Genomic DNA, 122,043 nt, shown 5'->3' with positions numbered 1-122,043 from the left:
TTTTTTTTTTTTTTTTTTTGTTTGTTTTTTGTTTTAATGCAGATTTAGTGCAAGAAGAAGTGTTTAGAAGTAGTTCTGTTGAGGGACTTCGCAAAGCTGGACAGTTTTTGGAGCTGTTTGCTTCAGTAAAGTGGTACATGGCAGCTTGTGTCAGTCTTTCTTGCACTTGTGCTCTTGTCCTCTTCCCACTTTGTTCCCTGTCAAGTATTTTTGCTGGTTAGCAGAGCAGAAATGAAACTTTAGCAAGACAGAAAATGCCTGGGGGTGCAGTCTCTTCTTAAGCCAGTGGATCACTTTGCTWGTTATCCCATGCAGAAAGTTAGGGAGAGAAAAAAATCCTTTAGAGGAAAAAAATCCCAAAAATAGATACGTCTGTAACTGACAGCCAGCTAAGGATAAACTCAGAAGCAGGAGCTCTGGCAGGCTGCACCCATGCAGTGTGATCTTTTCCCAATCAAATCACATGAAGCATGGTTTGACAAATCAAACACACAAAAGCTGCAGTTCTGCATGTCTCATGCAATCCCATCACTGAAGTTTGGGGCAATCAGTAAAAACCCCGAACAAAACAAAACTAAAAACCCCCTGACTGCCATGCTGCTGGGTGTGAGTTGCCAGCTGGGACATCCCAGCCTTGYGGGCAGAGAGAAGAGCTCTCTTGACTTCATGGTTTCCTGCAAGCCATGGCTCAAGCCTGCCTTAAGGAAAAACCAAAGAGAAGGGCCATGGGTGCGTGCAGGTCTGTAATTGCAACTGCAGGTGCCCAAACACTATTTCCATGTAGGGCACATCCAAAAACACTCAAACCCCTACTCCACATGGAGTCTTTCTTTGTGCCCCGTGTTGAGCCTCCAGGAGCAGCACCAGAGCCTGGGCTTTGTGCTCTGCMTTGAGGGGATATCCTCAGCCAGAATGTTGTGACAGACCAGGCACCTCAAGCCAAGAAACACACAGCTCCTCCAGAGAAGGGTCCTGTCCTCAGCTCKTGCTTGTCTGGGGTGCTCAGGTCCTGCTGAGCAGGAGGTCCTCTGCTTCTATCKGTCCTGCCTGGCTGTGGGGTCAAGCAGAGCCTCAGCACCCATCCATGTGCTCCTCAGCCACAGCGTGGTCCTTTGTACYCTGCTGTGCCTCAGCCCTGGATGATCATCTTCTTGGCACAGGCTCTGCACAAGTATTGGGGTGTCCCATGTCCTACCCAATGTTCCATGCTCCCACCAAACAGGAAATGCACTTGAGCTGATACATGCGGGAGAAACAACTTCTGTGTGAAATTTCAGGCAGCCTGAACACAGCTAATGTGAACTGGGGGGTGTCCAGGGTGGTCTGATCTCTCTGCGTGTACCCCAAGCATCCCCAGCTATGGAGATCGCTTCGGCCCTTCTTTGGTGCTGTGCAGTGTAACCTACGCCCAGGCCGGTGAATGGCAGGCACACACACCCCAGTGSRCTGAYAGTCCATAYGGTACCAGAGACAAAGAAACAGAGGGCTCAATCGTGTACTTATTCCAGGAGTTTATTCCCAAAGGACACCAGAGRYGAMAGAGAGTGGGGTGGGGTTATCTGSCMMMRGGAWWMMMCYKGGGRMCMRKTWMCYKRRGRRSYKGGKKRRRGRRGRRGSMAARGGRAMMMMAWKRMCMAWKGGGGRARGGGKWRKSSRRRKKRRGGGKTWCMWYMAAWYCMAMCMRGGKWWCMWGGATTTACAYATTYATGGAGGAACYATCTAATTCCCAAGGGGGTTATCAAGATCTTTCCACCACTGAGTTTCAGCTATGCCAGGGCTGTCTAGCCCTTCAGCATTTTCTGAGGTGGTCTCATCCACCACAACAYACAGCCAAGTGCCAGCCTCAGGAGGAGATTGAACAGAGGTGCCATCTTTACAAGTGTGCTTTAGGGCATCACCATACACCTCCACATTCCCACAGGGCATGTCCCTTGCAAAAAWCTCTCTCCAACAAGCATAGTAGGGACATTTCAGACTTCAGTCTCTGACAGCCTACATTTTGCTGAAGGTTGCTTCATTTTTTGGAACTTCATGAGCATTCAACCCTAATGTGTGACATCCCAGAGAAGTCAGCTCTTCGGTATTCACTTGGCATCACAATGGGGTGATTTCTTCTCCTGAGAAGTCTCTGGAGCAGTGGGGTTTGTAAAGGCACTAAAGACTCACCATGAAGGCATTTCTGCATTCCAACAGATTTTAAAGGTGAACTGGGCAGGGACAGAGGAAAGAAGAGCCAAAGGACCCCCAGAAGGGGATGGTTCAGCAGAAGGTGGTCAGAGGAGAAGGGGAAYCGGGGTGAAGGGAAGACTGGGAGGAGAAAGGAGAGGGCAATCAAAGGGAAAACGAGGAGGACTTAAGGCAGTCACCGATTTATGGCATTGATACAGGTGGCAGCTGGGAATTTATGAAGCATTTGACAGAGTGACACACTTTTTAGGCATTTTGAGTCTTCTCCACTGCTGTGTGATAAGGGAAATGYAGCTGCAAGAAGGCATATAGCTCAGATAAGAGGAGGCTAATAAACATATGGATGAGGTTTAAACCCAGCTAGATCAAAGGAATATATTTGGCTATTCTCATAACAAGGGGTTTATCCTTGCCTTGCTATTTTCCCTCATATAGGAAATYCATCCTTTAGTCCCAGGGCAATTCAGCCTTTTTCTCTAGGTCTCCAAAGTGCACTTGTGACAATCTGAAAGGAAAATTGATCTTCTGCCTTACACTTTCTTCCAGCACAGCTCTCTGATTTTTCTCTAGTCTTGGCTACTCGCTCCCCAGCATCACCCTCAGCCCCTCACAGCTGCACCCRCCCCAAGCACAGCCCTGGCACCCCTGGATCAGGCCAGGGTGCTGCACAGCTCTGGCCCTGAGCTGGGGAAAGGTGCAGCGAGAAGGAGATGCACACTTGGGTCTTACCTATTTCCAGGAGCGAGGCCAGAGCCGCTGAGCATTCATGGATGCACTGACCTGGATATTCTGCCTGCAAGGCTGCTCACACCTCCTGCACCCGCCAGCACTGATGAGAGCCACCATCAGTCTCTGCTGCRAACCCTCACTCCATAGCTAAAGCTGCCACAACTTGTTTTACCAAGTGGGTTTTATTCCTGCCATTTTCATGATATTCCTTTTTATCCAGTCCTAGCCCTCCACAGAGGAGAAGCTCTTGGCTTCAAATCAACCTCTCCCCACCCAGCCACTGATGGCCATCAGCTGCATCAGCTGCCTGGCCACACTGAGGCCATTTAAAGGTGGAGCCGCCTGAAACCCAGAGGACACACTTTTTTCTTTAAGGTGCTCTGTAGATCACTCTCTGCCTGTACACTCACATTATTCCAGTAAAGTTACCAAATAAAGAAAATGACAATATCTCAAAGATAGCATTGAGTATGAATGGGTGGAAGGATTTGGTTTACTGAGGGATATTAACTCCCCCTTTAAGGTAATAGCTACTTTATCTGTTGAAAAAAATTACAGCTTTGTTTACTCTCTGTTGGTATTTGCCCAACAGACAGTATTGTCTAGTTTTGAAAACACATCAGGCCACACAAAAGAGCTGCCAGACTCTTACTGAGCTGATGATTCCTTTTTGTATCATTTTCCTTATCTTGGGATCCAGGCTGTCATCTTTAATTATTTTAAAATGAACTGCCGCATCTTATCTTCATCAGAATATTTTATCCCCTGCTCACCCTTCTATCTCTTCCTGATTCAAAACGTTAAAAGTAAAGAATTTTGATACTTTTTATTTGGTTATTGGTGTTTTACCTCATTGCTTCTTAAATAGGGGAAACTTTTAAAAAAARCATTTATCTTCAGCTTCCCTTTATATTCTGGCTCTCTGGTGTGAGTGCCTTTCCTGGCTGCTCAGCTCTTTCCAGAAGACTTTTCTCACATGCTGGATGATAAAACGCTGTGTCCTCCAGTTTGTCTGGAACTTAGCAGCTATGTGATGCTGGAGTGTCGTGGTTTGAATGAATTTAATGGGGGCGAACACTCCCAAGTTCCAGCAAACCCCCCTCCTTTCCCCACCCAGGTCCTAGAGACAAACTTTTCCACAGAGTGGAAAAGAAAAAGAAAAAAACTATTTATTTAACAGAACAACAACAACAAAATAATATCCCCACAAAGAAGAGAGGGGGGAAAAATGAAAATTATAAAACAAAAAAACAAAAAAAATCCCTGTGGGACCAGCTGTTGGATCTTAAAGTCTTTCTCTTCCCTCTTGGGAGTGGCTTCCCTTCCAGGGCCCCCAGAGGCGTTAGACAGAGTCGCTCCGGTGGTTCACTGGAGGATCTTTCTTGCCTGTCGTGCCACAGGAATCTTCTAATTCTCAGATGAAGTAAAAAAAAAAAAAAATGGAGGAAAAAACCAATCCAAAGAAAAGGGAAAAGAGGAGCAGTCCCAGATAGCTTCTTCCCTGCTGCTGAGCCCGAGACTCCTCCAGGAATGTGTGTTACTTGTACCTCTCCCTCCCACGGTCCTTTAAGGGAGGAACATCACAAAACAAACCAGAGCAGTGTCAACTAATGTACAGTTACAGAAGGGTTGCTTACCTTTCCTCTAACATAAGCAGATGATAGGAGTACAAATACTCAGCTACCCTAGGACATGGAGAAGCAAGACCCCTGGAGTTTAGAATAGGTGACACATGAGGCCCCCTGCTCTGTCGGCATTATTCCATATCCCCCGCTTCATTAACCACAGGTCTAATGTCCTGGTCACTATGCCCTCCCCTGCCAGCCCAAACACCATGGCCCTTTCCTGTGTACACCAACYTCCTATAAGTTTATTTTAAGTGGAGCCTCATATTCACAAAAATCAAAGTCTGATTTACACAATCTGGTCCCACACGTGATAGACAATGTCTAGAAAATTTCCTAGGCAGCTACATTTCTATTGCTYCAGCACAACACATGCATACAGTGATCAATAAAATACAAATTTGGAAAAGTGGCGATCAAGTTAAAAATAGGCTTTTAGCATTTTCATTATCACAGGCAGAATGTAATAAGGTAGATCTATACCACAATACCCAAAGAGTCATTTTACAATCTATGTGTGCCTCTCAAGCGCCAATTATTTAATATTTTTTAATATCAGGCTTAAAATTAAGAAATACTCCATGCAAAATTGCAATCACCTGAGCCTGTATATACAAGAGGATGGGACATGCAGGTACAGAGTAGAAGTGGACCAAGTAAACAGATGAGTGAGAAGTGAGGGTGAGACTGGGCAGCAATCTTCCCTGGTACACACAYGGACATAATGGGAAGAGGCCTAAAGAGTGGTGCACAGCACCCCACCGAGCAATCAGAGCTCCTCACAGAGCAGAACAGAACTGGCATCAGAGCAGAAGCTGAAATGAAAGCTGACAGTGAAACAAATGTTGGTYGGTAAAACATAGGCTGATTATATCCCAGTTAGCATTGATTCGGGTGCCAAGAATAACAGCAGGCACTGGAACAGAGTGGGGGAGTGTGAGGCGCTGAGAAAGAGCTCGGCACAACAGAGCAGGAGATGATTAAACAAACAAACAAACAAACAAACAAACAAAACCTCACCCCGAGGAGGAAATTATTAAAGCAGCATGAACACAGAGCTGCAGCCGTCTTCTGTGGGAAGCAAATTCCGCAGAGAGCCGGCAGACTGGGAAAGCCCACAAATGGCAGCTCTGCATTACTGAGGAAAATGGATTGGTGAGAGCTGTTAGCCAGCATATGTTTGACCTTTCTGAGAACACCGGCACGGGCACGTTTATTAATGACCGCGGCAGGGAGATGAGCGGGCAGGGAAGGAGGTTTGATTTCCGGGCCATCTGCGATCCTGCCTGCCAAGCGATGGGAGGGCACCAGCCAGCCCTGGCCCTGGCCAGTATTTCTCCTCACAAGCAAGAGGAGGTGAGACAGATTTCTCCCCACTTTTCACATGCTGAGAATCTCATTTGACTCTTGAGCACTTGGGGACCTGTTGGAAATCGYACAAACAAAAGGCACTGTTCTCCTGAGAAGAGGCAGATCTGGGCYCTCTGTGACCACCTCTTACTGGGAGAAAGGGAAGAATATCAAGTGGAAACACTCAATAGATTGAACCATGTCAGGTCTTGTACTTCACACGTAGAGCCAGTGKTTTGGTATCCATCAAGACAAAAGACACTTTCCTTTTTTTTTCCCCAGCACACATGGCAAGTAACTTTTATCTCCTTTACTACATTTTATCAATGAGCAGTAAGTAAAGTTAGGAAGATAACAAAACCCATCATGCTCACTGAAAAGAATAAGAAAATGTGATCACTGAAATACCTGACAATTACATAAAATTGCATACAGATGGGTAGTGCTGTGAAAACGGCAGATTGTTGGTCTCATCTCTACAGAAGAGTTTAGTATGATGAATGACAAGGATTTGTTTGCAAAGTTGGGATGTACTACAGGAATTTGAAATAACAAAAGGACGTGGGCAAATGGGACAGTATGAAAAAATTAATAGGTAGGGGTGTTACCAGCCCATAGAGGTATCTGAAATCCCAAATTAGCGATCTCCCTTCATGCCTACAGTGTAAGACAAGACCTGTRTTTATAATGGATGACTGGATTATGTCATAGGAAGAACTAGGTACTCCTGGAGCTAGTAAAAGTATGGAATGTGATGGGAAAAAAGTGTGGCATAATTCAGCTGAGGTCAAAGAYGGTCTGTTGCTTTGGGCTGAGATGTCACCAAAGGCTCCTGGGGAGGAGGAGGATCTGGTTACACTGCAAAACCATATACTACTGCTTAGCCCCCTAAATGCCACAGCCAGGAAAAACATGGCAGTAGATCCAGGAACTGTCAGGTGAGAAGTTTTCCACAGTGGCAGGGAAAGTCCTGGCACTTGCTAAGGCACCACAACGGCCTCATTGAGCTGTCAGTGTGCACTTCTCATCAGCTGCCTTTCAAAAAGATGATTTTASAATGACAAATGGGAAAAGGGCTACTCAGAAACATGAGATGAGTTTCTCAGTTTCTGAAGGGTAGATCAAATAGCCTGTCTTGTGTAGCTGTGTTAACAGAAGTCTGAGAGAGTGCTGGATTACATTTGAGCAATAAATACAGGAAGAGAGAGGAATTATTTCCATTTAGATAAAAGCTGCTACAAGATTAAGTAGGTGAACACTGACCCTGAAAGAATTTGGCTTGGAAAGAAGGAGATAATTTAACTTTCAGAAGTGAAGTGCCAGCACAGCCTTTGAACAGGGATACTGGGAGTAGGTATTTGACTGTCACAGGATAACATGGGATTAAGTTACAGAGGAGATTGTGTGAAGACAGGAATGGTTCTTGGGTTTGGAAATGATGGTGTAAGATAGAGGGTTTCAATTGCTTCAGTATTATTCAGAATTCCAGTTGAAAAAAGACTTAATCTYGTGTTTGTGACACTAGATTTAGCCATTCAATCTCATGCTAGGCCAGGTTCCTGATTATTCCCTGGCGCCAGGACAGATTTTCTCTCCCGTGCTTGATGCTGTTGGTTTTGGTTTTGAATTTTACTCTCTTTTAGGGCAGAACAGTTTTTTTCAGCCAGCATCAGGGTGTTGGTCCAGGTGCATGAATGTTCCAGAGGCACAGTGAGCACTTTAAGGGAGCCCACCAGTTTGTGACTCCCTGACCTCAGAGAGGTCTGGCTCAACTGAGACAATTTTGCTTGTTATTTTCCATGAAATTTGAAGTGGCAGTGGGGGAAGACTCTCATTTCTGCTCAGTTTGGCAGCTGACAGGGCATGAAAATGAGAGAAAGAATATGATGAAGAAAGGCATTGCCATTTGCAATTGAGATGTCCTTGCAACTGGGGGGCTTTTTCCTCTGACCTGACCTGAGTCCAGTCCTATAAAAATTTCCACCCATCAGGACATCTAGGCTGGGAGACATCYTCTCATTTTGGGGAAAACTTGCCTACAGAAACCATGACTATTCGTAAAGTAGGGCTTTCAGTCTGTACCTTTCCCAAGATGAACACTCATGCCGGTGTTTTTGTTTTATTAGAACAGGATAACCATACCCTATTAAGTGACAACAGATAGAATAATTGCATATAAATACCTGAAAAGGTGCAACCCATTTACACATAACCAACAGAGTTCTTTTTAAACACAGGAATATTTTCCAGCTGCTAATCTGTAATGTAAATGAGCATGGAGTCTTCTATCCTCAGCAGGAGCACTGTTCAGCACCAAAATCTCCTTCAGAACTGGTCTTGGCAGCCATTAAACATGTGGATGTACTCAGACCAAACCATTTAACAGCAGATAACTGAGTAAGACTTGAACCTGTTAAAAACATGTATTTTCTGCCAAGGCTTAAATACATACCTGCAGCTGGTACGAAGCCCCAAGTTTCTATTTGTTTTGAATTTGTCCCTCTAGAYGATAAATATTTAGCCAACATCTCCCAGCTTATCACAAATAACTTCCTGTAATCCGCTTGGCTGGGTTTGAGGCTAAACAACACCACACAGAAGAATAGATATTAATGTTCTGATTTGTGCACAGCCTTGAAGCTTGGATGCAAAACAGGCCAAATTTATGTTAAATTTGCTTAATTTCCATGGGAATGTGCACTGTGGCTGCTGTATGGGGGGCAAGAATAGGAATAGAATCTAAGCAAGAGAGGAACTGAAAAACACAACCCATCTCATTGCCTGTTTTTGTTTCCTCACAGTCCTCCAGAGACCAGTTTGTCATTACAGAGGTGATTTTGAGCTCTTGGGATTGAGGGAGTCTCATATGTGCTTCTGGTTCTTGGATAAACCATTTGTGTCAATGCTTTCATTTGTGGTAAAACAGTAGCACAAGCATGAAGGGACAGAATCTGATTGCATTTGTGTGATAGAGCCATGGTCTATTAAGCAGAAGAGTTTATAAAATCATTAAACAAGATAAACCGGGTTCTTTCTGAGAGAGGTGCAAAAAATACAGGTGGAAATTGGAGTGGTAATTCCTTGCAATACTTGGGTTTTCTACTGATTTTCTATCTCACCTCTAACAAGATGTGAGGTTAAATKATGAGATGTGATTAAAATGCCAGATTGACCACATGGCCTCAGGGAATGCCTCACAGAGCTACCCACACGATAGCATCAGCACACCATTATGTTACTGGTGTAACATCTCTATAAAACATTTTAAACCAAGCCTGTATTGCATTCAGGACGGGCAGCACCTTTCAGATTACAGGATGACTTCAAAAAGTGATAGTGGCATAAAGGTAGAAAAATAGCAGAAGCAAATGGATGTTTGCTATGCTCTAGTTTGCATACACATCCTCTTGTTTCCTGGAATGCAGTGAAATTATCTTATTTGGGGTCTTGCTGAACTAGGGTTGTGTGCTTTTGATTTATCCCTGTTCCCCTGGTCCAGCTATCATTGTGGGGAGTTTCATCCAGGYTCACATTTTGCAGCTGGGAAAGAAAGTTCTGGGTAACTATTTGCRATGGGGATCTATTTTTGTTCAAGCATTCAGTGTCAGGCTCCTGTCTGTGTACCGATCAATATGTTATTTGTTTAGTCATCAAACTCACATCTGAGGGCATTCAGGAAAACTATTTTCACATTGAGATTGGTTTATGGTTCCATGCATGACTTGCAAATCAAAACCTGCAACTCTTATTAGCCTCCTTTGTGGGAAGATGAGGCAGCAATAATTTCACCRTCATCAGTAGCTTGGCAGATACTCACAGGGTTTTGGGTTGTTTAGAGGTGGGGCCTCGCTGCCTGACACAGGACATTGCCTCACTCACTTCAGGACCTTGGAATTAAATCTCTCGCCTCATCTCTAACAGGAAATTGCAGCCTCTATTGCATTTCAACCACAACCAGACCTCACCAAGGGGGTTGCAGCACAAGTGTCCCCAAAAGCATCACAGGGGCACTGTATCAAAGGGGGATGCTACATCCCTGGAGCAGCTCCAGGGAATTTCAGAATTTTTTTTGAGCTGTATCCTGAGGTTAATAAAAATACATCTCTCATCTCTGTGCAATGCCCTCCCTTCTAGGAGCTTCACTCCTGACTGAGGGTRCATTTATACATTCATGTGTGCTCAGCACCTTGTTGATGCCTGAGGGGCAGCCAGGATTGATGAGATAGCCCTATTGCCTAAAATCAGAGCTCTGAGATTGCCTGAAGTTAATGTGCAACTGACCCTTCTGGCAGGTCTGCCCACGCTTCTTCTGAGCTCTGACAATTTCTTGCATCCCGAGGGTCTACACAAGAGGCAAACAGCTTATGCACAGAAGGCTGGGCAGATGGACTAGGAGGCATTTGCAAAGCTCTTGTGGGGTGCAGCAAGTCATGTTTAAAATCAATGTCTGTTTCAGACACTCAGGAGACTGGCAAAGATGGTGCCACAGACTCTGCTGTCCCCATGCATCTCCCYCAGGTTAGCAGGTGTAGGGACAAGTGTCAGGTGTGCTCCATGGAGGAGAGGGATGAAGGGAAATCTGGGGGTCCCCCAAAGGAGGGAAAGCATGGAGGTAGGGGCATGGTGCCTAAGCCTAAGGCCATCTCTCCTTTCTATTCCATGGCCACAGCACAGCCCCTCTGCAGAGCCACCTGCCGGGATACTGACAAGAGTGTGGCACCCTGATTCCTGTGCTGTGCTGAAAAATGCATGTGGAAAAACTGGACCAGGAACAAGCTGAGCTTTTGACAAGATGCTCATGTGCAGCACCCACAGGAGCTTGGCTGGCTTCACCTTTTAAAGAGGACATTTGAAGAAGGCTCATCTTTTCAGGGCAAGCTGGTAGCTAATATAATGTGGCCTGTCAGTTAGCAGACAAAAACATAACACAGTCTTATAGCAATGTTGCTTTTGGAACAATTAATTAGCAATTGTGCAGCTAGCCAAAGGTAACAGGAATTTTTCAGCAGGGAAGGTAATTAGCATCAGGGACAGAGGATGAAAGCTGAGACAGCTCCTGTCAGACCTGGAAATCCTATCTGCACTATAAGTACAGCTGTGTCTTGGTTCCTGTAAGAGGCAATGGAAGAACATCAAAAGGTCCTTTTCTGCCTTTACAAGACAGAAATGCATATTTTCCCTCCACACTTTTAATAGTAATAGATTCACTTGTTTTGTACTAGGGACACCTCCTCTTTGATAATCCTGCCATCAAATTATTCTGCTCCTCTCTTCACACTGCCTTGGGCACCCACCCGTCCCCTAGAGCTGGAGTAGGCTGAGTGCCCCTGCCCCCTCCAAGCCCCACCAGGGCCACACTTCACTAGCCATCTTTGCTTTTACYTCTGGCCTCAGAGCACCTGTGGTGTCTCCTCTTGTGTCCCATGGAAGCTGCTCTCCTTGTGCTGCTCCACTTCCTCAAGGCTGCTGATGTTGCTTGTAAGCCTTCTACATGGATCAGGAAAGCCCAAGGGGTTTTCTCAGCTCTCAGCAGGATCAGAAACACCAGGTCAAGCTCCCCAGAAGGGGTATAAAATAAGGCCCTTTTCTTCTTTTGTATTGGTTTTTCTCTTCACTGAACATGCAGGAGAAATTTGAGTTAAATGGAGTGTGGATTTTCATTTTTGCATAATACATTTCAAACAGGATTTCATTATCCCATGCAAATGGCATTAATCTGCAAAAGTAGCCTATTAAATGTTTAAGGGACTTTATCCCAAAGGTGATGTTGTACTTCATTACTGGACTATGATGTTTTTTTGCATCTCTGTTCAGAAGACCTGACTCAAATCACAGCTGGCAATTGCTAAACAAATTTAACAAATCTTTGTGCATAATCAGGAAACCAGCCCAGAAATGCAGAATTAGGATTTTATAATTCCTATTTAAACTGACACTACCGTTTGCTGTCCTCTGTTTATGCAAACATGCTAATTAATTTTCGCCCACATGTGGCTGAGATGGAAGCTTTACAGTTGTAGGATAATGTCCAGATACACTATTGCAGGCCAGAATACAATCAGCCTAATGCTCATAAGCACAACAGCAATGCATTCCAAAAGAAAAGTAAAACAATTTAATTATTCTAGATGGGCTATTAGTTTTTATGTCATTATGTTACCAGCAGGAGCACTGGCTGACATACACAGTGCAGATGAGTGAATTGCACAGTGCTCATATGCCAGACATTGAAACTGATTTTAGAAACRAAGTGGTACACTGGAACTGATCTTAGAAATAAAGTGGTACACTCACTGGTGGCTGCAGCTACAGTTAATGGCCAGGGASAGGGCTTGCCTGTCCCTTCACCTAGTCCCATCACTGGGGCAGATGGTGAGGTCCCCTTCCACCCTCTTAATCTCACCTTGCCAGCTACTGATACAGCCCAGCTAGGTACTGGTGAGAGCCTAAGGACAGTCAGAGAACACCGTGAGCCATATTCCCAAATGGGGAAAATAAACTCAAAAGGCTGAGGTCAACCAGCCTCAGAAAAAAATCAGACAGAGAGAGAAGTGGCAGTTCCATGAGCTACTCCAGATCCTTGCACAGATGCACTATACACACAAGACCATGAAACCCCTGGGATCAGCACCAAATGGATTTGGGGAGCCTAGAGCCTCCCAGAAGAGTGGGTTTCTCGATTTTTAACGTAGAGTTCACTTTTTTTTAAGACAGTCTAGGCACTAAAATGGAAGGCTGACCCCAGGCCAGGCAGTGCCTGGAGTCCCATTTGCCTCTGGAAAGTTTCAGTAACTACAGTGGCCAAACACTCATGCTCTGAACACTCAGTAAACACAGGAAAAACTTGTTAGGATAATAAGCATAATTTGCCTCAGGGAACACAGGAACCATCGACACTGGGGAAATGCCAAACCATTATCCAGATTCATAGGATACTTGGTGCAACTGAAGTAACAGAGAGTTGCAGACTGTGGACAAATGGTGGAAAAGTTCGTTCCGTCAAATTTCATTTTGGAATGACTTTTGGCAATGYCCTCACTCTCCCTTCCTCTAACTCCTAGTGACAGGCAATGCAGCCCAGTGAAAACTGTGTGGTCACTTAGCAATTTGCCAGGATGATTTTTTCCCTGACATTGGCTGTCAGCCCATGCACCTGCTCCCAGCCACACTGTCCCTCTTCATTACCTAAATCTGTCATTTGGCCCCAACTGCCACGTGTGAGATCATCTCATTATCAGCTAAGGAAATAGCTCTGACAAACCTGCATCATCACCAGCAAAATAATAGCATCACAGTCCTCACAGCCAGTGACAACATGATGACCTTTGAAGTAATTGTGAGAAAAAAATCTATGGTAAAAAGCAAGTAGAATGGTAACTGAGGAAGCAATGAGATGAACACCGTAGGCATTATAATTACRCACACCACATACCTAATCTGCATTAAGCAAGCATGCAAGCTTGCAGAGGTAGTCTCCAGGATTTTAAAAGTTATGGTTTCTGTTTGAAACAAGCAACTGGCTATGTAGGAGCTTTTTGATACCGGCTACAATATTGATAGTTACTAGCGCAGAGAAGAGAAACCCCATTCTTCTGTACTGGTGCATATTTGGAGTAACACTGCTTCCCATTATAGTAACTTTATTTTGCTTCAGTTGAAAGCAGTACGTAGAAGAATGAATGTTAACGGAATAACATTAGGGCAGTAGTATTTTTAGCGACTCATGGTTCATCTCAGTATATTTCTGGCTACTGTTTACAAAGCAAATTGTAACGTGGAGATCCAAGATCTGACATTAGCAAACATGYTCTGTGCAAGTTCCTACCTACCTGGAGGACAGCACTATCCAAGTAACAGTGCATCAAAGGCTTTCTTTTTTTTTTTTCCAAGAGCCCATCCCATGCAGTTACCTACTTACTGCAAAGCAACTGACTTGAAACTGCTTTGTGGGAAATCTCTGTCTGATCCTGTGCAGCACAGTCTCTCACTGACCAAAAGCGAGAGCAGGCACCTCAGCGCAGAGTATCTTCCACACACCACACCTATGGTGACTTTCCATCCCTCCTAGATCCAGTGGTGGATCCAGAGCTGCACACTGCTGGGAATTAGGAGAACATCCTGGGGAAGGTTGCCACACACTTGCCTTATGCATGTTCACACATCGCTCCTGGCCATTGTGAGAGACAAAATACCAGRCTACACAAACCATGTAATCTAGAACTGCTGCATTTATGCAATTCTTATGCAATTCCTCTGACATGAGCACCCAATGAGGGAAGGTTAATAGTGCTGACATTAAAACTGCAAACAGCCCCAGTGTCTGGAATTACCTACTTAGAAAATAACTCATTTCAACCTCCAGCAAGTCTTCAGCACCCACACAAGGTGCCACAGGTCAACCTTGGGAAAAACTCTTCAGGAAGAAAACATGTTCTTTAAAGGACAACATGGCTGCCACTCAGCTCCAAAAACAAAACTCAGGTGGGTTTTTCCATTTTCTTTCCTCCAACACAGTGAATATCCTGTCAGTTCTTTCCCTTGAAATAATAGTAAAACATTTATATTAAATGACTGACAGACAAAGAGAAGATGGCAAATGTTAGCTGCAGCACAGGAATAAAACCATTAATGAGTTATATGCCTGAAACAATTGAAGACAGGAGAGTGAGGATAGAACCCAGGCAATTCTTCCATGTATACCAATAATTTGCTTGCATTTCTAACTCTCTCTTCCAACTTCTTTTCCAGCACCATTGCTTTATGACCCGTGCTATTCATTTGTGTTTAYGTGTACCTGCTTCACAGTTTGTCTCTAGGAAAGGGATGCTGAGGTTCTTGCACGATAATCTTTCTCCTTCTGATCTGGATTCCAGTTTTATCTTATATGCTGGCTTCGTGTGAAGATGTAAAAGCTGTAGGAAATGAAGGCCATTATTTTTTGTCAGCGGTACTGATAACCTGCAATGACAGTTTTTCAGGTTTCCTCAAATACTGGAGCCCTTGGTTCATGAGGGCATGATAAATAATATGTCACTATTTTTTATTTGCTATAATCAGTTAGCATCTGAAACAAAAACAGACACACCTTGAATCACTTTTTTTTTATAGGAATAACCACAATACTAAGCCACAATTAATATCAAAGTTAGGTGCAACACTCTGGCATTAATAGAGCCTTCTTGAGCTGAGGAAAGCTAACCAAGGGGTGCAACACACACACCACTAAAGAAAATACTCCCACTTCATAGTGCAGGCAGGCAAAAGCCAGACTTTTTATTTCAGTCTAAAGTAACAAATATTCACCTACAATCACAGCATACTGCTTAGTTTACCGCTTCTGCTTTGAGTTCTGTGCTTTCATTTCATGTGTCTATATTCTGCATTTGTGTACACACTGCAAAATGAACTTTGTATATCATTTAATATCTGTGCATATCCTTTAGAGCTTAATGTTACACAAAAAATAAAAGAAATTTTGAGTTTTAAGGTACCGAAAAAAATCAATGAAGTTCTACTGAAAAAAAAGTATAAACGTTTCTCRTAGTACAGTACTCTTAATCTTACGTCAGTGTCATTTTAATGCCATAGTTTTCAAATATTGACTGTATAAAGAGAAGACTAGGGAAAAAAATTATCTAAAATGCCATTCCTAAGTCTGTTAAATTCTGATGATTTATGATATATGTACAGTATATAAATATATTTATGTATATATGTACATATATATTGGTTAACATTCATTATAAATAGAACTGTGTTAACTTAAGCAGTATAAAAATAGCCACTTTCCTGGGAACATGCAAACACAATATGCTCTCACCTAATCTATAAAACTCAAAACAGCCAAAACCTTTAGCTCTGATTTTCTATAAATATAAATTTCAATTGAAGACTTTCAGCTGATTTTACAATAAAGTAAGTTTTTCCAGTAAAGATATAAAAATTTGTTTGATGCTAGCTATAATTAAGCTCAAACACAGTATATTTTGGGTTATTTACTTTCAAGTATTTTTCCCACGTGCGCTAAACCTAGACACACCGCATTTCTTTTCTTTTACAGTAAAATATTATTCAGCTCTAAACACTAAAAGCCAAATTACAGGCAATCTGGCATGCTGGAACTGCTTAGGTAAAAGGCTCTCCTCTACACTATTCCTATGTGGGAGGCTATCCCAATATGGCTATTTGTGCTCCAGATCTCTTATTCATTGCAAAGCATTATCAAGGTTCCCCTATCGCAATATTCTTAAGGCCAGAAGAGAAAGTACTACAACCACGTAGTCTCATCTCATGCTCACTGAAGTTCACTCTGAGGTCCCTGCATTCAGCACAGTGACTGGTAGCTGGACTAAAACACCTCTCCTGTTATAGCCAAAGAGGTTCCAGCTTCAGAAGCTGAGCAAGATCTTGACTTTTTAGTGACTTTTCCCAAGGGGAAAAAAATTCGGTTCCATCTGAACCAAATGTGACATTTTTCCTTTTTTCCTGCCATATGAAAAACTGAAAAATTGTTTTGCCCTGACACATTCTCTTCTCCTCCACAGTGCTCTGAATACCAGTCAGAAAACCAAAAGAAATAGGAGCTACGTTCAAAGGTGATGCTGTTTGTGTCCCTCCGTGCACCCACCAGCTCAGCAGAGCACACGCCGGGTTGGACTGTGGGAGGAACAGCACCARCTCCTTCTCCTGCTGAACAGATTTCAACCATCTATTAGAATGCCAAAAGCACATGACTGTGCCAGTCATATGTGGCATATGCTGACTCTTTTTCATTCCATTCCACGCAGCTAAAAGCCCACTCCTGCCCATTTCAGAGCACTGAAACGCAGCTGGCTTCCTTCCCTACAATACCCTCTCACCAGAACTTTGAAATGCTTTTGCTATCTCTCAGAAGAGTATTTAATACAAAAAACAAACAGCATGGAAGACTCAAGGCACACTCTCTTCAGGACAACATTTTTCTGGTGATTAGAGGACCTTTTAAGGAAGTAGGAAATTTAAATGTAAATGGCATGGATGAAGGGGAACTGCAGTCCTATTCTTCCCTTCCTAGAATTATTGTTTGCACCTGCAAATAGAGGGATGATCTAGATATTGCCCCCTCCACCAGATCTAGAAATATTGCTTGGAACATGTTTTCCAGATTAAGATGCTAGCTATTAGATTAAATCTGTGACTATCAAAACTGCACAGCCCAAAATCTGCTGTCAACCAGTTGCAAGACAGGGCATGCAACTCAATGAGTTGGATGTCAGCGAAGGCCTAGTCTCCTAAAGATGGTCAATGAAGTTGCTTGTGCATGCCTTTCTCTCTGGCATCTCTGAAAGTGGTACACCTAAATCATTACCCCTTAACCAAAATGGCTTCATGTTCCCAGCCACATCCTACATTTACTCCCTTTTCCCAGGGTGGCTCCCACATTTTTCCCAAAAGTCTCTTCTATGTCAGAAGTGATGAATCCTTGTTAAAATAGCACAGTCTTCCAGCTTTTACATTTTGAGAAAAAAAAATATGAGGCTTTCTATTTYTTATGGTAAGTAGCATAAATGCACCAAAACACCGGTATGGATACCCGTGTATTAATTGTTTAGAGAGCTGTCATTGGAAGTTGGGGACTGAGAATTCACAAAAGGCTCATTTGCCTTCTGATCGTCCTTCATGGAGGCTGCTTGGTCTGAGATGGAAGAGAAGGAGAGCTGGTCATGTTCCATTATATGCACTTGGTCCTCTTCCTTGTCCTTCTTCACATAAAACAACTTCCTAAACTTTTTGAGCTCATGGAGTTCACAGAAAGTCTCAAGAACCACCAACATTGCGATAAGGCCCATTAACAGATAACCTGAATAGAAAAAAAAAATTAAAAGATTAATTATTAGCAAACCAAGTGGGGCTGGAACAGTTTTGATCCTGTGATTTTTCTCACYCCTGTCATCTCTAACTAGTATGTTAATTTTCTTTACAGCATAATTTCAGTGCTTTGGACTCTCATATTCTTACCTTTTTTTTTCSTTTTTAATTCCACAATTAACAAGACCCCACAAAAGCACAAAAAGTAATATTAGTGGCTTCAATGCTGTTACAACTGTACAAGAAAACAACAAGTAAAGGTATTAAGGAAACAGAATACTAAAATTTACCCCATGAACACTCCCCTACTTACTTATCACTTCCATAATTAAGTGCCCTTCAAAATATTTTGATCCAAARATTGAAAACATTTTTTTCCACAATATTCCTACATATTACAAGTAGAAGTAAAAGGAGCTAATTATGGTCATTGGTTATTTCTAGCAGTTTAGCAGGGCAAATCACTTACTATAAAGTTTCATRAAAACTTTGGCATTATTTTCCCTAAAATCACTAGAGATACAACACCCTGAAGTATCTGGAAAAACAATGCAATTAGAAATGTGTACAAATCCAATAAAATCCAAATGAAACCAGCAGCACACTGTGCTCCGTGGTTTTTTTCCTCTCTCCAAACCTACACATCTAGAGTTTAAAGGAAGGTGTTAAAATGATTATTTATTAATATAAGTGTTTCCTTAATCCCTACTTCTGATCATTACAATTCAATGAGGAGCACGGCTACTTAATTATTTTATCATTTCAATTAAGTAAATCAAGCAGAAGCTAAGTGTATAACTATTAGCAAAACACACTCATCCAAAGACTGAACATTAAATGTGCTGAAAAATCAACACAGATTAATGAGTATAATCTACATATGGCCACTGTTCTGTTACTTAAAGGCATAAACATTTCACCTGTAATTACTGATTATTCACTGGCAGTAACACTTTCCTTTTCCTTCCAGGAGTACCATTAATCAGTATTTTAATACTGCATATTGATTTAAATCAGCACTACAGCTAAAATTTATGAATTGTTTTTAAGCTTTATATCATAACATCAAATGGGAGCTATGCATTAACACAAGGAAGAACWGACAAAGCTGTATCAATTGAAAAGCAACTATAAATCTGCACTGCGAATTTCTAATTATCTCTGAAACTTAGTCCAGTTGATTGCCACTTAATTTAGGACTGGACTTCTGTTCTCCTAAAAATTCTTGAAAATCCTGTAGTAATCATTAAGCATTTTCTGACAGAGAACTTCAAAACACCTAATAGAAAATCTAGGTTCAGGAGAAAACATTTTGTTTGGTTCCTTGAATTGTTCATATGAAAGGAAAAAGAATAATTTAAAAGTTATAACCTTAAAATCTACTGAAATTAGATATTCTAAGGCCATAAGTTTTCCTAAAAGCTATTTTTCCCTTTAGCATTTCCTACCATTTATTTCCTAATTGTTCTACAAGTTGAAAAAAATTTAATCTGAGCCATGATTTCTTTAGATTTTGAGTTTCCTGATCAAGGACTGCTACAAGGCCTTTGTCATGTGTGACTTTCCATTCACCTCACCATTTAGCATCCCCAAACCAACTCTGCAGATCCCAGGCTAATAATTAAAAGCTACCATTCATAAGAGAAACACAAGAGGAGGAAGATAACATGTAGAGGAGGAAATCTGAAATGGTAACAGGCCTAGCAGGATAATAAAATGTTCTGTTGGCTAGTTCAAGGCCCTGCTTCAAGGAATGGAAAAGCCTCTCTTCAGGTAAACAAAAAAGCAAGTTAACAGAGTCTTTGCTTACATTATGATTGTTTGATCACACACAGAAGCACATTCAAATACTGACCAGCCTAGAAATGGACCCGACAGGAAAGATTATCTTTGGCTGTTTAGACTTTTTAACTGGTGCCTCTGATGATCCAAAGACTGCTCAGACTGAAGCTGCATCAGAAACTACAATGGTTCAAAACACTGTCATTGGAAAATACTGCCCTCAGCATACATTTACTCAGACACCAACATAAAGTTAATTTTCTTAGCTTCACTCTCTTAGAATCACTGATCATCATGATTGCTTCTGTGTCAAGCAAAACGAAACAGTTTCAATTTAGCATTCATGGCCTTGCTTTGCTRTCATCTCAGTCTACTTGTCTGTCTTTGACAGCTGTATGTACCATTGCCAGTTTCAGCCACCTTCTTTTACAACTGAAGTCAGAAACTGCTATTCTGCCTTATTTTCCCCTGCTTCTTGATTCACCTCTRTCCACATGTCATCTCACCTTATCAGATGACCTTAGGTTACATGGACCATCTTGGCTCTGTGATGCATAGCAATGTTAGCCCAGCATGCTCTAAACCATTTCCATAACAGTAATATCACCTTTTTTTTCTGCTATTGGTAAGAGAGTAAGTAGCTATGGTTAGAATAAGGGAATTCTGGTTTCAGCTTTTTCTTTCTTAACTAGAGGAACTGACCTTACTTAACATTTTCCTCTTAACAGAGCTAGCTAAATTAACACCCAGTTTGCTGACAGTTCACAAATTCATAAAATAGAGAGGAAAAGTGCTTGTCAGTTTGATGGGGGTTTTTTTAAATATAAGATAACTTTTATTCAGCTAGTTAGTTTGACACTTACATGTAATTCCAATTTTATACAGCTCTCGGAATTTTTGATTGTAGCCTTCTCCTGGCACATAGTCTCCGAGGCCAATGGTGCTCAGGGAAATGAAACAAAAATAAAAAGACTCCAAAAAATTCCAGTCATCTTCCAGGACAGAAAATACTGCTGCTGGGATCAAGAAGAAGCAGGAGACAGTGATGAACCCAAGGACCATGGCATGGATGATTGCAACAACCTGCTTGGAGAAGCCCCAGCGAATGTGGAAGTACAGCACAGGCCGCCTGGTGACATAGACAATGATGCGCTGCACCACTGCTGTCAGGAACAGCAGTGTGAATGGGATCCCGATCACTGAGTAGATGATGCAGAAGGCCTTTCCTCCATCAGATAAAGGCACTGTGTGTCCATAACCTGGAACAAAACAGAGGAAGCATGGGTTGAGTTAAAGGCAAGTGTTCAAGAACCAATTTGATATTGGCTATATTGAGTGAGAAGAATGAGTGAGCTGAACTGTTGCTAATTCTGAAGTCAGCTATTCTTRAGAAATGCTGTTCAAAGGTCTGTTTTAAGGAGGCCAACAAAGCTCACTACTAGTCATAAGCAAGCAAACCCAAATATTTTTATATTTCAAAATAGTGATATCATTGCATAAATGCTTATTTCAGAGAAGAAATAAAGGCCTAGTCAGGAATGGAAGCTTATCCCAGGAAATTTGTATTTGATRCTGTGTTTTCCTGCTGGACTTTTTATTTAATTTCATGAAGTGATGTAGCTKCTTCTACCTACCCTATAAACTTGAATAATATATACTTCAGAAAAATATTCCTCCATCTGCTTTGTAGTAACACACTCTAATACCTTTTGTGAAAATCAATTAAATTACACAGGAGTACTATAATCAACATTGTACGCTACCTAATTCCATGTTTCCAGAGATGATAAATCCATCAAAGATACCTAAAAGCAGAACAAAGTTTGTTCACAGCTGAACTCCACAGATCTAGACACTGTGGCTGTATTTTTGTCTTCCCATTTACACACAAGGAGGATCAATATGACGTGTTCAGTGTATTCCCTGGTGCAGGGGCTGATCAGTCAGCAATCCCAGCATCATAAGTACCCAGTGCAAGGGGCTATGCAGCCAAAGCACACTCTGACAGACACCACTTTGCTCTAAATGTAAGTCAGAGCCAGAGAAAGGAACAGTAAATCCAGCATAAACCAGGAATGCTTTCTTCTGTTTGCCACCAACAAAAAAAAAAAAAAAAAAAAAAAAAGGAGTATTTGCAGCAAGGAAAAGGAAATCCCTTGAAATTGAGTCTGGGCAGCCTTTACACTGATATCAAACCAAGCAAGTGCAGACAGGCCCTACCAATTCTGCAGTCCCAGATCAGCCATCTCATTCGGGTTATGTTAGCGGTGTACAGAGAGGCATCTTCCAGAGCTAATGCAACTAGCAATCTTGAGCAGTCCAGGMTGAATGTACTGAATTCAGAATGTACTGAATTCAGGGTTATGCTGCTTCTGATTTCTGAACTGGACTCACTCTGCATCTCCCCAGTCCACCCAGCACAGCACTTGACCAAGCAGACATTCCACGAGGCTTCCTGGGAACCCTCTGCGTGCTCTCCTGAGAAACTGGCTGAGCTGCAAGCCCCTTCAAGTTTTGCAAGAACACAACAGATTTCTTCTCTACTTTGATGAATAATAGAATCATTGCAYTCTAAGCTTTCCAGAGGAGTGAATAAAAAATTTCCTTTTCTTAAGATGCATAGAGACACTTSCACACAATAAGAGGCAGAAAAAACATCTTATCATTACAATGTACAAAGTCTTGTAGAAGAAACACATGAGGTATAATTTCTCTGTGTAAGATAACCCAACAGGAAATTTCAGTTGTACTTGAATTTTAATGATATTATGAATAATTTACCCAAGCTCAGTCTTTTGAACCTTGGAAATTCACATTAATTAATGGCTTTTCTTCTTGCTCACCTTCTGTTTGCTTTATCCGCTAAAGATAAGAGGATCAGAACTGCATAGAGCAGTTCAATCAGATTAACGAAGTTGTAGAAAAGTGTTTTACTCTGTGCTTAATAATGCTGGAGATTTGACAGGCATTTCTGACTACCACTGAGCTGACATTTTCTTGGCCCTATCAGAACCCTTGGATCTTGCATCCACCAGGGCATATCCTATCACTTCATATGTGAAATTATGACTAAGCATGACTTAACATTTTATCYACACTCATTTTTAAGTCACACTTTACTACCCAGCTACCCTGGAGCTCTTCCATCATCCGTACTGCCCTAATTAATTTTGTATCTTTAGTAAACTTAGTTGTTTCCCTCTTCCAGGTTATTTAGGAGTAAGTCAAACAGCACAGCCCAACACAGATCTACAAGGAGCACCACYTGGGAATGAACTAAAGATTCCTTCAAGAACTAACCATTTCTCATACTCTGCTATCTTTCTATATCTCACATCTATACAACGACCAGTCCCAGCTACTTAGTTTTCCTGAAAATATTTTGTGAGATAATCAAATCCAAGTTAGACAGAGAAGATGTGTGCTTTGAGTATATCATGGGGTAATTAAAACTAATCCATATGACAGAAACACAAAAAAAGGCAGCTGCAAAGAACCATCACATCAAGGTATCTTCAGTAAAGCAGAACAATGGGTATTTTATTTCAGTAAGCTCTATATTAGAACTCATTTGTTCTAATAATAATGGAATTCTAATGGTTTCTAAAAATAATGGAATAATCTACCTCATTCTGTATATTCACGCCTAAACAATGCAAGCATATTGGAAGAAGAGCAGAAAAACGTTACTGAAACCAGCACAGGAATAGAGACTTTTCATAAAAGAAGATAAAAGCGTTGACTTTCTTGGCACAACCGAATGGAGGCTGAAAAGTGATAGAATATCTCTCTGTTAATACATCAGCATACAAATCCACCAAAGGAAAATAAATGCTCTAGATGAAGAATAATAATAGTGCCACAAAAAAATAGCTTTGGTATAACCTGAACATATTTAGTTTAGAAATTAGAAAAAGTTTTTTAAACTTCAGAGAAGAGTTTTAGAGCAGCCCTCCATTTCCACAACTGGGGAAAAAAACCCGCAAACAYCTATGTTAAAATGGAGCCTGACAAAGTTTGTTAACTTTATGGATGGTGCAGGAACATAAAGCTATATATGACAAGCAGAAACTGAGTTTGCAGACCTAGAAAGCCCCTTGCAAACTCCAGGTTCCTAAATTTAACATATGTTTGCAATGCACAATGAATCCAAGCTTTCATTAATTTGAACACAAATGTCTGTAGCATGCATACAAACAATATCTGACATATTTGTTGGATCATTACACACAGAGCAGGTTGATGGTGGTTCAATGCCAGCCTCTGTGGTGATCCACGCAGCAATAAGCTAAYTTCTTGGATCAGATGAGGGATTCTGTTACTTCTCCAATACTTCTCTCAAAATTCTTCCAGAAGGACAGAAATTACTGTCACACATTCTGCACCTAAGCTCAGAAGAAGTGAATCTGAAGGAACATTCTGCTTCCCAGCTCTGACCAATTACAGGAACTATAATACCAAAGAGCATTGACAGTTTCACACTGAGGAGAGAATACATGCTCCACTTAACTAGCAGCAGTAAGATGACATCTTCCAAAAGCAATGTATGAGTGATCAGTGTTTGGGAAAGAGTGTCACTGCTTGGGAATGATTATACAGAAAATCTTGAGCTGAAACTGTCACAATTTATGAGACTATGGCAAGTGCGGAAGAAAAGGATTCCTATTCTTTCCCAGTATGCAACTGCTTTTATGAAACTTCTTTCAACGACACCTYTAATCTTAGTTTTATCACTGTACAAAAGTAATTTTAAAAACCCCAAACCAACACAGCTATATTTTAAAAGAGGAAATTATGAATCCAAGGCACAAGATATTCCACTGTCTGCTTTCAGACACCTGTGCCCTATTGCTTCCCATCTCTGCTCCTGCATGAGCACCTGTTTGTTCTTTGTACTGTTGTCCTCTTCAGGGAGTTGTGTGTGCCCATTTGCCTTTTTCAGTGGAAACCACCATGAGCAGAAGCATCAGTTGCAATCCTAAGGTTTATTATTTTAGCTATAAGAAAAGGATGTCCACCAAAAAGGCACTACTTATGATGACATTTTTTTGATCCTATCAAGGACACTTGCTACAGGTGACCAAGAATTAAATAACTTGTGTAGCAAGTGTGATAACTGCATTATTAAGAAAAACAAGATTTACTGAATGCTATATTTTTATACTGTATAATGAAAATAYCAGATAACAATCACCCATTTAAAAGTACTGACCTTTGTAAAATCAAACCCTCAGATAACTGACCCAGGCACTGTTACTCACAGTGACACTAGAGATAAAGGATATCATTCACAAATAATCCCTTCTATTGTCTATTCATAGTTTAGAGATACTAGTCCTTCAAAAAAAAAAAAAATCACGGAAAGGAAGGCATTAAAGACCAGAGAATTTGCCAAATGAAATAAAATCAATGATCCATCGAGCGCAGTATCTTGAGGTACACCATACTGGATTGATTACACAGAGAGTAAAACCCCACAAGATGTTGACAGTTTTGTTTCACTTCTTTTCACATGCAGGGATTTTTTCCTTAAAAGTCATTTACTCTCCTATGACTTGGAGATTTCTACTATTATATGCACATATAAATATACAAATTRTCTAAATCTGATCTGATATAATTCTGAATGTTGTCACGAATGTGATAACATACAAAAGTTCTTTTTTTTAGAAATCATTGAAAATACCAACATCTTTTGACATTTATTTTTCTTCTGAGCTATACAGGTCAATTAGGTGTTTGATAAAAAMTTTTGCATTTGCTGTACTTCAAGTTAGTCTTCTGCTTTTACCTCTTTCTAAAAAGGCTCAGTCATATCTTTTCTACACTTTTCAGTGTATTGTATCCCTCTTGAGYAAGTTTCTCTTTTATTTATTTTCTCTTCTGTCTTAAGTGTGACTAATTGCTCCTGTTAMATCGCTTTGTAGATAAATATACAGAATTGATCATTCTATTCCAGGTAAGATACATTTTCTCCCTCCGTTTTTATATACCATCACACTTTGTTTTCCAGAGTCTCTAGGTAGCTTACAACAATACTTAATTCATAACATCCTGTGTCAAACCCAGCATTACCTATGAGCATTTCACTCTCTTTCGTCCTCTGTTACCTCAGCACTTGCTGGCACTGGGTGTTTTCTCCTGTCATCCTTTTTASACACTGCTTTGACCAGTCTAAGCATCTGAGCATCATCACTGTTTTGTTTCTTCATAGTTCAGTCTCTCCTGTAGCTCATTAATGAGTTCTCTGTGTTAAGAGGCTGTGGCTGCCCTACAGGTCATTCAGGACTCTGAATTGAGTATTTAGTGCCAGAGTGCAGAGGTGCTGTTCTGTGTTGTAATAACCCAGCCTAGGCTTCCCTACAAGTCTCCTATGTTGCACCAAAGAGTGGATGTTTGAATGYTGGAGATGGATCTGACATCAAGTGAGGCAAGTAACAGGCAAAGACAGGAGCTCCAGCCCTTGGAAAATTCCCCCCAGCCAGCCTCTTCCAGGCTACGGTGATGAAGTCTGGCAGCTGTACATCAGGCCACAGCACTGTCTCTCGCTCTCACCCCTCTGTTACACACCCACGACACATGAATGGGGACCACTGTCYACAGCATAAAAGCTCACTCCCTTTATAAATTATACCATCAATGGCTTTGKGTCACCTGTTTTCTTCTGCCAGGTGCTCTTCTCCTTTTCTTCTACTGCAGGTTTTGTCAAGCYACAGCTCCCTCTGGCCTCAAGTGACCTACTGCAACACAACCAGCCCTGCGAAGCACCACTGAGATTCTCAGGGCATGGAGAGGGTTATATTCAGTACATCCAGTGTCCTCCTCAACACACCCATGGCAGAATCACACCACACAACGTGGCAGCATTAACAGGACAAGTGCGCTCATCTCTTTTCTGGTCTGAGTCRGTATCCTTGAAGAGAAGTCAGACCTTTAAGCCAGCTCATAATCTCAAAATACCCCAATAAATTAAGTGCATTATGTACTGTATTTTTAAGTTATGCAAAAATTTGTAATTCATCCCAAGCATAACATGACTCACTGGAGCATGATGAAGATGGTCAATGATAATATTTACATAATTTCCAGACTTCTGTTTTTGTGAGCCTTTGACATTTTCCACTTTGTTTAACAGTGAAATACATCCTTCTTCATAACTGGTCTATTATCTTCCTAGATGAAAAAGAAAAATCAGGCTGTGCAGTAAGTGAGATCATTTTGGTTGCTGCTGTGCTCTTCCATGCAAAAGAAAAAAGTAGTTTAAGATCTAGTTTTATGAAGAAGAATGTATTTCACTGCTAAACACTTTGGAAAAGTTCTCCAACACAGGTCTGCTAAACAAATCAGAGAACTTTGATTTCCRGCCAGACTGAGATATGCTACCCTATATTGCAGAAAAGGAGAGGAAAAATTCCACTATGACAGGCATTTTTAAGCAGAGGAAATCCATTTGGAAATAACATTTTGCTACCTCCACAGTTGCATTAATGAAACTGATTTTGTGTGCATTAGGGAATGGAAGAGGAATAGGTTTTGTAGATTAAATTGATGAAATAATCTGTTTAAAGAAAAAAAAAAAGAGGGAAAATGATGATGATGAGATTTGTTTAAAACCTAGTTAATTCACTAATAAAAGCTTACTATGCAGCCCTCAAAGACTTGCACTGGCACAATTAGAGACATCATGAAGGGCGTGGCAGAAACCTCTTAAACCAGTTTTGCCACTAAAGAAAACATTCATTAGGTTCATTCTCACACAGCAGCAGCAAAGGCAATTTAAAAGTGACTTAGACTTCTAGATGAGGTGATTTAGTATGGTGCTGATTCAGCTCGCTTCAATATATCCCGCAAACCTCACCAGAATAAAATAAGTAAAACAATATTTAAATGAATTTAACCATGAAGATTAGATCTTCTTCAAAGCAATATCTCACCTAATCACTTCTCAGAATAGATTTGTTTTGTCTTGCCAATTTCTAGTCAAGGGGCTTCTTCCAAAAATACCAACCAAACAACCAAAACTCCAAAGAGATTCAAACATACTGATTCACATGCATCTCCTAATGGTATGTAGATTTGATTCCTTCTGAGATTGATCTTYGCTGCCACTAGTTATCAAAACCAGAGACTGGTAATTCCTCAGAATCAATGTCTTGCCAGCTAGGTTTGGACTTGTCCTGGAAAGGATCAGGTTCATATAATCAGCTCAGAAATGTCACCTGCTACACCAAGTAAAGCTGAAATGGCTTAAATGGCTTTTAACACAGTCACTTTAGTAATAAATATTAAATAACAAATAAATACTTGTATGAGTAATTTAACTGTCAGAAATACTTGAAACAAAGAAACAGGGCATGGATTTATTTGCTTCTATGCGCAAAGCCAGTTTCAAAAACCATTTCTACCAGAACAGCTGCATGTCAGAACATTTATATCTTGCACGTCTGTTCCCAGACAGGAAACAATATTTCACCTGCCCAAATAAACTGCATCTACAGATGCTGGGAAAAGGGGATGCTTAGGAATCAAACTGGGGAAAATGTCTGTAATACAGACACTTCACACTTTACTTTCACACTTTATTCATTTTTATGTGAATACACTGAGAAGAACAGCTTGCTCTGTGGTGTTATATTTGCTATTGTTTAAACTGGCCAAGGATTTGTGCCAGTGCTAGCAAAACACAGATGTTCACTTCCTGTTCTTATATTCTGGGTCAGTTTAAATAACCAGCGTGAAATGAGTTTACTGCTTACAGACATGCAACACATCCTCATTCAGAGATTATGATGACAAGCAAAAAMAATAAAATCCAACATTTGCTGGTAGAAGAAGTACTAATGCTTCCAGTTTCCTACTGAGCATGTTCTTAGTCCTCTGAAAAGCTTTCCTGCAATAAGCCCATCTCAATTCTGCGTGTTCTCTGGGAGTCCCACATGATGAGAAAGCAAAGGCTCTTATTGTCTGGGACCTTTGCATAGAGTGGCACTTCTAGTGTAAAATAATTACTCATATAAAAATTAGCTCCAAATCTAGTATTCAGCAAATAATTTGTGCATATATTATTTTTAAATAAAAGCAATAAGCCATTAGAACTTAACACAAAACCTCTTTTCCAGGTTCAACAGTCCCAGTACCTCCCAACCCTCATAGGAGAGATGCTCCACTCCCTTYATCACCTTAGCAGCTCTTTCCAACAGCTCCGTGGGGTTTTTTTGGAACTGGAGASTGCAGAACAGGACCCAGCACTCCAGGTGTGGCCTCACCAGTGCTGAGAAGAGGAGAAGGATCATCTCCTTCAGCCTGCTGGCARSACTCCTGATGAAACCCAGGATACCATTAGCACTCTCTGCCACCTGGGTGTGCTGATGGCTCTCCTTCAGCCATTCATTATGCAAGAAAAACTAAAAGTGCATTAAATCCTTTCAAATGAGTCAAATAAGTAGGATCAGAATAAAGTCACACATTCTRTATCTATTAATTTTCTTAACCAGAGAAAAATTACAGAACCATTTATTTACAATAAGAAGTCCTGTATCTCTCTTGTTATTTTACAACCATTTTCAATTTTCTAGAGAGATACGTGCTGTCCCCTTCTGCAGCTTACTATTCCTGGAAACTCTCAAGTTCCAAAAAATATTCCATTATTCCAAAATTATGGCACAGAAATCCTTCCATTATTTATGTTTGCCATTAACCAACTTCCACAATCTCCAGGGAATATTTTCTTCTTAGCTGGGAAACACATTAAGATGATTATTGCCTCTGATCCAACCCAGCTGCTGATGCTGGAGAATTGGCTGTTCAGAGAGAAAATTKTGTACCCTGCAATCTACTAAAGTTACTGTGCACCTTTGTATACAAACATGAGGTAAAGAAGGTGGGAATACTGATACTGTTGCCTGAGCGTATCTTTCCAATTCCACATTTTTTCTATACCAATAATACAGTAGAAGAAAATGTTGTCATCTTTAATATTAAGGACAAGTGACAATAAAGTAAAAATAACTTCTTGTTTATTTCTTTAAATTCAGACATACTTTCATATAAATTATTATTACATTTTTCTGTCATGTGTAGATAAAAATATAAATATGCTTTTAAAACAGAAAAAAATCCCACATTCTTGAAGACTGATAAAAAATAGCTTTGCTTTGCTCCACCTGTGAGTTAGCTGCTCTCATGATCTACAAACACTAATACAAAAACGCAAGCTAAAAACATTTTTCAATCAAATTYAAGTGAAAAAACATTAAGATGTACCTTGTCATTTCAATCAGCAAGAGAAAACCTGCAGTGGGTGAAGGGGGATTCCTGAACACTACATATTTATAGATGGTAATTTTCTATTCAAAACATGATCATTTTTGATACTCTTCACTTACAACCAAGGCATTGGGAGAAATTGCAAGATGCCATGATAAAGGAAATGTTTTCATGTTGGGTTTGTGAGCAAAACTTTAAAACATGAAAACAGCTTGGTTGCAACAGGAGCTTAGATCTTACGTCTGAATGTCATGAAGAAAGCAATATTTGATCATATTACTTAAAAGATCAAATAACTACTAATTCCTGCCCAGAATAAATTATTTTGACCATTAGAATGCAAAGTATAAWAGTATAATTACAGGAAAAAATAAATGGAATAAAAAGAACTGCATGGTCACCTTGTTTACACTAGTAYTATAGCACAGTAAGTGTTGATCCATAGTGTGAAATACTTGGTAGCATGTACCTGAATTCCAATACATTTAGGGAAGTCAGGGTTTGCTTCAGATTTGCTCTACTCTGTACAAAAAGACTGGATACCCAGTAATAGCTGAGGCATTCTCCACTGTTTCAATTTGATTGGAAAGAAGTCCAGTTTACATGCTYCAAAACTGCTCCACAAGTATGAACCAAAGCAGGAAGTGCAAATGATCTGTAATGCACTCTTGATCTGAACTCAAACACAACACGGGGACAAGAAGTCTGGCAGATTTCACCCACCTTCAGAATTTGAAATTAAATTCAGCACTTCCCTAGCTTCAGCACCTCCCCTGGTATTCCACGTCAGAGCTCTCCATATGTGAAGTGTCTCTACTTCCCTGAGGGGCTCCACATTTTAGGTAGGAAAGACTTTCACTTATCATTTCTGAATTGTCGTCATAGCTCAATAAGATAAATGACAACAGTATGAAAAGTCTGTGAGGCTACCTGAACCCCAGGTCACTTGAAAACATACAACAATGCTCCATTAACTGAAGGGAAACTAAACATAACTCTGAGCAAAATCACAAAAATGCTAGTATCTCCTAATTCTGATGACAGTATTCTATATTGCCTGTCATGAGAAAGATCATACAAGATATTACTGTCTGATGACAGTATTCTATATTGCCTGTCATGAGAAAGATCATACAAGTCTCTCTCATACCCATGCAAGGCAAGACACACCCTAAGTTGGATGGGAATTCAAGGCAGCAGGCAGTAACATTTTGTCCATTTACAGTGGCTGCTGTTTCAGACAATATTTACCTGTAGCAAGTAAGTAAAAGAAAAACATTACAACTCTATGGCAGTGATGTTAATAATGAAGTCATTCCCATAGAAGCAGTTAAGATGTGGGGGGTGTGGACAAGGAAGTACTTGCTACTAGAGCAGCACAACGTCCAGTGTACAGGAAACCAAATGCAGTCAGAAGATTAAATACAGAAATCAGTATCTCCCCCCACATCTGATGTGATTATTAGTGAGTGTTTGGTGCAGTATTATCTCTTCTCAACAAAAGTATCAGAGGGAAATACAGCTCAAAAGATAGTAATCTCAACTGAAAATTTTTTCATGCCACCGCCTGACACCCGATCTCGCWAATCCTGCCAGTACAGATTATGTATGACCAAAGCAGGTATTATCAGCCCAAGGAAACTGTTACACCCTTCAAGCAGAGTCTACACTAAAACACACATTCCTTGCCACCAGAAAGATGCCGACCATGTGTGAGACAGGGTGGAACGATTTCAGGTACATATGCCATTCCAGGGCTAGTAAACAATCCTCTAGAAAGAACATGTTCCCTGCAGGAAGAGCTTGTGTTCTCCAGGCACTCAGACAGCAGGCAAAGCTTTCCCATTCACGAGGCAAGAGCAGATTTTTTCAAACCGTGCCTGTCAGCTACACGGCTCCTATCAAACTGCCTGATGAGAAACTCYTTTTTGTTGGGACATGGTAAACTTTCAGCCTGTCATGCAATCTGTGTAGGCTGGACCTATACTCCCACAGAGCCCTGACAACTTCAGCCATGTTTTCTGGATGTGTCATTAAAGATCTTCTGTCCTCTGTGTGCTTGGCAGTGCTCCAGGGCAGGAGCAAAAACTAAATATGAGTGACTACACCAGGCAGAGGTCTGCTAAACCTCTGTGCCAAAGCATCCAGGCCTTACTTGTATCAAAGACGACAGTCAAGAGATATGCATGAATTTCTGGGTTTGCCATTCGGGTTCGTGTTTGTTCTTGTTTTTTAAAAACTAACAGCACTTAAAAAAACCCCAAAAACCTGAAGTCTTTATACTGGAAATTGGTTCCTCTTAGTGACATCCTTGATTGTACATCCTATAAGGGTTTAACTGCAATCAAACCAGGATTCATATGGTATTGGGTATTTTTCACCCACAGAATTCTCAATCACAGCACATTTCTAGAAATAGCTATCCAAAACACAAACATCACATCTTCAGATTTGCCTCTAGCAAAGATTTAGTATAAATAAACTCTTACCTTGTTTCCATAGTTATTTTCTGTTATCTCAGATTCATTTTCCAAAGGATCAAAAACGAAAAATTACAAAAGTCAGTTGAATAAAACTCAACCTATGTCAAAAGCAAGGTGAGACTTCCTGAGGGCTCCTCTGAGAGTTCAGCCAGGAAAACTCCAAATATTCTTTTATTGGTTTACTTGCCTGCTAGGCAACAAATGGCCAAAAACCTGCATCAAAGTAGGGGCTCCACCAACAGACTACTTTATTATGAATGTTTCCTAATGGAACAAACTACGTAAGTCTCAGAAACTWAAATTTGATAAAAGAGAACTGTGAATGAGTTTTATTAGGAAAGTATTACTTGTAGTCCTCTGAACATTAGAAAACGAGATGAGGTTTGATGCTAGTCTTTTGCTAAAGGCTTTTGCACTGGAATGTTCAGCAACGTGCACAAAAGCATTCCCATAGCAATGGATTTTTAAAACCACTGCTCACCAAAACTAACAAGCAATCAAAGAAACAGGTTCTTTAAAAACCTTCCTAAGAACTTCAACACCAACTTCAAAGCATTGAATAAGTTTATTGTGGTTTAACCTCAGATGACAACTAAGTACCATACAGCTGTTTGCTCACTCCTCCCTCATGGTAGGGAGGAGAATTAGGAACAAAAAGTAAAATTTAGAGGYTGAGATAATAAAAGTTTAGTTTGAAACAAAGTAAAATACAGTAATGATTATAGTAATAATATCAATAATAATAATGAAAAGAAGAATGGCAGGAATAAAATCCAATACAGACAGGAGATGCAGAATAAAATTGCTCAATACCTGCTGACTGATGTCCATCCCATCCCCATACAGCAACTGGCCTCTACCAGCCAACTTCCCCCAGTTCATACTGGGAATGATGTTCTCTGGTATGGAATACCCCTTAGGCCAGTTTAGGTCAGGTGTCCTGACCATCCTCTTTCACAGCTTCTTAAGCACCTRCTCCCTGGCAGGTCATAGGAAACTAAAAGTCCTTGACTTGGGGTAAGCACTACTGAGCAGCAACTCAAATAATAAAATATCAGTGTGTTATCAACATTATTCTCATTCTCAATATAGAACAGGGCTGTACCAGCTACTGAGAAGAAAATGAACTCAAGCTCGGCTAAAACCAGGGCAGGGTACAAGCCTTTCTACAGTTCTTCCTGAGATTCATATCTTGAAATATTCAAACTTAACATGAACAATGTTTTGGCAGAGAGAAAATGTCATTATTGATTAGACTTAGCCAATAGCTTGTCCATGATATTGAWCTTCTCATTTCTCATGTTGATTTGGTAAAAAAATATGAGACTTTCATCTTAACTGCAGCATAAAAATGGTATATCTCACACAACAGATTTTACGCATCCAGACTTTGTCTTTAATTCCAGCAGTCTTCACCTATGGAAAAACTCTATCTAGCAGTTAAGACACATTTAGCATCTTACTGGCAGTGAAGCTCACAGAACATACACTTTCTAAAGAGACTGATAGAGCTTTTTCTTTCCAGAAAAGGCCTGGAACCACAGATTCATTTCATGCTGCAACTTTRTTTTTCCACAGCCCCTCCAATTTTCATGTAACAGGTCTTAAAGTTCTACCAATTACTTCAGCTCTCCACCACTTGAAACACCGTGTGTATACATGGTGCACCACAGGGATGTGCCAGCTGCCMCTGCTTAAGCCAGCAYCTGTGCACTATGGTGCTCTGCTTGAAGCCTGCTACAGTTCACTGGAAAAGAGATTTCTAAAATTTGTAATTCAYACCTGTTACCATCCCAATGCACCCTGGGATGTGTCAAAAGCTTTGCATGCATTGCAGTGGCACTTACTGCAGTGTTTTAATCATGTATCCAATTACTGAAGAATACCTATCAAGTCTTGCTAACTTAATAATTTCTTGCACTGAAATGAGCCACAGTTTTTCTTCCTGCCATCTGGAAATAAAAAGAAACAACCAGCTGCAAACTAGAATGCTTTCCACCTCCACATTGAAACAAAAATTGCTTTATTGCACCATCAGAAAGAGCAGGGCATGAAAACAGTGAAGGAAACTAGTATTGTGGGCAGTAAAGAATTATCACACAACATTAAAAAATTMGGCCATTTCATGCTGTGGAGTTAAAATCAAATCTGTAAGCATCATCTTTGCATTAAAATGCAACCCCACGTAGAAGAAAGCGTTATCTACTAGATACAGCAGGGGAATAGGAATATTTACTTCTAATCCTGTTATTGATTTGACATGTGGAACTCAGGGAAATTATTAGCATCAGCTCCCTTGTTTGGCAGAAGACACTTAGTCCTTGCCTATTTTTGCAAGATATTTCACTATTTAATATATAAGTCAGCCAGACACCAAAACGTATTTGCATGTGAACAAATCCTATTWCTATCTTCTGTTTTAATAGCTATTTCTCAGAAACATGAAGAATTCAACAACACATAAAGCAAAACAGAAGGAAAACTATTTGACACAAATAGGAAATAAATCACTAAARCAACTAGCAAAAACACACAGAACCTAAGTGCATTATGCTCCACTTTCATRCAAGCACATTCCACCTGGAATAATAAAGATAAATTACGAGACAATGTTTACATAAGGACCAAAGTGAAATACTTTTACCAAAGTGAGAGGTTTATCCAAAACTCTAAATCACAGTCCTAAATATGATGCTTGATGATAGTCTCTCATCTGAATACAGTCTAGCTGAATATATTCACCATTTCAAGCTCAAAATAGAACACAAAACTCAATAGGGATATACTTCAACTGTTTTGAGAACTACTTTACTGAACCATAAACAGATTTTATAGATACACTAGTCTTATTCAATTATTCACATGTTTAGGGCATTCTACATAGCAAACAATAATTGTGGGAAACATAGATTTTATTAGTTACACTGGAATAGGGACACCATGCATGCCCTAGGAATAAATAAAGGGAAAGGAAAAGAACTGTAGTTGTACATACTATTTATGTTAACAAGGAGATGAAATGTTAACAAGGAGAGGTTTTTGCTTATCTAGAAGACGTTATTTAAAAATAAATAGGGCTGYAGCATTTGGAAAGGTTAACGACATACTCAAAACATTTAGCCAGCAATGTAAAGACACAGACAGAGCAACTTAAATACTGTGYCCTTTTAAAACACTGTATTGTCTGTTCAGACTAATGGCAATTTGCTTTAAAACAATGAACTTCACTTTGCTACAAAAGTGTCTCTTGGTGGGATAGTTGATGATTTCCAAARTTCTTCCAACTACAGAACAACTTTCCTAGTGGAAATATATCATTCTAAACTCTCAGGGCCAGGACAAGATAGCCTTGCAGATAATGAACGCAGGCAACATTAAATCTGTACGTCAATTCATCAAAAAATACTCCAGTTGCCCAATCACAACTCTGGACTCACCAAGTCAGTCAAAGACTAGCAACACTGACCAATTATTTTGAGATCCATTTCCTTAAATCCCTTTCCAGTAAGGTAGTGCACATACCAGAAATGCTTAGCAATCATCCAGGCTGAAGGTTTCCTGTTCAGCTGTCAGCGCTTGCTTTTGCAAACAGTGACCAACATGAAAAAGGCTGGATTGACACAATCTATGAGGAAAGTAGGATGCTTACATGGCACCTTTCAGACCTTCATATAAAGGGGAGGGAAATGTAAAATTGTTGGTAATTCCAAAATAAAGGCCCAGCACTGAAGAGACTGAGCAGCAACGAGTAAACTGATAGTTAACACATCTTTGCAAGGGAGAGATTTCTTTGCAAGTCCTGTGAACACATCCAGTTTCTTGTAATTGTCACTGATAAGAATTTGTAAACTGGTTACCATGGTATGATTGTATTACTTCCTCATTAACTTCAAAGACAATGAAATTTACCACATAACAGTAGTTAGCCAGCAGGAAAAAAWTAAATTCCCCTGGAGATGTGTAGACCTGAGATGCACTGGATAAAAATATTTTAATGGTAGCATCTGAATTAACACAAAGGGGTCCTATTAAAATTCTTTCAGCTTTGCTAGCTGACATTTTAATCCTTCTTGAAAAAATGCTCCTTTACAAGGGACAGCCAGCAATGGGCAGATACATTATCAGTACAGGAAACACTTTCTCAAGTTGCCAGCTCCTTCCTTAGATCTGTTGTCAATTTGGCTATGCTCTTTTTTGACTTTTTCTGTGCTTTTACCAAGTTGCGACATGAAATCCCTAACTACTCCAAGAGACACTGCTAGGAAAGAAGTTGCTATGTGGTTCTACCCCCTCTTGTATTGGCTGCAGTTTACTCAAATGTAGTAACTCAGAGCAAACTAATCCAGCAGGAAGGGAGTATGTTTCTTCCAGTCTGACAAACTGGCTTGGCTTACTGTTGTGGTCTCACTGGCAACAGACCTAGCACAGGGTTGGACCCCAGGGTGATAATCAAGGATCCTAGACATCTTCCTACCAGTGGCAAAGCTGTTAGGTAAGCTCAGCCCATTTTGTTTTACAACATCCTGAGCAAAGAGTTTTCTAGGTAAAAAGGGGCATGCTAAAGCACAGAAAATACTGCCTTCTCGTCACAAAGGCTACACATGCATTTCGTCAACCATGTGGGCAGTATTATCTGGTGTGTAGTTTGTTTTCTACACACAGCACACAACTGAACAATTCCCTAGGAGGGAAAGGCAATATTTCWGGATTCTCCACTGAAGGAAAGATAAAAAATGGATTACATTGCACACTTTGATAATGGCTTCTGTAAGACCCTATTCAAGTAGCTGTGATTTCCTCTATTATTACTGAGCAGAAAAACTATTACTAAAGGAAAAGAAGAAAGAACATCAAATGCAAGAAAATAAAAGCTGAAGTTCATTCACCACATGGGAAATCAGCTTACTGTATGGGAACACAGCCTAGCTGCAAAAATTGAGAATTGCGAGACTAAATACACAGGTTCCTATTCCATACTAACAGCTCATACATGTTTTTTCACCACTGWTTTTCCTTTGTCTTAGTTCATCCTTTAGCAAAATATGTATGGCAATGTCACCATAATCTCTCAAGATGCAGAACACAAGAGTAGGGCACTAATCAGCAAAGCAGTTTCTGGTATGCACATGCTTCAAGATCACGTTGTTAAAAATGTGAAAGTTGTTAAAAATCTCCCTCATGACATCTAAGGACATGATGCAACACAAGGTTAAAACCTGGAGCTCAAACTTCTGTTTGAGATGCTGAGAAAGCTTCCATCTTTTACTTTAATTGAGATTYATGGCTAACAATAACTCCTAGCATAAATAACATTTTCCTCAAAGCAGCATACAAAATATGCTTAGAATTGCAGAATACAAAATATTCTCAGGTAGCTTCACTGAGTACATAGAGCTACACTAAAAGATACAGCTGAAAACTAAAGATATATYTTTGCACTATAGGTGGGCAGAATGTAAATGCGTAACAACCCCGATAATWAACCAAGGTCTAAATCTGACTCCTGAAGTTAGTCTTGGATTTACTTTTTTTTTCTCAACATGAATTGTTGATTCACACAATGTAGTGCTCACGGCTCTTTGGCTGCCCAGAGCAGCAGCAGTGGACCAGGAGACAAGCTGGAGTCCTGGATTTCTCAACAAATGTGTAAATGCACAGAGGTATATTWAAGAATCCTCACATTAGAGAAATTCATTGCTAAGTACTAATCACTCAAATTATTTACAGCATTTTGCATTCATTTCTGTGCAGCTCTTATAGTTCACAGTATCTGGGATTTTCAAATAGTAACACAATGATATTTGAGCCCTGTCCATTTTTGCTGTACTGCTGAGCCAGCATTCCAACACTAACCAAAAGTATTGCCATGGAAATCACTGAATCATAGAACTGTTGAAATTGGWRAAGCCCTCTAAGATCACCAAGTCCAACCATTGATCTATATGATATATACGAATATGTAACAAGACCTGCTGTGAAGTGTTTAAAATTTAATTACCCATTAGTAAATCATAYAGCCTACAGCTTCCAAAATTCTACAAGAGATGGAAGTTCCCTGGTTTGCTTTAGAGTTTTCTCTTTTCCTTTAGGCTGTAGGCTTCAAAGGGAACGGTCTATGCAATTCTTGTACAGCATACAGCTGGGAAAATAGCTACTTTGAATAATATACAAAGCAGAGATCCCAAGGCCTTCCCATATTAATCTTAAATACAATGATCAATTTTTAAGGCTTTYCCCCCTTTTTGTGGAAGGAGATGTACAGATTTCTATCATGAAGTCACCAAGAGTTAAACATTCAAGCTCTTTCATTTTTATCAGATCTCTGGACATGCTGCTTTTTCTGAACACAAGAGGTTTTTCTCCACTTTAAAGCCACATATAGTACAATCTCAGCCTCTTGGGGAAGAGKTGAAATCAGATCTTTGCACTTGGTGACTCAGAAGTAACACCTCCTTTTCAAACTATATTGTAAACAAAAGAGGATACCTACTCTAACCTGCCACTGGCCTTTGGCACTAGTAYTGCATACTGCAATGTCTAAGACTGCCAATCACATTTTAAAATTCAACCGAGCAAAATATGTGTTCATAGTGAGTCATGTGGTTTTAAAATAACACAGGAAGTAAAAGACCAAGTGTCACATAAGAGAAAATTCAATACAGACTTTAAAATAAAACTATACCTAAGTCCTAGTCCAGTCAGTGCCACACCATTTGAGGTTTTCTGAAAGATTACTTTTGCCTCCTAATGCTGACAAATCTTCTCATACTTGGAAATAATTATAGTTTTAGTATGTTTTCATAGAATGGCTTGGGTTTAAGSGACCTTAAAGATCATCATGTTCCAACCCCGTGCCGTGGGCAGGACACCTTCCACTAGATCAGRKTGCTCAGGGCCCCATCCAACCTGACYTTGAACACTTGCAGAGATGGGGCACCAATAACTTCTCTGTGCCTCACCACTCCCACAGTAAAGAATTTCCTCCTAATAKCCAATCTAAACCWACACTCTTTCAATTTTAAGCCATTCCCCCTTGTCCTTTCACTACMTGGCCTTGTAAAAAGTCTCTCTYTAGCTTTTTTKTGGGCTCCCTTCAGGTGCTGGAAGGACACAATCAGATCATTCTGAAAGCCTCTCTTCTTCAGGCTGAGTAATTCCAATTCTCTCAACCTTTTGTCAGAGAAGAGGTGCTCCTAAAAACATTTTCAGTAAAGTTGAGAAAAGGACTCCTTTAACAGTCATTTCCATATATTAAAACTAGCAATATTATAAAGCCAGTACAACAAAGAAAAGTCACAAAATCTAAGCACTGCCTGAAATGCATCTTCTTTTGCAAAAGCCACAATTCTGAAACTAGATTCATCTCTCATTCTGCTCATTGACAAAAAAATGTGAACAGTGATGTGTCTYCACCTTATCATTCCAGTATCTAATTCTGGTTGGTCCCTCTCTCCCCTTAAAGCAACTTACATGCCTACTCTTAGAAATCTTCTGTGAAGCAGCTCCTGTTAAAGAATTTGAGGTTATTCAGCTGAGTCAATTTAAAGTCTTTAAATAGCTGAAAGACACAGAACGAGGTACTCATATTATAAGCAGAAAGAAATTCAGAGGTACATTTTAACCTTTTTGTTTTAGCTTGGAGTTATTTTTAACATATTCCGATAAACATTAGATATGTGGGACATGAAATGCAYAAGAAGATATGATAACACCCCATTCTCATAGTACCAGTGCTCTCAAAAGCTGCTTTTGCTGGTATTAAATTATGCTTGAAAATATTCAATGCAGAGCTTCTGGTCACACCAAAAGTTTTCAATTTGTAGTACAGGACAGTAGAAAGACACAGAAAGCCTCTACTTGCTGCCATCGTAATAGTCTGGACTTACAATTTTCAGGAGAAAGATGGAATTCTGTTTAAGGGTTTCTACTAGCAAATAGTATGCAATTTTGTCAGAGGGCACGGCCTTACTTTCTCACACACACAAGCAAAGGGTACTTGAAAGACTACTGGGCCAGCTCGTTCCACTGGCAAAACCTGTCTCCCAGCCCAACCTGCAACTGACATTTCACTGGTACCTCCAAGATGATGTGATAACTTCTCAAGCTGCTCAAGTGACTGGCACAGAATCAGTTTAGAGTACAGACTATGGTAACACTTAGGAAGCACCAGTTAGTAAACGTTTGGAGTCTGGTGACAGCTGGTGTATCATTTGGATTCATATGTGCTTTTCCTACAAGGATGGTGGCATACTCTGTTTTCAGAGATGAATGTATATCCTTTCCTTTCCAAGGGAAAGGAAATCCATATGTTCTTCCAAGAGGYACTTTGATACTTTTGTGAAGCACAGCCACTTGAAAGGCTTTGCTCCCTTCATTCCTTTCAGTTCTGCTTTAACCAGGACCACATTGCTGTTTTGTCCTCATAAGAAACACAATCTGTTTAAGGTTTAGGCAGGTGAAAAAAACAGCTGGTACAACTGGAAAACTTCTAGATCTTCTGGGTCATCAGAAACTACTGTAGGTCTTYGGCTGAATTTTGTACAAATATCATAACCCTCAGGCAGCTGAGGTCAGAGAGATGTTACCCAGAGAGACTGAGAATTTAGATAATCCCCAAGGAAGTTTTTACTATTATTCTTTAATCCTGAAGGCATCAAAACTCTCATAGGAATCCTAWTTTTTTCCTCAAATTGCTAAACTTCTACTTCTTCATATGCCAAGAAATATTTTGGTCTTCATAAGGTTTAGTAGCTTGTAACCTACTTTATATAATTATCYTGGAGCAGCAACTAAAGTAAACATTTGTTCATAGACTATGTTGTTCCTCTATCCAAAAAAWTCAGAATAAAATGATGATGCAGTGGGCCAAAATGAAACAAAGAACCAAAATAGCCAACAAATAAATGATAACAGGAGAAACTAAATATTTAAAAGACCTTTTTTTTAAATTACATTCAGATAAAAGTAAAAATCCTACTAAGTAATAGCCAGACACTGCATGAACTGTTAAATTTTAGAAGTCCTGCTCTGAAAATGTAYATGACTTTTAGCTTAGGATTTGATTTGGATATGGCAGCAGAATAAAAATAAAAGTTCWAGCTTTACAAAAGGATTAAGAAATAGAAAATATTTAATGTAAGGCAATTTGGAGGGAGATTACTCTCTTGCTTTCAACTCTTGATGTTTCAGCCCAGGAAGAATGACCAATGCTAGCCCAAATGCAGAATGACTACAGAGGCAGCAGTTGCATTCCTTCACCTGTTGAGAGCTGCAGGGGTGGCTCCTCATTCCTGGGAATTTAGAAAGGCAAGTGGAACTACAGGATACAGAAGGGAGGACAGAGTTTGTAAGAAAGACATTCCATCCATCAGCAGCCAGCACTGCCCCAAACAGTGATACAGTCCTGTTAATCCAAGGCTTCCCCAACTTCTGCCAGATGGTTTTACTACTCACTGACCTGTAAAGCAGGCCAAATATTGGTTCAGAACAACACTTGACATTTTCTGTTTCAGCAAGCATAAGCAGGATTTCAGCCCAGCTGATTGCGTCCCATGAGAAACCAGGAAATACCACCCTGCCTGGAACACAAGACAAGGACAGGCCCAGATTTCCTTTCTGTTACTGCTTACTTCAGTAGAGAAAACAAGACCTTTGTCCTGGGCACACAAGGGATAATGTGACCAATCTGCTGGCTGTAACTCATCAACTCATCTCTGATACTTATCTCTGGTAAGTGAGTGGCATCTGTCCTGAAGTCCAGAGCCTAATATGTTTCTCAGAAATGTTTATTAYAATTGATTTTGACAAAATACAGGGAGGTCTTGAGATATTCATACAACACATTTTTGGTTTGTGTATTTTGCTAGGTTCGTGTGGGTTTGTTGACTTGTTAAGTCCCTTCTTTTCTGGTTTTAAATGTGAATTTTTTTCCCTTTTACTATTTMATTGAACATTCCCATGATTTTGTGTCGTAAGGCAGAGATACCAGAAGTACCCATGCTACTTTCTCAGTATTAGTCCATATGTACTCATCCTAACTTCTCTCATAGCTTCCCTAGATAGGAGGCTTTTTGTCTCCTCTTCCTAAGGAGTTCTAGAAAACCCTGTTCCAAATCTTTGTCCTGAGAATAACAGTAAGCTGAACTCAACTGAAACCTCCCATGTCCCCGGAGAAGTCAGCATCTTAACCCTGGGGCCAGAGTAAAGTATGACAGCAGCAAATCTGGAACTGTTCCACGAGTATAAAATGAAGGAACTTCTCCTGAGAAGAAAKCAGACACACAGGCAGACAGAATGACTCTGTGTTTATACTACTTAATGCAAGAGGYAGGACGCCTGGTTCTAGGACACTCTATTGATCTGGAGGCTGACAGCCTCGGGGCCAATAGCTGTGACTACCCTGTCCCAGAAAACACTGTAGCCTTCAACCACTTGGCTTCAGATCCAAACAACTGGCTTATTGAATGTAATCCTTCTCCTCTGGCATCTTTCTCAACCTACTTCATCATTTCTTTTGCTGTGTTCTTGGAAGCTCTCCTGTATAAAAACCACTGTGTTGCAGAGCACAGCACAACCTCCCTTTGCCTCTGAGATCATCATCACCAAATTACCTCTTCCTCTAGATGTCATTTTCAAGTAATAAACAACATTTAGAAGAGAAAGTTCCCAAAGTTTAGCACCCTCACCCTGGTGAATAGCTGCAATTCATCACACCAATTCAAATAATCTATAAGTCCTACAGTCAGAGCAACAGCACAGTGATGATTCTGTTTTCTGCTGAAGTCAATGGGGACTACCAACAAGACAGATCTGAGTTTAATCCATCACCAAGTTTGTATTATTTTCAGATAAGAGGCAACAGAGAATCTTATATCAATTCTCTAGACAGACATTTGGTATAAATTATGAAACACATTTATTCTGTGTGTATTAATGAGGTAATACAGGGATCACCAGGGACACAGCCCACATATTCTAACACCAGCAAAAATAACACATGCATTTTACACTGAATTCAAGCATGAGACAAAAAAAATTGTTTTCCCTAAAGCCTCTATGAACTATTTCTTACTTATTATCCTATCTATTTAAGTTATATTCACGTTTTTCTATAAGGTATGAGAGACCCGAGTAGTCTCTTTCACCTAAAGGCTCCACTGTAAGAGCCTACAAATCTTATGATGTCTTTGTAATGCTCCATTGTGATRCTTTCATGGTACTCTCTCATCTTCTATAGATTTGCTAAGATCTGTAATGCACACTAAATATACACTGGATGCGGGGCCTGTTGCCCGGAGGGGAAAGAAAGACAAGAAAAGCAAACACTTGTGAGAAGAACATGGAGAAAATGATGCAGTACTGCCAGGCTTCTCTCTCCCTGGTCTCTTYATAYGGAATGCACTTTCTTTTGCAGTACATCCACTAACTCCAGCACAACCTCGCAGCCAGTTACTTTTTATAAATAAAGGCATAGTTTAGTTTCTCTTACAAGACATCAGTAGCAATGTTTATGGGAGTCAGACCTAAGAAACAATACCCTTACAAATCAAATTATATACGCACTAACACCTCATATGGCTTGGCAGTTAATAACCTGAATGCAAGACTTTCCCTGAAAGCCATATTGTTTCTTTACTAGCCCTTCAACCAAGCACTTTCAAAGTAACAGCCTCTGTCAGCATTTATCTACARCTACTGAATTACTACTGTTCCTTACTCCATTCAGAATACAGCAAGCGGAAACCTAAATTCAGCACATTATGGATCCTTGGTAACAGTCCGTGAATGCAGCACAATACACCCATCCTTAGAGCTAACAATGAAACTGTTATAGGCTGAATTCTGGAGAAGATAACACTTTCACAAACCACCTTGCAGACCACCATGTTACAGGCTTCAGACGTGGCTGGATATTAACACTCCTCTCCTCTCTTCCTGTCTTAACTGCTGTGGCTCAAATAAAAGGCCAGCTGACCTTAACCAAAAAATTTAAAATATGTGTTGCCACCATAGGGGAGAGGCAACTTCTCCTCACCTTTTCTCTGCAAATTGCTAAATCAGGACAAGGCTATCCTTGCTTCCTTCTAATGGRTATCTTGCCAACCCAATCACAGCAGAGAAGGATCCAAAGAAGCCCTTTCTCAGCATCTCTCTGGTGTCTAAATGTCATGTGCAATCTATAGTCATACTTGTAGATGACAAGGCTTGTAGATGAAGGCAAAAATATTCACAGCTGGACAGTGAGAATAAGATTTACAGACAGTTTTGCATAAAATGCCATSGGATATCCTTGCACTGAGAAGACTCTTTCTGGAAACAAGCATTAAACTACAGGCCCCAAGTTCCTAAACGGGCAGCTCCTTTCCTTCCCTACTTATTTTCCTTCAATAATCAGAAGACAGTACACTTTTCATACCTGTCAACACAACAAGTATCAATTTCTTTGGTTGCTTCATTCCACTTACAATTYGTGTAATGCAGTATTCCCACATTGCACTAACATGGGATAAGATGTTAGACACTGACAGCATGCCAAGACAAATAAAAACACCACCTGGAAGGGCAACTACAAAAAATTACTTMATTTTTATTGTTAGAAATAAAAGACATTGGTACAGATGGCACCACAACAAAGCCAACCAGAAAGAACTGCTTCARCATGATGATTCGATGACATCTAGCACTGAGACAAGCAAAGACCATAGATGTGTGCCAGGTATTAATTAGAGAGTTTCCAAGACAGACACTATTTAAACGCACACAACTCTTTATTCTTAGTGCTTCATGTTGTCAATTATTAATGACCAAATTGCTTCATCTTACACATGGCATTCTGCACAAGTTGCATAGAGAGGAAGAGAAGTCAGAAAAGAAGCCTGCTGCCAGTCACTGCTACAATCTGCTGAAGCCTCATCACTAGTCCATTTCACTGCCCTTTGTTTGCCCGTCCTTCAGGCAGCTTGTGACAGTCCTGTGACAGCCCATGTGCACAGCAATATTAATTGCTTTCAAGTAGCAATTTGCCTTATTCTTCAATCTCCTTTCATTTAACTTTTTTTTTTTTGTTTTTTCAAATTCTTAACTGGTTTTATCATTCTCTTTAAGGATTTTCTCTAGTGAGTAAGAGGCCAAAAAATATAATAAGGACGGAACGAACAAGAAGTGAAGTCAGGGTTGCCAATTTTGAACACTTTCCCTACATGCTTTATATAGAAAACTGAAAGGCTGTGAAAGAAGCCTTGTCCTCTGTACAAGGGGTAGGTGTGCAATTACTTACATAAGGAACATCCCAATGCTCCCTGTAATTTTGCTAATGCACAGAAACAACCACCARTATTCTCTTTTCTGCTTTTTCTCCTCACTGTATTTGGCAAAGAGAGGGATTTCAGGTGTACAGTTTATAACAATACAGCATTTTTTAAATGTTCAAACACTTCTGAACAACTCTATGAGGTGGCCAGGCAGGTTCTTCTGCTTGTCTTTCATTCTGATGACCATTTCAAGAGACTTGAAAGATTTCTTGCACAGATGCAGAGTTAATTGAGGTGAAAAAAAATGTACCTCACCAGAAATATGTGCACTCTGGGAAGAACTTGAACAAGCATCAGACATACTATATTAGTCTGGGTTTACACTTGTCTACTTATACAAACTCTAATTTATATACAATAGGAATTAAGTACAGCTAAAGGCCACAGCATATAACAAGAAACAGATGGATTTGGTTAAAAAGGGCCCAACTCAAACGACTATCAGACATAGAAGAAAGTACCACCACTTGACATCTGGTCTTTTACAGCAATGATRACTGGATGACTTCAGTTTACAAAGCTGACAGAAATAATGATAACTCAGGCATGTCAGACCTCTGGGTTTTCTGAGCACATGTCATGTAAAGGGCATTTTCTAAAAGTTTTTCCATTTGAACAATGGTATCTTGGGTCTTCTTCCCTTGTAGGGTCTCCACAATCAAGGGAGCTAAACACACACCACCAGGTTATGCCTTGCCCTTCAGCAGACATGTACCGGGAAAGATATCCCTGCCTGAAGTGTACTACTGAACCCAAAAGTCCTGTAGCTGTGTATCAGCAGGAAGTATTCTGATACTTTAGAATCCCCACTGTCCCAATTGTCAACACTTTTTGACTGATTCACCACAAAAAAGACCCCAAACACAAAACAACAAAAAAAGAGGACCTTTTCAGTACCTTTTTAAAAATGTGAGTTATTACATTACATTAGAAAAACTAATTTGATTAAATATAAAAATAGCTCTTGGACAAAATAATTAGCATTTTATAGTACCTAACAATATCAACTGATTAGGAATGAAAACAAGAATTATAAGATCAATTCAGCACCTTAAAATTGAAGTGCTTTATAGCTTTACTGAATGAAAAAGAAAAAAGAAAGAAAATATTTGAGTGTTAAAGTACTAAGTATTACCACAATTCCCTGCTTTTTTCACCAGCAGTATTACTATATGTTGACTAATGCTTAGAAATTTACTCATTGAAAGYATTTAACTGCCACAAGTGTGCCACTTTCTCTCTTCTTACAAACTCTTAACTCCAGTTCTTAAGAAGTGGAGAAGGGAGGTGTTGTGGGGACACTCACAMCCATGTTTTACTTTTTGAAAACACAACTTCCTTGTAACCCTTATCTGTATACTCARTGACAACTATTTATAGGACAAGCACTGCCTGTTTGAGATCAGTCAGGAAAAACTAAAATATGAACAGGTAAGCAAATTATTAAATGTCATTATTAATAACTGCTGATTTCACTTCCTATAATAGAAGAAGTGCTAACTTGGGGTCAGAGAGGGTAAAAAAAAGAAAAGAGACAATGCATTTTTATAGCAATATCAATGTACTGCCAAGATACAAAGCCCTATCTAGCTGGACAAATTTTAGGGTGATTTTTTTAAAGCTTTTCTTATCTGACAAGCCCTTATTTTTTATGTCAGTGACCTGCATTCAAATCACCAGAGTCCAGCTTCCCAGSACAAATGCCTGCACTCGTACTTTAGGAGAAGGCTGTCCACTATGATCTTATGTGAAATGTAACTACTGAAAAAATAAGTGCTTCTAAAATCTATGGTCACAGGAACGTTTCCTCGAGCTTTTCAGAACACCAATGCAAATTGCTGTTTGGAAGAAAAGACGCACTGTCTTCCAGTCGCTTACATGAAAACACTAAATGGAAAMTGACGGTAAAATATTAAAATTAAATTTAACTTCATTATAAACCCGGTTAGCAGTCCATCCCTCCCTGCATCTCCTGCCCCCACAAATAGCCTGGAAAAAAAAAATCCCAAAGGAAAAAGCAAAGGAAACCAAGAGCTTCAGGAGACACCCCTAGRAGCATTCAAAAGTTCAAAGAAAGCGATGGGCACCTCGCCGGATTTTCGAAACCGACAATGACTTCAAGGTGGGGACTTGGCAACCTGGCTCTTGGCGCTGAATTCGGGGGGGGTTCAAACATGGGTGATGCATCCTACATAAAAAATGCCTCTCGCACGGTGAGTTTGGGAAGCAGCGCTCCCTGCGGCGCGCCCCTCACTCCCAGGCCGGTGCGGATCCGCTCCGTGCCCCCGGCCCGCAGCCCCGGCTGCCCCACACCGGCCCCGCCACCGCCGCCGCGGCCCTCAGGGGTCCGGGCCTCCCCGGAAGGCCTCCAGCGGCGGGCGACCCGCCTCTGCCTTACCCGTGGTGGACAGGACGGTGCTGGCGAAGAAGAGGGAGGAGGTGAAGTCCCAGTTCCAGTTTCCCGAGGCGTTGCTGAGCACCGAGACGCCGTAGTTGCTGGCCTCCAGCACCCGCATCAGGAACTGCTCCAGCTGCTGCTCCGAGAGGCAGGCRTGCTCCTCCAGGAAGCGTTGCTTCAGCTTGCCCAGCTCCTGGCGCAGCAGGTCTTCGTAGGGCAGCTCCACCGAGGAGAAGACCACGGCGCCGAACACCAGGTAGAGCAGGTAGCCCAGCACCAGCAGCGCGAAGCACCAGGCGGAGCGGTGCTGCTCCACCAGCCGCACGCAGGAGCTGCCCGCCAGCGACTGCAGCATCTTCCCGAGCCGGGGCCGGCTGAGCCCCGGGCCGGGCCGCCGAGGGGAGCGGGGCCTGAGGGAAAGAGGGAAGGGAAGGGGCAGCGCGGCCGCCGCTTGCCCCCTGTGCGGCCGCTGGCTGACTTTGAGGGCGCGGAGCGGCGCTGATGTGGCGCTCACGTGGCCGCGCGGCGCAGGTACCGCGGCGGAGGGAGGGCGGGAGGGATGGAGGAAGGGCCTCCTCCCCCTGCCGCCGGTGCCGCTCCCGCCGCCTCTGCCGCCGGTTGTTGGGACGCCGGCGCTTTCTCCCGTTGCGGTTCCTTGTCTCCGAGTAACGCGTGGAATCCCCCGCTGGCGCTCAGCGAAGCCGGCTGAGAGCCTCCCCCCCCCCGCGCGCTGCGTCGGAGGTTCATTCCCCTTTCCACACAAAAGTCTCTGGAGATTTCCATGTCCCGCTACTCCCCACCCCCTGCTGTGAGAAACCCCCAAAAGACCAATTCCTTCCCCTACTGGGGTTTTTTGTTATCCTTTACTTATTCATTCATTCATTCGTTCGCGTTTCAACGCGGAGTAAGGTGACGCAGTGTGAAGCAGGAGGCTGAATTTCATTCAGTGCAGGATGTGATGTGTTCAAGGAGAAACYCAGATGTCAGGCATTAAAGCGCTCCCCCAGGTCTGCAGCTTCAAAATGGGGCCTGTTTGGGGGTGCGGTTTAAACCAGGTGACCTCCAGCAGCTCCCCAAACAAGTTAAAGGAGTCTTTGCTCCTGTGCAGGGCTCCTGGAGACACTTTTTTATGGTGTGKAGTGCCTGGCTAGTGCTCAGAGCAGCGTCCACGATGAATACAAATGCGCTGTGCAGCCAGCCTTCTGTGTGGCCCCAGCCTGTGATCTTCACAAGTTTCACTCTGAATGCTTCTTTCTTCCATCTCAAATTCCAAACAGCAACCACACAGTAAACTTGCAAGATGAGATTCCCCAGCAGACGAAAAGGAGCAGTAAAAATTACAGTTTCCCAAAATATCCCTTAGAGCGAATAAAGACAACTTCTGGTAAAGGAGAGAGAGAGAGGATTCCCTGGTCACAAAGTTCTGGCRCTTCCCTTTCACTTCTCAGCTGATGGCAATTTGTGCAGACACAAAGTAGTTGCTTGCAAATTAGAAATGTACTAGGGCTGAGCCCAGGGAGTATGAGCAGAGTAAATAAAATCCAGCAACCTGTCTTTAAGCTGTGAGGTGCCCCTCTAAGCTTTAAGGACTTCTGTGGGAAAAGAATAGGAAAATGAAAGGCACAAAMCAATTTTTCAGGTTAGAAACTTAATATGTCAATATTTCCTTTTATGCAACAGCTACAGGAAGGTACGGGATTAATCTGGCCTGACAGAACAGCTCATCCAGTTCCTGGTCTATTCCCTGCTGCCAGCCACAGCTGGGTCATTCCAGGGTCTTCAACACATTCCCCCACACCTTGTTTCACGATTAAAATGTAAATGTGTTCATAAATGCAAACAGTAGCTGCTTGAATGGTTGGTTAGTAGAGCACTTGGGGGATGTGGGAGGTACACAGGAGACAGGCCTAGCAGGGAGACTCTAGATGACATGTGAGGAGCACACACATGTGGTATTCGTGATAGGCAGTGGTCRTGTCTTTGCTATAAAACAGTATTTTCCCAACTTCAAGCCAAATATTTGTTTAAAGGTTAGACAATGTTTGCCTAAGARCACACCTCTCTTCAGTTATAGGCAACTGTGGCTGGGTAACTGAACAGTTTTATTTACCAGCCTCCTTCAGTTTTCCATTTTTATGAATCAGTCATTCTCCATTTTTAGAAACCTCTCACACTTGGAGACTTGCTGGGCTAAAGAGAAAAGGAGGACTCTGCTGAACAGAGCCTGCAATACTCTTCTAACTCATTTTTTATCCTCAAAGCTTTTTGGAGGAGTGGGCTGAGGGGCACAATGACAGAGCATCACAGCTGTGTCACCGAAGTGTCCAGTTCTTGTTTCCAAAGCAAACTTCTGGACAGTCTGAGTTTTAGCCACCATTACTGATGTTAATATTTTAACTCAAAGTGCTTAACATAACTGATAAATTCATTACATATTCATTTGGGAGAGAAGGATGTTTTCATATTCAGTTTTCTRATTTTGAGTGATTTTATTTACCATGATAAATACCAGATGTGAATGCAATTATGCCATTCCAGCTTTGTTCCAGAGCATGCTATATCCATTTTCATGTTATTTTGGTAGTCAAGGACTAGACCAGTCAAGGATTCAGTGTACTGAATTCYGTGTTATGTCCTGTATAACAGGACTTCACAACATGCTTCAGCAGGGAGCAACAGAAATTGGAGAGCAGGCTGTTACAGAACAGCCTCTCCCCAGCAGAATTTTCATTCTACTGTGATCATCTCTCTTAATAAAACATGAATCCTGTTAATAAAGTGTACCACATCATTGCATCACTTGTCCACCTGCCATGCTGTTATATCTGGGCTCCTTACTGCTGGGGAAGCCCAGCGGCAAGCGGAGTGAAGAAACCCACTATTGATAGATACTGGTGCTCTCCATTGCACAAAACCCCCCTCTGAGCCACAGAAAATGCAAACACAAGCTGCCTGTCTACAAGARTAGAAGAGAAGGCAGACACTCTAATCCACCATGGAACTGAGGCAGAAACCACACTTGTGTCCTGGGGTGCTAGAAAACCACAGAGAAAGTTAGTAGTTTCTCTAATTGCTGCCTRGGGAGGTAGGACAACTCCCCTACCACATCACTGGGCTGGCAGCTTCTATAGCAGAGTCCAGAGGCTGAGAAAATCCACTCTTGTACATAGGAAGTGTAAGRCCCTCTCAGAACCATATGAAATTGGCATTTTCTGTTGGGAGAAGTGAAATGGAAGTAAAGAGGCTTTATGTTAATGGAAAACTGTTTTTCTCTGAGATTTTTGGTTAACTAGAATAATCTTTAATTACCAAAACATTTCCAATGAAATGCTGAAGTGCTCAAAGCACCAGAAGACCAGGAGATGGTGGCCAAAGGAAGATGACAGCCTGGTGGAGGATCACTGCACTCTAGTCTTTTGTCCAGTGAATGAAAATGACAACCAATAAAAATAGTAGCTTCAGTGAAAAGCAAGAATATCTCACAGCAGTGCTCCGCTGCCCAGAGCCTGGTCTGTGCTGGGGGCCATAGGCCACAGAGGAGATTTGACACTGGGGCTCTGCTGCTGTAGTCACCGAGTTCTAGTCTGTGAGCAGAAACAAGCCTGGGGAGAGGGAACCACCCATGTTTGGCACTGTTACTTAAATCAAGATTATATTTTCAGCACGAAAAAGAAAACTGAAAATGACTCATAGGCACAGAAAGCTTCAAGTTGACTGAAAGGATTATTTATTTTCCATTTTTTTGCCCCCAAAAGAGTAGTCCCATGGCCATATCCCATGTAAGAAAAAAAATTTATGTAAGTCTTGRAACAAAAAGCCTTACTTTCATTATGTTGAAGAAACTCAAGTCTCAGAAGCTGGGTAAATAAAATTAGTTACCAGGCAATGCTTACCCTGCCAAACCTGTTCTGCTCTGGCATACCTACAGCATGACCTCACAGTACAGGGARCAGAAGAGGTGGTGGTGAGGAATGGTGGGATGAACCAGGACAGTGTGGGAGGCARTGAACACTTACATGGGCAGAACATGAGGCAGTATTGAAGCTGTGTCACCCTGGCAGCTGAATATTGAATAGCAAYGGGCAACTGATTTGGCATGCGTATAAATTCAGTGCTTATAGCAAGTTTGAAATCTGATTGATCAGTCCTAAATTATGTGTACATGAAGAAAGATTACCATAAATGTAAGATTCTCTGAATTCACTTCTATCAACAATTCTGCCTCTAGAATGTTTTCTAAATGAAACTGATAAGAAGTAGAATCCTTCATGATTTGCTCTATCTGTTAGGTGAAGGCTGGAACATAGTACATTTCCTTTTATAGAAGAAAATTTATCTGAACAATTGTTTCTAAATACTCAATTTGTGAGTTTTTGCAAAAATTAGTATAAGATTAGCTGGGGGTTCTGATTGAATGTCATGGCCCTGTAGGCAGGCAGGAAGTGAATTTATAAGAATCACATCCTCACAGGCACTGACACAAATGTGGTTAAGCTGAGAAGCAGTCAAATGGGTTGCCAAGTGTTCTGTTTCCAATAGGTAAGATGTTCTATTTTGACTAAACAGAATCATCTAGATTTGGGTCAAATAAAGTAAAACTTCTAAAAGTTGAAAAAGCACTTTTTTAAGGAAAAAAAGTGATCTGTGAAGGAGGGATGCATTCCCATCTTAGTTTGGCAGGAGGATGGAGATGGAGTAAGAGAGTACAGATGTATTTAGGCCTTTAAAATTTATCAGCAGCTGTACTGGTGACAGTAGAAATATTGTCATGGAAGAAAAAGAGTCAGCAAAATGTGTGTCCTCATTCATGCAATTTCCAACAACYTACCTGGCTAAATTCTACTGGAGAGGGAAGGGAGAGGGCTTGAGTGATTTCCTCAAAAAAAATCATTTTATGCTCTTAACTTAATGGTGCAACACTATCCACAAAGGTTAAGACCACTGATGTGTCATAGCAAAGGAATGAATGTGCCTAGTTTGGAGCTATATTTAGGGGCAGGTTTGCATCAGAAGTAGTGTTGTTTAGAATCAAGCAAGTTTATATGCATGGTCAGGCACAATTTCTTTGTTGGGTGAGTCATCCTTGTTCAATATAAATGTAGTTTTCCTTAGAGTGGCAATAAGTATTCGTATTTAACCAGTGATCTTGCTGTCCAGGTAGCATAATTGATAGATAACTGTTTTATTAAGATAAGCATTTTATGTAACACAAAAAGTAACAYCATGTATATTTGCCATCAGGTTTCCCCAATTACATTATCCAGAAAGCAACCTGGTGCTCTTAGAGTTGTAAATCCAGTGGGGATGAGGGCTGCATCTATGTACAGAAATACATGCATTTGTGTATGTTACATACATGATTTTGTGTATATGTTTCCTCAAACTCCTCACTATTACATTCCAAGTTGTGTCTTTGTAGAAAGGTAATTACCTGTGATTTGTAGAATTGTGCTAACTCTAAAGGAATGTAATAGCTCAGAGAATTCAGGATGTCAACATGACCTTATTAGAGAATTACATTAAGTAAAATTCAATGTTTTCAATAAAGTGACTTTGCGCTCCTAAGTCCTGTGACAGTCACCCAGCAGAATTGGTCTTTTTAATCGCTTGTTCAAGATGTCAAAAAAAGAAAATTTGTTAATATACTTAATACTTTGTACTGAAAAATAAGGGTTCAAGTTACGAAATACTTTATAGCTCTTCCATCTATTCTGTAGCACTTTTTGTCATTGTTCCCCTTGCTTGGCAGTCTGCTCTTAAAGATAGTTATGGTGGGAAATAAAAGAATGCACCTGCTCAGGTGGGCTCACACAACTGTGGGTGTCCAAGCCTCCTTCCTGATCTTGCCAGTTCGGGGACCCATTTTGGTTTTGTCTTGAAGATGTCATGCCAGTTCTTGGGCACCCGGGAAACGATGGTGTCAGCAAAGCCCACGAGCTTTCTCTGGGTCAATTTCAAAACATACAGGCCTAGAAAGGATTACAGACTAAATTGTCTGTCTGTAATTACTTTTTACAGTAGTTAGGCTTTTTTTCCCATGGTTTCTGATTTTGGTTAACTGAGGCCCAGTCCCAGTCTCTTGGTTTACTGGTATACCACTGGGGAGTATTGGTAGGTACTTTTGCCTATTTTAATTCAGTTTGCATCACTGTATAATTTGTGTACTTGGATAATCAATTTTATACAACAGACTGAGTTGAACTTGTGTTACAATGGTAGACAAAATCTTGGACCCAGCAATGGTGACGTTCTCACTGACAGCTTACGCACTCTCTTACCCATTCATGGAAAGGTCACATTAACTTGTCRAAATAGCTTTCGGCTTCAGCTCCATTTGACTCTGAGTTCCTGARCTCCAGCATGTGTACACAGCACAGCCCTGCTCTCCGAGGCCTCCCTGCCCTGGGCTGTGAGTTTCGACAGAATGGTGTTTGTCCACTTGGACTGCATGCACTGGACGCTGACTGCTCTTGACTCTGCCTTAGGCAGCTGGGCTCCRGGGGCTGGAGATGTTTCTGAAGCTGTTATCATTCATAGCAGYGAACATCTGGATGCCTGCAATGCAACAGTCCTGCCCCATGGGAGACCTAGGGAAAAGTGCACGTCACCTCTGGGCCAAGATGCTTTGCTGAAGTAGGGAAGTCTGGTGCTGTGTGTGGCTGCTTGCATGTGGATCATACRGGGCAGGTTCTTAGGATGAGTTTCAGGTGCAGTCTAGATACAGCCCAAGAAGTAATGGACGATGGAAGAAGTGCGGTTGCAGATCTAGGAAAGGATCTCTCTTTCCTGCTGCATCCACAGCTGATAGCTAGGATGTACAGCTGCTTGGCTTTCAGGGCTCTAGACTCCTAGAGGGCAATCCGAATGAGAGGCCCATCTTTGCAGTCTCCAGTACCTAAAATACACTCTAATCCAGATACTCAGCCATAYCTGTAAACCACACTTGTGACTAAGCTTGGGTATTTCCTGTGCTGTTTGTATTCTACAGTTTAAAGGAGCTTAATATTTAAYTGTAGGGTGGCGTAAGTTCCAGTACTTTCTGAGAACTGTTCTAGGAGGATGGAGAACCCAGGCAACCTCTTCCCTGKGCACAAGCTTTACAGCCAGCACATGGTTGGGGTGAGCACTGAAACAGGCACCCTGCTCTCTTCATTCCTGCAGGGCAAATCTGTCTCTTTCAGTGCTTGGTCCTARTAGCTCAGAGGCCTAATGATTCTTCACTGGGAGTGCAGCACAAACCAACAGACTGTATCAGAAACCCTCAGGCATGGCATTTATTCCTCRTAGCTGAAGGCCCACATCACCACAATGAAGTCAACAGGAGTTRCTATTCACCAGTGAGGAAACACAGGCAAAAACATCTAATTTGGGATACTCCCAYCTAGCTGTGCTATTTGGACAGGCAATTTTCAAGGCAACCCTTCTGCCTTAGCAGTGTTACATTTTAGTAAGTGCTATTCATTGCCTCACTGAACCAATGTCTGCTACAGGCCATGGGTACTATTGCCACATGCACCTGCTATAATGAACACCAAAGCCTATTTCAGTGACCTGAATCTTTTGAAAATTKAGTCCTTTATTTTTAGCCACTTTGAGGGAGCACAAGCTACAGTGTCCTACTTTTTCTCAGCCGTGTCACCTGACTCATCAATCAAAATTGAGGCTGAATYTTATGATCATTGACTTTCAATCAACCTAACAAACCTATCAGAAGTACAAATGAAAGATTCTGTCACTCAGCCCTATAATTTTGCAAATCTTGAGTCATGTGAGATATTATAAAGTTTACGAAAAGTACAACTTCAGCAAGGCCAAATTCTACACTCTCCCTTAAAACGGCACACKTATGGAGAACATCACAGGACAAAGAGAAAAACTTCTCTTTGTGAAGACAATTTTAATATGAGCTTTTAYGCTATTGGGTTGCTTCATTTTAAACATAATACAACAGTACTATTGATTTATCCACTTCCATCAGTGTCCACTGTACATTCTTACAACATTTACCACAGATAGAAATATAAGAGATGTTTGGCCTACCAGCTGTTAAAATGTAGATCTATCCAGAAGAGCCTCTGTTAAAAGTCTGACAGTTTTTTCCCCTGTGCTTTCAAAAATGCATGAAACAATTTAAAAACAACACCTTGCCACCACCCCTGCCACCCAAATCTGTTTTTCTTGCTGTTATGGCAAAACAAGTATCAGTGACCTGATCCTATTCTGTCTTACTCAGGAGACATATATAGGAAACAATTACAACACATGCTTAAAAGATCATTCCTTCCTTCCTCTTAAAACCTCTTTCCCAGAATCCTRCCTGCTATCCTGCAAACATGTCTTCAGCCTGGCCAGGAATAAAGAATAAAAGACTGAAAAATCCCAGTTTCCAGGGGGAAAACTCCATATTTCTCACAGTGTCACCATTTGTGTTTTGATCTTTCACACCTGATTTTAAGACAGATCTACAAAAAAGCTGAGAAGATGTTAGGTTGAGACCTAACATTGGCAGCCCTTTTGAATATTGCCAGCAATGAATTTTCTTTTTATGCGGCATTGTGATTGTCTCTCCTCCCCCACTTCTTTGTTTAAACCTGTCCTACCTGTGCCTCTTCTTGCTTCCAGTTAAAGTCCCCTTCTCCTACATATCCCATAAAGTGAATTTAGGACTATATTTTCATAAATAGAAAAATGAAATCAAATTAACTGTATATATATTTTTTCAAGCTATCCTTTCATGAATTAAGGCCTAAGCATGACCTCAATGCAAACAACTGCTTTTCAAATCTTAAACCAGGCTTCAGAACTGACCATTAGCATAGGTTTTCCAATGAAACTGAATTAGTTTGAAATTAATTTYGGGACAGTAGATATACATTAAGCTGTGTATCTATACACAATGAAAATTTATTTTATTTTGTGTTTATTAAGTAAAAGGAAGTGTCAAAGAGACAAATTAATTGTTTTCACATTGTACTGATGCCTTCTATTTCACTACAGTTAAATTTTTACCATGTCAAGTTTGACTATAAAATACAAAGGCTTTCATATGCTGCATGCCTGCCACACCACATTAAATGTTTCTTTTTTWAAAAAGCATTTTTAATAGAGTGCAATTTACCTGGAACAATACAAAGCACTGTTGGTGAACAAAAATAAATCTGCTGATGAAATACAGTACATCCAAAACCTATTATTGGATTCAGAAGTATTGTTTATAAAGTAGTAACTTATGGGCTGTGCACTCTTATCTAGTTAATCTGAGCTTTGATGACAACAATGCAATATAAGGCATTGTATATTCCAAGGAATCAGAGAGGAATCAGCCTGTAATGAAAGAATGTTTCCACAAGGTTTTTGTAAGAATAGTGCATACATATTTAACATCTAGCTTCACTGGTATCAAGCAGATAGGTTAGTGCTACTTGTCAGRTAATAATGGTTACAATAATCACACAATGGATGAGGTTGTACAGGATTATATTGATGAAGAAAACTATGATGGTTATTCCTACTGTCCATAACTATAGCCATTGTGTTCAGGGTTACAGATAACCTCAATATTATTGAATATTTGTATCTTCATGCTAGTATCAATTCTATTCAGCCATGAAATTTACCTAATACATTACATCATTGTGCCACAATTACGAAACATCTTAATGATTTTGAACACTGAAAAAAAGAGAAATTTTCAGTGTTTTTAATCTCCCAACAGCCTTTGAGTGAGGAAATTCTGTTTTTCTCATTTTATGTCTGAAAAATGGAGTAATAGAAATGGAAGATCACTTTCTGAAACCCCGTCACCATGAGATGGGGAGAGGCATTTAATAACATAGTCAGGAGTGCCAGCAAACCCCTACTGACAACTACTATCATTCGGCATTGACATGTAGCTGATAGCAATATTTTTGAAATCTCAYGAAGGACTTTCCTGATTCCTAAACCTAATCCCCAGTGACTAAAGCACTGCATGGAGGAGAAAGCAATGATGGAATCAGTTGCTTGCTGCCAGCAAATAAGTCTCTGTTCAAAGCACAGGAAAAGTGTATTTTTTTACCGCATGTAAAAGGGGTGTCTGATTTCCAAGCTCCTCTGCCAGAAAGCTTTGTCAGGGTCATACCTTCCTGCTTCTCTGGGCCGCATTCTTTATCTGTCAGTAATTCTGCAGGATTTTCTGGATGTTTGTATGCACACAGGCATGTCCAAAACTCATCCATGCCCCAACTGCTCTGATRCCAGTCCCCATCAGCCCTTTCTACCTGACACCCTCCACTGCTAATGATTGAACAAATGTTATCCCCCACTGGAGAACAGTCGTTTTCAGTTTAACTGTCAATGGATCGAAAATCCTATTGGTGTGCAGTTCTTCCCTTCCAGAATAGCACCGCAGGCAGTGTGGAAGCGAAAGCCAGCATTTGGCCCCCGCAGGTTCTGAAATCCAGCTAATAAYGGTGTGTGACTGAGACCTGGGAAACAGAAGGGAGTGTTAACAGCCTGCATGGAGGAGGATGCTGCCACAAAACACCACGACCTTGCTTGCATCTGGGAAAAGGAGAATGGAATGTTGAACTGATAACACAGATGGCCAAAGACTCAAAACATTAATGACACTGCAGCTTCTGCAAACCCAYCAATCATAGCTAAACAGCTGCTTCATTAACCAATAGGTATTTGCCACAAATGTATACACTTGTTGCTAAAAGGATAAAAGGGCCTCTGCCCCRTAATAAAGTTAGTTGTAGTTGTGTGTGTCTATTTGTGTCTATTATTTTGTGTCACTGTCCRTCTCAACAGCGACAAGGCAGAGCTGGCCTGAGTGACTTCCCATGGTGTCCAGGCTGTGATGGAAATGTGTGACATATGCCAGGGACACTGCAGCTGCTGGCTTGCTGTCTCCTCCCGCATATGGCATTATGTGGCTCGTGTGTGATTTTCCACAGGCAAAGGGGACAACAGACCTGAAGGATCATTGCACAAAAGAACCTGCATCAGCTTAGAAAAGCCAAGAATCTTGTGGTTGATTCCCTAAATACTAATTCTGGTACTTGAAGACAGACACTTCAAAATTTTTAGCCACAGGCTTCTTTCTGCTTAGACATTCCCATTTATATTCTGTGATAGATAGGTCGATATTATTTTGGGAGAAAAAGTAGGCTCTTACCACAGGATCTTATAAATCTTCCCTGTCTTCTGGGAAGTACAGACTAAAAGATAATCRGGATGTAACCATCCTAAAACATTAAATATTTATGAAAAATATATATCACAGCATTTTACATACAACTGTGAAATATACTTTTGTGACTTTACTCCCAAGGCACTTTTTTTTATATATTAAATTGATGACAAATGGTGTGATGCTTTGCAGCAAGAGAAGATCTCTCCTCCAGGCCCCCAAATAAACTCGCCAAAACATATTTCTTCTGCTTCTGTTAAAGAAAACTGCATTTTCACCTCATCATTTTATATTGTAATGGTTCTGATTATGAAAATAGAATAATCAAGAAAGCTATTTTTAAAATAGCATCACTAAACTATAGAGGAAATTATATTGTCTGCTGAGTTAGAAAATCTGTCTATAATTAGATTTAAATGTCCCTTCTTTCAGTGCAATTTAGCATTTCTGCAGACCATAGTCCTTACAAATATATAGTTCCAGAGTATAGCCTTCCTCTTTTGAAAATTATGACCCTGTGGCATGCTTTCAGGAGAGTATGTCTTTATATCAGCTGTAAAAGATAATCTAATAGTTGATGCAGTCTCATTCCTGTAGCATAATTTGTCTTCATTTGCTTTTGTCTATGTATCTGGTGTTTTAAGATTGTAAGGAAAATTATTCATCTGTAGCTAAGGATGTTACAAAGTTTTATAACARTTGTCTCTGTTTTGTATTTTCCAAGTGATACTTGTGTATATGAAATGCTACTTACTCAACATAAAGAGCAGTGGAATTTCAACAATTGTAATATTTTCTCTCATTCTACAGTTTTACTATATAGATTTAAAAAATGCTATTAGTATGAAAGATATTTATATAGCTGTCCTTTTGCAGAAAAGATGAGCCAACTGACCTGCTCTTGTTGGGGTTTTTTAATTGCCTACCATAATGCCATCACTTATAAAGTTAGGTTTTTTACTTGCCCATCTGTGGTGGCTGTTTCCAAATTGAGAGTTGTCTGAAAAATATACTGTAGAATAGAATAAAAAGTAGCTCCTAAATAAACTACTGATCCCATATCAGCACGTTGGGTGTGAACAGTGTAGAGAACACAAGCAACCCATGGTGTTCTCTGGCCACCTTGCATSTGACGTGCCTGGGTGATGTGCACTCTTCCAGTAGCTGCTGCAGTGCTGGCAGTCTCCATAATCCTTTCTTCCTTGCCTTCCAGTCCACTTCAAGAATTTGAACAGCTCAGATATGCTCCCCAAATCAGTCTCTGAGTAGTGACAGGGAGGGAATGGGAGGTAAATKTTCACAAGGCCAGATCATCAGCCAGCACTGAGCAGAGCAAATAAGACCAATGTAGATGGCTTGACACACCTGCAGTTCTGATGTGGATGCCTCTATCCTTGAGAMGAGCAAAGCTGACCCTCTCCTCTATCAGGTACACCTCATTCTCAGGTGTTTAGCCATTGTTGCATTTGTGTTTAAATCAATTGGAAATATTTTCCCTTCAGGACCTCTGATTTTCAGAYGAAATTGTTTCCCTTATTAGCCAGAAATTAACTGTAAAAATCACACCTCAGCCCACATSAATTCTGACTTTACATGAAATTTAACCTAATTAATCTGTTAACTTTAAACTCTGACATAAAAATTAAAAAAGGAACAGTTTTTATATTGGGTAGGTAAGGCATCATCTCCCATTTTGGCACCTTTTGTACCATACAATATTGAGTTCAGATATTTCAAATCTAATTAGGACATACACATGGACTTTCACTACTTGCCATGGAAGTAGAGCCATAATTTCCAGTGTAAGCAGTCCAGGTGACCCAGCCTGACTGGCCCTCCTGSCGTATAGACATGTGGCTGGTGAAAKAATGCAATTTCTTTTATCWAAAYRTCCTGACCCCAAAGAGCTGTCTCTGCAAGCAGTCATGAGATCAAATCATGTGCCAGCCTAAAAAATCAATATTGAAGAATAAATTGAACTGTTATAGTGTATCTGTCCGGTTATTTAAAAATAGATCAACAAAGAAAATGCAAAGCMCATGAAGCAGCCAAGAGAGGTTTAGAGGGATTACTCAAAGGCTGAAWAATTGCRAGGAAGCTCCCTTTCTGGAAACAGCCTGACAACACYCACTGAAATTAGAGAAGTGGTTCCTTCCCATCACTTCTCAGACACAWATTTTGTGTCTTCCCAGACACAAAGAAAAGTAGCTAATATCCTTTTTTTACTTATATGCTCCTACTAAGGCCCATTGATAGTGCCCAAAAGAGGTAAAGGGTCTTGGACATTTTAACAATTTCGCCTTCAGGCTATGAACTTTCAAGGAAATGGCACAGAGTAAATCCGTCAACAAAGAGTGAGTTGAGATTGTCCCAAGAGGCCTTATTAAAGTTGTAGGAGAATTATGGACACATTCAGGAAGTTCTACTGAAAATYGCTATCAAAACCCCTGAACTATTATAAGCATCTTAACAGTTATACTCTTGAGGCTTCTAACATTCTACTGAAGATGCAATTTTCCTTTAAACTCCACAGGGTGCTTCAAAAGCCTGCAAGGGTTATAACTTTCTAATAAATACCATTGTATCAAATAGTTCTTTTAAACCCTTTTTCAAAGGAAAAGTAATGAAAAGGAACAAAAGAAAAAAAAATTCTTAGAAAACAATGTTTCGATTATCAAGAAAAGGTAGAAAAGASAAAGCTGGAAAAAAACTAGTATATGTGAATTTAGTGAAACTCAAGGATTCATAAAGAAATTAATGACATTAATGAATCATTAGCAGGGAACTACAAATAATTGCACAGTAAAAGCTTGTGAAAGTGACTTGGTAAAATTCTAAGTATCACTAAGCCTGACTGTTTCAATTACCTCCCAAATTTTCCTTACAAATACTGCTGTCATCTACCTCCCCCAGCAGCTCAGAATGCAGGAATATTCTTTACATCCAGAACTACACCTATTTGCTTGTCATCTAGATTTGCCATCTGGGAGAGCATCACAAGGACTGATTTGTGATTCTTGGTGATTTGTGATTCCYGCTGAGCAGAATGTCAGTAATTGTTAGGGTTGAGTGTGGAATCAATGTAGTGATTTTTGGAGGACTTTTGTGTCTGACCTGGTAAGACCTTCAAATGAACTGTCAGGAGATATTAAGTCTGCCTGTGACCTGCTCAACTCATATGTTTCTGTTCTGCAGCATCAAGTCTGAAGAGCCAAAACACTGAGAGCATCTGTCAGTTTGTAGCAGTGACTGAGCATTATTCATTCAGCATGGAGCTACTCTTCGTTTCCAGTGATTGTGTAYACAATCTGGGGAGAAGTAGCTATGATGAACAGGTAAGCCTCGCTTACATTTTGTATCCTGATATTCTGCTGCCTGRAAAAAAGTCTTTTGGAAGGAAGTTTGGGCTTTGAAACTCTTTCCATCTGAGAAAAATGTCCCTTTGTTCATRAGATGCCTGTGAGTATAATGGCTCCAAGGAATAACAACAGTGACTGAAAAGCTGGTATTTGGGACTTGCCAAATAAYTGACACTTTATTTGGACAAACATCTTCTGATAGCTAGATCCATAGGAATAAACCTTGCTGGGTGCTAAATCAGTGTGAGTAGGTTTTGTCTGGAAACTAACTTTAAAGTGCTAATAAATTTTTGAAAGGTATTTATTAATTATTCCTAGAATTCTTCTGTGCAGCTGCTCCATTTCTCATCGCTGGGATTGTCCCCACTGGGCAGGGYAAACTGTGAGCTCCAACTTATCAGTTGTTCCTCAGAACCAGTGGCTTCATCATGGGAAGGGCTGATCTGATACCAGTTCCCTAAATGTTGTGCTTGAGTCAGCTCCTGGGTCAGYGGCTGTTAGAAACTCCTGCCTGTCAGAAATTTAGGTAATTAATTTCTTCCTGAAGATATTTTCCTGAGGGAGCTGAAAAAAATGAGGTATGTTAGCTTGTTTTACAAGAAGTCCACCCTGCTTTTACTGARCTAATTACCCTGCAGTTTTATTGCTGGTTATGCTTTTCTAATGCATGGTGAAATCTGCTGCATCTGGAGGCAGAGCAATTATGACACCTCAGGTTCATTTGTGATTGCGATTTATCACTGTGTAAGCAGCGACTCTTCTSACAGCTCACATTGCATCAGAGAAACTCAGAGCATTTTATGAGCATGCAGAACAGTTGGAAGAATATACCAGTTACTAATATGATATGTCCTTATATTTGAATATTATATGCAGTCCTTTCTTCTCARAATGTTTTCCAGTATACAAATACACCTCCATTCTATGTGGCACTATAAGAGCATGTGAGCAATCCAGTGGGGTYTAGGGTAGAGAGCAAAACTGTGGTTGCTAGAAAAAATGAAAGAAACCCCTCTGAGACACAAAAAGTAAGACTTTGGATAGATAACCAGTTAGCATTTGGCTAGGATATGAAAGCAAAGTCTGCACACTCTTGGAAATGAAATAATGCTGTTTTTAATGACTGCAGTGTCAAGGGTGCTCCCTTACAACTGTTTAAACACAACTCCTATTAGCCAGCRGTCTGGATTTTATGTTAACACAAGGTCACAGAGATGAGTCATGTACAGGGCAGTAATAGCAGATCACTGAACCCACAGCTAGGAAAGCATCCTCCACACTAGCTGGGCATTAATGGTGTGTGACTGCTCTGCTTAAGGTGGTGCAACCACAGCACTCAGCAGGGACAGGATGGATTTTCTCTCTGTCCACAGCAGAGAGCATGCACTCCTATSCTGTGTCACACAAAGGATGTGCAAATGTGCAGAGGAAGGGCAAGGTTTAGGTGGGCACAGACAGCCACATCACTCTATTCATTCTCGGGCTCTATGCAGTGGATAATGGATCTGGGATATGGGAAAAGAGCTGATACAGGGGTTCAGGACACATATGAGAGAAGGTAGCCATCCTGCAAAYACCAGAAGTGCTGGTGCTGAGGCAGGGGTTAATTGGTGCCTGTGAGAGGGTGTGTGCCAAAGAATCTGCTGGATCATGATGGTATGATTGAGGCAGAAGGAGGCTGAGTATTTTTGAGTAGTTGTGCCACTAGCTGRTAAGAGAGAGGATATTTTACAGTCAGAGAACTGAGACAATGATGAAATTACTAAATTAAACACAAACATGTGAGAAAGCTGAGAAATTACCTAAGATGTCCATATTCCTGCCCAGGCTCTTAAAGCAGGTAAGGTTATGTGCTCCACTTTGTACCTCTGCCTCAGTGAGAGGCTGCCCCTGCTGAACAGCGTGTGCTGCTTTGCATGCTAAAAAAATACGGTGCATGATAAAAGGCTCAAAGCCAATAGCTGTAGCAGCCTTAATTAAAAATGCAATTAAAACCCTAGAATGAGTTAGCCAAAGGGGCTGGGAGAAACCAGAAGGTTAGTCTGGATGAGTTTTTCCCTCCTAACATATTGGAGCAGGACTGGAGCTAGAGAGATAACGCAGCAATTAAAAATAAGAAATGGATGAAATTAATGATGAAAATGGCTGGGAGAGGCTAAACTTTTAAACWTTTTTTTCTTATCTGTCTATAGTGTATTAAATAAAGAAGTTTGAATAATCAAAAAGTCAGAATGATGCTGTAAAATTAATTGCTAATTAAGAACACAGAAAAAAGTAAATGGAAAATGTAAAATATATGATGAAATGGTCCCAGGAATACGTATTTCTAAGGAGCTAGAGGAATTGTAGTGTCCCTATGGATTTGGTGTGGTGCTGTGGGGTGTTTGCTGCATCTGGGTTTATGTACCTAAGGCACTGCTAAGTTACAAGACAACCCCCTGTAGCCATGGTGAGGGAGTCACTTTCAACACCACAACATTTCACGGAGGGACCTGAAAAAATGAAGTGTTTTCTGTCAGGAATAGAAGTGATGAAACCTGATGATGATAATGCTACTGGTTCACTCAGCTTATTACAGTGTTTTTATTACCAGGACTTTAGAGCCTTACTGATATTGAGTTCACACTGGCTCTGTATTCCCTTAACTCCCACAGCTTCCAAAGGAAAAAATGAAGGAAGCTCTGAGACAGAAATGAGGCATCTTCAAAGGGCAAAGCTGCCACTTCAGTTACTTGTACCAGCACTGAGCTCAGAAGGGTAAACTTCAAAGGGAGTGAAGCCTCTTTTCTTCAGCAGCTGGATGAAGCAAACATAACACATATCAGCACAGATACAGTTTTTCTGACTCCAGAGCTAAGAAAACATCTTTCACGCGTCTAAAGACTTGGAAATCAAAATTGATTTCCTCTCAATTTCATCCTTGTGCTTTAATCTTTTAACCAGAAATGATCCCTGGCAAGAATSTTCTTCATTTACAAGAACCATCAGCCAATTGTAAAGTTGATATACTTGAAAAAGCTGCAGAACCTGCTAAGATAGCCAGTGTCAGGACGTGTCAGGAAGATATCCAAAGATCAGTGGCTCATCTTTCCAYTGAGTACCAGCCTTGCCTTCTGCTGAAGATTTATGCATCCTTGATCATTTACATCTGCTGCCTGGGCTCAGAAAGCAGTGTGGAGTGACTGCGCACARCGTAGTCTGGAGGGAACATTCCAGCTGTCACACAAGGAAAAAGCTGGTGTGCTGGTAAGAAAACAGCTCTGACAAACAGACCATGCATGAATTATTAAAATGCCACCTTACCCCAGCTGCTGGAGCCTTGCATCCAGCATTAGTACACCATGCACTACAAACAGGTGGCACCAGGGACTTTARGAAACCAAGGGAAAAACTACTTTGCTTGCAGCTTTTTCCTATAGGCTGATAATTAAAAACAGACATATAAAAATACAAAAAAAAAACCCCAAAAAACAAAAGAAAGTAGTGGGGGACAGAGCTGTCTGCATGCTGCCATTCCCAGCAGTATGCTGATCCAGCTCTGCATAAACACCCCAGAGAGGGCAGAGGAAAGGCAGCACACTGGCAGCATGTTTCATTCACCATTTTGAGCTGGAATAAGGGTAGAGATCTCAAACTGAATTTTGTTCAATCTGGAAACAGTCATAGAACCTCATCACCCTCCATCTCAGAGACAGGCAAAAGCCATCAGCGGTAAGATGTGACAGCAGAAGACCCCAAGACACTGAATGGACAAATAATCTATTTTAACATGTGCTTCGAGGGCTTACTCCCACCGTCCTCCACCCTACTCATCAAATCAGCTGCAATAAGGCAAATCATCTGCAATAATCAAATTCCAGTGACTTCTCTTGGATGATTCCTCTTAATTCMTGTGTGCAGAGGAAGGCAGGAGAAGCTTGAAAAGCATTTTAACAGCTTTAGCTTGTTTCAGCCATGAGTGACACATTTTTTCCTTAGACTGTTTGCAGTCTTGAACTCCAGTGCATCCCATTTGTTATTTACCAGCAGCATTTTGATATTTTGTCAGAAGGGAAGACSTATTGCAGGCAAATGAAAGATGAGCAAATATTTCTATCCAATTCTGCCATGAACACTCTCTGGCCACCTACACATTTCTCGTCCAGAAACCCTGGGGATAAATTTGCATGAAACTGTAAAAATGCACACTGAGAAAGCAAGCAGTGCACGAATTGGGAAAAGCAAGGATCACAGCAGAAAGATAAACTTGGATCTCTTGGTCATTTTTGTTTTAATACATTGTACTTCTTTAGGCAGATCCACACAGTGTTTCATTCACTTGTTTAACTGGTCTCYGTGGGATTCCTTTGACTTGACTTATTCTTTCTTAGGTCAGCAGAAGATATGGGGAAAAAAGGCAGTTTCTACCTCCACTGGGTGTGGAATGCCTCACTCTCCACTCTAACAAAGATGCTGTTCCTTGATGTGCTCCCTCTTGCATGTCCTCAGTGTTCAGACCCACCCTTTTAATTATCATCTGTAACAACCTCTGAGACTCAAAGGAATTCCCCACTCCTCCCATTTGTTTGTCACTATTGAAAGAGGGAGTTTTATGAAAAAACACATCTAACTAACATTTCTTGTTCCATTCTCCTGTTTTCTGAGAGTTGTTAGAGTGCATACACTCCTGCAATGTTATATAGGAGGTCAAATAGAACCCCAAGCTTTCTACCTTCTGTAAGTAAAAATCATCAGCACTAAATTCATGCATGAGTTCATTGTCTGCAGCTGTCATTCTGCCTTCAGGTATTGAAGCATTGAAGCATACAAAAATAAAATTACACATAAAATTCATGCTTTTAATCTGTGCCTTGTTTTAATCCCACTTAATGAGTCCTTAGAGCATATTATGGTCCTTAATGTTTTACCAGTGATGACCACTATAAATGAATAAGATACACTCGTACATTCCAGTTCCTTTACCAGTGACACAAAATACATGAGAAAATTTTAAGAAGAGCTTCTGATGGCTTTGAATTGCCTTATTATCACATAATTATGGCTGCAATGCACTAAAAAATCCACTCTATAATCAGTATAATTAAAACCTTATGTACCTCCTCCTGTTCACCCTCCCCCTCCCCCCAGAGTGGTCATTTGTTAAATTGCCTCATAAAGGCTCCTGCATCAGCTTCACATTTCAACCTGATTTCATGGCGTAATAGGGCTCTCACAATCACTCTCTGTGCTTGCTTGCAGGTAGATGTGTCAGCACTTGGCTAATAACTACTGCACTAACCAGCCAATTTCAATCAAAGCTTTGCAGGTTTCAGAGGTATTCTGGTCCTGTAAAACTTACAGCAACAGAAAACACTGTGGAGGGAGAATTTTCTGTACATGCTTTTCCTGAAAGAATTGTAAATGCCATCCGCATTGTTAGATGTAAGGGAATCTGCACAGGAGCCCAATTAAGCTTTATTGGTCCTCCAGTTTGCCAAACAATTTGAAAGTAACATGATCATCCCACATATACAGAATCATTGCAAAATAAGGAAAACAAGGATCTCTGGGGGCCTTCTAAACCAACCAACTGGATAAATGATACTGTGTCATACCTGGTAAACATCTGTCTAACCTGCTAAAGATTCCCAGCCCTGAGCTCTCCCCAGGCAATTGTATGAGCAAACATCTTTATTCCGCACCACCTTMTGCTATAGCTGAAATATTCTCTTACACTAGTGAAGCTGTTCAAATTATGGTTCAAAACCTGCAGCTCATGGCTGCATTTGCATTTCAATTTAGATCAGTCTAGGTAAGGTGAGGAAGGTAAAAACAATGCTGCAGCATTGATTTCTCTCAGGGACATGACAGTTGCATAAAGGGCTCTGCTAATTATAGCCACCAGCTATGAACAGACTCCCCCTGAAACCACAGCAGCACTGCAGCTCTTTGGTGCCTGCCACATTGCATAGCTCTGCAGGCTGAAAGCATCTGTCACCCTCTAGAATTGATTTCCAGAGGTAATGACCCAGCAGCCCCCTGCAATAAAACAARCGTGGACTTGACTCTGAAAGGTCCTTCTGATGGTAATTTGCTGCCAGAGCACTTTCCTGCAGCACACCTGTTTTTAATTGATGGGACTTCTCAGAGGTGGATCCATTATACATGACTCAGCTTCAGGACTTTAATCCCAGAGAGGTTACCAGCAAAGCTCCCTTAAATTTATTTTGGAGACAATATGGACCATTTTTGAGAGGAGAAAGTGCAGTATTTAGGCAGAGATACGCAGTTCAAATTTATTGGTTCATAAAAGACTCAAGAATGTCATTGMTTCTCAAAGCACTAGTACCTATTTTCCTAGTTAAAAGGAATGGATCAGGCTGGGTAAAAATCACTGCCTTCATGCAGATTTTTCATTGCCTAAATATAAGGCTACATTTGCAGGGATATGTGATCMTTTCATATACAGTTGTAAGCAGTGCTTTGAGGAGGACTAGGAAATACCATCCTCTCCTTTCTCTGGTTTGAGGGAGTCCCTACTACTTCTYTTTTGCTTCCTTCCAGCTGAGATCAAACTTCTGCTCGCTGTCCATCTGGGCCCCCAGGTTCTGTCTGTATCTAACAGACAGTCTGTATCTAACATCTAACAATGTGGATGGCATTTACAATTCTTTCAGCAAGGTTTGGGGAAAGAGGTAGTTGAAGCTATGTCCATGAAAAACAATCTAAACAACTTTCCTTGACCAGACCTTAGCTCTTTGCCTCTCCCAACCTTTCCCTGGGAGTAAAAAGTTTAGTGTGAAATTTTCCTTGGTGAAAATCCTTGGTTCTGTTTTCAGCATCTTAAAAATCTAGAAGCTGCTGCATTTTGGCAGCAGCTCCCTCTACTCTCCCTGCTGCAGGGGGGSCGTGTTTTCTATCAGGTTTGTCTGCCATTGGCTTATCAGTACAAGAGGGTAATTCCTCAAAGGAGTGAGATAACTTCATAGAACAAGGCAGCGATGCAATTCATACCCTGTTCTCCCTAAGCTTGCCTTCCTGTCAAAAAATGATGAAATATTTAAGCATAACATAACTTTTTAATTGTGTGTGGCATTTGGAGTTGAAACTCTAAGCAATAATTATGCTAATAAGAGATAAAGTATGTTCTTGGCAGCAGAACACTTTTTTGTTGGCATTGTCATTGATTTGTTTATGTGTTGCTTTCTTTTCATCATTGCTGGTTCCTATTTGTATGCAGTAAGTGCCATTTACAGCTGTCCTTGAGAAAACTGCTGCAGCTTCCAAAACYGTAACAGCTTTTTGATTTTTCAGGCCTTTGACACCTGCATGCCACGGAGATTTCCCCTGAAAAGGGTAATGACTTTCTCGCCAGAGCAGTACAGCAGAGCACCAGGGGAATAAGCGTGGGGACTTGCCATTCCAACAGATAGGAGAGAAATGAAGTGCCCGTCCTCAGTATTGGGTTGAACATTCCCATTTCAGTTCTTAATTGCACAATGAGCAGGACGAAATGGAGTAGATCTAGGGGGATCTGCAAAGGTAAAAAGCAAATCCTCAGCCAGAGCTTGCTGCAGAGAAGAGCTCGCTGCTCTTCAGCTCACAGATTTTGACCATAAGGAGCAGCTCTATGTAAACAAAGCCATWTCCTTAGGGAAATCCCTTGAAAAACTGATGTTTCAGTTCTACTTTCCTCCAAGTCTGGGTYACTGTTGAGCAGGACACAGGGAGTGGTGAGCTGAGCTGGGAAGGCAAGGGAGGAGAGGCTGCCAGRCAGTTGCACAGTGTGCAAGGGCCACTGTGGCAAACACTGGCAGCACAAAGGCTGAAGGGTTTGTGCCTGCAGGRTTTAGGGCTGTGTGAAGATGTCGCTGCCTGCAGAGGAATCCCACCTACACCTGAAGGACCTTTAGTCTCCCAGCATGCCATGAGGAATGGATGCTTTGGTTCWGCTGCAATGGAAGGATGCCTCAGTTCACTTAGGCATGAACTACGGGAGCCAGAAAAGCCCCGGCTGTGGGAGCTGGGTCACAAGCTCCATGAGGAGCACTGATGTGCAGTGACCGTGACATGGACCAGGACTGGGAGTCTTGAAACAGAGCCTCTAAAATGGATACAAGGCTGATTTCCCAGTTTCCCCTGTCACAGTTGTAGTGCAGCACACAGCAGGTTTTTGGCATATCATGGTGAGATACAACTGAATCTGTCCTGTGACTGAGTTATCTTGTGACACTTATGTGAAATAACATAAACAGAAAGTGACTTTTAGGCTTGCATTTAAAACTACTAATATGTATGTAGCTCTTGGAAACAAGGAGCAGARCACCTTGTCTGCTGATCTACTGTCTCTGYACTGTGACTTTAGGATGAAATAACTGACATTCTTTTCTTCTTTTACTCTTTGGGGATATTGCCTGAGAAATCTACTWGCCCAATCAGTAGTGAATSAGTAGATGTTCTATTTCTCCTTGTACCAAATCTACACTAAGCACAGCAAGAAAAGCCAGAYTCTCAGTGGATATTCACAATTGTTAACACATGAAATATAAATCAAATCTGTATGTTCCAGCACTTTCTGTTCCACATCACAATTTCCACACCTTTGTGTATACATGGTGATCAGTTGAGTTTTTTGATTTTTAATAAAGAGGAGAGGAAATGTCTAAAATTACAGAATCATCTGTAATTGAAAGAGCTGCAGGCTGACCAAAACAAACCTCATTTCTTGCTTTGGATTATATCAGAAGAATCTTTCTGAAAGCCCTGTGTTCGGCAGGCTTTCCTGAGAGCCGCTCTTCTGCACTGCGAGCAGCCGCTGATGACAATCCCACCACCCCAGCATGACTTCTGCTGTACTGACACAGCCCCACTGTCTCTGATTCTGTTCCTTGCCAGAGGATCAGATCTACCCAGGGCACACGGCTGCAGGGAAAACAATGCAGTACAGACATAAAATAAAAACAACCAGGAATCACACAGATACATGTAAGAACGTACACTTTGTGCTGACTGACATCAATGCAAGAACAAGTCACTGGACTCCCTGACGGATGCTTTTCCTGCTTCTGTGTCTAGACTGATTCTTTCCTTCCTTGTTGCTTTGCTCAGTAGTTAAAGCATGTAACACACCACGTAGTTATATTTTACAACACATCTGTAATGCTCTAAACACAAAAAGCAAAACAAAATAAAGATCAAGGGGGGWGGTCACCAGCTTCATAACACAGAGCACCACATGTATGAGAGAGGACATTTCCATGGGGCTTGGGGTGAGCCACTGGTGTATCCCAATTTGTTTCTTGATACCCAGGTGAGCAGAAAGGAAAGAAGGAGTTAAGAAATTGCTGCCACGTCAGTAACTATTCGCTGCTAACACCCAGCCCAGGTAATCATTTACACCCATGTTCAATGTTGCATGTCGAAGTAATTTTGTACTCATAAGGACTGACCAGATGAAATCTCAGGACCRAAGCACTTCTACCTGGTTCCATGTGTCATCCTTGAGTAGTCCTACACTTCAGAAAACTCAGGATTTTTCTTTTCAGCTACCTGCAAGAGGTAGCTTTGGTATTCAGCTATAGGTTACTCAAGACATTAGCKTCATGGTGGTGCCCTCTGTGCCCACTTGCTAAACCCTAAAGGAAACAGAGCCCACCACCCATGAGATATCAGGATTTACATTTCCTTAAATGTGTGCCTTGAAATATCCCAATTCCAGAACAAGAAGGTTACTATAGCTACTTGAACATAAATAAGGACATTGTATCACTTTTAGAAAAGCCAAGAAGAAAACAGTGATGTAGTTTTCTGTCCCTAAGTCTGAATTAATTTCAAGTTTGTTGCTGGAGGAACATTTAGATGTTTGATTTTGCTGCACTAGGGAGTTTTCTTTCCATTTCAAGAGTCTGAAAATTGATTTCCTGTAACCACGTAGAATGATATCTCAAAGATCTAGGAAATACTATACCAGGTTTCTTGAATATATTTATAGCTATGTTTTTGGTTTTTTTTTATTAGCCTAGAAGAAGGATAAGGAGGAGACAGGTGGCAGTCACTGGACAAATAATCTTCACAATGTGGAAAATAGCAAGCAATTTAAAAGATGCTGGCYGTAGCAAGATTTTTCCAAGCACTGCTGACTACCAGGGAGATAACACACATTTGGGTGGATGATGCTGCACTTGATTTGTGCAAAATGATGAAGGGCAAATAAGACGAGGCAGAATGACCTTGGAAGTCCAGYAAGTATTATCTTCAGGGTAGAGAAACTGCCTGAAAGATTCCTCCTGCTCCAGATGGCCAGGATTGAGCAGCTCTGGGACAAAGTCAGGGCACTCACTTTTGGGCCAYTCAGCTCCTCACTGCCCGATTTCTGCCTGTGCATGGCAGTCCCACAAGGCATAGGTAAAAAGCCAGCAGAATATCACTCTTCAGGTGCCTGTCTGCATTCTCATATCCTGTTTTTCCACATTTACATCTGCAAGATCTGRGCATTTATTAGTTGTCAGGGTTTATAAGTGGCCCTTCTTCAATTTTTGCTTATTTTGGCTATCTTTGCCTGTTGTTTCTCTTTACACAGTTGAGAGTTCAGCTTGTGTTTTCTTCATTTTTAGGATATCTCCCATCCATTCAGGAACTTCCCTCCATCTCCCTTTATGCAGCCCAGACAACACTCACCATCCAAGTCTAAATATCATCTGAAAATTTGAGACTCATCACCGAACTTAACTCTCTGGTTTATAAAGGTTATTAAATTTCTGCACATGAAAAAATGTTTCATTGAAATATGCCTCAGAATTAGAGCTGAGTGAGAAAGAGATGGTCAGTTTTATCTCASAGAAGATTTAGATATTTCAAAATCTAGTTTTTCTTCAGTTCCAGTATTTCTAGTATTCTAGACATTTCTAAATGTCTGGAATAGTATTCTAGATTTCTGAAGTTTGTATTTCTAAAGTTTGTGCAAACTGGAAGGGAACAGCCTACACCGAGGTGGACCAGGAGTGCAGGAGGCCAAAATAGCACTCCCCTGCCAGTGCCTGGAGGAACCCAAACCCCTGGATCCCKGACAGCCATGTGGGAAGTAAAAACACAGTTTGTGTGTATGGCAGGTGGGAGGCAAATACTGTCAGAGGGAAAAGTGGCTTCTAAAGAGAAATTCAGACACTTGTCGGGCTGTGTGCAGAAATCTGTATGTGATATCGATCAAAGAGCTGCTGTGGCTGCCTGCTGAGAATATTTTTAATACATAGTACATTGCAGAGCGATGGTTACATGCGAAATCTAAAAGAAATTCYCTTCACTTGAAATCTATATAGATTATTTTATCAGATTTGTAGCTTTATGATTGCAGACCCCATTTATACTCAATACAATCTCATTCTTAATTTGACTTTTGAAATCAGATTGATTTTAAAGTGCATATTGATAAAGTTATATCTGTCTCATTTTTACATGCTGTAATGGATGTGAACATTAAAAGATTAGTTTGCAAAGAGCACATACTGTAACATGGAGATAATCAAAGGAGACAGAACCTGCTTCCTTGTGATTTGGCCAAAGACAAGTTGGTTCAGGTACTTATAAATGCTTTTCAAATCATCTTATSTCTTGGCATGTGATGACCCAATGCATTGCTTGTGAGCTGGATTTAGCTATGTCAGAAAACAACAGACCACTACAGAACTCCCATTGCAGAACTTTGCCAATTAAAGGTCTGTCCTAACTTTTCCCATTCTGCAGAAATCAGAACTGAAGCACAGTGTACATGGCATCTTCTGAGGCACTTCTGTGCCAGGTRCAACTTTCCTGTACACATAAAAGCACGTGGTCTTTACCAGTACATTCGGTTACACCTCACAGATGATCAAAAGTGACACTATGTACAAAAAGTCTCAGTATTTATTGTGTTACCCTTCTGATCCGAGTACCCTGTATGTGCCCTTTGCATTCGTAACAGCCTTGTAAAGATGTCCATTGATTATATAAGTAGACCAATTACCTCCAGAGATTGTAGGTGTGATTTGGACAGTGTGCTAGGATCGTGCTTGGCAATTATTTTGATCTGGTTTCAGCCTTGCAGAAATGAGGACAGATTAATTAGACTTGGACTCTTCAGCTGAAAAGGAGAGACAGCTGAGAGGGGAGATAATAGAGGTTTATAATGATAACTGAAGTAAACAGGGAACAATTACTCAATCTTCCACCCACTATGAGAATTAGAAGGCACCCCAATTATCATCAGCGGGATTAAAACAATGAGAAAGAAATATCTTTTCCCCTAACATCTAATTAAACTGTGAATCTAACTGCTCACAAAGGTTGCAGAGGCTAAACTTATAAATAAATTTAAAAAGAGATCAGATAAATGCATGTAAGCATGAACGTCCACCAGTGGTGAGGGAATGTGACAGTCTGGATGCAACCTTTGGCTCAGGAAACTCCTTGAAAAAACCCTGGAGATGGGAAGATACCACTTTGCATTTGCCCTGCTCTTCATGCTCCCCCACAAGGACTGTTTCTGGCTGCAGTGGGAGGCAAGATGCTGGGTGGATCTTTCCAGTCACACAGTGTAGATGTTTTATGTTTCCATCACAGTCTTCATTCTGGTGCCACAGCATTATTTCAGGCATCCATATAACGAGAAATTCAGTAACAGAAGAGCTGTGAGAGATGCTGAGCTCYATTGGATGAGGAGAAATGGATGAGTCCATCACACTTTCAACAGTGCAACAACACGGAGGTGGGCACCAGGGTGCCCAGTCTATAGCCCTAGGACAGTACATCTGAGTCCTGCACAGCAAAGTCCCTGCACTGGAGCATGCATTCAAGTGTCCACCATGACACRAGGGTCACCATGGCAGGAGAGTCACCACAACTGCTGTGCAGTTTGCTGCTGCTCCAAGTTTTGCATGTTATAAACTGGAAAAGGCAAAGGCACAAATACAGTCAAAAGCATATGCAACACATCTGCTTTCTTCTCAGAGGTCACCAGCTGGGAGGAAACAGGAACTCTTTATCCAGTGTTGCTGCTTTGTACCTTCTGCTGCTTGTGACCTTTTCCCTTTCTTAGAAGCATAGTCACAAGGCACAGTCCTCCATTCAGTAGAACTGAAGTTGTGAGAGAATCAAGATTATGATGTCACATGAAAATAAAAGTTATTTCATTAAAGGAATGAAAGAATCTCTCTAGATAAAACAAAAGCCTATTTCAGATATAATAATAATAAAAAAAAACCTTCTAAGCCAAGGATATCACTGAGGTATCAAAAAGACACAAATTTCAAATATTGGATACATCACCTCACCAAAGTGATGGAAAGTGTCCTTTTAGGAGCTTGTGAATCAGAGAGAAGAAAAATTGGAAAGAAATGAGAGTGAATCAATGCACTTCCCTTCTGAATGAAGGTTGGTTTCACTCTAGTTTTTCTCTTTAAGAAAAAAACAAAATGATGAAAAATGACAAGACAAAACCTAGAAGAAATAATATAGTTGCTTTTCATCACAGTTYTTTCAAAGCTGATTTCAGATTGTAATTCGCCTGGAATTGCTTCTTGAACAGTCCCTTGGTTTCCTATCTGCTGTTCCAGGTTGAAAGAAAGACACAGTTGCTGGTGGTAAAATAAGCTTTCTCCTTTGAAAATGTGCCAACTTGTGCTCTCTGCCATCAGCAGATGAGCCAAATGGTTCTTCTGAGGAAATATGAATTTCCAAACAACTCAGCTATTTGAAGCCTCAGCATAATAGTACCACGACCAAAGAAAAGAAGTGCAAAATAGAAAAGAATCCCTTCTGTAGCATCCATAAAGACAAAACAAAGAGATAACAATTATATCATCATCAACTAATTTAAACTGAAGTGAAGAAAGCATGCAAGRGGCTTTCAGAAAATTTCAAAATCACTAAAATCACTAATGTCCAATTATATAGAAAAGATTTACTGTTTGATCCAAGGTAATTCTATCAATATATAGGTTACAGGTTATACAATTTTCTGTGTAACAATCCACCAAAAAAAGCAGTTTAGAGAGCCAGACTGTTCTGTCTCTGCCCACCTTCTGCCATTTGTTTTTCTGGAGAAACTCCAGCCCAGCTTGCTGCTTGTGGAAATGGTCCAAGCCAGATGGGAACAGAAGCATCTAACACAGGAGCAGGCATGGCAGGTGAGGCTGCAGGACCACTCTGTGGAGCAGCCTGCAGAGGGCTGGGTGTGATGCCACCCTGAGCAGAATGTTTGGCCTCTTTGCCAGAGAGTGTCGCCCATGCAGCAGGGCTGGGAGAGCAAGACATGTCCCTAAACCTCCAAAAAGTCCTAAAAATCTTCCCTTTATTGAAATTTTCAGCCAAAGACACAGATGTTCTATGGAAGCAAGTGMGAGGCAAATGCCTTTAATTCTCATTGCTATCCCCCAGCAGCAGGCAGTCCCCTGGGRGTGGAGGGGCAACCCCACATTAGAAGCCTGGCAAGCAGCTGCTGGGTGGCCACGTATGAGCSCCTGGAGGTGGCTGTGTCTGTGCCTCAGCTGCTGTACTGGTGGCAGAGATTAATCATCAGCCTGGTTTTCTTCTGCTGAAAAATGTCCTTTCCCATTTGTTTGGTCTCGTTGAGCCACTGTATCATTTCATCAAGGAATATGAAAAAACTGTCTTGGAGCCTATGGCATCAAGTGAGGGAGGAAAGCCACCCCCAGCCAAAAAGTCCTAATTAAAACTACTCAGATACAGGGACAGAAAGACGTGTTTTGATCTTGGTAGTGTTATTTGGGAAAGGCTTTATCCTGGTGATTTTGGAAGCTTTCTGACTACCCCTTGTTGGGCAGAGCTGTAAAAAGCTCAGGACGGTATCGATCACACAGCAGCACTCACGTCTCTGCCAGCCTGCCAGGCAGGAGTTGTTTTCCAATCCATACATCATGTACAGCATGCTCCTGTGTTTCTACAAAAGCTGGAACATTTTGTCAGTAAAGCCTGATTTCATGACAAAGTCAGCTCTATGACAAGAAAAGACAGGACTTTGAGGGCAGCAGCTTGGGAGAGGCWGAGCCATATTCATCCATGGGGCTGATCCAGCAGCAAGAGCTGTGAAAAATGGGAAGGCTGCMCCCCTGCAGTCCAGTGCAGTGTGACTGGGAAAAAAGCTGCCRGCAGGATGAGCAGAAGAATAGAGAGGATCAGCAGTTAGCTTGGCCCACCTTTCTTGGCTCTGGCAAGCAGATCCTCGATCTGCATGCAGGTTCTTGGCAAACCTGTGGTTCATGAGGATTTTCTGCGAAAGTCCTTGCAAAAGCATGATGTTGTAATGTTTATGGATGGCTGCTTTTACAATGCAATACTGACAACTTCACTGCAGAAAGAAAAGTCACCATAAATGTGGGGAGTTATGAACTTGCCCAGGAAACCCTTCAGACAGGGGGAACATTCTCAGACATTTCCTGTAGAAGCTGCCTGCAGAAAGTGTGACAAAAAGGTAAAACCCATGTCACGCCTCACCTGGCAAATTCAGAAGTTCTCTGATCTAAGTCTGAGGGTGACAACACAAACCAGTAGTTCCAGTTCACTGTGGTTTGCACACTCCAGAGGCTTCTCTAATAGCAAAGCCAGTTTGAGCTTTACTTAGCCAGCAACACTAGATGAGAATCGGTTATATATTTCAGGCCAGAAACACAAACCCAGGTCTGTCAGCATACCTGAACGTGGGGTTGTTCGTCAGGGAAACATGTTGGGATGCACAAAATCAGATTGCTGTGTATTTTTAGGAATAATCGGTGGAAAGCAGAGATGTAAAGCTTATGCTACAGGATAACAGCTAAGGTTAGAAAGGCAATGGCATCCAGAATTTACTGTTTCCTGCTACTGCAGGTAACATGCGGGATTTAGGGCTTGCACTGAAGATTTTCACTTGCACTGAAGATTTACATCCAGGACCTAAGGTTTTTGTCTGCATTGAGAGGGGTTGGGTTGAGGGAATACAGAATAAATGAAAAAATAAAAAGGCATAAAGAATAGAGAGGGGAGAAATAAGTGAGTTGCTGAGCAAAGCTTATGACAGTTCAATGAGAATAATCCTTTCTCAGACCACAAAAACATTTAGAGAGGAAATGTTGCAATAAACCTCAGAGAGTCACTGCTGAGAGTCTGTAAATTCAATTCCAAATGTTTGAGAGGTTGTTAAGGGGACTAATATTAAGTGGGATTRCAAGTGTAATGACATGTAATACAGCTTTTAAGAAACTAGGGAAGCATTATATGAACTGACAATAGTGATCTGTGGCTGTGGGAACTTAATAAATTTATGAGAGTTTAGTACTGAGTTTCATTTATTGCCATCATAGGGAAAGCTTACACATGAGTACTTTACATGAATCGAGATAATTGATCATCCAGGGAGATGTCTAAATGCATTTAAAGGACACTTTCAAACACCAATCTTGAATTAACAAGAAAAAAATTGTTAAAGTCTATTCAGGGATTATTGTTGTTAGCAGGACAACATCAAGCCCCTTAGGCAAGAAACGTTCCCTGTTATAAGATATTTGATCTTGACTGCAGGAGAAGCCAAGTTTTACATCAGCCCTTCCAGTACAGACTCTCCCCCCAAAGACCCAGCAGTCCCCATGAGCATCTCTGAAGTTAATTCACAATAAGTCTAAGCACCAGGTTGAGCTCTGATTGCTCATGTGCTCTGATTGCAGCTTCACTCAGCAAGCTACTGCTCTGCTCTAAATCCAGGGGAAAAGCCATGAGGGTTTCTCCAGGGTGAGGATTGCTCGGGCTGGAAGGTGGCTCCAGGACCATCTGGAGAAGCATCTGCTCAGCTTTCCCCAAGGAGAAGCGATATGGAGAGATGGGAACGTGAGTGTTTGTGCCCTCAGGCTGAGCTGGAGGGAGCACAGGGTCACATCCCACTCATGTCCACCCACTTGTGGATTTGGTGTAGAGTCACCAGKGACCACAGCTGAGGCCCAGGAGGGGTGAGAGAAGGATGGAGGAAGAGAAGGGAGGAAGAAGGTGTCAAAAAAAATCATAAAAGGTAGAGAAAGGGAAAGTATAAGGCGTAAGAGAAACAGCAAAAAAAGAAGGGTTCTTGCACATGTAAGAGGGAGGAACAGAAATAAAGAAACTAAGAAATCAAAGAGAAAATGTACTTGAGGCATGGACAAAGAACAGTAAAAATTAAGAAATAGGAAGTCAAGGACATAAGCTGGGGCTGCAAATGCCATTACAGAAGTCCAGTGTCAAATCTCACTGAGCCTAAATTTGGTCTTTTTACRTTTGAATTATATATTTTGATGGATTTCGTGAATTTCCATAGCAGTCCAAAAAGCTCCTCTTTCAGTACAATTTCAACTGTATAAGARTAGATGATGTCACACAGGTGTGGAAGACTAAAGGAAGATAAGATTATAAGACTTCAGGTTACACAGAGGGCACAATAAATTATATATTGGTGAAACCAGCTCATGGCTAAGGCCCTGAGCAAGTAAGAAAGAAATCAAATCATGTAGTCTGGAGCCACATAACTCAGCTGGGACCTAATGACACCAGTCCAGGATCCAGGGAGAGACAGTGACAGCTGAACCTCCATCTCTTTCTTTCTCTGCTAACCTCAGGCATCTTTACAACTTCCAAACCCTAAATATTGCCCCTTATTCACTCCTAGGTCTTAATACATCTGTTTGCCTGGCCTTTCTTTCAGGCATTTTCATTTGAAAGCCTTAAAATATATCTTTTCCCTGACCTTGAATGCTTGTTAAATGAATTTGTTAGAAGGCTTTCAACAAATTGAACTGTTTAACCATGTGAGATAGATTTCCACAGGACAGTGCTGAAACAAGCAGTCAGATCCAAGGRGCAGGGCTAATTTTTACTGCAGCAGAAGCACTGTCGAAACCCAGAAGAAAGCATCTGGCAAATTAACAGAATATTAAATGCAATCAAATAATAAAAAGTCAAGAGACATCATCTGAGTAGCCTTGACAGGAGTTTGTTAAATGTGTTCATTTATTAAAGGCAGCTGGTGACCTTTGGAGCCTGTACAAGTCTGGGAATGAGCTGGGAGCTGAAATCAAAAGACTTTTCATGCATGAGGGCATCTGCAAAGAGTGAGCAGTGAGAGAGCAAAGATGTTTACACCTCCAGAACATCAGAGGCAGCCAGCAGGACACTGCCATTTTAAGGTTATATTTGTGCTTGGCCAAGACATTTTTTGATGATACATTTCCAGTCAGAGAAGTGTGTGTGTGTCATTGGTCCTGCATCATCAGCATGAAAACACAGTTCCATCTCCACTAAGCCACATGTGGAGCACCCAGGTGGTGGGAAAGCAAAGGGGGCAAGGAAAAGTCAGAGTCTGTCGTGATCATCAATCATGRTGACTGTCCCTCTGTTCTCTCTCTGGTGAGGACACACCTGGGGGACTGTGTCCAGTTCTGGGCCCCTCGCTTCAAGAAAGACATTGAAGGGCAACAGAGCAAATGTTCTAGAGAATAARTCATGAGGAACAGCTGAGGGGCTGTTTAGCCTGGAGGGGGTCAGTGTCTTCTCCCAGGCAACAAATGACAGGACAAGAGGACATAATCTCAAGCTGTGCAAGGGCAGCTTTAGGTTGGACATCAGAAAGGAATTTTTCACTGCAAGTGTGGCCAGCCATTGGAAAGGGYCACACAGGGAGATATTGGAGTTACCGTACCTGGAGATATTCCAGAAATGACTGGATGAGGCACCTGGTGTTATGGTTTAGTTGAGGTGGTGGTGTTCTGTCAAAGGTTGGACTCAGCATTGTAGGTATTTTCCAGCCTTAATGTTTCTGTGATTCTGTGATCTATCATCTTTGTCTTTCCCTTTTCTYTCCATCTATGTCCCTTTCTAGCCATTAGCCCATTAGAAAGAATAATATTTTGGTTGTCTATCATTTGCTCACTTATGCATGTGCAGTGCTGCAAGGCAGCAAAGTGATGTCCGAGCGCCACAGTGTGGGTTGAAAGCCACTCTGTACATTGGATCTGCTTCTCTGACATCCCTTTGAAGTGCAAATGTAAACATCCTTGGCCATGAGTCATTAAGAGCCTGAGAGGTTTTGAACAAAGGCTGGGCAGCTCAGTGAACCAATACGTTTTTAATGAAACTGTGCTTTAATCGAAAAAATTCATTGTTGACATATTTTTTCTCTTATTTCCATGTACCTCTCACGGAATAGCGATCTAGGGCAAATAAGGACAGAAGAGTAAACTCTCACTGGAGAGTTACTTACTTCAGTTCCACTTTTGAAATTAATTTCTTGTCTTTCTTGCTCCAGAATGGGAGAGCAGGAACACTGTGTCTCATACGCTATCCCTGGTGACAAGATTTATGAAGCCTTTGATCAGGTTTCTCAGCACAAAAAACAGAGTCTGAGTCACTGTTAGATGTTCGTGAGGTGGCACCCTGGGAAGCTCAAAGGTCACTCTCAGCAATATTAAAATTCTGATTACATACATGTTCCTCACCAAGCTCCAACCCACGGTAGCATCCCTGGCTACTCTCTCCTGTCTGGATGCAGGCGTGGAGCAGGGTCACGGTGCTCAGGGGAGAGGGCTGCTTCTATCCCATTCGCTCCTGGGCTCCTGGAAGCACCTGGCACTATGTGTTCATCTCCCACTAAATACCATCATATATTATCTACATTCACTTAAACTGAAAGCCCCTCTATCCTCCTTTCCCCTTGCACCCTGTTTCTCATGTCTTGAAATTCCAATAATCCCTGCTTGCCTCTTTGTATCTGCTAGTCTGAAATCTTGTTTTCAGCACRTACTTGGGAACTCAAGCCCTGTAGAAAGAAGGAATCAGTCTTTATGAACTGATGTTCTTGCGGGAACATTTGCTGGTGACCTCTTCTTGGATCTCAGCAGCAAACAAGGTTGTTCTCCTGAGACTTCATTTGGAGCTCTAGAAATATGTCATGTTATTTTAAAAAACATATGTTTTCAAACTGAAATGAAACTTGCAGAGATATCAAAATAGTTCTTCCTTCTGAGAGAGAATCTAAGGCAAATGGTAYATAATATACAAAATTTGTCACAAGAGATGATGCAGAGAATACGATAAAGAAAGGAGTTAATTCCTCTAGTACAGATCAGACATCAAGGTCACAATCCACACATCTTTTGCCAGAAAAGATCTTGCAGAGAAAAAAGTTCCTTGCATCAAAGAAAATACTGTACTATAGTATGTGACTCTTGCTATCTGCTCACTTTTCATCTTTATTCCCATCTAAATAATTTTGAAGAGCAGTGATGAACAAAAAAAGAAAGTTCTGAGGAGCACAGGCAGCTTAATGACTAAAAGTTCGATACACCTTGCACTGAAGACATTCAAGAGTGAAAGCTGAATGAGCTCTGGATATATCTCTAATGTCCTGTAATGAGTCATCAAATATCAAATCTTTTTGTTCTAGTTAAACAAWTTGCCTAAGAAATAAAAACATAATCAAATGTTTTCAATACAGATTGGATCTCGAAAAAAAGAAACATAACATAACATTTCTCATAACAAGACATTTTCTGATACAATTCTCAGTATGATTTTGTACTCAGGAAGAACAGCACTGAAGAGTCACTTGAACAGCAAGCTCAGTAAGAACTGGTGGCTTGAAGCCGCTGCCTCACCCAGGAAAATGCCCTTTTTTGCTAGGGATGAAGGAGTTCCTGCTGAGGTGAATGTACAGAACACAGAATGCAGAATGTTTCATCAAACTTTTGTCTGTGATGAGGAGAATCCCTGGCTCTTTGTTGGTGCTGACATCAGGTGGGATGGGTGACCCCACCATGTCTCAACTCTTGTGAGCAGATACTGGAGGAGCACAGAGTAGTGGATACACTGCTATCTCCTTCTTAGGAGAGTGCCARAGAGCAAACCCAGGACAAGGGGGCAACAGCCATCATGAAATGGCCTTTCCCTCCACTTTCTCCCTCTGAAAAGATGGGTATCACCACTCCCTATGGTCCCTATTGCTGACTAAAATCTCATCACKAATCTGTCTTGGCTCCTTCTCTGACAGTCAAGGGTCAGGTTTAGGGTCTATGGAAGAAATAAGACTTGCCTGACTCTAAGGGAGGGTCTGAATCCCCTTCCTTTCCAAAAGCTTGGGGTACTGGAAGGATCAGCTTGAAGAAAGCAAACAGGTTTCGTCACAGAGCAGGGTCACTCAGAGGCTGGTTCTTGCCTGCCTGCACCTACTGAGTCAGTGAAGGAAATGGGGCTACTTGGTACCATATGGTTCAGTACCCTCAAGCTCAAATCTTTACGAGCAAGAAAACACTCAGCTCACTTTAATCAAATCCCCATCTTTCAGTCAGAATTGTAGTTGCAGTTGCACCAGCTGATGGCAGAGTTACAAAGAGATGCACTGTAAGACAGCAGTATTGAACAGCACCTTCTTACTCAAAGGCCCAAAATGGTGCTGTTGAATGCTGTAATGATTTGATATTTGGGAGAATGCCTATTCCTCTCATCCTTTCTCTCAAATACTGAAAACTTGAACAAAGCCCTAATTGATTCCCTGGAAGTGTTGGTGCAACTCAAAGGACCAAAAGGTCAGGGGCAGCACAATCTAGTGCTTTGTGGCCAAACACTCTGAAAGAATCTCTTTGGCCCACACCAGTGTTTATTGCTAAAAAGTAAGCAGATCAAGACCTTGAAAAGCAAGGAGACATAAAAAGAAAGGAAGGATCAAATAAAAAGGCTTGTCATAAGCAAGAAGTTTTTACTGGGGCCATGAAGGCATTCAGTGTTTTAGCAGAGACTTTGTTTTTGTGAACATATGCTATTTCTCTAATGCTTTCTCTTTATAATCTTTGATAAACAGATAGAAACTTCTGGCATTCTTGGGCAAAGCATGCGGCCCATGATGCTTATGATGCTTACTCAGCCTAAAACAAGTCTGTTTGCTGGCACAGCCACACCATGTTTATGTTTGTGAGGGTCTCTCTGTTGGTACCTGCCACACATSATTTAAAGTGCACTTCAGGATGTCTCCTACTGTGACTTCTTCATTCTTTGAAAGCTACTGCAGAAAGGTTGGAAGGGCTAAATGACTGAAATGATTTATGGTGCTTGTCTGTTGGGTAAATGATTAAACAGCACAAGTCTGGAGGAAGAAATAACACAAAAAGTTATTCATGTGCACTTGTGTTGGTAGAAATACCTCATAAAATACAGTGTACAATTTGAGAAACAACATTTAACGATGGATGATTACCAGTGATATTCAAAGACWTCTCTATTAATGTTATGCAGTATAATCCAATTTCTTCTACCTTTTGTAGCACTTTATATTTTCATTGTAGCACTTAATATTTTTTCTTTGTAGATCTAATGTGTTCTGAGCTGACAGCACCTAAGACTTCAACAACAGCTTCTACTTCTTTTTCTGATTGAGGAATTTAGAAAATTACCCATCAATGTAAAATAATATATAAATCCACACCGAGCTTTGTAATGAACTGTAGATTGAAAGGCTCTGAAATTGCTGCAATTACCATCTCCTAAAAGCGAGTCATTCAAAAAAAAATTAYAGCAGATGATCTGAGCAATATGGAGAAAAAAAGCACTTGGTATATTTGCAAGGCTGTAGTGTCACATATAATACAACAGCTGGAAAACCATGCCATGCATATTATTTGTGATGCAGATACTGCCTGAAATACCACCCAAAGTAAAAATATTATGTATAAATGTTTCTCTTTTCACTAAGGAGTTTTCTATGATCAGTTGCTAAAACTGATCCGCAATGATGCCACTTCTGCCATTCGAGACTTAGGTCGGTTGCATTTGAAAAATTTCAAAATGCAARAATTTCAGGGAACAGTGTAGAAAGTACTTCTCTTCCTCTCATTCTCCCACCATGAACTTGGCATAAASTAAAATTACCTCATCTGAAACAGTAGTGAAGGAGGAAAAGAGGGAAGCATGGCGGTGCTACATTAAACCTCAGGCTGTCCTGTGTGGTGCCTTTAGCTTCAAAGTGTGCATCACTGTGAACGGAAATGCCAGTTCAGACCCGGATTCAGATTTGCCAGGAAGCTTCCCATAATCTAAAAGAACCTCAAAAAAATAACAGACAATAACAGCAAAGGAAGCAAAATCTAAATGGTCAAAAAACAGTTATGTAATTTTTTTATATTATCAGACAGYTTAGGTCTCAGTAGTAAAAATGAAGAGGCTGATCTGTGTTTTTTAAAGACAGYTAAAAATAGGACTAACTAAACTAAACTAAAAATAGAGCAGAGAACAAGATAGGGTTTATTAAATAAATAAGACAGTAACCAAGGAGATTTCTAAATGAGCAATAGCAGGAAAACATTTCTAATTTCTTGGAGGTAGAAGAAAAGGTGCAACAAAAGCTAAAGGACCAACTTCTCTGCAGTCTGCTTTGTAGAATGGTTGTAAAGATGACGGAAAACATTTCTAAAAGCATAACTGTCACAATATGTAGTGAAATTATTCTAAGGAGAAGATTTATGATGACATGAGCAGAAGAGCAAAGACTGTGGGGATGCTCAAAATTCAGTCCATTCCACTGACAAAATCAGGGAACATTGCCTGTTTCTGTGATCTGAACTGYTGCTTAGTGCTGACCAGGGAATTTTGCTACTGAGTTTATAAYGAGATGAAGGCATTGTTAAAAAAAAAAAGAAACACTGAAGAAATGTACCAAAATTAGTTACTGAATTTGAAATGCTGGTCACCAGCAGTGAGAACCTTTCTGGAGAGAACAGATGGCCCTCTAGTAAGCTGACTGGGATGAAAAATACTTTGTTCAATAAAGTCTCTTCTTTGCACAAGACTTAACCACATCATAATCAAGACTTAGAAGGCAAAATACAGTTATCTGTGAGGGTGGTTGAATGCAGAGCACAGCTGCAAGCAAGACACGGTCTCTCTCTGAGCTACCAAGAGCATTTTGAAGCCCCTTCTCTGCACTGATAATGTGATTCTAATCTCTCTGTTTTGTACTATTATAACTTGSCATTTACTGCCAAGGCAAGTGGTGCCATCAGGAAGAATTGCTCAGTTGCTGCTATTTTGCTTCCTAGGAATGTCTTTCATGTCAAATGTCTGGGTCAGCCTGATTATTTCTACATGGTAGCTCTTAGTATTTTGTTAAACTGGGAATAGCTGTCCCATARTCAGAATATTTTGTAKTTTAAGGGTGCWACCTCAAACTCTATAGCWACGGTAAAACTATYATGGAATTCAGTCTAAGAATTAATRAATTTGGATTTGGAAGTGGATCCAATTTTGCCCACATGTTGCTGGCAAAAGAGTGAAGGATGTTATGCAACCACAAGCTCCATCAGGAAAATATGTCTTTTAGGACATAAAGATGTTTTGAAGCAATTTAGAATAGCTCTAGAGCTAAACAAGTTTGAAATCGGGCCCCTAAGCCTAATCTTAACATCTCCTCTTAAGTCTGTTCTAGTCTTTAATGGTGATGATGCAATCTCCATTTCACAAGTGGGAAATCAGATCAGTAAAAAGTGAGACATGTTTATRGATAAGTAATGACTAAAATTAGAAACTACCCTCCACAGAAAGAAACAAAAGTAAATGAAGAGAAAACAAGAAAGGTGCTAGAAGTCTCTACTGGAGATGCTGGTCTTATACCTTGATTGATCCGGGATGAAATCAGATGTGGTATGAGGAGAGAAGGGCTGGCTGGAAAAACTCTCAAGTTTGACAATATTTGATGGCAACTCAGAGCAAGAATRTGCCCTAGTCATTCCTAAAGTTACTCACAGAGTCCAGTGGACAACAGGCTTAAGRGGCTTTTCAAATGATAAGCTTATGCCACACAGATTTAGGCAGAGGAAATGGAGTGTTGGAGGAGGAAATTCCCACATTTTATTTATATTTTAAAATGTCCTGTGAGTATGGATTAGCTATTGCAAGCATCCTGAGAGGCTGAGAATGTACTTGCTTTCAGGCTCATCTAAGTTGGTTTTTCCCTTTAGAAAAATGAAAGGCTGCCTCTCATTTACACAACCATAGCCAAAAAAAAAAAAAATCATCCATTATCTAGATCTCAATTTATGCAAACTTGTTGTTTCAGAAATAACRTAAAATGATTTTGAGACAATCCCAGGTCAATGTGTAGTTTGAAAGTTACATGTATGCCTGTGAAAGGACAGTGACTGAATCCAGAAGATGACTGGGAAGGTGTTAGCACGGAATCAGCACACCAATGCAGCAATGGAATCAGCAAAAGGGAAAAGAAGGTTAAGCTAGGTACTTGTTAGGTACTGGAAATAATTCCTCTTCAACATTTCATGAAGAAATTTTTATTAGCTTAGCAAGAACCTGTTTGATGTCATGTCTGTTGAAGATCTCCTTTCTGCACTGTCCTCACTGGTTTGGAGAGTGGGGAGCAGTGTTTTTCCTGCTACAGAAGATCTCTATGGATCTGTGAATACAGATTTATGTTAAATATGAGAATATAGATGGATAGATAGATAGATAGATAGATAGATAGATAGATAGATAGATAGATAGATAGATATCAGCACTGATGAGCCTTGAGAAAGTAATAAGTATTTTCTGTAGCTTGAGAGTTTTGAGCAACAGGTATTTTATTTTATTATAGAAATTTTAAATAGCATGAACTAATCAAATTTAAACAGCAAAAGAAATTACTAATACTCTGTTWAAAGACACTAATGGATATAAGCCAATAAATTGGCTAAATAAATGTCTGGCGAATATTAACTAAATGTTTTTTCCCCTTAGGAACATTGCTAAGCTTGATTTAATTTATTAATACAGTTTAGTAGATAGGATTTCAATTATGAAAATACAGTAACACTATAAAGCAAGMAAGTAGGACCTTTTTCTGTGTGATGCCTTGCTCATTTTGTTACACATMAGGTTTACTAAAATACAGCCACACCTGTGTATGAAGGAAACTGGAATTCCTGCCAGTATTATGCATGCCACCCAGGGAATTGGCCAAATCACCTTAACAGGATTATTTTTACTGCTTATCAGAGCCGAAACATATTCTGCAGTGTGCTTAACACCTTGTTCCAAGTGCACTGAACACATTAAGCCTAATTAGTCAGCAGTGTAAGATCAAGAAATGTAAGCAAATCGTTGCAGGCTTAACACAACACAGCATCATGATTCCTGATTTCAGTCTGTTTACAGAGATCTCATTGCTGTGTTTTCCTCTTAGTTCTCCGTGTTTCTTTCTGCTCCCTGTGGCTGAACACACATGCAAATTTTGAAATTCTTGGATGAAAGATACTCAGCAAATACAGGGATAGGATCTCACATTGTCCAACAAAAGAGTCRGCAAGCCACATTAGTTTTGAACTTCTCAACAAGTTCAAAACTGAAATGGTTGTCATGATAACCTTAGCACTTCTCCAGATTATCCAGTTCTCTCCTTCYTCAAACATTGCTTAAAAACTTCAGCGAGTGAGTCACCTCACCTTTATAACAAGAGTCCTGAGACACATTGAAGAGATTCCATTAGAATTCTCTGCAGGCTGGAATAGATTATAATAAGATTACTGTCACCAGCAGAGGGGAAAATGAACAGGTAGATAAGAAATTCTAAAGGTTTCTGGAGGTGGAAGGGATGCCAGAAAAATAGGATTCTTTTGAAATAAACAAACAAGTCAAATCTCTTTAGGAAATTGATAACAGCAAAATTGTGGAAATGGTTGAAAAATTGTGTGGTAGAAACACTACACATTTGATAGAAGTGCCAGTGGAAAACGATTTGCAGATCCATAAAAGGAAGACTTTGAGGTTAACTGCTTTAAGCTTTAACTCTCAGAAGAAAACTCTAGCACTCTCCCAAATATATGTAACACTTTTTGCAGGATRAAACTGGTATAGCATGCTGCTTAGAGCTGAGGAAGTACCCTACAGCTGGATACAAAACTTGTCCCAGGAGCAGGGGGAGAGGTTCTGGGTAGCATGAACCAGGAGATTGCAAAAGAAAGCTAAAAGAAAACATAATTTCTAGCTCACTTTACATGCAGACTTATTGACAAAGAGGTCACCCATATCTTCATTCCCTTGTAACATTTTTGAAGGAGCCACATTCTAAGGATGCTTATGTTCCCCCACCATGCTTAGAGGCAAAAAAATTAAAACACAGGCAGAGCCAATTGATTGTCACCTTTAAAGTCTTCCTTTGCTATTTTTCTAGTTAACAGCAACAACTAAGAAATTTAACAGCAATTAAGATGCAGGTCTTCTGGGAATTGCTGGCTGTCACAGCAGCCAATATGTTCTTACTGTTTAGTTTTAGCTTCTCATCTGACTGCATCTGTCAGCTGTCTTCTGTCTGCCTTTATGTTACTGCCCTTTGGGAGAGGAATAACTTTTTTTTTCTGTCTGTCTGCTTACAAAGTGTCCCACAACTCTCACTGAGCTGCTACCATGCCACAGCACAAAAACAACAGTACAGCATTTTCAGGGGCCAAGAAYAGGCAAAAATGGAAGATGGGGAAAACTTCCATCCATCCTTTTCCTTTGAGATGGGAGACTCAGCAGAAACACAAATTCCCCATGTGCTATACTTCCTGATGGGACAATAATATGAGTGTGATCTGAGTTCCAACAGTATGTTTTATTTAAAAGACTGTTCTTATTCAAGACTCACCCCAAAGATACATAGAGGCTTCAATTTCATCTCAACAAGTGGATRAGACTGGACTATAATTTGCACTTCTTCAGTCACTGCTGACTCTTCCATACTATTATGATTGCAGTAGGTCTTTTGCATCACAGTAGGTTAAGAAAAAATAGTTGTTAAAGACAAAAGCATTTGGGTAGATCTCCAGGGAACACCAGCACAATTATGAGSTCTCATAATCCCATTTCTGCAGAATACTCTGAGCTGGATCCTCTGTCAAAAAGGGACTGCAGCTACTCTAGATGCACCCATATGGAAATTGCAGCACACAATTCAGTCTACATAACCATTCAGTCTCTCTCGGGACTGCCAAAGGCATTAAATATTGGGCTGTTTTGCTGTCGGGGTGCTTCCTCACTAAGAGGGCAGATAACATCATTGCTGTGCTCAACGGAGACCAAAAAAAACCAAACCAAAACAAAAAAAAAAACCAAACAAAACTGGCTACAACTCATTAGAAAGGCAGGATTTGATGCAGCGATATAAATTACAATCGTTCCACATTGGTTTATCAGTTCTTTCATTCACTCAGTACTGTGCATTCTCAGGCATTTCACCATTCACTGGAGAATATACACTTTATAAATAACATCCAAGTCACAAGGTTTTTGAAAACAAGGTTAGGGTAATGATCAGAGCTTTCTAGCCCTCAAAAATTATCTTGTATCATTGAATACACGCATTTTTTAAGGGAACATAATTTGAAAACATATTCTGTTTTTGGTGTGTCAACCATTGCTAATCACTGTATCTGTCCTCCTGGTGTAAGGCCAGCTCATCCGTGCACAAGACATTCCTGACAGATGGGCATTGTATTTGAAAATACCCATAATGGAGAACCTGCACCAAGAAAACTCCAGTTTTACTCTCCGTAGTATCAGAATGATTTTCCTCAAAATCAACACATTCCTCACATGCTCATCTATTATATCCATAGYGTACCCACAGAAAAGTCTGCTCCTCACTTTTTTCCAGCTGTTCAAGTGTTTGACAGCCATTTCCATGCACCTCAGGTTCCAGTTACTGGTCCAAGACCTATTCTGACTGCTGTGCTGCCATGGGAAAGAGACAGAGATTTCTATCCCCCCTCTCTCTTTAGGACATCAGTCATAAATTGGTCTCGGCCTTATCTTGGTACATGCAATTAATTTACTCCCTTTCATTTGTTCATTTCTTCCCTCACTCTCCTGAGCTTTGTGCTCCCTAAACTGAATCATGGTAGGGAAAATGGGATCTCCATCTATGGAGATAATAATAATTTGACTAGAAAATATCCCAAGCAACTTGTTCCAATGACAAAGCCTTCTGTGAGCAGGCAGTTTGATCAAACGACCTCCAGATGTCCCTTTCAGACTAAAYTATTCCATGATTAATATTTGTGGGTTGGAACATTTAGGATGGATGTCCAAATTAGCATTTGCAGAAGTATCATCTGCTCCACATTAATTATCAAGCAATGGATTACACGTAACATCCTTCTTTCTCCCCCTGACAGACACCATTATCTCATTTCAAGGGAAAGGTGTGACTAAAAAACTTGATGTGGTGGCAGTTGTTTGCTGAACAATTATGCCCTGAGGTTAACTGGGTGGGAATTGCACCTCCCTCTTCCTCATTTGAACCCAGTGACAAAGTCTCTGCTTCTGATTACCTATTCTGATGGATTGCCACTGGGTTTTTCCATTTCACATTTTAAATAGATTTTCCTTCTTTCTCACAGAAGTTGCTCTGCTGACAAGTACTCATATATTTAAGCATTCTCATCCACTATTTTAGACTTGCCTCAGCATTAGCCAGCATGAGTTTTCTCCTCTCGGCTTTGTGCTTTCCAGAGGCTGAAAACACAGCAGGAATGATGGTTCTTGCTCTCCTGGGTGACTGAGTCACTGGTTCAACTAAATGAAACTCCATTAATTATGAAGGAGTTAGCAATAAATAAATAAACTCTCATCTGTGAAGATTTGCTTTATCCAGGTTTGACCATAACTAAAGGCTTCTTCAGTAATTTGGAATAAGAGAACAAATTTTTAGGTTGCAGCAACTGTACTGGAGCATCTTTTAAAGGAACAGCTTTTAATTGCTGATTGCATTTTAGTGGGTGAGCGCATAAATAAGAAACTTTTTATCCATCTAGAAGCTCTTGTATCTTGCTCCTCATGCAATTGTTTTAGTTCAAAGTCTTCCATTTTATTCCWGTAAACAATATAACTCAGGATTTTAATGCACAATCCACTCTTTTCGAACCCATCGTGGGCATTGCAATGCACCAGAKGTGAGTGTTCTGCCAAAAGATCTGYGTGTCTTGCCCATATTCATCCAGCTGGGACCAATCAAATGCTACGTAGGAAATTAGATCAGGAGGCCAGCCGTGCCTCTAGAAAAGCCTCTGGAAGTGTAAGGTTCAGTCTCACTACAGATTGCCATGAAAAAAATACAAGGTATAAAGTATTTGTTGTAAGAATGGATTGGTCACAAAGTATTTAGTGCACCCGGGGTAAACAATGAAATGCAATGAAATGCAACGATTGCAGTATTGTGAAGAGCTCTGAAAACTCTCCCCTGCACTCTCAAGCCAGTAACCTCATCACAAAGGCATGGTCCTGATGGATAAATCACAGAACAATCATGAAGAATCTCTCTCTCTGTTTGCTACATGTATGTTTAGCAAAGCACCATCTTTGAGCACTAGTTTTCGGTGTTTTCTGTGTGCTGTTCACTCATTTTTAATTCTAAGAGGTCATTAATCACAGAGAACCACATCTCCTGCTGCTTAATTCGCATTAAGAAACAATTAAATATCTCAAAGTACCATTATCATCCTCTCTGTCCTTCTCTCCATATATATACACCAACAGATCAAAATATCTATAATTTTTTTGTTTGTAATTTCTCTTATACAAGAAATACTATAAAGGATGTTAAYTTTCCCTTGTATTGAAGTTCCAGGAGTGAGAAGGTAATCTTCTGCTCAGTAAAGGATAGAGGTATTTTGAAAATATCTGCACTGGAGGTCTGTTTATCTCAACTTTTTCACTGTTTTCCCTTTTGGGGCCCTTCATGTAATCACCAAGTATCTAAAATTTTTTCAACAGAAAAAGCTCCCAGACCTTACTTTTTTTTTAAATTTTTTTTTTAAATATAATACAGTTTTGGAAATACTTGTATAATTACCCACCTACCAGACAGAAAAATGCCAAAGTTGTCAACAGTTTATAATCCATGCACCAGCCAGCCACAGAACACTCTTTTTTCCCTTGGTGGGCAGAATCTGTCAAGAATTAGTAATTGATCACAGAGGAGGGAAGGAAAGTGCTGAAAGATGCTGCAGACAGAGGTTTTTCATGCTAGTTAAAATCTCAGTATCACACAACTGTTTTTGGAGAGGGAGATGAAGACTACAACTTTTTTGGGTGCAAGAAGGATGGTCTTCCTCACCCGCCCGCACATTAGCCATGGGGACTGTGGGATGGGCATGTCCTGCTTGGATCATGCGTGGGCTCCAGAGGGAACACTCACAGAGATGTAGAATGACAATGGTCCTTGTCATGGAGGATGTCCTTGTGAACAGGAGGTGGCCCTGGAGCAGGGCATGGGGCACGTGATGCATTCTCATACTTGGTGGCAGGAGCTCATCACCAGCCCTGGTATTCACATGAAGGTAAAGTCCTCTTCTCAAGCTCCAAATGTAACAGCTCACATTTGTGATTAAACTGGTTCTTCTCAGAGCTGCTAGGTACCTCCTACAGCAGGAACCTCGGAGAAGGTCATTAGTTACCAATGTATTCTTAAYAGAGCAACTGTCTCTGAGGAAATCATTGATCATTGCAGCCAGTGACCAGAATATCATACAGTGTAATTAATTATTGCATCAGCACCAGCTAKTCATTTGAAAATGAGAGTTTCTGAYCTTTATAGGATTTCTAATCCTATAATAATACCTATGATAGAGGCTGGACAAAGAAAAGCCAAGTTTCAGGGCTCAGAAAACATTTAATGAGAATACACTTGGATAAAAAAAGTAAAAAATGGTCACAGAGCCATTATATCTAACCCAGCATAATTTCTGGATGCAACCACAGTTAGTGAAAAAGAAAGATCCTACCCCTGCATAAAATTAATATGGATCTGCAAAGGAAGATAATTACATCTTTGGCTTTTATTGGCAATATGCTCTTGTTCTGTTGCCTTATTTTGAGCTTTAAATAATCTTTAACTATGCCCCTAAGCAGACCAAAAAAAAAAAAAAAAAAAAAAAAAAAAAGTACATGTCATGCTGACATTGAGTCAAGCAAGAAAACAAAACCAGGAGGAGAGGAGGATGCAAAACAACACAAAAACCCGAGACCTCTTGGTCTCGATGTGAAAGGACCTGAGCGGAACAAGCATGGCTCCAAGACAACCTCACGCATTTATTGATCAGGTGGTGAGCTGGTGAGAAGAGCTAATTGGTGATTCTTCCTTTGAGCCTAGCAGTGAGGATTTAGAGAATGCAAAACTGAAATGTTTCAGATGTACTGAGAGAAAGGAGGCAATAGGTCAAGGACAGTTTGGCAGAGCAGAAGAAACTGGAGGTGTAAGGTCTGAGGAATAYGGATGTTTAAAGCCCAATAAAACAAGACAATACAATGATACCCTAGAAAGCAATGAARCGTGACTTTGTACCAGTGACAAAAAGAGTGCTGGGACAAGGCTAGATGGAAAGCAYGGAAAAAACGATACTGGTTCTGGCTATCATGACAACTGTTCCTTATGGAGCCACCAAATCGTGCCCTGTCAGGAGGATTGTTCTTTGTCATTATTTTCCTTAGGCTGCAAGATGCAGGCATGTCTCTTGCAGGCTGCCATGCAAAGCAGCTGCCTTGGGAAAGGGCCAGCTTTCCTACAAACTTTACTACAGACTTTAGGAGCACTTGATCGTAAGTTGCTTCTTTCACATCACTGCACTTCACATACTTCAAAGCAACAACAGAAAGAAGTGGTGAGAATGTGCAGATTCTGGGAGAGGCTTCTAGATTCCTAAAAGTTTTTACTGCCCGGCTTTGTCACCCCAAAATGCCCATTTCTACATATGAAGACCAGAGGATTTCTATGAGCATAAGTCCTGGAAGATTTAGTGGAAGAGTGAGAAAGAGAAGATGTAGATCAATAAGAAAAATCTTAAAGAAACCACAATGGGCTTTGGATAAAATGGTAAATCACAAACAGAAAAGCCGTAATCAGACTAAAGACTCCTACAAACACAGTCTCCTCCAACAGTGCAAAACTCTGGCCAGGGAAAGCATTTGAGTTGTGAAGTGCTTTATAAAGAGAGAGAGAAAGAAAATAGAAGCAGAATKAATCCCCTGCCCTGTCAGGTCTTGACTTTGAATCATAGATTTAAAATGTATTTTCTGCTCCTCTGCTGTCTAATTTTCTAGACAATMAATCTAATCTCCTTTTGCATTGGTCACTGTCCCATTAAAGTGGCAACCATCACTGTCTTCCACTTTGCCTTGTCATTAGTTTGGCTCCCCAGCTGCAATATCATCCCTGTCCTTGGGCGTTGGTTTCTTCAGCACAAAAGCAAAACTTGGAGAGTTCTGCCACAGTAAGCTCAAGTCTCTTGGAGGAGCAGGAATTTGATCTTTATCCCCATCCATTCTTAGAGACTTGCATCAAGGTGAGATTTCTACTGCCCACTGTAGAAACTTCTGCAGTCCAGGGCTTTGGCACTGCACACCATTCTCTAGCTGTACAACCTGGACACTTCTGAGCAGGAGGTAAAAATGAAGTAAAACTAAAGCCACAGAGAGATTGCAACTGCTGTTCTCTCTCATAAGATCATCTTTTTGTCTGGACGGGGCAAGGAGCTGTGCAGAGAAGACCCAGAGCAGGAAATGGTGGGGAAACATTTACAAGATGACGCTGTCTCTGACAACCCAAGGATGTTCTGACTGGAGCAGGTGGTGCTGTGCTTGCCTTTGGTGCATTTAAGCCAATCTCTGAGGGCAGTCTCCTTTCAAATCATTTGCACAATATGATCTGCACAAATACTTTTTCCCATTTTTCAGCCAAGACACCCTGATAGGCCAATGAAGAAGGGAAATCAACTTCTTACAAGCTTTTTTACTCACACACCAAGGGAAAGATAAGCCAGGACTGTGAAGAAGAGGAATCTAAGTGAGCACAACAGTGACATCCAGAGGACAGAGACCAGCAAGCAAAATTTTACCAAACATAAATCAGAAAATTAACAACACCACCACCACCACTGGAGGTGGGTTTCAAGCCCGCTCAATGGTCAGCTTTTCACCTCCCACAGATGCTGCTCTATCAATGTACCTGACCAGCCAAGGGAAACAAGGGATAAAGAATACTTCTTAGACATAAACAACTGACACATCCGTCCTTTTGTAGGGGAAATGAAGATGCATCTTCCCACAACAAATGGAACAGGAGTGCACCTGAGATGCAGCACCACACAAACTGGGCCCATTCTGGAGTGGTCCCAGCCTTCTGAGGTGACTCAGAAGTGGTGTTACTGGTCCGTGCATACTTGTCACCACTGCTGCAGRCGAACATCCTCTGCTCTTTTGTCTGCAGCGCTGGGAATGCTGTGCGCTGTCTTTTTGCAGCTCAGGCCGACCAAAATGGATTTTTGGTTTCTGTCCAATGAGTGAGATCTCTCTCTGTCTCTCAAGCTGGCCCACATCTCACCTACTCCGCTGTCTGCCTCTCTTCCAAATATGTGATTCGRCACGCTTTACAAAAGTACAACACGAGTATGTACAGCAGCTTGCTATTTTCTGCAGTTTTCACCCGGGAGATTTAGTGTCTAGAAAATGAGACAGTAGGGGGGCAGAAGATAGGTTTCAAACTAAAATTGTTTGCTCTAAGGAAACCTCAAGACTGCAGGATCCCTGCCATCACGTACATGACACATGGAGTTCCTTCTACCCCAGGAGCAGGGATTTCAGGCTCCTCAGACATTAAGACAAAGAATGCTGTGGGTAGGGTGGATGTGCAGGATGTGTTTGACCCACTCAGATCAAACTGATATGGAATTAGATCAGGATAGATTTACTGCACCTGGCAACAAGTGAAAAAATGTATATTCTGCCCTCCTGCAAGGCAGACTTGAGCAGGCTGGGTTTCGCTTGTCTGCAGGCTTAACAAGGCTTCTATTTCCTCTGGCAGGAATAGAAATCCCAGAGGGGGAGACCATTATCCTATTTACTGAGTCACGATGATTCACTTAGCATTCAGCTTCCATCAGATATAGCAGCTCCTGGAGTTTAAACCAAATCTGTTTCCATCCTGTTGTTATTTCAGTTTCTCACTGGCTTATCCAACTCCCCAGAAACTTCCACTTTCTGGGAGAAGAAAGTAGAAAGCAAGTCTGGGTGTTTACTTATTTATTAAAGATACATTTGGACAAGTTTGTTTTAAGTGTAAAGTACAAGGAGACTAGGGAGAGGACAAAGCATGCAGTATTATTAAAATCTTCAAAAACTACTTGTTTGGAAAACACATTTAATTAAATTAAATGTTCTAACCTACCGTGAAAACAACTTCAATGAAAGACACGTTGAAAAATGCTCTTTTTTTCAAGATTCAGCCAAATTGTGGCATAGCCAGTTACAAACAAGGTCTTCCTGCCAGGGCACCAAGCAGAGAGCTGCATCCAAGAGTTAGCAAAGGGCAAAGGCACAGCCACGATGTGAGTGCCAGGGGCAGCAGAGGGGCACAGTGGCTGCAACCCTGACCAACTTTGTGACAGTAACTGAACTGTGGGAGGAGAGGGTGTGAACATCAACACTAAAGGGACAGAGCCAAGTTCTCCTTAAGACTGACCTGAAACAAGAAATCATGCAAAGGAGAGGCTTCTTCTCTCCTCAAAGTCCAGTGCTAAAGAAAAACCGATGTTGTGGCCAGGATCAGATGGAGCCTGCAGCAGAACCATCGCCCTTTCCCTCCACCCTGGAGATTGCCTCGTGTTCCAGAAATTCTCAGCAGGCACCTGACTCCTGCTGGGTATCTCAGATGGACACAGGCGTTTTCAGAGCACATTACCTGCAAATCAGAGAACCTCTAATTTCAGCTACATACCAAACCTCCCCACTTCTGAAATCAATGAAAATTCCCACAGATTTCAGTGGGACTTGAATTTCAATTTGTAAATCCGTCTCTCCCCCATTCAACTTGTAAAGCAAGTTCTGAGCTTGAAGACATATGATAAATTATAGTTTCTACTGAGCAAGAAAGATATAGCTGTTTAAAAGAAATAACATTACATACAGCTGAGCTCCAGTCATACTCCTTGATAAAGAGCTACTGTCCCACTTTGATAAACTCCTTCAGGTTTTCCTTGCATCTCCAAGGAAAGACGTTTCCCAGGAGCCCTTTAAAAAGTATCAAATGTTACAAGCCACAGGAACATGCTTTCTGAAAAATCCTCCACTGTGAGTAGCAGTAATTCCAGAAGGAGCGAGTTAGCACTGATAATGTATTTCCAAAATACATTTTTGACAGGTCCTGTGGCTTGATCTATTTTTCATGGCAAAATGACAGCTTTTAAAAGTGACTTTAACCTCTGCTCATACAGCTGGTACTTCAATGCTCACCAAAGGCTACAGATTCTTCAGGCTTCTGGGCCTCAGAGCTGGGATTTAAGGTACTTGACTCCTCGCAAGGGAATGTCAGGTTTGTGAATTATTCAGGAGCAAAAAGCTATGCCAAAGCTTCTGTAGGCAGAGTTGCTACGAAGAAAGTCAAAAGATCAGCAACAYCTTCAGCTCTCAAGCATGTGGTATTTTCAGGTACTATGTCCAGCTCTACCCCGGTGTGAAATCTCTTGTGAGTACTTTCAAACACCCCTGGGTGTTTGATGAGAAACAGAAGACACACACCTTACATCTATATCAACCTGGTATTTTCTTGGGCTGCTCTATTTGACCATTCAAAAAGCCATTTTCCACAAATATTCAAGAAAGGAGCACTCACACAGATTTTTTTTGCACTTGAGATGTATCAGAACAAGTTCCTTTCTTAAGCCAGCTGTAGTACTGAATGTTCATTTTTCCAGTTTTACCACTATGTTCTGTTTATACCAGYTCAGAAAAGAAACTTGAGGGAGGGTAAAATCACTGCTTTCTGACAGAGTAGGAAAGATTTGGGCATCTCTCCCTACGGTGAAGTTTTCTGTAAAGGGCAACTGCCATGGCTAGTGAGTGGAAAAGTGGAAGTACATCCAGAAAAGGCTGAATTTATTATAGGTTCTTTGCTTCACTCTTTCCAAGAAAGGGGAGTACCAGCTAGACACCTACACACTGTTTAATATTTATTTTCTCCATCTGGCCTGTGTTCCCTCCTCTAATTGCCCGAGGTGCTGGATGGCATTCTTCCAGGAGTGAAGACAACCAAAACACACTGAAAACACCTGAAGAAMTTTGGAGGATGGGAAAGGTCCCACAGCAATGGCTATGATGCTTGTTCCTCCCACCAAGAGACAGTAAATAAATGCAGAGATAGAAGCTCCTGTAAAACCATGCATTACTCACCTTAACTGACTGGAGAAAGGACAAGTTTAGATCTATTGAAACTACCAAACGCTACTGACTTGAGTGATGAACTAGAAAATCAAATTCTAAAGAGTCCAATCCAAAACTTAATCCTGCTTTGGGGCAGGATTAAAATTCAGAGTGTTTCTCCCATTTATCAAGCTCAGTGTCAAGTCAACAAGATGAAACTGATTTCTAGAAGTGCAGAATARCACACCAGAGTGGGAATGAAAGGGGATGAACTGCTCAAATGRAAGGAGAGGGCTCCTCCAGTCTGCAGTGTTAGATTTGTTTCAGGTACAGGAGGCGAAAAAATAATATACAAAATAAGGGAGGCAATTATTCCTCTACTCAGCACTGGAGGGTCACAATCCACACTTGGAGRAATCATACCTAATAAAATGTGGGGAAATGTCAAGGAGTCCAAATTGGAGCAACATGAATGATTAAAGGTTCAGAAACATGATTGTTAAGGAAAAGATGAAAGAGCTGAATTTGTTCAATGTCCAGAGTAATAAAGGAGGGGAACAGAACAACAGTCTCCACACATAAAAAAGGGACTTCATTGACACAGCAATCAACAAATTGTACTCTATGTCCACATGGGAAAGAAAGGAATTTAGTTGAATAATTTAGAATAATTTCTTCTTATAAWGCACCACTATTTTGTAAAAATGATGGATATCTCTTGGGGATTATACAGGTGAGGCTAATGGCGTGTCAAGCAGGGCAGCAGGCCTCTTGACATCTCTTTTGGAGATTGATTTTGCTTGATTACATTATTTTATCTSTTCTCCATCATTTCTTTTAAGTGCCCACATTACAACTGCTAATAACAAAAGCAGAGCTCCCTTGCCTTTCAAAACACTTTTCTCCACTGTATTATTGTGCATAATGACCATATCATTAAGGGCCAGCAGGACTGAAGGTTTTCTATATTTTGGTTTCCAAACATTGAAGCAACAAACTTACAGAGAATAAATGCAGCACAACTGTTTCTTCTGCTAATGAGGGAGAAGAAAAAGGTCACCATCAGCACAGAAGGAAAATGCTCCATGTGAAGTGTAAGGATAAAAAGAAGTATTAAAGGCAGAAATGTAGAAAACTGAAGTTCCTTAGCAACCCAGAGTGACAACCACTAGAGACCGGCAGTAGCTCACCAAGAGATGCTTGTTTCACTGAAATTCACCATACTGTCTATCCATGCTTAACAGTTAGTTATTTTATCTTCTTACCATACTGTCTATTCATGCTTAACAGTTAGTTATTTTATCTCCTTCACATTAAATTCACATTTTCTTGATTACTCTGTGAACTGAGGAATTTATACATCTATGCCAACACTATTTAACCTAATGAAAATAYGGTGAACATGACACAGAACTGTTCCTCACTGATTCCTACAGCTCAGAGAACCTTGCACAATTTTTGCACTTCCTCCACTCTCTCAGCAATGGATATCCTATCAACATGAAAYTTTTTCCTCCCCTCTGAAAATTAATGAGTTTTTTTGCCATTGGATAGAGGAAACATTATGTGCTTGGGAACAAAGTAGGGGAGCCCCAGACCTAGGCTGTTCTGAGCTGTGACAAAACAGGCTCAGTGATGCACTGCTAGTGTAGAAAAGGATGTTGTTGAGTCCAAAGTGGTTTGGACAAGGTTTGAGAGATGTTTTGAAAGGATTCAGTTAAGGAGTTCTAAAGAAAGGAAGATGGGTTGGAAGGAGGAAGGGAGATGCCTGGAAGATGGTGAGCCAAACGARAACAGAGCAGGTCAGCAGGACTGAGCCACACTCTGCCATGTGTTCTGGTGCCGAGCAATGAGGGCATTACTGATGGGCAGCAGGCTGTCTCAGCTTGTACCCCTACAAAYAACCTGTTTTTCCTGATAGACAGATTGAGGAGGTCAGGGTAGGAAAGAGCTGTCTTTGCCCCTCGCTAACCTCACTGGGCAYCTCACATTAAGAGTAAATTACAGCAGATTCATTATGGAACCTGCATTTACAACGTTTATTTTCTTCACCTCTTGCAATTTTTTTGCCATGAAAGAGTCAAAAACATATTGTGTGGGATAGATGACTGTATGTGTTTGTGTGTGCACTTTTTATAAAGGGAAACCGTAAGAGAGAGTGATGTTTCATTTTCACACATTAAAAAAGCCCTACCATAAAATTTCATTAAGTAAAAAGAGTTGTTTGAGCACATCTAGTATCCTTTCATCCAACTCAAAACATTATTTGATAGAGTAGAAGAAATTTTCACCAAAGCCAACCAGAAGGTAAAAAAATCACAACAAACTACTAACCAGCTATTCCTCACCACACCATGCTTTCCCATGCAAGAGAATAAGGGTTTGAGTTCCTGACTCCTGCTCCTTGAAAGTGATGCAAGATGGTATTGAATAAGATTTGGGACTGGCCATGCCTCCTTCTCTTTCCCCTGTCTAGTATGGAAGATTAGCCCTGTCCTGGCTGAAACTAGGGCACAAGCTAACAAGCTGACCTTGAAGAGAAGCTGGTGCAGTGGCCTTTGCTAAGGAATTGCAGAGCATCATATTTAGAGTGTTAGCCAACAACCTGTCTTCAATCCTAGAGCAGATAAAGATAACAAAAGACACAATTTCTGAGTATTTTAGGCACYTAGGATAGCAAAAACAGGCAAACAAAAAAACCCAAAAAACAACCCTTGTCTTGTCACAAAAATGAAATTATTTTGTTTGAAAATCTATTTAACTCATGACAGAATTATCCCMAAATATTTGAATTCAGTTACATCAAAGGCTGCAAGTTTATGGCTACCACTTTCCAAGACTAAAATTACATTACAGAATTTGGATATAGCTTAAGAAAGTGGTGTCTGCCTGCCTTTGACAGCAYTGGATCCTTACCAAAGCTATCTTTCTGAGCCAGCCTGATGTACTGGTGTTGCTCGTGTGTAATTGTGTGAGCTGGCTGCTCTGCACTGCAGCACAAACGTTCAGTGAGGTGGGATATTTCAGATGCCATGCTCCATGCTCATTTCAAGGATCAGCATGGGGTCAACACAAGTGTTGGAGGGTGGGGTAGGAGCCCAAAGACCCAGTCTGAATTCTGCAAGCAGCTCCTGCTCACAAACACAGGAAAGAAGGGAAGACAGGCTGGCCTTGAGGAAGATCTCAACAACCGCTGAAAAGAGCTAGGAAGAAAAATGTCATATGTAAAATATCACCATCCCTGTCTGACATTTCAGGTGAGTCCCACAGGTGAACAGGAAATAATTCTGCTACCCAAAACATAATTTTTAAATCAAAGGTTCCAGTTATTGCAGCATTTATTTGGGACCCACCTGTAGCTCTCAAAACACTGTTTGCATCAGCTCCTTGACATTATCAACGTGTGTTATTTGCTGCCTCCCAAAATGTCAGCTGCCTAACCTTTCCAGGCTGCTCTTACACACAGTCTGCTTTTCCAAAGCTCATTAAACATAGCAAAGACCCACAGTCCTGTGTAAATCTTGCAATCAAGAGAAGCTGCAAAGGGTTCAAAAGCCTCAGCATTTCAGCTCAGACTTTGGGCACTTCCATTTCTTGATGCAGAGGCCTGCCCTCACTGCCAGGTTGTGAGAAAATTAGGGTTTTTTTCCTTTTTAATGGTACAGACAGTGCTACTTACATCTGACCAATTTTCTTTACAAACATATTACAATTATAAGCACTCCCCAGCTACAGAGGGAAACAAGTGTTAGCAAAAGTCAGTTCATGGTTCATGATTTGGGCTTCCCAATTTCCTCTGAGCTGTGCCTGTTGTTTAGATTGGTCCCCAGTACAGAATGTCTGGCACTGTGGGCACTCTACAACTGTGTAGGAAATTGCAGGACTACATCATCAGGCAGGTCAGTATTAACAACAACAGACTCTAAATATTGTGTTCCACATACTATGCATTATTAACTTTCTGAAGGAATAAGTCCACCACTAAAGTGAATTCTTCCAGTCCAATATCCTGGTTGGTTTGGGGTTTGTTAATAGGAAAACTAAGTAAATGAGGTTTGGTGTTGTACCTCTAGAAGTTAGAATTGGTCAATTTAGAATTGATTAAAAATAAAAAGAACCCCCACAAAACCCCCCCTTCCAACCAGTGAGTTTAATTACACAAAGGTTTTCTGTATTGTAATTGGGGGTTATTCCATCGCTAGGTTGCCACACATAGGATGATGGAAGGTTTAGAATAAAAAAGTTGGGGGGAAAAATGTGCTCTTCCTTCCAATATTGAGAAACATTCTTAAAGAAGCAAGATATAAATTACTAAGTTYCCTGAAACATAGCTAATGAAGTGCAGGTTAAAAGTTACCTCACTTGTCAGCTGTGCATTACATAGTAGACAAGTTGCYAGAGACACTTCAAAAATTTTGTCTCTCTTTTATTTCTTTCCATARCCTCGTATTTCTTATCAAAATATTCAAGGAGCAGTGATGAGGATTCAAGGAATGAAGTTTTGTACCTGAACTCCTCTCATGATCTTCATCAGTRGAACTGGATCACTAATAAATTTGTTTTTCAGTGCATGTGAGCCTCACACTGCRCTTTCAAGCAGACTTTATGGACAAGACAGCAACATTATCTTGATCTTTTCCTTCATTAGGGCCATCAGCGTACAGCAAACAGCTTAAAACTAGCTTTGATTCCTCTAATGAGAAGAGGGAGGTATCTGAGTGATAGTCAGAAGCTGTTTTGCACAGTTGGAGTAAAGGCAGGTCACCGGTAGACATGGGATTAGGGCACCCTCTTGTGTGGGGGGGATAGAGCAGAAGCATCTCAACCTGGTCAGCACAGTGGTTTGGACATAACCCTTCCTACAAACCTCCCAAGATTTAGGGGGTTTGGCTGACCACCTCTTGTTTTCATTTTCTCTGGGGACACCAGTGACAATCTGGTGGGTGCCAGTGGGGTGGGTTTAAAACCCCACCTGAGGCCTTYGGAGATTGTGCTGCTGCTGGAACTGCTGATGACTGCAGCTTTGGTGGCTCTGTCAGTGCTCAGCAGCAGCACATCAGGGACCTCGTTAACGGATGGCAAATGCCAAATGAGACAACTCAACATCCAAGGCATCCAAGCACCTCAGGGGAGCTGAGACTAACCCAGGTGATTTTGCCACACCTGATGTTCATGTTATCAGGCAATGCAGGAAAGCAAAGTGGTCAGTAGCCTCTAGCAGCAGAGGACAGGCAGAGATCAAGCATGGTCAACACCTGAAACAAGGTCCAGGGGGGGCACCTCTCCTCAGCCACAGCTCAGAGCTTCTCACTCTTTGAAATGGATTAGAAAGGGGCCACTGTCACCAGCAGAGCTTTTTATGGTGAATGGGGTTGCTGTCCTCAACTGAGGAGACAAGTTTATTTTACAAACATCTTCAGGCCAAATCTAAACAGCTCCTCTAGCCCACAGGTCTACAGAAGGAAYGAGAATCAGTGCCCATATTGAGCTAAGAGTCCCTACAATCAGCAGAGGTGCACTGTGGCTTTCTCCCCCATCCCCTGCCCTCTCAGAGGAAACAGGCTGTATCTTAATGAGAGCTCAGCAGTGAATGAGGTCCATTAGGAAGTTATTTTTCCATTATGACTGTCCTCATGTAACTTAGTTAAGTTTTACCAAGCTGATCTTGAAGAAGTTTGTTCCATAATCAAGAGTTATTCCCCATGAAAGAGCAGACTTAAATCTGTTCCACCTAACTCATATTTGCATAATCACTTTGATGCTTAGAAACATCATTAAAATAACTCAGCATTAGGATTTCAAAGATGCCAGGGGGACAGCTTAGCACCTYCCAGTAAATTTGGATAACTGAAAACATGCACACACACACATCACCTTTCAAGCAATAAGAAAGAAATTTAAAAACCATACAAACAACACCAACCCCCTCCTTCATTTCTCTGTCCCCTTTCCTTTCACATTCAGGCTTCAATTCTATTGGAGTAAACTGTAGGGGATTAAAAAGAAAAAAAAAGGAAAAGAAAAGGAAAAGAAAAGGAAAACCACCAAAACTTCAAGCCTTGCTGTCCATCTTGACACCAAGAGTAAGGCTTATTTCAGGCACCGAGCAGCCGTGTCTAGCTTTCCCAGCTTCACAGATTATACCTGCCATTTCCCCATATTTTTCCTATAGTAAAAACATAAGGTCAGTAAGGTCCAAGTCATCTCATAATGCTTAGACCCACAGAAGACAGATCCAYAGCTTCAGACAAGATGAAGCAATAAAAAAACTATCTTGATCTTAAGAAATGGATATTCTTAACTAAAGAATCAGGTGTGGAAGTGCTTGCAGGAGGATGTGGCCAAAGATGCAAYGGGTCCATTCAGAGAGCCTGAGCCAAGCTGTTGGATTTATAAATGCAGCAGCCTTCCCAAGACCTGCAGCAAAGCAAGAGTGCTGGCATGCATCTCCAGAGCTGGAGTGGGGAGAGCACATTGAGACACAGAGCGATCTAGCCCACCCCTGGTCTTGCACAAGAGATGAGGGCCACATTTGCCACCAASTCCCTTGCCAACAGCCTTACTCCTGTGCATGGTATCCCTCCCTTTCCAGGACTAGGACCTTTGCTAGAGGCAAGGACATGCTGCAAGGATTGCTGCCTAATCACAGTCATGGCCAATAATTATTTCTTATTTCTTCCTTTAATTTATTTTAATCTGCAGAATTGCTGATTTATTTTTATTTTATTTTAGGGTACCTGATAGTGCAGTCAAGGGCTCTGCCAAGATGGAAAAAACAAACCTGTTTTGTATTTCTTGAGCCTGATCAGCACAGCACAGGTGGCTGGCTAAGCTAGAAGGGGTTGGGCAGTGTAAATGCACACATTTTGTACTGTGGAGCAAAGGGAAAACAGAAAATGCAGTTTACAAGAAACGTCTGCAGGAATCCGATAATAAGAAGTTATTCAAAAGTTCAATACAGATGGGAGTTTGTTGGGCTCCTCTCCACCCATCCAAGTCTTGGAGTTGGTGCAGGTTAATTGCCACATGACTTAATAAATTTTAATAATATCTGTAATTACTAAGCCAGATTCACGGAATATATAGCATTTGAATATACTTACTATTTCTGTTTTAAAACAGAACTTCCAGGAATGCAGATACACCTTAACCATTACTCTCTCAGAAGAAAAATATCTTTAGAGAAAAGAAAGATCCTCTTAGAACCGTGGGGGGGGGCGGCGCTCCTACTCCACACAGACACAGTTCCACAACAAAAGCACAGGGCTTAAAAGACATCACTTCTTTAGGATACTCGGGAACTATTAAGGTTTAAATATTCTTGCCTATCCCCTTATGGTTTTTAAGAAGAGAGAACAAAGAGTTGTTTATTATTAGATCATGAAYGTTCTCAAATAAGGCTCCTCAGGGAAATATTGTTCCACCAGAAGAGCAATACAGGCTACTCCATGCCACAAGAGTTTGAAAGTAGACAATGCATGTTCCAGACTTGAACACARGTTTGTTGCATGACCTGAAGCAATGTGTTCCTTGCCTCCTTTTTACAGAATCACAGAAAAATATGTGTTAGTCCTTTTGATACCTTGCAGTTCAACCTCCTGCTCAAAGCAAGGCTAGTTTCAAWTGCTCAAGGTGCAGCACAAAAGGACAAGAAGCAATTGTCACAAATTRCAGGAGCGAAAGCCTCAAGGTAACCACTTCTGTTGTGATGAACTTCTCGAGCACAGGAAGAAGTGCTCAGAGGGCTCGCAGGCATTCTCCCTGGGAAGCTTCAAAACTCAACTGCATCAAGCCCTGCACAACCTGGTCTAACCAACSTTACTTTATATAAGAGGGCTTTACCAATAGACAGCAAATACTGTGTTCAGAATTTCCCCTTAGCTTCATTACCAAAGACCCTGGCTAAAGAACAAGCTTGCTTAAAGATAATGAAATGAAAGTGCTTCATTCAGGGCTGAAACAGATTTCCATCACCTGCATATTAGCCATACTATGGAGTTTGTGCAAAACACAGATCTTTAAGCACAGTTTCTATGACTACCACCATTCTGCTCATTATCTCTGAAGGATTAGCCCAGGGGTTCTCTTGAACAGATGTTAAGAAGGGGAAATCATGACTGCTTGGGATACGATCATATACTCAGGCTATGATGGGTGTTAGGAGTGCTGTGAATAATTTTTTAAAGAATATTACTTTCAAGACCCTCTTGGGGTCAAGTATATTTGTGATTTTGGCTCATGACTAGTCATTTATAAACCTGCAAAAAGCTTTCCAGAAAGAAAAAAGGGAGCAGAGTTCAGAGCTGCAGCCTAAAGATGGTTCAACATATCTTCTCCTCCTCCTGCACAGCAAGCTAAAGACTTCATGTTTAAGACTGTACTTACAAAGAGCTTTAATTTCAGCAAGTTTGGGAAAGAGGATGGAAGGGCAGAGGAGATTTCCATTAAGAACTAGAGGAGCCCAAACTAGTGAATTTATCCCTACAAATTTTACCTTTATGTCTGCATCTGTAAAAGAAGGAGTTGGATCCAAGGCTCCAAGAAGACCGTTCTCTGTAGAACTGATTGAAAAGGAGTTCCTTCTCCCTGAGGAAACCATGGACTTCGAAGTGTGTTTCCATTCCAAAAAGAGACTAAAAAGAAAATATCTTGGAAACTTTCACAAGAAGAAATTATTTTGCTCCAATGTTATTACAAAGACTTCTTGAACACCAATATAATTTTGGTTTTGATACAGAATTTTAGAAATCAGAACATTGTCCAGGCATCTRGAGAAACTCAATGAATTTACATAAGAAGCCAAGGCGACCTAGTGCTGGGTTGTTTTGTTTTTTTTCCTTTGAGTCCTGGTATTGCAGCCATAGCACCAACAGACCTTGAAAGAATGGGTGAGCACCGACCTGAACCTGAAATCTGGGTCAAGCCCATGGCAAGTCTTTACTCTCTGCACAGCTGGATTTGAAAGGCTCAGGAGAGGCTCTTCTGCCTTGTAACAAGAAAAAATCATGGTAAATGGATAATAAACAACAAAAGCAAAATCATTCAGGACACACTTTTAGGCTTACCAACACAAATAGAAAGAAGAACACCTGTCTTTATGCTGCTCACCATGTGCTSAAGTCTTAGGTGAGTTTTACTACCAGCTTTGTTCAACCGATGTTAAAATGTCTATAGGCTTTAAATGGCTCCCTGAAGTCTGAAAGAGAAACTAATGGGATTTCAAAGTACTAATAAGAAACTTGGGATTCCTTCTGTCCTGTTATATGAGCAGAAATCCACAAGAGGCTAATTCACATTAAACTAGATGCAGCCACTCTCTGGCTCATTAAAAAAARCTACAACAAAACCCACCAACCAAAAAACAAACACACTGCAAATCACAGAATACTAGTTCTTGGAAATTTTAAGAGCAGTTTTATGGTTTTGAGAGTTTAGAAGTCCTGTAGGGATGTTAGGTTATGCTTTACATGGGTGGGCATTAAATATAGCCCTGTGGCTTGTTCATTTGTACAATCACAGTGATACAKAACCACAGCAGCTCTCAGAGCTTGTCAGGAAGCAGCCCAGTTGTGCTTGAGCCTGAGCATACTCAGTTCCTGGGGAAAAATTGTTCCCACTTGCTCTGCTCTCTCCTGTATTTCGAGGCAGAAATGAATTTTTAGGAAAGCTCTCTTTCTTCTAGGTTCCTACTATACAAAGAATGACAGAGATTTCTTGTATAAGGGAGCTTCTGCCCTTCCAACACTGACAGATGCTGGCTGTAATGCAAGGCACCCAATCTCCCACTGTAACAAGGCAATATGCAAGACAAGGACCTCATCCCAAAGCTCCAACAACATAGACAAGTAGGTTAGTTAAAGATGAGCTATCCCTCAAATTTCCCCGTATCTAGACACAAAATTGATGCAACAGGAACTGGCAACAGGAGATGGCCCCCCTCTGTTGCAAGTCCCAGCAGCCACATGCAGGAGAATAGCAGCTGTAGCTGGGMCAATTTATAATCTATGGGAGACTGAGATCACACACTCCTAGCTTAAAATTCAGTCCTACACCTCTTAGCTTTTGTGCAGAAAGAGTTGTTTCCTGCTTGCTTCCTGACAGCACTTAGTGCCATGATTTGCATGACATGGTGGTGTTAAGTCATAGGTTGGACTCAATTTCAGAGATCTTTTCCAGTGTGATTCTGTGATTCATGGTATTATTCACTTCTTTTTTTTAAATGTACCTTTAAGAGGCTTAMATCATTATAGTCCCCTCACAGCATGGGTAATCAAACATATTAATTTGTCAAGCAATTTGGAAAAGTGATGGAAGGCAAATGAACCCGATATTTTGGGCAWACAAGCCAACAGAATATAGGAATACAGGATTGGTGCAACATCAACCCAAGTCAATCTCTAACACAATAAACTTCGCTTTCTGATTGTCACAGAGCACAAATTGGCTGCTGCTGTGTGCCTGGAGGTCCTGGGCAATAGATTAGATAAAGCAAATTGCTGTGTAATTGCCCAAAGAGATCTGGACTGAAATCACAGTTTTAATGACAGAACAAGAATTCTTCTTTCTCTCATTACTGGGTCACCAGCTCTGTGCTCTGTGCTTTTGACCATGAATATTGGAGGTGGCTCTTGGTTTGAGGGCTGTGGTGCAATGCCTCAGCCACGCTTGTGCCTAAATGGACCCTGCCATTAGGAAAGGCAGAGAAGTCATAAACACAACAAAAACACAGAGAGAAGAAGGAAACTCTGTGATGTTTTTGTGATGTTCCAGGGAATCCTCCTGTCCAGTGAAAGTGGAGGGAGGGAAATTAAAGGATAGGGAGGAAAAAGTCTTCAGTCCCCTGCTTCTGGGGAGCAAGAGACATACGGGCTCTGTCAAATCCAGAAGCAAAAATGTCCTTTTGGTGGCTGAGTGAATGGATGATTGCAGCTACAGCCAACACAGTACCTGCAGCTAAATCACCTCAGTTCTTTCCCAACTCACCACGTGTATACACCCAGCAGAGGGGTGGACACTCCAGCCCTCTGTCATAGGGCTTTTTCTGGATCATTTTGTGAAAAGGAATATTTTAAAAACAGAAAACTTCTTCACAAGAGCAAACCTGCCTTTCTAAATCCTTCCCTTTTATAAAAACTGTGCCTTAGAGGAGCAGTAAGCAGTATATAACCTATCAAGGTCACAGGGCTTTAAGTCCTAGCAGAACACTATGGTTCAGCCCACACTGGATAAACAAAACTCATGGCTTATATGCACACCAGAAAATAGCCATCCAATTCTATATCTTCCTTTCTAATGTATCTTTCCTTACTAACATAATTTTTGTGAAAAGGTTTAGAAGCCCACTGGGTGTGTATTCTGCAATGAAGAGTGGCTGTTTTAAGAGTTCACAATCCAAGTTGCTGACAGCACTCATGATATTCCCTTGGATCTCCAGGGTTTAAACCACAGCACTCCCTGAGGACACAACCCTCTCCTCACACTCCTGCTCTCTCCTTTGCACTGACAGCAGGCTATGCAACACCCATAGATTTGTTTTCCAGTACCAGTGCTATCACACTGAGAAGGTACTGTGAAATACTTCAAGGAGTAAAAGAAGTACTAGGTATGTTTTGCTTTACATGAGGCTGGCTTTGGGTAAGAAGGTAGCTTGTTCCCCAACACCTAGAACTTGTAATAACTCTTGAAAATGCAGCCTCCATGCATGAACATTCAAAATGGCCTTTTTTCCCTCATAAACAGACAACCCCTTCTTAAGGCATTATTAGTGGCATATGAACCTTTATTCTGTATCACAATACTCTAGGCAATAATAGTCAGAATGATGATAAAATGAACCATTTTAATCACCATTCTGGACCATACTTTCTATATATATTGTAAAAAGAAGAGTCCTGTACATTTTTATTCCAGGAAGACAAATTGTGGCAAATTGGAGTGCCTTTGTATAGTACATTACTGAAAATTGATTGATTAGTTCAAATACTGATTAGCTCAGTATTAATAACCACAATTTTTAAGTTTATAGAATGTATGGACATCTCCTGACATCTCTGGGATGACAAGAAAACAGATTTCATCCTTTCTAGTGTAACTCCATAGGTAAGACCAAGTGTAATTCAGTTTTAATCAACATTCACTGATAAGGGTAAACTAATCATAMAGAAGGAGACAAAGGACCAAGTTTTTAATCCATTTGTTCTTAGAATGAAAGACAAGTCAGAGTTCAGCTAATATTCCGTTTTAGACCTCTACTAGTTTTCCTTTTAGCTGGGTTTCCCTGCCACTTCTTATAGACCCAACAGGGAAAGGTGGYACTGAGCAGAAAACACCACTGGTTGCTAAGGATTTGTCTCCTTCATAGGGTCAGCAACACAGAGGGAGAAAATAGCAGAGTGCACTTATTGAGGCTGACAACAAGGTGAAATGTTTGGGTGGTTAGCGGGACATCCTCAGAGGAAAAGTAACTTTGAGCATTAGAAGAGGTGACAGAAAAAAGATTAGATGTCTTCCTGTAGTTGGCATTACTTTAATCCTGTAGCTTTATTTCCAGACACATGCACACTTCTCTACACTGTTCCCCTGCAAATATTATTAGTGTTTCCACAGAAAAAAAATATTATAAAGAGAACAGAGGTTTTAAAAAATTATTTTTTAAAAACTTCTCCTGCCCCAGAGAAAAAATATTGACTATCATCACTTGATTTCTTTGCTTTTTAAAAATTTGCATTTCAAAGAATAAGCCAAAGACAAAGAAGAAATTCTACAGTAGCATCAGCTTAATTAAAACAATTGCTGAATATTAATTTTCCCTCTCCTCTCCACAGAAAGACTGGTGCTACTGCAGCACTTGCATGATATGCATACTGAAGGCAGGAGCTCTGTTGAGCTTTAATTTCAAGTGAAAGAACATCTATTGCATTTTCATGCTTGTTAGTGCAATTATAATTCAATTTTTTCACTGCAATAATGCCTAAGCAATACCACTGAGATTCATTCTTCTGTGCAAAGCACAAACGTGCTGACACAACCCCCAGAAGGGCTGGATGATTGCCAGCCCCACCTTGAAGGCACATGTATGATTTAAAGGCTATGTCTACAACAATGTTTTTGACAAGACTTGTGCATTTGGCACTAGCACAAACTCCTGAGCTAGGAAAGGTGACGTGAACAGGAGCTTTATCACGTTTTTCTATTGTGCTCACACACAATGCAAACTCTGCAGCTCTGTCTCTGCAGGCAGCAGCTGAAGTGAATGTGGTTCACGATGGAGCACACGTTGATCCAGGCACGTTCCCAAAGCCCACTCAASAGGATACAAGCACTGTGATTTTGGCTAAGCACATCATCTCCCCCTGTGCTCACAAGTGAGTAGATAGCTCACAGGCAAATACAGTATTTTTGATTCAGTGTCATACCAGAAGGCCTTTCAGAACTCCAAGTGATTAAAAAGCTGTGGACACTGTGCAGCATAAAGGGCACTGTGTGTGCACATAAACACACACTCTCGACACCCTCTTACACCCAGAGAACTGAATTGAAGCRTTGACAGCTTAAAACAAGCACCAGAAAAACAGTCACAAAAACCCTCAGACAGGGAACAATGTGGGAGGTGCCCAAAATACCCTCATACCTTCTCCAGGGATACATAGGATGGTCCTGGCTGGACAAAACTTCTACATCTCAGTGAACCCAACCAGCTTCAGTAAAGCACGGGAAATCCAGAGGCCTCTCACTCCTCAGCCCCAAGGACTGACAGAGTAGAAGAGACAAACAGCCCAAGSCACAGRCCAGCATGAYTGGCACMGCTGCCTTGACTCTCAAGTAATATMATCACCAGCTGTGTCAACCCCACCCACCACTACCAGACCTGCAAGTCATTAAGCCTCACCTTGTTTCAATTAAATTATGCTCTGCTTTGCAGCACCTTTGTCTTAGCTGGACTCTACTCTTGCCAGATAACTTTGCCCTGGCTAGAAAGAAATTTTGTGCTGTGAAGAAATCTTCTAGAAGTAAATTTGTATTTACAGAGAATAGCAATAGTAAAACAAACATAGCACCATCTTTCTGGCACCTCAAGAACTGCACAGCCTTATACAGGTGTGCTCCTGTACCATTTGGCTTGGCTGGAATCACAGGAGAAAATCACCAGCCTGTTTCAGAGACCACAAACTTGCTCTGCATGTAATGCTTGTATTAGCTCCTGCCATATTCAGCAAGACCTTTCAAGSTTAAGTTAGTACAAAATCTGAGTTTTGGAAAAGTCACCTTCATTAGCTGAGATGGGCTGTGGCAGTGGCAATGCAAGCCATGGGCTGTCTGTGACACAGAGGGTGGAATTGTCTCCCTCAGCACAGACCTGAGCCTTCCTGGGCTCTGAGGCAGGTTTGGCGATGTAGGAGTTGGGTCGGGTTGGCAAGGGGTGGAATGGGGGCAGGCATCCAGACATCTGAGCTCTGAAATCACTTCTCCCTTCTCTGCAAACTGCCACAGGCAAGTCAGGGGCATCCCTGGGAGCAGCTCAGCTCCCCACCTGTACTTGGAATGACAACCCCATTATCAGTCCCATCTCCAGTTTCCCCATCCATTGCTCTATCAACAGCAAGCTCAGCACAGTGGTCAGTGTTGGCAGCGAGGCCACCACYTGCCTTCTCTGCGACCAGCACAGGCTCCTGCAGGCTTGATGAGGCATAAACCCACGAGTCCAGAGGTTTATTTTATCCAGGGACTTTAAAAAAGGAATTAAGTCAGTCTCTCCTCCTCAAGCTTGACTGCGGCATTTCTAACAATACCTCTCATCTCTGCCTAATTGAGTCCTTAAAATCACTTTCCTTAAAATAAAAGCATACCTTTGACACTCTTCTGATTCATCATGATGTAACAATACTAGCAAGTGGTTTAAAAAACAAAATAATTTAGAAAATAAAATGCACCTTCATTTATTTGGKAATTTTTCCAACAGAAAAACACCGACAGCTTTTATGATACACCATGGAAGTCAGTGAAATATCTGCTGCCTCTTAGAACCCTTTTTAAGGTTAGAGCTTTACTGTGAGTAAGGAAAATTGTAATTTTGCTTCTTGGCCTCATTTAAATTAGCTTTGTGTGGCATGCTTTATATAATTAGACATAAAGATTCCCATTTTCACCAAATAAAACCATCAATACATTAATCACCATATTTGCATTAGCTGGTCAGCCTGTTCCATTTACTAACACTCACTATCTCCCTGTGGAGCTCCAGCTGGCCTCTGGCAGAAGAGGCTTGGCAAGACCTTTTCTTGGTTTGTTTAGTGCCAGCTCTTTTATCAAAGAGAGATCAATTGAGGACAGCTACACTAACTTGTTCTGGCAATCTTCACCTTTAAAATCTGTTAGTAAAAGGTGGGGATTCTTTAAAGCTTTTGGGTAATAAGTAACAAAGTACCATGTCTGAAATCATTCTATAGGAAAAGAACAACAGCTTAGAAGATAGCAATAAACATACTGTAGGCTAACTGCAAAGGTAATCCAAATCTCATGTTCATTTAAATAACATGTTTCCATCATGCTGACAGCCACAGAGATAAAGGGAAGCAGAAGAAGGTGCCACTGGACTCTATGATGTTTTTGTCCACCATGGAGTTTTATTTGATCTCTTATTTGCACCTGAAGAAAATCCAATTCTATAATCTTCTCCCTTGCTCTGAGATGAATAAACTCTACTTTCCCCAAAGATGACAATCAAACATTGATCACAGTGACAAGTGCCAGCCCTAGTAGTCCTTAAAACAAATTAATTCCATTAAGATATAATGACTCACCATTGTGAAAAAGCACCACTAATATTTGGATTCCATGCATCTCCACAAGACACAGGCTTTTGAAGCAGTCGTGAATATTATTGTGAAGCAGCCAGTAGGAGCACCAGTTTCATCTGAAGAAAGGCTCTTGTCAACAACAAATTTAATAAAACCCCTATGGTATTGATTTTGTTAATTTGACAAGCAAACAGCATTTCTCAGTTTACAAGTGCTCCTTCTTCATGTCAGTTTTTTCTCCTGTCATGTCTGTGGTGACGGCCCATCTTTGCACATCATCCCATGATAGCTGCCTGCTGCCCTCTAAAGGTCCACATTAAGGGCACTCCAGCCCTGCACCACCCACTGAATGTCCCTGTCTGGAGTTTCAAGCTTCCAGGTCTCTGTCACTCTGCACCCAATGTAGATGCAGGAAAAAGCAGCTGAGCAGCTGCTGCATGGCATGGGCCATCCCCACTGTGGCTCCTACAGCCAGTGCTGGAAGGCAGAGGTGGCTAATTCATCCTTCTATGCCTGGTTGTGTGGCCACATAGCTTGACAAATGCCAAAAAGCTGTGCTGTTGCTGTCATCCAGCTGCATTTGACTCTGCACCTTCGGGCCTGTGCACATCTCAGCTCTTTATTTTGAAAATGAATCGTAGAGATGGACCGTGGAGTGGCCTGAACTTCTTGATGGCTGTGGAAAGTGAGGAAGGACTACTTTGTCAGTACCAAATTATGGAAAACCTAGTGATAGTATAAAGTACCAAGGCCTGAACCACAGGACCCGAGCCAAAGTTGATCTCTAACTGGAAAATGTTATGAATATTGGTTTTATMCACATTAATGAGATATTGTTATATGTGTTCATTTATGGGCAAAACATGTATTTACCATTTTGTATCTAGAAAGGGGATATGGCCAATTATTAGGGGGCTACAGGATCAAAGACAACTCCCTTGGTTCCTCCTTGAGCTCGAGCYAGGCTTTGGGAGAAAGACAACAGGAGAATGAAATCAGAAATTGTGTCAGCTTCTTTGATTCACAGTATAAAATCTGAGCTACTGTCACAGCAAAGTTGGGGGGCCTTGTGGCCTGCAACATGGATACACCACAGGATTTCCCAGTTCCTGGGTGTGGCTCTCCGGTTTGCTGTGTCAGCTTCCCCCTAGAGTTGATGTGTGGACATGGATGATGGTAAAGTATCAGGGTAACTGGGGATGTAACTTTCTTAATCACTATAGGCATTTCTTTTGTAGCAATGATCAGGTGCATTGCTTATCCTTCTGTGATTCTTTGCAGTTCTTCTGCTTATCCTTCTGTGAGTCTTTGCAGTTTTACACTACAGTAAATGACACACACTATTCTTTAAGCTGATGTCTGTGTCTGTGTCTCTGACCGCGGCAAAACACGGTGTCAGACTCCCCATCTTAAATTATTAAACAGGGATACATGTTTATATGACTTGAGATTCCCAAGATATTGTGGAGAACAAAAGAATAGCTGCGCTCAGAAAAGAAACTGGAAAGTTTCTGATAGAAAAAAGATCAAYCAACCCTTTCCCTTAGTTTGCTCTCCTTGGGAAATGTTTTGTCTTTTATCAGGTACAGGGAGAGTCAGACTATTCTGCAAATCCCCAGCAAGTTCTCTATCAAACCTTCACCTTTGCTGCAATTAATTATCTCAGTCCAGCAGAGCGTTCTTATCAGGGACTRCACAATTCTCTGCAAACAGGGATAACAACACGCTGCTATTCCTCTGTGTGTCTCTGACAGCTCCAGCTCAGTGCAGCTCTCTGTACTCACAGAGAATGTCAGTAGTGATGGAAGTGGGAAGAAAAATCTCCTCAGAGGTAAAAAAGAAAATGTGTTACACCAGCATAACCATGTRAGAGTTATACAATGAGTATTTTTCACTTTTGGATTGTGCATTTAATTTCTCAGATTAACACTGTGCTGCGATGCCATGTAAAGTTATTACACCATGCTCAGGAAAACCAGATGACAGGACTTCCATTTCAACATTTCAACAAAGCAGTCCCTGTGGAATGCCCAAAAGAAATCACTTCCTTAAAATGATTTTCTTCTTCCAGCACATCTTCAATAATCTAACCCTCAAACATTTCCAAGTCCTTCCAAAAACATTGGTACAGATAAATTTTTAATTAGCTTTCTAACAGACTTCTCTATTACAACATATAAAGCGCTGTAACTCACAAAGAAGCCTTGTAGACAAGCTGTATTTCTTTTTATGGGCTTCAACTCAAGCAGTTAATTAAATGCTGCTGAACTCATTCTCCTGTCGCACAGCTCTGTAACCCATTAAAACATTTTCCTCTGGTGCAMCCACACTGCACTCATAACTATTCTGTAGCCACTGACTCTTAACTAAACAATACAAAAATTAATTTTACACTCATCGCTGAGCCACTTCAAAAATCCCGTAGGCCTGGGGACTGGAAAGGTGAACAGCATCCGCACACTGTGAGCTTGAAGAGGCCACGTCTGATGTCTCACTGGGCTTCCACAGCGGCAGCCACAGCCCGGAGCGACCTGAAGGGCTGRGGCAGTGGGCAGGGCGCTGGGGGGATGGGGACGCGCTGCAGGGACGGGGACATGCTGCACTTGTCCCCGTGGGTGGCAGCCACTCTCGCCAGCCGAGCTGCAGGAGGAGCGGGACCCAGCGAAGACTCATCCCCGCCACAGGCATGGCCGCTCGCTGCCTCAGGGACTCAGCGCCAGCCGCACTGAACSCTTCGSTACAAACAAGGCTCTCAAAGAMTCSCTTCCAGAAGAAAAAGRAATCGCTGCAAGCCAAATAAGAGAMAAGGCTGGTTTAATGTTTTRTTGCTATGTATTTGTGACTAAGCTAAGTGARATGTGACAGATTCCTCAGTCGGCTATCAGAGACTCACAGTAAGAATAGATGATCAAGGGATAGGCTTTTTTATGGGAAAAGGTGGCAAGCTGTTGGCTCCTTTAGCAGAGAATGAAAATGAGAAGCACGTGTGATAAAGGAAACGGAAAAACAGAGTTACCACAGAGCAAAGAACTTCAGGAGATACCTCACAAAGCCAGTTGCTTGGAATTGGGAAATAAAAATGCGTGGAAGACATGGGAGAGTGACTTCAGTTTTYCCAGCAACTGGAAAATAATGGAAGGAAATGAATAGCTTTTCACATTTTGGAACCACGTCCAGTGAGGATTATCCAACAAATGCTGTAATACTGTACAGCAGGAGGCAGCACAGGTGGCAGGGCAGACTTCTATGTGTGAACCCTTGTCTGCAAGAGCTGGAACAACCCAATTAACTCTTTCACAAGAAGCAAATKACATCCAGATACACACCTATTCTAAGAAAAATAGGATTTTGAGGCAAAATCAGAAAAAATGGGAGTGGACATGAAGGATCCAATTTCTTTTGTGGGAATGATTTGATTTTGAATTGAGAAAACACAGAAASAAAAGACATCTTAAAAAATAGCCTGTAAAATCTGGGAATAAAAAGCTAGGATCAGATCTATTTATTTTTTTAAGGGTGCTTGGTTCAGGATTTGATTTAGACAATGCATAAAGTAAAGGAATTTTTTTTTTTAAACCCATAAAATTAATTCCCAGCTATCTTTGATGTGACAGGTAGATTTTTACTGTTCACCTGCCCAGTAATTTATGCTACCAGTAACAGCATTTGTCAACAACTCTACTAACTGAATTAGCTGAATTAAAAAAAACAAATTGAATTTGCGAGCTATAGCAGGGAGAAGTAGTAAGCAATTGATGTAAATATTTAGGGCATAAAATATTTGATAAATATTCTTATCATTATGGTTGAAGCTCAGTATTTTTAAATAGTTTTCAATTATTCTGGCCCATTTCCCTAGATAAGGAGACTTGAGTAAGCACTTSCAATATGCCTCATAGGAACAAATACTCTATCAGTTAAAAACTCTTCCTGGTACATTTCAGCCCCCCCACCCCCCACCCCCACCTAGAAAAAAGTAGCACAACTTGCTGAAACAGCTTCCTTCCTAAAGGAATACAGGGCAAAATATCTACTGACAGCATCCTGGGAGGACAAGAGCAGATCAGAATGAAAGCCTACAGAAAGGATTCCACAGGGCTCGACAAAGAGATTAAATCTGAGAGATAACTTGAAAGGCACCTAAATKATATTGCTAGGAGAAAGACTGAAAACAATACAACTAACACAGAGGCATCCAGGCACAGTGAGCTCTGGGGAGCACCCACAGCCCTGTACAGAGGAAAGGAGCTGGAATGTCCTCCTATAAAGGAATCTTCCTGCTTTAATAGCCTTAAAAAAAAGCTATCGYCCTTGCATGATGTTTTTACACCAAAAGACAGAGCAAGTTTTCTACAAACACCCCAAAAGGCAACGTAAGGYACAGTATATGTGCAAGAAAATTATGAACTCTCAATGTCTGTGCATGAAAATTAACTCATGAGAAATGACACAGAATATATTTACAGAAGCAATAATAAAATATGAGATAGCTGCAGAAGGCAATTAAAGCTTATTTTCTCGGGTGGCTATGGAATTACATACTGAGGCCATAAYGCCAATTCAAATGACCATAGCTTTCTCTAATTGCTGCCTTGCTGTTTAAGGGTGAGAGAAAAGTGCTGCCAGAGACACTATGGACTGAACTGCTTCTAAAAACACACCAAGGTCACAGTAGTGGGCAAAACACAAAGGAAAAACCATGTGTTTTACTGCACTGGCCAGTACTCTGTTTTCTCTGTCAATCCATGGAAATTTCAGCACTGGAAAAATTGTAAGACAGGCTAGGATCATGGTCTAGCAGAAGTACCTGTGTTGTCTTCCTCCTAGAAACAAGAATACAGAAGAATTCGTTATTTTTTCAACATCTCCACAAAATGAAGCTAATCTGAAAGTCTTAGAAAAGGACTGAAAAGCAACAAGAATCAAAAGAGGGAAAAAAATTCCCCTTTGAGAACATCCACGACATACAGGGTACCTGCAAGGTATAGCAAGCCCTGATAATCAGACCACACACCTGAATGAGTTTTGCAAGACAATAGCAACATTGGATAATTTTCTGTTGGTAGAGTGGAAAAGAAGTAAAGAACAGCAACTTTTGCTTTAAGAGGAGCTAAATATTTGAAGACAAACCTGATCCAAACCAGTTAAGCCAGGAGATGAAGGCATTGAAAGAAAGGAAAAAAGGGGTCTGAGCACTTTCCTCAGAGCCTTGCTGAGTTTCTTCTTTCTTGTATGCCGTATTTAAGTCCTGTCCTTGAGCCTTGCTCACAAAGACATAAAAGAAGTTGAAGTAAACCCATATCTCTCAAGAAGGCTTCAGCAAAATGACATCTTTCTCTTTGACTAAAGAGAAAACCTTTCACTAAAAGAAATTTATGAGAATTATAAAATTTATGAAAGAGAGTAATTCTGCCATGTTCTTCCCGTTGTTTGATATTTCTAATATTCCCATCCATGTTTAAAAGCCCTTTATGACTCTCAAGCCTAACACTGCTTCTCTTTCAATTAAAGGGAAGCTAAATGAAAAACTGAGATAATTTGGCATCTCCTCAAGTCATTGTTAATTTCTGGACCTAAGGTTAAAGGAACTTGCCCAAAATTAGAACTCTGCTCCTTAGGAGACCCTCCCTGTGCCACATAATTCTCTGCTTGAGCTTTGACTCTTGCTCCCTGTCATTGCTGTGCCAGTTACCATCGCTGCCCATGCACACGGCACGGATGAAAACCAGCAGCGAAGCTCGTGAGTGGTTTTTAAACCTGTACAATTCAGGATGATCCCGGAGCATGCAGGAAGTCATGCTTTCAATTGGTGAATGTCCTGGGGAAGAATTAGGAATGAGAGGGAAGTTTCCGAAGCACGCGGCAGAGTCTCCCCAGAGAACAACTCTCAAAGCAATACCACGTTGCTTTTATTCCGTGCAATGCCATGGTTTTCACCCCACTGCCCATTTGTCGATACACACCCAGTCCCCCACATTGTGACACATTTTCCGTCAGGCCGAATCCCTCGGTGCCCTCGGACCGTCGCGCACTGGTGACATCTGGTGGCCACAGCACGCGCAGCAGCAGCCACACCACCGCCTGAGCTACTCGGCTCCCGAAAACAACGTCGGACTTATCATCTAAAAGCACATTTGCCGTCAKTCTCTTGAGCTTAACTTCTGCACTGGCACGAAATCAAATATTACAAATCTGAACCCAAACCTAACCTCTCGCAGTGTTCAGCTCCTCCAAATATCAAACGACACTCCAGCAACAGACTTTTATTCCTTGCTTTCTTTCCTTTTCCATACCAGGACTTGCTGCTGACGATCTTTTTAGAAGTACAAGCAATCTACTATATCACAAGTGTTTTCAAAATAGAGAAAAAGAGCCTGCAATACAGCCAAAAAAAAATTTTAATTTTTTTTTTTTGCCATAAAGTTATGCTACTTGCAGCTGCTTGCACCTTTTGCCTATAGAAATGGATTCAAGTGGGTCAAGCCTCTTCAGACGAGAAATAATAAGCGTAACCTATTAAGCTCATAATTTGAATGGATCCTTTGCCTAGGGCATGTTTTTTGTTTT

The 122,043-nt window shown here is 41.0% G+C and overlaps 1 protein-coding gene and 1 long non-coding RNA gene across 2 annotated transcripts; both read right to left on the bottom strand.

The window, feature by feature from the left end:
- Positions 1-15,136: 15,136 nt before the first annotated feature.
- KCNK1 (potassium two pore domain channel subfamily K member 1) lies at positions 15,137-48,511 on the bottom strand. Its single transcript, XM_057368447.1, has 3 exons — positions 47,978-48,511; positions 20,384-20,779; positions 15,137-17,730 (listed from the first exon to the last, which is right to left on the bottom strand). Exons 1-3 carry the CDS (start codon positions 48,330-48,332, stop codon positions 17,471-17,473), a joined length of 1,011 nt encoding a protein of 336 aa, XP_057224430.1. The 5' UTR covers positions 48,333-48,511; the 3' UTR covers positions 15,137-17,470.
- Positions 48,512-62,748: 14,237 nt separating this feature from the next.
- On the bottom strand, positions 62,749-113,462 carry LOC130574924 (uncharacterized). Its single transcript, XR_008965484.1, has 3 exons — positions 113,310-113,462; positions 108,580-108,665; positions 62,749-63,076 (listed from the first exon to the last, which is right to left on the bottom strand). It is a non-coding gene; the product is annotated as an uncharacterized LOC130574924 (long non-coding RNA).
- Between the last annotated feature and the right edge of the window lie 8,581 nt (positions 113,463-122,043).

The sequence above is a fragment of the Malurus melanocephalus genome, unplaced genomic scaffold (genome assembly GCF_030028575.1).
Source record: "Malurus melanocephalus ecotype Western Australia unplaced genomic scaffold, MMel_1.1 scaffold_92, whole genome shotgun sequence".
Lineage (NCBI taxonomy): Eukaryota > Metazoa > Chordata > Aves > Passeriformes > Maluridae > Malurus > Malurus melanocephalus.
Note: the sequence above shows the minus strand (reverse complement) of the source record. Positions and strands in the feature narration are given on the sequence as shown.